Below are 104,316 nucleotides of genomic sequence, written 5' to 3' on the forward strand. Positions count from 1 at the left end.
AAAATAACCTTGATGCATGAAATAAAACCATCCAGCAGTTTAGAGCGTGGTAGAGTGAGTGAGTGAGTGAGTGAGTGAGTGTGCACATGTGCAGTACACTGTGTGCAAAGAAAGACAGACACATAGGGGAGGGCAGCATGTATATTAAGTTTCTCACAGAACACTCTGAGCGGTTTAGCTCCCCAGAAAGCATTTGGAATATTGATGCGATGAAGACACTGGCAACATGAAAATAACTCTTCCCAAGTCAGCATCCTGTGTATCTAATGTGATTAGTCAGTGATTAGGCCAGAATGTGCGAAGATACAGTCTAATGGAGTGTCTGCAAGTACAAATTGAAATTAAATTTATCTGAAAATTTGTTTTGCACGGAAGGAATTCTTGCTGATGTAGTATTTTCAGAAGAAATACTGAAATTACCATTTCAGGCGCCTGGCATTCGAGAAGGACGTGTGGGTATAGCATCCATGCTGCATTAGGAACCTGCCTCTCATTAGTTCTGTTAAGTTTTCCTCACTTTCATATCATATAGTTTCCTGTCATACTCCACAAGGTTGATCTAAACACTGTAAACTGTACTGCAGACATCCTAGGTAAAAGATTTCAGTACTCAGATTTCCTCTTTTTATCGACTGCCTCTCCCCTGGGTTGCATATTCCTCCACTCCTGCAATCCAACTATTCATATTCATGACTGCCACTGCAAACATTTAGACAGATATTTCATCAAGTTTGTAGATGATTCTGGCATTTTGTAGTCTCTTCCAGGAGGAGCTTTGACTGTGTTGTTGGCGACTTTGCGTCACGGTGCAATAAATTTCAGAAGTTTACAGCCTGCTCACAAACCCACTCAACAATCTGATAAGGGAATTGAATCGGAGGGGCAACTATAAATATCTGGGGACTTTTACTGATAGCAAACTTCAGAGACAGTCACAGATATAATTTGTAATTTGCTTTTCATTTTCCCAACAGAAAATGAAATCTTTTAACATCTGCTATCATGACCTTGTTTTACCAGATTTTATTGCCTTAGCTGTGCGTATTGCATTTGTTGAGGGGAGGTTTATGAGAACCCCAGTATGGATACCGCTCTGAGATACACACAAATAACTGAAATCTGTAAGAGTCATGAGCTTCAAATCTTTCTTGACTTACAGAGGAACTGATACTCTCTGGCTGCTGCTTCACATTGAATACATTTCACAGCAAAGGGAACAGAATCTTATTTATTCCTTCTGCAATTAGATGGTATAATTTAAACATGAAATTCAACAGCAGTGTTTCCCTACACTGCAACAACTTGGTAATTTACACTAAAGACTGACCAATTATTGCACTGTCTGCTGAGCAATATGGGTAATTTAAGTTGATTTGTATATTATAGTGCTTTTTTATTAATTATTATTCTTGGCTTTAAGTGTTTTGTTCTATTGTTTCCATTATGTATTTCTTTATTGGGTAGTTTGACTTGTAAATGCTCTAAGCAAATTGTACTGTCTGCACATTTGCTAGAATTAATGAGTTATAATGGTGTTATCTTTAAATCACAAGTATTCTATAATCAACACACTGTCATCAATAAAGAAGAGTCTAACAAATCTACATTTAACAATTTTTTTTAATAGGATTTTCTGCCAGAAATGTCTTCATGATTGATACAAATGTTGTATTCAGAAACAGACTAATCAGTTAGTTATATGAAAGTCTGTAATAATATACAACAGTAGTTTTTTTATCCTACAATTAAAAGCTGTTCCAGGTTTCAGACTTGTGTAAGGATGATTGTTTTAAGGAAAAGTAACTAATAAATGTTGTATTTATTCACAAATATAATGAATTAAAGTGTGTGAGGAGACCGATATTTTTCAATAAAGTTAAAGCAAATCAAAGTGAAAAATAAATACTGCACTCTTACTGGCTATAGTCATGAATCCTGAATTAATGTATGACACCATGACTCCATCTTGTGGACATATGAGGAAATTTCATTCTATTCACCTTGGAAGAATTTTACTTTACTTTGAACAGTTATGCTGAGTTGGATGCATTTGTCCTTTTTTCTTTTCTTTTTTTAAAAAAATCCAGGTGAAGTGATATTTCTTTTCTAGCATAATACATAGTGTAGTACAGCATTAAAAGATTCCATTTATGTCAAGGCACAAGGAATACTGTGAAGCACTTTAATATTATGCTGCCCACTAAAAGATAAACATAAACACTGTATTTGAATTTTTATATTCAACTTGTAATTTACTAAAATTAATTTTGCTGAGAAAAAAAGAACTGCACTAAATATCAAACAGGACAGATATTTCAAATTAGAATGATCTAAAATGTGTGATGAAGAGAGAAATTTTCTAAAGGATGATTTCATTTACACAGCACTACAATTCAGGCAGGAAATTATTCAAACTGACTAAATGCGCATGTGAATTGACGTCTCCATTTTTAATTTGTCAAACCTAAAGTAAATTAAAGCATACATTTGTAGGATGACAGCAAGGTTACACATCAAATGAAACTCCAATATAAAAAATCTGATATATGAGTAAGTCCTTTTTGTGCAATTTGTTCTCCAATAAATATTGAGAGAAGATGAAAAAAGAAAATTGTGTGGATTATTTATGGTCTGACCGAAACTTTTAATGTGGCAGAGAACGATGGGAATAAGAATGAAAAACTGTTACCAAGGCACACAGACTCTTTACCGACAAGACAGATGTTTTCACAACAAACCAAATATTTAATCAAAATAATTTGAATGAGCAGTGGCTGGAATTGATTGGGCAGAAAAAATAATTACAAAAATGACTGTAAGCCGATGAGGGGAAAAACATACAATTGTTCAAAAGGCTCCAATACAAAATCTTAAACCACAGGTATTTTCTAGAACATCTCAAACAGTCAACCTGACACGACTCAGACAGTATGAAGGCAAGTGAGCTGAGGCCACTTGTGGAGACTGAACTGGAGAGAGCCCAGGGGTGCCACTGCTGACTCACCTCAGGTGTCACAGCAATCCTCACAGCTAACAAAATGGTGCAAACTACAGTCATGTCCCAGTGTGCTTTACTCACATGCATTCGGTGCTGGGATTTCATCAGGGGTGCCTGGCCTTCACACAAAATGGCAGCCTGCTTTACTGAAAAAAGGTAAAATTACAAGTCATCATTATTTATAAAACACTTTTGAAAAACGAGCTTTCCAAAGTACAAACATTGATGTTAATACACAACATTTTAATTTGTTTAAGGTAAAGAGTAATTCCAGTTTTAAGGATTAGAACTTCATAAAAATATATAAAATACAACTTTTGCCGATGATAATAAACATTAAGATTGAGATGCTTTTTAATTCAAATATGCAGGAAAAGGTCCTATAGTATCATTAATCAAGGAGATTCACAGAGCCAGGCTCAGGGAGGGCAGCCGCCTGCTTTGACCAGTTGGGGTGAGGGTAAAAAGGCCAGAGGACAGGATAGCAGGGAAAAGTATCACAAACAACCCAGCTGGTTTAACAAAGAAAGACTCAACTAAAGTGCAACACAAAACAAAACAGCAGCAAACACACCTACAAAAGAAGAACAGGTTCAGCTGGGTTCACAGTGCTGCTTACAAAAATAGCATTTTTTTATATCACACCCCACTCAGCACCAACGGTAAGGTGGCTCTTACACAGAGGATCACTTGAAAAGGTGTGAAGGCTCTGCCAACACATCAGATCTAAAGTACAACAAAAGGCAAGCAGTACAAAGGCAGTATAAAAGGCCAACTTGTGTACAAGCGATCACTTTAAATACCTGTAACATCAAACTTCAGTCATAAAGAAGCAATAAACAGCCAGGCCAAAGAAAAAGGGAGAACGATTTAAATAGTTTTAAAGTTTCGTTTAGTCTCACTTAGCCAGACCACTCTGTAGTCCATAATGTTTAGTCTACTTAAAATAATATTAAGAAGTGCTTCGAGTTTTGCTTTTTTCCAGCCAAAAAGCTACTTTCTATCCAACTACTTGTAGTTTTAAAGATTTGTTCCTCAGAAAATACTATTTCTTGTCAAAGTACCTATAGTTTTACAAGTTTTATTCCACCCTAAATGCTGCTTCCCGTTCAAGAACTTATAGTTTTTAAAGGTTCATCACACCCAAAATACTACTTTCTGTCCAAGCACTTTTAGGTTTAAAGGTTTATTCCACCCAAAATAGTATTGTCTGTCCAACGCTTACAGTTTTAAAGGTTTATTATACCCAAAATGCGATTTTCGGTCTATGTGCTTATGTTTTCTAAGGTTTACTCCACCCTAACAGTATTTTCTAACAAATAAGTTACAGGTTTAAAGGTTTATTCCATGCAAAATACTATTTCCTCTCCAAGTGTGTATAGTTTTAAAGTCATTCCACCCAAAATGCTACTTTGTGTGCAAGTGCTTTTAGTTTTAAAGTTTTTTTTCCACTCAAATAGTACTTTCTAACTTATGTGTTATACTTTTAAAGGTTTATTTCACCCAGAATACTACTTTATGTCTAACTATTATTGTTTTAAAGGTTTATGCCGCCAAAATCACATTTCAAGTTATGGTTTTAAAGTGTTATTCTACACCAAAACAGTACTTAGTACATACCCTATCTGGGGCCCACTCTCCATTATTCTAGCAAGAAACTCAGCCTCTTGACAGAATTTACACATTTCCTCATTTTTTTGTCTCTGCAGACTGCAAACAGTAAAACAACCAACAACTACGTATAACTTTGCAAAATAACCAAGGATACTATTACAAATGACTAGAAGGACACCCTGTGGCGGTTTATTAAAATCGCAGCAGCAACAACAACAGGTTTGTTTGTACCACCAATATAACCTCAAAGAAAAAATATCAGGGAGTTTCATAAGATACAACAACACAAACACCAGCGAGTAAGAGACACAGAGGTTGAATGAAACTCAGCTTATGTCCACTGCAGTCATGGTTATTTAGTTGGTTCACAGAACTCCTCATCTTCTCTCTTTACTGCTGCTAGTTAGTTTGCTTTCACAAACACCCCTAGCTAACATGACATGCTAACTGTAGCTGTCACCATTAGCAACTCTGGAAATGTAGTGTTAGCTAACTTCATTTCATTTAGCTGACTTTCTGCCAGTAGACAGCTAAGCTAATTGTACACATTAAAAACCATTTTGCTTACCAGACCAGGGCGCTTATTAGAAAAGGAGAGCCAGACTTTGAAGAATAATGACCGACCGACAGCTAAAGTTAGCGGTTACCTTCTGGTCTCTTTCTGAAGCTAACATATGGGCTTCAAATATCTCTGCGGTACTAAACCCATGTTTGAAAACACAAACTAAAAGGAACCCCAACCTTATGTTTTTTCACATTGCTGGAAAAAAAAGTGTCTCCAAAAGTCTTGTAACTACTAGCGACCAGTTTGGCTCGACAATTGTCGTCGCCCGCTAAAGAGTCGCCATCTTGAACTTTTGACAAACGTAAACACGCAAAGGTGTTGGTGACGTCACACGCTGCACTCTGCCCTCTGAGCACCATGGAGTAGGGCCAGATTTCTGGAGGCTAAAACTGGTGACTGGGCAGAGGGAGGTATTAGTGGTATAGTCTCCTCATTGCTAGAGGAATTTGATGCCACATGGGCTCCCAACTTTCTGAATCCCTCTCCACAACGTGGCTGATTATATATGCTGATTTCACACTCTTCATGCTGTTGGCCTGCTGATTGATACCTTAAGATACTGTCAGCTGCCAAACAAGCTCCCTAAAAAATACTGTCCTTTCCTAAAAAACCTAGATCAGATTCTGCCGTGTTGTTTTCTTTGTTTTCTAGCAGAACAGATGTTGAATGACTCCATGACTCCACTACTGAAAAGAGGGCTGCAGTAGAAGTAAAGAGAGAAGGTATAGAGAAGGTACATGGTGATGAGGGACTGAGTCCAGCACACGTGAACGATACCCAGAGACAATAACAAAAAGGAACCACTTTATAGGGAGCACAGGGGTAATTTAAATGTGCTTTATTACAAATGACCCTACAGATACTTTGTGCGTACACAAGTACTCATTATACAGCATGTAGCTGACTGTGAAAAATGTGATTTATGAGGGAATCAATCAACAGTGTTTCTGTCTGTGTTCTTCCTTCTTAGCTGCCTCCTAAACCCAAACTATTTAAAAACAGAACAGAGACAAAGGAAGAGTCCTTAAAGATGAACTAGAAAATCAGCCACAGCATCAGGATATGAGAAGAAATGATGTAAATTGACTCAGGACCAGCATGACATATCTAAAAGCTCAATTAACACCAAGTAAGTCTATGAAGTAAACTGGACATCCCTCATGTTACTATGAGCATATGCAGTTATACAGCTCAAATGCAATTATCTATCTAAGTAATTATGGTTAATGTGGTGAAATATTTTTTTATAAGCTGAACATAATGTATTTTTTCAACATTTCAGATTTTGTCAAAAAGCCCATGTACACATTTTTAAAATTTGATCTCTAACATTTCCTCATAACAAAAGTAATGAAATCCTTTTAAGAAACTTATGTGACCTTGTGTGAATTTTGTAAGAAACTAGAACTTATGTTGTGGCTGCAGTGAACTGCAGGCCAGTATTTCTAATGTTTACTTTACTAATATTAGGATTTCTAATGCAGACTGCAGGACACATCATACAGCCAATACTGTGTATGGTCATAGTGTTTAGGCAAAAGAAAAAAAGAAAAAAAAATGTAGAGTCAGGGTCAGTTCTCTGTAATATATTGCTAAAATTGTTAGTTTACAATAAAATCAGACTGGTCCCATATCAGTTCATTAACATTTCACTGTTATGGAGGGAAAAAAGACAGAAAATATGTCATGTCATTAATTTTACAAATGTAAATATGGATAGATATGATAAATATACTTTTGGCAGCAGCCTGAGGGAGCCAGAGTCTTGTTGGTATAACTTGTCATTACTAATGTGTGTCTATAGAGGGAGACAAAGATTTTTTTCTTACCTTGAGGATAAATCTTTTCCACAGTCAGAGGAAATAATGAAATAATAATTTATCAAATTGGGTTTGAGTCACAATATGTATGTAGAAGAGGAAGAAATACTAAAGTTATGCTGCTTTAATCTACTATATAAAGATATTTAGAAGGTAAAAAATAATTAAAACTCACTTGAACTGAATGTTTTTTAAATGACCTTGCCTTAGCTGAAAAAATGTTTTTTGATGCAAAATCTCACAGCCTTACTGACCACTGTGGTACAGAAATCCTGCTTGAATAACATGATAAGATTCAGAATCATTTGAGCATGGAAGTAAAACTGTCTTCTGCACTATTGTTTTTGTTGTATTTGCGGGTCATTGCACTGTAAGTTTTCTAATATTTAACATGCATGTTATTGAAATCGAAGTGATCAGTACTGACAATATATACCTTGAAACATAAATTCACTGGACATCATTACAAAGACTTTCAGGTTATCTTCAGTGTCTTGAATTGCTTTTGACTGGAGACACTTTTGACTACCTGCTTATTCAGTGTTTGTTGTAGTGGAAAGCATAATTGTGCAAAAAGCAATAACAATTAAATTGTGTTTTGCAATTATTCTATCACTGATTGAACTATTCACTCTTATCCACAGGTTAGACATATACCCAGCCTGTGGAAAACTATCGTTGCTGATCTCCTTATGAGTCTGAGTGCTTATTGGTGAACTTATGGTTGAGTTTAGTCTCTTACCTACTATCTAGTTCATCAGCTCATCCCCTCCATCCATCCTCCCTCACTGTCCCTATTTACGTGCTCACATGCAATCTTGTTTATTGCTTCTCAGGATCTGCTTTCATGTCACCAGTCTAATCCTCTGGCTCCCCTGCTTAGTGTTAACAGGGGAAGGTGAAGAATGAAAGATCCAGAGCAGCTGAAGGAATGGTACAGTTTGGATGTTTCACATGACAGTGATGGATTAATGTCCCTGTGCTGTAAGCATGTATTTATACCTCATGGCTTATCACTTCAGTATAGCGCAAAGCAGTGCAGCTTTGCAAAAACGGTATGGTTTGTCCTCCCAGATATGCTCAGCTTAAGTATGTTTAGCATGAAAAAGTTGGTTCATTTTACAAGTGAGGATCTCTCCTTAAATACTCGAGGTTCTGTCGGGGCAGTTCGATTAAATTAAATACGTTTTGTGATTTGATGTGATGTTTAATATACTAGGTTTGTTGCCAACACTGAGCAGCATCCCCTAGCCTGAAGAAATCCATGTGCATGTGCTGATTTATATGTATATTTATCTGTATTATATTGTAAAGTTATATACACAGTGCAATAACACTGACTGCAATGACGTTCCCTTATTGGTGTCTAGATCTTGTATCGTTTACTGACTAAAAATATTACAGTACATCTCCTCTCATATCCTTTACTATCAGATTTCTGTTTAAAGTCTTCAACCCCTTTGAAACTCACAATCATATTGATCGTCGGGGGCAAAACTTTCAAATGTATTTTATTCACGTTAAGTCACACAAACTAACATTTTGAAACATTTTTAAAGTGCAGAATATAAATATGACACCAGAAAAAAAAAACATCATACAATGTCTTAAAGATATATATGACACCACTTAACAATATTTAACAGTTTTATGCTTACAAAAAGCATTTAAACAAGTAGCAGCTAAATAAATGTGCATTTTTATATACAAAGATTCTGCACATACAACCTGTGAATCTTATATCATATATAGATTATACCAATGCTTTGCAGACAAATACATGTATTGTAAAGGGAGTTTAAACCGAAATATAAGAAAATGGCAATGTGAAATGCAAATTCTTTACTTTACTCCTCTTTTTCAACTAACAAGCATGATGACTTCTGTCCTACCCAGAAACCTGGCAGCATTCTCCCCTTGAAGGAGCTCTTGATGTGCTGCAGCAGTCGGACCTCCTTCCTGCCTTCGGCCCCCTCACCCGCTTCTTCAACTGCGTAAAAACTGACGACGCCCTCCGGGTGATCCAGGTACACGCCGAGTGTGGTGCACTTGGGAATATCCCAGATTTCTGTGCTAATGCCGTTGAACCACACCTGATAGTGGGATCCACCCCAGCCAAGACCCCAGGACTGTTCATTTTCTCCCAGACCGCAGGGTCCGTCGCTTCCCCTCCTCCCTGCACCTTCATAGGTGACTCCAGCAACCACCCACCCTGAATAGTTCACTTCCCAGTAAGCTCTGAAGCCCAAAATGCCTTCTTTGCAAAGAACCTTAAAGAAACATAGGGCGCAATCAGTTGAGCGTAAAAACAGCATCATTATATGGAGATTTGTGACTAGATCTGAAGCCCTACCTGTGGGATGTGTTCGTATCTCTCTGGTCTGTCCAACACTGGACATGTGATGTTATCAGTCATGCGTGACACCTTGGATCCACTTTCTGTGACCCATAGCATCTTATTGGCTGTCTTGTCATCCAGAGAAAGGTTGATCCAGTCTGCGGTATGAGAGAAGAGAAAAACTACATATTGAAAGAGCTGGGAAAAGTATTTGTCATAATAATACAAGTGAATTTAGATTATTGTTCTTACGTTTTAGAAGATCGGCTCTGCATTTGGGCTCAGGGATGTTTGGCTCATAGTGTGGGATGTTTTCTGAGAGATGAATAAAGTGTCATTATAACAGAGAAAGTGACAGTGATAAAATGATGATAGCAAACAGAAGAGATAAACTTTGTGCTAAGTGTTCAAAAAGAACATGAAAGTGATATATTTTCCATTACTTGCTTTAAAAACTCACCCGTAGGAGAAGCCACTGGTTTGGATCTTTTCCCTGTGAATACAGAGCAAAACCATTTGTTCTGTACTTATCAATTACTTCGGTTCTTAAGCAAAAGTAACTGAAAACCACTTCAAGCTTTTATCTTTATCCAGCATTATCTGTGGAGGACTAAAAGGGAGTTCACTCACCAAGTCTACCGGCTGCTGGCATGATTCTTGTACTGGGAGCACTGGTTGGCATCTTTATCCGTTCCTGTCCTGTTGAGGTTTCCTGAATGTCGGCGTCTGTCAGTGGCGTACTACACCAATGATGCAAACGGTTTCCTTATATACCCTTAGGAAAGGGGGTATTAAAGGTTTTGGGGGGCCCCTAAGGCTCCCTAAGAGAAACTTTGGTCAGGTATGCAGAGATAAAGTGCTCACTAATGGGCATGTTACACAGGCGGCAAAACCAGGACATGCACGTCAGCGCCACCACATGACCCCCTGACCCATATTTATCTGAGCAGATCTGAAGTTGTTTTTGCCATTATCCTGTCGTCTCTTTGCAATCAAACACACATCTTGGAAATCAATGCCACAGGAATCAGGACATCCTGTTCTGAGCAGAGGGACTATATAAGAGCGGATGGAGTTATCTTTTACACATGGTGATGGAGATGAGTCACCAGGTTCAGTGGATTTTATTTGGAATGAAGTTCATCAGTATCATTTGCTTATTAAGAGGAGTAATTCAAAGGAAAGATAAAATCTCTGTAAAGTGGTTTTAACATTTCTGTTAGGTACTTTAATTTTGTAGTAGATTTGGAATTCTTAACATTGTGTTTTTATGCCTATTGATCATACGTTTATTAGAGTTTTTATTTTTCCCATAAATCAAATATAACAAAAAGATAATTCCACCTCATTTCAACTTAATGCAAGATATTCGACCTGTAAAGTCTCTGAAGGGATAAAACTGAAGTCATATGGCAGAGATTGCTTGTCTGTCACCACTGCTTCAAAAGCCTGATGCCTCTGGTTTATTATTGTCCTATGAGAGGAGAAGTGGAGGAGTTCACATGCACATGCAAACCCAGAATCCAAACCACTCTCGCTACTTCATTTTCAAAGATTCCCTCTGGACACTCAGGAACAGTTTTGACACTACAGTGGCTGGTGTGTACCGTTTAGTATGTTGGCTGCGATATGATCAGTGCTTCAGTCAGTCAACTGCTTGGGCATACAGGAACACAAGAAGGACGAGGCAGCCTTCACATGAGATTTGGCAGCGTGCCGGAAACAGTAAACACCTCAGACATGCACCCCGCCGAGGAGAGGTGATCACAAGAAAGGGTTTACGACCAGCGGCATGCTTTTTCTTTCAACCCAGTCCATGTGCATTAAGGCACCTGCGATGGTAAATGGCCGATGTGATAATGCAGGTCAAGATTGTAGTAAAGTCTGGTATGATGAACCGAGGAAACTCCGGACAAATGACTCACAGTCGCAGTATGTCGGTCAAACTGTGCTGTATACATGCATGTATGTGTACATATAGACGTGTATATATGTATATTTCTGACTGTTAAATATGGATGTTTTCTTTTTTTTAGCTGCAAATCAAGGTTATACTTCCTCTTGTCACCAAAGATACAGTATTTCTACAGTTAAGTCATACCAGACAAAATCTAATTTAAACGTAAAAGATTCATTCAGTTGTATCTCTTAAAGCTTGACAACAAGGATAATGTTTTAAAAAGAAAACCGGATTTTAAAAAAATAGGTTAACATAGTACTATACTCAGAAGAAATAGGTGATGTAGAAACTAGAAATGTTGCAACAAGAGCACTAATAGTAATAACAATAATAATAGTAATTTTTATTCTTACAGCACATTGATCTCTAATGTAATTTATGCCATATATGCACTCAACGGCCACTTTTTTCGGTATCACCTACAAAATCTTAAGCAATCTAATACAGTTGCTCAGACATCAATTTTACATTTACAAAGAATGTAAATTTAAAATTTTTGTTGACATCAAAAAGTTAACAATTCAGCTTTAGGGTTTATATGTAGGTCACAGTGGGTGTTAGTGTGTTGGACTACATTACCTGTAAAAGTGTTCCCTCTCATGTATGTTAAAAGGGTGGACAAAATGTCGTTAATTTTATTATCGTTTAATCGTGAACAAAAATGCAAATGTAGAAAGGTCATAACAGAATTTACGTCAGAGCTGGTGTCCTAGACTGCATTAGATGTCACGTGTGTCCCTAAGAAAGTGGCTGGTCAGTTTATTTTTACACTTTCAAGTAAAGTTACATAATAATTCTTCCTCAATTTGCTGTATTTGCACTCTGCTTGACGTCTAACACCAGGAATGGTTTAGTGCAGATTTACATCTTTGCAGCTACATACTCAGAATGTGTGTGTGTGTGTGTGTGTGTGTGTGTGTGTGTGTGTGTGTGTGTGTGTGTGTATGCTGCATAAGCCAAGCATCCCTTCCAACATCAGCGCTGTCACTGTGCAATGTGAAGAGATCAGTGTTAGGGATGCAGAGAAAGCTGGGCGGGGTTTACTTGGTAACGGGGGGTGTCTTACAAACACTGCAGCATCCTTCTGACCTTTTTAAGGTAAAAACATACATACACAGCTCCGATTACAAACCCCCTGCCTCCCCTTCTTTTCTATTGGCAAGTGTTCTCTCACGCTCGCGTCCACGCCACCAGCTGTAACTCCGTCACCTCTGTCCTTCATTAAAGGTATATAAGAGCTGCATTAAGCTGTCACACGGCCCAGCCGACAGAGACTCATCCTGCTCAGAGAGACGAGTGACATCAGGCCTAAACAGACTCACCGCTGCAGCTTAAACAGTTAGTCCAACCTCAAGCCAAGATCAAGATGCCCACCACCACCAGAATCATCTCTGACACCCGGAAGACAGACAAAGGTGAACTTCATTTTCTGCATTTCACACAATCTCATTTTGTTTTTGTACAGTTTTCCCCTGAAAAATGGCATTTTCTCTGCAAATCTGGTGACATCTACAGCTTTTAGAATAATCTAAACCTTTAAATAATATTGCAGCGTGTAAGGATTATGCGTCTTAGACAGCAGCGATGCTTTAAATGTGCTGATTTAATAACCTCCTTGTGTCTACAGCAGTGAGGCTTTTTATTATCCTCTGAGGCAGATTCTGAGTGAATGGGTCACTAGAGTTTATGTCTGTAGAAAATGCAATAATTCACTGAGTGATTTCACACTTTTCATTATGAGGGGCGTATAATGGCTTTATTGCCTGCGTGCAAGGGTCTGCAAGTGTCAACATCATCTGTATTAAAAAAGATTTAACATGCCATACTGTATGTATTTAATATACTGTATGTAGAGTATAATGCTGGTGTGGGAAATGGGTGACATGCAGCAGCGGTTGTAAGCATCAGCCTCTACTGAACACACAGTATTATCACGACAAGGTTGAAGGATGAGCAGAGATAAAGTCATATGAACCTTTTTAAATAGGACTGAAGCAACTTTATTGCACAAAACAAAGACATTTTAGTAATTCTCCTATTACTTCTGCACTGCCTGTAGGCACCAAGGTACTGTTTTCACACCTGAACTTGTTTTTTTGCCACTTATCCAGGCTGTTTTCCTCTGATTAGATCATTGCTTGTCCACTGTCAGATGTACGTCGCTTTGGATAAAAGCGTCTACTAAATGAAATTGTAGAATTGAAAAATATTCTTTTTTACACCTGAATTTGATATTAAAAGCTTGAAAACAAAGGAAATAAGGAATCGATCTCTTACAATCGAAAAATATTTTGCCAAATTCCATCCCAACTTACAGATTGCCACAACGAGGCTAAAGCTGATTTTAAGCTTAAATGTTTAGTACGGTGTCAGGTTGTAATGAGGCCAGACAATGCAGTTATTTTCACCAGCTTGTGCTATATCCAGACAGGTGGCTTAACATTCCCGCATAGTCTCTTTCAGCCTCCAGTCAGCGGAGAGATAAATATCAGCTCATTTAGACGTGACATACATACTGAGTGGCGTAAAAATAACTGTTAAGTTTGAAAAATGTGAATAATGATGACAAGCAGATTTATATGTACCGGCTGAGCGCAGCTTCACCTTGAACTCCCAACACTGATGTCACCACACGAAACCTTTAGTTTTTTCTTAGAGTTTGTGCATTTTGCAACATTTTCAGTTTGCCTGATGGATTTTTAATATGTGGATGAAACAGGAGGTAATGTCGCTTGTTGGTATAAATAAATCACATTACTTGTGTTTGTCAATGCTGACATCTTAATGCTGTGAGGATTAACTGTCTCCTTCTCTTGATCCCCGTCCTTTAAACCGACGACTGCATGCTGACACATGAGAGCAAAGTATTAGTTGCGGAATTGGCATTAGGGCTAAGCCTGTAATGTAAGTGGTATTAATCAGTTATTACTTCAAGGGAAGTTATGAAACCATGCTGATGCCTGTTGCCTAACATAATTAGAAATCTAATTGCTGTAAGGCTTTTAATTATTTTCTGTGTGGATTGCTTTAAGCCTCGCTTTCTAATGATAGACATCTGCTTTATTAGTTTAGGGTTTCCCGAGCTGCATGTGTTGCAAGTCATTTCATTCACATTTACGCTACTTTAGAACAGCTACTTGTGATTTGAAACCACTTTTCAAATGCAGCTTTCTTGGACGACTCTCCTAGAGTTTCCTGGTTGCTCTTAATGAGCCAGCGCTGGGTCTACAACCCCCAGCTTATCTGATTTGTCTGAGCAGATCATTTCGCGCTTCTCATCTGATAATCTGCTATGAGCTCCATGCAGCGCTCTAGTGTGACTGAAGCCAACCCTATAGCATGTGAGGTGTCTTGGTATTTCCAACTGTCCGGCATGAATCAACCACTGGGCCCAGAAAGTATGCGGTTGCTGATGTGATGATCTGACAGAGGCAGATAGTTTTCTAAGTATACACTGTTTTGCAGAGGCTCCCTTCATGAACTGTTGAGACACACCGGACACCCATCAACGCGTAGAGTGTATGTGACAGTCAAGAACGTTGATCTTAATATAGGGGGAATAATAATGATGTTTGTTGCTTTCAGCTAAAAAAATCAAAGGTGGAAACGCACCCACAGGTAAGACAGTGACACTATCCCAGGCTTGATAATAGTATTTTTAAGTTTCTCTTCAAACCTTGTCAATATCTTCTCACATTTTACTGTGCTTTTACTCCTTAGAGAAGATCCCAGTGTACGAGCCAAACATCCCTGAACCCAAATGCAGAGCTGATCTCATCAAACGTAAGAATATGTTTTTTTCTTTTTCATTAATACGCTTCAGTCCAAACAGGATGCTGTGCTAAATAACACCTTATTCATATTCTTTCAGACTGGATTACTTTGTCTTTTGATGACAAGACAGCCAATAAGATGCTATGGATCACAGATGGTGGTGCTAAAGTGGCTCGTATGACTGATGATGTCACTTGTCCTGTCTTGGACAGACCAGAGAGATATGAGTATTCTCCACAGGTACTGCATGGAATGATGCAATTAGATTATTTTGGTCCGAAGCTACGTCATTTAAATATGTATTTCCTCCTTAATTACCATGTTGATGATGTAAAAGGTGGCCTGAACTGATCTGCATGAGACAGTAGGTGGACTCTGATGTGATTGTAAACAGGTTTATGTAGCAGTGGTCCCCTGAATTTATTTAAAACCTGAACTGACTGCTTTGGTATTACTGCCAGGAGAAAGCAAAGCTGCTTCAAATTCTTTTCAGTGGCTGCTACAGTAAATCATAGGTTCTGTTAGATTACCTCTGAATTACGCTGACATTCCCATCCGCGTTCCAAAAGGTTCTCTGCAAAGAAGGCATCCTGGGCTTCCGAGGCTACTGGGAAGTGGAGTTTTCTGGATGGGTCGTGGTCGGAGTCGCCTTGGAGCGAGCTGGCAGGAGGAACAGCCACGGATCCTGTGGCCTGGGAGAGAACGAGGAGTCCTGGGGTCTCGGATGGAGCGGATCCACTTATCATGCCTGGCACAACGGCCGCTCCACTGAGATCATGGAGAATAACAAGTCCTCAATAATAGGTGTTTATCTTGACCAGCCTGCTGGTGTCCTTAATTTCTATTCTGTGGAGGTGAAAGAGGGAGAGGAAGGCACAGCAGGAAAGGAGGTGAAACTTTTGCAGCAGATTAAGAGCTCCTTTAAGGAGAAATTGTTGCCAGGTTTCTGGGTGGGAACACAGTCTCACTGTCTGCTCACCAAGAAGGAGGAATAGATTGTATTAGCATTTTAAAATCATATCTTATAGTCAGTAGCTACCAACATGGCAGCTTTAAACACAAAATGACTGGACACAACAACTCAGTCATTTAACATTTGTCGTCCATACAACTGGAACTTTTACTAACGTAGCGTAGATTTGCACTAAATCCTAAGCATATGGCATTAGAATTTAAACATATATGCACATATAATATATATTTCTTTATATATATTCTTTATATACAGTATAACTGAGGCAGACATACAGTAAATGGTTTTGTACATTTCAATAAAGGGAACAAAGTTCAGTCAGGTAGGGAATCAGTCAGGATTTATCTTCAACTGTCCACTCTTTCCTTAAAACCACTGGACCACTCAAAGTTTATACTGATATATTTCTTTGTATTTTTATTCTTTCATTGTTGTTGTATGTATATGGTGCGCTAGTTTGTTACAAGTGTATGTAGAATATTAAATATGCAGAAATTTAAATAAATAATAAAACACCGAGTAAGACACATTGCCTCCTTGTTTGTATATCTGATTATTAACGTGATGAAGACAACATAAATATGCAAAAAGTAGACTAAAAAGGTATTTGTTTGACTTAAGATGATGCACAAGATCAAATTTATTCCATTAAGATGGCTCTTACTACTACATGCTATCTAATATAAAAGCTGAAGTGTTGGAAAAGACAAAAATATAAAAATGCAAGACACCATAAACCCCACTTTTGCACACATGCTTCTCCTTTGAGTGTGTGGAATTGGAGCCACTTCTTAGCAGATCCACTGTATTTCTGCCTTCTGGCACAATCAACGGTGATTTATAATTAATCGAAAAATTTCAACAGATACTGCGATCAAAGGAATCATTAATTACAACATTCTGTTTTCTTTTTAAACAAAGTTTTTTCACACACGCTCACACACAAGCATGTATAGGACTGAAAAATAGATGGATTGTGGTGGCCTCGGTCATTATCTGTCATGTAGTTAATCTTCTTGTCTAGTTTGTCTGTGTTTATTCACTTCTGCTTCTTCCTGTAGCGCTCATGCTGACAACACTGACAAGGAAAGTTCCTGAATGTTTCTTTCAGTCGTGTCTGGAGCCATCTTCTTACTCTTTTGGTCAGACTCCTAAAGTTTCCATAGGATCAAATATCTGTTAGTGTCGCTCTTATCCATATGTCAGAGTCAAGTGCATGCTCCCTTTTACCTCCCGCTGAGTGCCCGTTCCACTGACCCCAACACCTCTTTCAGACACTCCTATAGCCAGACTCATCACTCCTGAGGGTATAAAAAGTCACGAGGAAGACCAAGGCCTTGCACCTTTGAGTGGAAAAATTTTGAAGCCTCTGGACGTGGATTAGTAGCACACTGCCTCAAGATGCCAAGTGGACCCAATTCTGCATTCATCATCTCAGAGACCAGCAAACCAGGTACTGATTATTTACCAAGTAATGCAAAATTCTAATGTTAAAAATGGCAAATCAATGAATCTGCATTGAAACAAACACATAGCTGTTTTTCATCTGCTTAGACAGTAATGGTCAATAAATGCAGCCTTGACTAGCATTAATTACAAGCCTCAAAGGTGCTTTTTTTAACAAACAAACTTACTACTGCACAATAGATTTGTTACTTTTCCTCCCCATAGAAATACATGCATTATAGTATTTTTAAAAATAGTACCTCGAGTATAAATGACTACCACATCACCTACTGGAGATCGTACGAGTAGGTGTACGATCTTTGCAGAATGTGACCATGACTATGCATGTTTACACAATGTGTTCAATCACATTTCTCATTTTTTTGTCTCTGTAAATTTACTATACTGGAAATATATCACAAGATAACATTTGTAGAGCTTCTTCAGCTAGTCGGCCTTTCAGTGTCATATCATCACCAGACATTATGGCTTTTATATTCATTCATATTTGATCTAAAGTTTTTATGAACAATTCAGTTTCACAATTTTTCTTAAAGCCAAGTTTAATGCTTAGTGTTTTATGTTGAGATTGTTTTAAGATTGTGTCATTTACTGTGAAACAAGAAAGAACCTTTGACTTTTACATTTTTAGGGAAAATAATTAAATCCAACAATAATGAAAAGGCAAAAGCAGGTAATTAACGACACTATGCACATTTTAGCATATCTGTGTCATGTACATATGTTTGCATTTAAGCTTATTTCCTTTCTTTGCAGAAAAAGTTTCTGTTTATTTGCCGAATATCCCTGAGCCAACAAGCAGAGCTGAGCTCATGCAGTGTAAGATCAGACTTTCTCTCTATTGTCATTCAGCAATATTTTCCAGGATATACAGTTAGTTTGTAGTTATAAGAATATAATTTTTGTTTTTCTTCTCCACAGACTGGATGAATTTCACTTTGGATGATAAAACTGCCAATAAGATGTTGTGGATTTCTGACGGTGGGTCTAAAGTGTGTCGTAGAACTGAGGAGGTTTGTCCTGTCCTGGATAGACCAGAGAGATACGAGTACTCTCCACAGGTAAATGAAAGAGTAATGCAAATACAGTTGAAGCCTAAATGGTGGTGAAACTAATTTCTATTTTTTTTCCTCCTTTTTCTTCATCGTCATAAAAGGTGCTGTGCAAAGAGGGCATCTGGAACATGAGGGCTTACTGGGAGGTAGAATACTCTGGCTGGGTGGTAATTGGAGTCACCTATGAAGGAGCAGGAAGAAGAGCTGACACTGGACCGAGCGGTCTCGGAGAAAACGAGGAGTCTTGGGGTCTGTGTTGGTCAGGAATGCGTTACCAGATCTGGTTCAATGGCATTAACAAAGATATAAACGATGTCCCGTTTTGCTCCACAGTTGGAGTTTACATCGACCAGCCTGCAGGGATCATAAGCTTTTATGCAGTAACCGGTGAGGGAGCAGAGAGGGAGGTTAAGCTGCTGCATAAAGTTAAAAGTACCATCGAGAAAAAGATTCTTCCCGGTTTCTGGATGGGAATTCAATCCTCATGCACCTTACTGAAGAGAGCAGAATGAGCTGCTGCTGTAGCTAAAATAAGGCAATATGTGCTGATAATGCAACAGGTTTTGACACTAAAGTACTGCATGTAGATAATGTTTTACTTACATATTCCTTTCATTATTATTACTTCACACCTAAAGTAGGTTTCAGTCACACTAAAACTACATATTATTATTAGGAGAAGTCAGGATTACTTATTATCCATTAGTTTTTAAACATTATTTTTCTATTTTTTTTTTGCATTTTCTTGTCTGATACTTGTATAATGTATGTATGGTTCTATAGCGTCGCATTGAGTATTTATGAACTGATTATGATATTAATCAAGTATTTATTACTATAAGTGGATGCTAATATGGAACTACTGAAAGGAAAAATATGTAACAATTTAAAATGAAATTACCACTTACTGCTTTTATGTCAGCAGTCATTCTCGAAAGCGCTTTGGATAAGATATACAGTGTTAAATACACACAATGTCAGATTTGGCTTGGTAAAGAACAGGGAGCGAGAACATCTTCCCTCTGGGTTAAAGGGGCTCACTTTGATATGTGAGATCTTCCAGCTCGAAGATCAGTTTCCTTCTTCGACAGGTGGGCCTCCAGTCCGACCACTTTCACGCCTAAAGCATGAGCTTTGAGGAGAACTAAAAGTGGGGCACACCGACAGACTCAAAACATTCACACTCCTGCAGCCATCACACTACCTCATTCAGTAAACACCGAGGAGAACCCCAGTAAGCGACTGCACGAGTCCTGCCAGTATTTCACACTCTATAACTGCTGTCATTTCCCCTGCATACTGTACACATCAACCCGTAGATGCGATGACAACCTACACGCCTCCATAAATGGGTCAAAATGAAACAATCTGTGTTAAAATCAACGTTTTTGTAATAAAAATCCACTTTATACGTTTGTTTATATGATTGTCCTGTCATTATTGAATTACAAAGATTGCAAATGGTGCAATAAATCTGATACATCAAGCTTAACGACTGCAGTTAAACACTTAAGTAAGACAAACATATATTTCTGTAACTGCCTGTATGTGTAACCCTTCAAGTATACCTGTGATCAGATACCACCAAGTGTGATTTACGCAGTGGTTCCCGTGATGACTTCAAGTGAGAATTTACAGTCAGTGATCTGTACAGTTAAACCTATATGACAGGTACAAACATCCATCGTGGACCAAAGAAAGCAAAACTGGAGACCACGATCCAAGAATAATCACACTCAGAGCACCATTGCCCTACATATTGTGTGTGTGCATGGTTATGCCAGGCATGTGAGTGAGCGGTAACTCGAAGCTCATGTCATGAGCAAAGCGATATAAGCTATATGGGTGACACATATAGCATGACATATAAGTTGGGGGTGTCCCACATTTCATGATCATGTGTTCATATGTTTTGCTAAACAATATCGACTGAATACGAGTGAGTTAAAACTTCAAATGAAAAGCTATGTTAAAATACACTTAACAATTCTTATCTCCCTCATGAACCAAGAGTGTGGAATAAATAACCTATGAAGGGTATCATTTATTAACGTCATTTTTCTCAGTTCTCCTCAAATAGAATTTATGAGCTTCATGTGAACACTTAACAGTAGCTTGACAAGTTGCAGTCAGTAGCTGGCTCTAAATTACATCCACTCCATGTGCTCCCATTATATTATTCCCATCTGGTCCAACACTGGCCTATCAATGATATGCAGCGCTCATTTATTCTGACTCTATTGGTCCCAGCAGGTTGGCTGTCATGTAGCTACTGGCCCACATTCAAACTGTCAACAGTCTAACTTGGCGTGGTGGGAGCATCAACAGCATGTTGCTCTCTTTCTTTGTCCATATGTTTGTATTATTTTCTGTTTATGTTTAATGTATTATTGGATTAAAACTGGTTCTGTTGAAATTTACACACTATGATATTACTTTTAGGAGCATTTTTCATAGTAGCTAGTGACTCACACTATACAGTGGTTTCTCATAGTTCTGGACAAATTGCTTCATAGGAAACCTTCAAACATGAAACCAAATAAAATGGAAAATTATCGTCCATATGAATTTATGAGCCCAGTTACTGTTTGTGCTTTTCCGATACAGTATGTCCCTTTAAATACAAATTTCAGGTTTAATAACTCATATAAGATGTGCTATTTGTCTGAAGAGAAATGTATTTAAGAGCCTGTTGCAGCAGTGTGTCATGACAGTATTTTAAACAAGGAGTCAACATGTGTTCTTGGAACACAGATTGTACCTTTAACCTATACACACAATGTGTGACATCAGCAATAAAGCGCAGACAATGTTGTATATTTATGTACATGGAGAAACCCAGCAATTCCCTTGAGTAAGTATATTACAGCAGTGGGACGGAAAAACTCTGTTGTAACAGAAAGAAACCTCCAGCAGAACCAGGCTCAGGAAGTGCGAGGATCTGCCTCAACTGGTTGGGGTCAGAGAGAAAAGGTTAAACACTTGTTATGTTTGTGGGGAAAGAAAATAGATACAAAACCTATAACATGCAATAGGGGCATACAACTGCATGGAGAGTCAAAGAGAGTAGAGCAGAGGAGATGTGCTTTGTGAATCATGGGAAACCCTACAGCAGCTCAGGCCTAACAACAGAGATGGTTCAGGGTCACCTGAGCTAACTCTAACTATAAGCTATGTAAAAAAAAAAAGAAGCTTTGAGTCTAATCTTAAAAGTAGGGAGAATGTCTGCGTCCTGAACATAAACTGGGAGCTGATTCCACAGCAGTGGAGCCTGATAACGGAAACACTGCCTCTCATTCTGCTTTATTCCAGCTACAAGTAAGCCTGCAGTCTGAGAGGGCAGTGCTCTGTTGACATAATATGGTACAATAAGTTCTTCAAGATACAGTGGAGTTTGGTTGCTAAGGGCTTGTTACTGCCTGCCAGAGTTCTGGCTGCAACATTTTGGGTTGGTTGGAGGTTTCTTTTTTTTTTTTTCTTTTTTTTTTTTTTAAAAGACTTATTGGTACATCTTGGGGTCTGCACAGTTGCTCGGTGGTTAGCACTTTCACCTTGCAGCTAGAAGATCCCCGGTTCGCGTCCCAGCCTTTGTGGGATCTTTCTGCATTGAGTTTCCATGTTCTCCCTGTGCATTTTCTCCGGGTACTCTGGCTTCCTCCCACAGTCCAAAAATATGCTGAGGTTAATTGATTATTCTAAATTGCCCGTGAATGTGAGTGTGATCGTTTGTCTGTATATGTAGCCTTACGACAGACTAGCAACCTGTTCAGGGTGTTCCCTGCCTTCGCCCTAAGCCATCTGGGATAGACTCCAGCGACCCTAATGACGATTAAGCAGTGTATAATGGATGATGTATGGTACATGATCCAGATGAAGCTACTATCACCATTATGTACAGAGACCTATACAAGAAAACATTCCAGCTTTTCTTCAATGTGTCCATAATATTAATTCATTAAAAATATTTCAGAAATTACTCGCTATAGGAGCTGCACAATGTGCATTTTTACTTTAGATACAGATGATACATTTTTCTGATTCTAAATTCTTAACACTAGTATTTTGAGATTGTGATGTTGTGGCTTTAACTTGAATAAAGGCTCTGAGTTCTTTCTTGATCACTGAAAATGTGTTTTTATAGACAGATTCTGGGTGAATTCTGTTAGTTTATCTGTGACCAGCTGTGCTTCATTGTCAGTGTTCTTCAGTACTTCAGACAACAGCATCACCTTCTGTCAAAATGATGCATTACAAGTCAGATATATTTAGGGTCGGAGCACCGAATGGTGCAAAGACCCTATTGGAATGCGCGGATTCGCCGACCAGCAAGGATGCGAGGACCCGTCCAACGCTGCTTGCAGCTTTAATGGTACTTGTTTCTCTAGTTATATTATACTACAACAAAGTTACATTATAAAGCTATTCTGTGCATTTTTGACATATTATAATACACAACTATCTGATATGAGTCATTTTGGTAAAACTGTCACGAGAAGCTGTACTTAATACTCAAAATTATAAAACAGCTTCACCTGCTGGATTCTTGCTGTCAGTACACCACAAAAGATGTTCTACACAGCATTTAATGCTTTAAAAAAATTTTTTTTTCAACATTATAGATTAATACTGAGGATTAACACTTTTTTGTTTACAACATATTTCCATATGTATTTTTTATAGTTGTCTTCAGTATTAATCTACAGTGTAGAAAATGATTAAATAAAAACCATTGAATGAGGTGTGTTCAAACTTTAGACTGATAGTGTAAATATCTTTCAACCTTTCCCTAGAAACACAACTATTTTTTTAATCTGAATTGTTTGAAGTCTGCTCATTTACTGCATTTTCTCTCCTATCGTTACAAACATAAACAAAGAGATGACAACAATTACGTCAACTGATAATAATGAAGCTCACAAATCTAAAAAGTAAATCACACAGTATGAACAGTGTCTGTTAAAATATCAAGTCATACTACAGTAAATACACAGGCTTTAACAGAATATATATAAATATAACTATATGTACATATATACAGTATATAACTGCTGGAGTACAGAGTCTCTGTGATCACAGACATCTAAATGTGATTAATGCAGACTTGTATAACTGGGTGATGGTGTAATTTATTTTTTACTTCTGGGTGTTTATACATTTCTGCTTAATATGAACAGCCATTTGTCCATGGTCAAAGAGAACTACATTTCCCACAAGCCACTGCTCCTGCTGCCTGTATCGGAGTAGCCCACAGGTTGTTAGTGTGCAACAGGAGTTGATAAGTGGCTGTGCAGCTGTCAGTCACTGTGGCTGATCGTGTAGTGTTTGCTAAAAGGGAGGGGCCATAAATATCTGCAGGCAGACTGATGCAGGACATCCTGGGCATCCGAGGTCACGACTTTCCTGCTCAAAACCAAATGTCCTGGACATGTGAGACGCTAATTATAAGACGGCATGACTATTTGAGTGTTGAGCAACGGCTTGAATATTTTGCTGCAGCATTTCTCACTCAGAACACCACAATATTTCTACATCTAAGGACTGTGCCACCATCCAGGCCATTTAGCTGCCCTCCTGTTAGAGCAATTTTAGACTTGACTTTTCTCCTGCCTTCACTGTTCTTATCATACCACTTAAAATGCCTTGGATATCTTCCTCTTGTTCTGCAATAATGCCAGCTCTCCAGAGGCATATGTAGTGGCCCGCTGCCGAGTATCAGCTCTCACTTTCCCTTTGAGCGCTTTTCTTCCCATCTAGTCTTTTGATATTACTCATAACTTTAAATTTCACCTCACAGCTGCTTTCTTAAAGTCAAATCAGTCGAGCAATCTTTTTTTTTTTCCTGTGTACCGCATGCAAGTTGAGTGAATCGGAAGCAACTCGCTTTCTATATTGAGAATATTTGAAGAACTCCACAAGATGCTGACTCAGTGTGGCACAAAACCAAAATAAGTTCCAACCATCTGGGAAAATGCTTTTGCCTAATTGTGGAAGCCTTTTAAGTCTAGACAGATTAATTATACGACAATAGAGATGTCTGATATTTTAATGCAACATTTGATATCTTGACCATGACTGCGCTTTACAATAAATTGCATGTTTTGCAAGAGGATTTTTTTTATTGTACAGCTTTTAATAAACTACTTAATTTGACCTTTTGACCCTAAGTCCGACCTATTCTTTGCCTCACCAATGATTACTTGCTGGATATGTTCAATTTAAGTCATCTATTACAGCTTTATGTGTTTCCAAGTAAACCTTTAAGCTCAGATGTGTGTCGTACACCTTATGTTCTGAATGGTTGGGCCTTTATCGAGGATGATAATAAAAGAGTAATTTAATAGACTGAAAATTTAAATAATGCAAAGGTGCAAAGTCGAAGAAACGAGAGAACAGCTGCTTTTTTTTTTTCTAAATTCCTGAGTCACAAACCCACACTCAGCAAAACACAGAGAGGCTGTCAAGGGTGAGAGGGTGGGACAGTGAGGAAGAAGAGAAGAAGAAGAAGAGGGGGAAGGAGGAGAGAGACGGGGCTCACAGAGAGTCACTGTCAGAGGACAGAAAAGCAGACTGAGTGTTAACAGTCAGCGTAGGTAGAGCAGAAACACAGCAGCCACAAGTCAGAACGGAGTCAGCAGCAGCAGAGAGGGAGATTCACACGTCCGAGGAGAGAAGCGGAGGACAGCAGAAGAGTGTTCTGGGCAACAGGAGCTGGTGGTAGCCAACAAGAGGACAGCCAAGCCTGAGGAGATGCTGTGAGGAAACGTGCCAAGCGATGGAGCTTAAAGCAGCCAGCAGGCGGGCACAATTAGTCAGGTACAGCAATATGGCATCTTCATTATAATCCGTGTCTCGTGTAATTCCGGGTATTCTGAACAAACTTTCTTTGTAAATCATTTATCTTTATAATAGTTCATTTAAGAAATATTAAGTAAAACTTTTCAATTCAAGACAAGTATTTACTCAGTATTGTGCAGCAGTGTGTCTGATATGATGTATTATCTGAAACATTGCAGGCCCTCTAGGGGACCTATTTTCGCTACGCAAAGCTTAGTTTTATATCTCCAAACTGCAACTTTTACTGCCTTCTACAGCATTAAATGCGCCGCACACATCCCTCCCATGTCCTCATCTTAGACAGTCAAATTAGTAGTTGAGATGATGTCTTACGTCACTGCTTCACTTATCAAGGTCAAACGCATTTTCTTGACATTAAAAAGCACGAGAATGTGGGAGACATGCAAATGTTTTTGTTGACAGTGACAGAGAGGATTATTTTCCACGCCAATGTATTCAACATGCTCTGTGTCCGACTTCACATGATGCTCCAGAGTCCTCGGAGCGCCACAAAGCGCACTCTGTGTCGCACACAGACCCACCGTTTGTCCTCCCCTCCATCCCTCTTTAGCATTTTAAGTCCTCTCCTCTCCCAGCAAAGAGACCCCCACTGGTTAAGAAGGAGATTTTCCAAATATTTCACAACACCCACGTAATCCCCATTGGCTATGAAGTTGTTAGTCTCTGCTCTCATCTCCTACAAAAGAGCTGATTGTTTTGTGGCGTCTACTCCGTGCCTCGGTGGTTGTGGTTGATGCGAACATGGATTACGGATGCCAGAACCATGTCGGACCTCTGGGTCACCCACGAGTGAGCTTGTGGTGGCTCAGTGTGAGAGCATTCTTGTGATATTTTATCTTTGAGTTCATCTGTAAGGCTGTTTCATGAAGGTCAACAAAAAGGCAAAGTTTAGAAAAGCTGTACAATGAAGCACATTAAGCAGGCATAACTTAAAACAGGTAAAATACAAGTTTAAAATAATAAAAAAAAGTGTTTTCAGTAGTAAACTGAGCTTGTAACTAGGGTGATTATGGCATCAATTATACCATATGTACATACGGTATATACAGACATGAATTAAAACTGGAAATATAGTACATGCAGAGTGCATTTAAATGAAGATGTTGAGCATAAAGCAGGAATTTTTGAATTTTTTAGTAATATTACACAAAGAAAGGTAGTATATAAAGAATAAAAGTCATTCTCTACAGGTATGCATTCATAAATACAGTAAGGAAGTAGCTGAACACACATTAGAAATTTATGGAATGGATTTTTTCTCTGATTTTTAAAGAAAATTGTCTATTACATAGAGCTCTAAGATGAATAAGATCTAATTTCTTGTACACATATTCTATTGTTAAAACCTGCAAAGAAACACATTTAGAGATGAAACTGACAAAAAAGATCAACAGTTAAAAAAGAAAAACAAATTATCTGTACATCTAGAAAATATTGACTGAGTCACTAACTATAAGTTATGTTAAAAAACACAAGTCATAATTGTATGAAAAGGTAAAAATTCTCATGTCATCATGCGGTATTAATAGAGTTTGCAGTATAAAACAATGACAGCAGGTGCAGATGTATGAAACATACCATAATATCTGAGGTAAAGGGCTAAATATGCTGATGAATCCTTAAGAGACAATCTGTCCCACACCCTTCTTTACACATTTGTTCTCACACTTTGCCCCTTTACTTTCCCGGCACCACACGCTCTTTTATTTTGGTTTTTCCTGTCCTCGGCAGTCCACGCTGCAGCTCTTGCAGCTTGGGATGCATTTTAAACCTCGTCTCTCATACCAGCCCGTCCCTGCTGCCAGATTGGTTTTCACACAGTCCCGGCCCCTCCCTGCTACCACGGCGACGCAGCTGTCACCTGTCAGTTTCGTGGTGGGGATGCGCAACCGGCCTGTTATGGCTCAGAATAGCATTGTGGGAGAGTTTTGCTGGAAGTGGGAGAGCACAGCACCAAGTCCCCGAGAGAATGAACAGTTGACTAGGAAACTATCTCAACTATACAGGAATGTGGCATTTGTGTGTTCGGAGGTTACAGGGTGCCACTCATGGGAGAGACTGAACTGCTTCTACAGACAGAGACTCTGGCTCACATTGTATTGGTAAGGCCTCATGTCTCCACCAGCTCATTTGAATGTGTAGGCAGGACCACACTATGAGGAGTTGTTGTTCAGTACGGATTGTGATTCACAGTTTTGAGATTTTCATGGTATTCAGGACAATAATTTATACCAACATGTTATTTTATCTGATCTGATTGTGCATTTTTTATACGTTTTTGTTCCCGTGTGATTTTCTTGTTCTCATTTTCAACTGTGATCTGAATGAATTTCTTTCTCTCCCCGCAGAATGGACGACCAGGACAGAGTAAGCCAAGCATCCAGTGTGGCCACAATATCCTATTTTCCTGTCGTTAAGGTTTTTTTTTTTTCAAAGTTTGCATGGCTTTTTGTCCATGAGCACGTGGATGTCTTAATGTGATGCTGCTACTGTATAAATATGTGCATGATATAATTCACTCTTCTAACAGGAAAGTGATGGGAAGGTGCAAACGTTTGGGAAAAGATGTCAGGCCGCTAAGAGAGACCCCAACTGTGCCGTAGTCATCAGAGGATGGCTCAACAAAAAAGTAGATTTGCATTATGAAAAATGCATAGTTGAATCATTGTGTGCAGAAGAGTGTGAGGCTGAGAGAACATTTATTTTCCTTCTGCAGGACAGCTCTGGTTTGAAGCTGTGGAAGAGAAGATGGTTTGTTCTCTCCAACTACTGTCTGTTTTATTACAAAGGTAGGAACCACAGTTGTATCCCAGCACTTTGTCTGGATTTCCCTGTGCTCTAAGTGCATCTTTTCTTTTTGTTTACTCCTCTTCTGTCCTCCATCAGACAGCAGAGAAGAATCTGTGCTGGGCAGCATCCCACTCCCGAGCTACAAAATCCTGTTCTGCACACCGCGAGAATGCAAGAACCGAAAGTTCACCTTCAAGGTATCATCATCTAGTCACGATTATAGGAATATAAACTGATGCCAGATCATGTATTGCATCTAAGATACACGGTTAACATAAATTTGATAAACAAAATAGGTGTTTATCTGGGAATATTTTACACAAACATAATTTGTGAATGATGTCTGTAAATCTAGGTGGTACACCAGGGGATGCGCTCTTATTTCTTCAGTGCTGACACTCAGGAGGATATGTTGGGTTGGGTTCGAGCCCTCAGTCAGTCTGCTGCGATGGAGCCCGACAGCACAATGAGCAGGTACAACTCTGTCCGCTATGTACATGAGGTTATATCAAGCACTTTTCATCATTGCACTCACTGAACGGAGCTTTTTCTCTGTTCCTTTCAGACGTTGCTCAAGTTATCAGGATTTTACAGCGATAGGTGGCAGCACTGAATCAGTGGACTTCCCCAAATCCCCCTCGGATGAAGAGGGTCCCTCCCGAAAACACAGACACGTCAGCAGGACTCTGAGCGAACCGAGTCAGCTCAGTGGAGGAAGGATGGGGAGGTCGCAGTCAGAGCAGAGGGAGAGGCGGGGCGGACGTCACAGGAACACCAGGTTGTCAAATCATCTCTTTGTGTGAGATGGCTTACTTTAAGGCAGAAACAAATATCTGAGAGAGGTCTTGGTTTGACAATATGTTTTTCTTTTTCTGGTGTTTCTGCAGCCCTTCAAACAGATCACCCAGCCCTCCTGATTTAAGCAGAAGAAGAGCCTATGGTCCCAACAGAGAGGAAGATTCTCTTCCTGGTCAAGACACACCACCACAAACAGACATGATGGGGACGGGTTCTTTACCCTCCAGAGGTCAGCTGGGGTCTCGACCTCATACACCAGTAGGAAGGGTTGACATCCGACCTCATGATGACCCACTCATGGGGCCACAGACCCTGTACTACGCACCGGCTTCACCCAAGCTGGAGTTCAACTCCACGCCTACAACTCCAGTCACAGAAAGGTGGCAAAACCTGAGCAAGGTCAGGAAATGTCTTTTTGTGTATCTTGATTACAGCGTATTTTCCAATAGCCTGGATTCCCAATGTAGTACAAAATCTAATGCACAACAGAGATGTTATTGAAGAATAGTATGTTAAATAACATAAACCCCATCCCCTTATCTCATTTCAAATAAATACCATCATGTGTCATTGGTTACTACTGCTGCATTTACTTATCTATGGGAATGTTAGTGTTTTGCCCAAATTTGTTCTACTGTTTAACCACCAAGGAACCAATTTTACGCTAGAAGTTCATTTTTCTCCTGACACAAACCACTTCTTAGCCTATGGAAACATTTTATGATATCTTGCGTGATTCTGGAGAAGCTTTCAAAGTTTCAAAATAACCCCCATAGTCCCTTCTCATGTCTAATGGGGCTTGAGGCCTTTGCCTTTTTAACAAATAGCTTCTGTTATAAACAGAAGTTGTGGTGTCAGAGAAAACGTAGGCGAGGGGAGGTTTAATGAAAGATGTTATTAAGTTGCATGGGAAACTTAAGGTCAAGTGTTTTTTAGCTTAAAGGAGAATTCCATTTTATTTCATCTGTGCATGTTTCCCATTAATGTGGTTATTGTGTCTCTAAATGTCGTGCTAATTTTGTAAAATAAACACAGAAATTAGTCTCCTGTACCTGGAACTGTATTAGCTTTAGAGCTGAGCATTCACTACAGTCACTCTGGTCTTTTCTATTAAAGCTGCAAATTCATTAGTCATAATTCCACAGCTGGGATTTTTGCTATTAATGGACTTTTGGTGGCTTTCCAAGTCTGGTATCAACAGGCCTCACTCTTTGCAGTAACAGTTTTCCTCTTGAGTCAGCAGCAGAGCAGTGAGCACAGGAAAACCACCAATTTCCATTTTGGTTTTGAGGATGCCCTGTTGTATTTCTCCCTCTGTTTCCATCACCATGGTGACAGTCAGCGTCAAACATGTAAACAAACCTGCATAAGCAGATGAATGTCAGTGATTATGTCGCCCGGCAAGTATCCCCACATGGAGATCTCTAATGCAGTTAATAAAAATATTTAGAGTGTCTAATTTCCGCTTAACTTTGGTCAGCCTGAAAACAACTATTTATTATGATTCATATGAAAATCTGTTTTCTTTAGGAAGCTGTGGGGAGGTCATGCTAATTGCCATGCTAAATGCCATTGAGATGCTCATCCATTTCCCAGAATCTCTACAAAAGAGATAAGGAGTGCAAAGTTATCGTAGCCCACAAGGCTTTGATAGCCTCAATAATGGGCAAAACGTCAGGTTTAAACAAACCAGAATTCTCATCTGGACTCATACTGTGCAATAAAAAACATGACATAAAGTCAACATGCATTTTTGTGCTAAGTATTCACCTTGTCTTTTCTGTCTTTACAGCCTGCACCTACATATGGTTCTGTCCATCATATACCAAGTGGGCGAAGACCTTTGGGAAAGGTGACCAGATGAAAATATATTGATATTATATACATTTACAGCAAAACATCCCCACTAGTGTGCAGCACATCACATCTATTAAATAAAGTGTAAACATCTGTATTCAGTGACTACTGGTACTACTGAGTAAAACCAACTTCAATAGATTATTGAAGTGACTAGTGACATTCTGTACAGCAGCACAGTATTCTGTTTAATATCATGTGTTCTTTTTTTCACATACATGCTGTCTTTTCCCTCAGAGCTACTCCACAGGGGCGCACACAGACTTACTGCCCCCTTTACCCCCCTCATCGAGAGCTGCACATGCCACCCACCCCCCACAACACCACCACCACCATCACCACCACCACCGCAGCCATTTATCTGTTTGTGTGCTACCGCAAGCTATGGTACCAGCTGGACTGTTCTTATGGCGTTCTGTGTGGTCCAACTCGGTGTTGTGGTGTTTTTATATGTTTCACGTCCTCAAAAACACACTGTCGGTAACTGTGTCAGCTTGGACTCTAACAGTATTAGCAACAATATTGTTCTGATCCTGTGTACTTCTACGTGTGTGTCAGTGACTTGTTTTATGTCCATGTCAATGTTTTGTATTGTCGCTAATTCTCACAGTGTTCTTTTTTTTTGTTACTAATGAATCATGTTTGTTATTATTTTGTGTCTTATAGAACTATCATATCTGAATTCCACCTATACTGTGTCTATGATGTCTATGATGAGTACTGTCATGATTGTTCTAAATATATTTCATCAAGCATCTGTTTGCTACATTACAAATGCATCACATGTGAGTACAGGTTTTCTCTCAGATTTGTGACCAAACTCACATTACATGGCTGTAATGTGCTGAAGCTTGTGCAGTGCTCTGTTGACAGCGCTCAACAACATTCAAGCACTAACAGCACAGCATTTAAGCATCAACATACACATAATACTCTGTTAACTTTGAGACTAATTCATTCAAAAATAGGACTTCCTGAAATACAAATAATTAGATCTATCATCATACATTAAAGGCTACTGTTGTATTAAAAAGTACTCTTTCAAAAAAGATCTGTTAAGCAAAACATGGATTTTTTATATTTCAGCCTCCGAAACCGGACCCGAGGGAAATGCCACCGATCCGGCCCCTTGAAAGTGACGCAGACGTGAGTATTCATAATTCAGCGACGTGGATCTTAACACCACTGAGAATGAATACATATTTCAAGTTTGAAATTTCGCTCTGCTTCAGGCTGTGTTAACGAGGTTGTGTGGGTGTGACAAGCTGCTGCAGTCTCTGTCTGTAGAATTGGCCCAACTACAAATGGATAAGGTTGGTAATTAACCTACAAATGCATGGCAATTTACACAACACATGATCAGTACATTTCATTTATAATAGATAAGCTGATGGTTTGCACAATATTTTAAATACAGTTCAACAAAGCAATTAATAACTTTTCAGATTTTTGTGTTGTGTCTTTTTGGAAAATGCATATAAAGGTTTCATTGACAAAATTGTGGGAGTTTTTTTTTTGAATAGTAATGAAAAAGAATCATAGACTAAACTTATGTCCCGTTTGCAGGACAGTGTCCAGTGTGCGTTAGAAGTGTCCAGACTACAACTGGAGGAGTGGAAGAGTCAGGGTCCCCGAGCCCACGAAGAAGTTCTGACCCAGAAGGTTTTGCTACAAGAAGAACTGGTCACTATCCGAGCCAGAATGTGTGATGTATCAATGGTGTGTAATAAGTCCACTGGAGAAAAACAGCATCAGTATACAAATACTTTTTGTCATGTATCATTAAATTAGAAATCGACTCTCTTGTTTTTATATTCATTATGGATGTTTTTAGTGTTCAGAAATCCTCTAACCTTTATCTTCAGGAAATGGAGCGAGTATGGTGTCAGTATGAGAGAATGGAGAGTGAACTGTCCGTTATCCGTTCACACCTTCAGCACATCTGTAACTTTGGAATGCCACAGGTATTTGAAAATGACACTATTGCAGTTTTTACTAATATATTAAGTTCTATTCACATACATACTGAACCTATTGCAATGTCATCTTGGGGATGCTGATCCTTAATGGGAGGAAACATTTAGGTTATAAGTTATTCATTGTATGTCTTCGTGTGTGTGTGTTGGTATATATAGTGTTGACCTATAGTGCCCTTCTAACAAACTGCATGTTCGTGCCAGAAGGTATCTCATGTGTCAGTTTCTATCTAATCAGGAGCAGTCTCAGGCTCAGAGGGAGCTGTGGATGATGGAGGACATCCTTGCTGGACTGAAGGTCAACAGGGATCACTTCCGCTTCCTGCTGGGACTACAGAGACACCACAGTAAGCATCATCTGCTCCTTCTGTTCAGAGTCTGACTGTACATTTCTGTGTTCGCTCTGGAGTTTTGACTGAAAAACCCAATGTGTTGTAATAGGATGTGTGGAATCAAATCAGCAACCACAACCCTGCACCACCCAATTTAAATTGATCCTGTTCTTCCTTCGGAGCCACAGCTGCCCCTTGCACATATGGACAGCATGTTAAACAATAACAATAATAATAGCTTTCTTTATATAGCATCCTTCAAAAATCAAGTCACAAAGACTTTGGAGTTGTTAGAGAGGCCCTGTTGGAGCATCTCAAGCAGTGATAAGGCTCATAGAGTCAGTAGATCGCAGATACAGGCAGTAGTCTGACCATTCAAGCAATAAGATCTTAAAATCAATTCTAAAACTCACTGGTAACCAGTGAAGGGCAGCTATGATTGGAGTAATATGGTTGCTTCTCTTGGTGAAGCTTGGCAGCAGCATTTTGAATTAACTGTAGCCTTTGGATGCATGACCATAGTAAAGTCTGGAGGAGATGAAAGCATGCATGACCTTTTCTAAGTCTGCAGAGGAGAGGAATGGCCTGATCTTTTCAGGCTTAGTTGGGCAAAGTACTACGTTGGTCACGTAAACATCAATATGATCACTTCAGATTCATTCAGATGCAGGAAATTCTTAGACATCTAATTTCCCAATTTTATGAATTATCTGAAGAACCTCAAGACATAGAATGTTACTGAGTACAATAGAGTTTAACTGAGTACAAATACTGGATGAATGAATGGCTTCATTTAAGCAACTGTATTCAAGTTGTACCTTGCAGTGTTTTATATAAAAATGTACCAATGTTATCCATCTTAAAAACAATCATGTTTCATTGTATAGAAACCTTTCACTTTAGGCTAAACTGAAAAAATATTTTCTCCACATACATAAATTTTTTATTGATAATTTATGGCTGAAAATCTCTAATCTTTCCAGCTTTTTTCGGGTAACTGTGACTGAAGAGCTCACTAATGCCATATATTACATGCAAACAGTTGCACCTTGCTGCCACTTGGGGACACCAGTGTGTAAAGTTTCCTGGTCCATTTTCATTATGCACATTAAAACCTGACAATAAATGGTCAGTGTCAACACTCTGACCTTTACTGTCTCCCCCTCAGTGTTCCAGTCTGCAGCCCCACATCCTGGATCTCCTGGATCTCCCACAGAGAGGCTGCAGAGTGGACTGCCAATGGTACGACTCCTGTCCATTGTTCTTTTGTCAGTGGCCTTGGACACTTGCTAACTGCTTAAGAACAAACATTGAATTGTTGTAAACTCAAGGCGTCAGTTAAATAAGTGTGTGGGCATCTGCTGGCCTGATCTTTTATCCTGCTGGTGTTTAAAACTGCATTTAGTTTAAAATACATAACATGTAATGTGTTGATAGTCTGTCAGTCTGGCATAGATGTAACAAAATCATCCATTATGCCTTCATAGTTTTAATCACGTCCCCATTGACTATGATCCATGCAGGATATGGAACAAGAGCCGCCAGTCCGCCCACCGTTACCTCAGGAGCTACAGGAAACCCACCAGAGCCACCAGGGCCATGGCTGGACCGAGTCACCATATGAGGTGGGAAATATTGACGTTATCAATGACGAACACAGTCTGGTTTGACAATGGTGTCATGTATTTCTGTGCTGATGTTTCAGGGAATCTACAGCCACACTGTTGATCCTGTGCACAGAAAAGGAAACAGCCAACCTGACCTCCTTAATGTGAAAGCGCACAGAGACGCATCTGGTTGGTATAAATATATTCAATACAAATAGAGTCATATTAATACAGTGTTCTGTATATATGAATATTTTCTGCCACATCTATTATTAATAGCTTTAATGGGGGTTTAATCCAATAATCTAAATCATGTTGTGAGCCCCCCCAGTGGCTTTTTTTTGCCTTCCACCTTCATATTTCCGATTTCTCTTTGTTCCTGTCGCCCATCCTCTCTCTCGCTCTCTCTATCTGCTTTTTTCTCGGTTTTCATTTCATCTTTAGAATCTCAGCCGGGTTCAAAGTGGATCCCACCAGACACAACCAACCAATCAACCAAGGTTTGATTCTTCATAATTTCCTGTATGCTGGTACGCAACCTGATCCAAAACGCTCTAAATTTAGAAGCAGTCAAAGCTGATTTTTCCTCATTGCAATCACAGCCAAATTCCAATTCTTTGATTCTCTCATCTTCCTTGCAATTAGGGCATGTTGCAATGCATGTTGTAGGCGAGAGGGGGAGGCAGAGGCTCACGACTCAATACAGTAGCTCAGCTTTCTCGCTTTCTGCCACCCAACCCCCCTTTCTCACATGCCCATACACACATATACATATATATATATATATATATATATTAATGACATAGCACGCAAGCAGCCATACATATTTGCATGCACACATGCACTTCTCCACAAACAGATGCAAACACAAAGCCATAACAGTCACCTATTTAAAGCCAGTCGTGAATTCTGGCTTCATACATGCATGTTTCTGAGGTGCAGTGCTCATGAATGACTCATATTTCTGTATGTTTTCCAGAAGATGAAAATGAAAATGAGTGAAGAGGAACAGATTGAGAGGATGAAGAGGAATCAGGAGAGGATGAGTAATAGGAAGAAACCTCCCATACCTGCTCCAAACAGCCAGAGTCAAAGTTCAGAAACAAAAGAAGAGGTTGGAAAATAATTATTAACTGACTGAATCAGTGAATTACATATATTGTATACAAATTTACTAATCTGTCTTGGTTTTCCTAAGGCCCCCTTCCCTTTAAGGGTGACACGAGTTGTTACAGCTGTACTGCCGTCCTCGCTCGTGGCCAGACGAGTTTCTGTTGAGGATCCCCCAGCTGAGCTCGACACACCACTGCCAGAGCAGATCCCACCTGAGATGCAGCAAAAACTGGCAGAGCAGAACAAAAAACTGTTAAACAAACCGCCCAGGCGGCTGTTGTTGGACAGCCCTGATCAAACCCGGGCCTCAGTAGAGATGCACCAGGATCAGCTGGTCAAAAAGACCAGCAGAACACAGCATCAGGGAGCATCCAGGATCCCTAAGAGGGAGTCACGTTCAGAAGTGAGCAGAGCTGGGAGTACGGAGACCTCAAGCAATCAAGACCAGGAAGGTTTAGGAAATGGAAGTGAAAGTTCAAGTGTCAGGGTAAGAAAGAATGAAATAACAATAAAAAATCAAAGAATATTCCACAGAGGATACCATACTATAAATGTACTTATGCATATCAGTTTATTTCATCTGAATCTGATTTGTGTTTTGGTGGCATTGCATTTGGTGACAAAATACATCACATATACTTTTTTATTTTCTTTTGAAATTACTGAATCCAATGTGTGAAAAATGTTATTAACCTTGACACAAATTGGGCTTGTGCACTTGCTGAAGGTGAAGAACTGAACTTAATTATAATCATTATTATTACAAAAAATAAAGGTCCTGGAGAGGTTTAGCTCCCTGTTCTTATGAACAGATTGTAACTAAACTTAAATTACTGAAATTTTAATATTTATCTTATTTAATGAAGTACTCCTGTATTCAAAAAAAGTACTGTTGCCTTCAATCACAGATGTGCAAAAAATGTGCCCAAACTCTGAGATCCCAAACCCAGGTAATGCATCATTTTGTGTAGCATAATTCTATACAGAGCATCAGGTAAAATCATGTTTATACGCAAGTCTCATGAATTTAGGAAAAATGATAGAGTATCGAGTCAATAAAACAATGCAAAGGCTGTATTTAAGATGTCAAACAAGGCCTGCAGTTAGGATTAACTCTAACTGCATTAGTAATGTAGATCCCTTCACCATATTAAAAATAATAACGGTATATAGTTACCCTATTAGGTAAGATCCTGATGTGTGTATTTTAATGTAAAACTGTTCAAACAGGCAGAGGAACGCTCTTCTGTCCTTCTGACCCCTGACATGGACCCTGACCCCTGTCTGACCCCTGAGCAGCGAGAGGCCAAGCTCCGGCGAGTGGAACGAATACGAGAGAGAGTCATACGGAGGTGGGTTTTCTTTTTTTGTTTAAACGGTTTGTGTATGTGCTTAATGTTGATGAAATTCTCCACAAATTTGTTGCTGTCCATCTATCAGCGCAGTCAGAGAGAGTTCTACTACACACAACCAACTCCCGATCAGGGGACAGGGGAAGGACGTTCACCAGGAGCCCCCAGACACAGCCAGAAAACAAAGAATGAAAGCAGGTACTTACTATTTTACCAACACAAAATTCAGTTTTTTTTAAACTACTGTGATTGGGATACAGGATTATGTTAGGGTTTAAACAATTTCCTTTCTAATCACATAATGTTTTTATTTTTTGTCTTACTCAGGAAAGCAGCATTTGCTAGACTTTAGCTAATTATGATCTTTTATAGCAAAAGGATGTAGGGATGTCCCAATCCCGATCAAGACCTTTTTTAACTGATCAGTATCAGCATGGACCTAAACCCGATCTTTTATTTACATCTGCTGTCACACCGGTGTCAGAAATAGTTAGGACAATTTGGGACAGGAAGCTAAGAGTTCAAATTTTAAATATACTTCTTCATAAACACGGCATTATCAAGCAACAATTGATCAAATAATACACAAACTGAGCGGTTTGGACAGTTGTCTGTTGCTTTCTTAATCAACAGTTACGTGATATGGGCCTTAAAAACAGCTCTGTTACATATGCCAGTAAAATATAAGAATGCTGTCTATGTCAATCCCAGCTTGTGTCAAACAGCTGAGCTCTGGCCGGAAGTCATTAAGCATTACAGAAGCCTTTGTCATGGTGGCCCTTTATTAGCTAAACACCCACAAAGCTCTCTGCTTGCCAACATGGAATTGCTCATAATCCAAATGATCCCCTCTCCTGGTCACTACAACAATAAACAGTAAAAAGCTCCACCTAGGAGCGCAACCATGTACTACAGCTAATCAACAATACTTAACCCATGTGTTTAAAGGGAAATGGTTTGGATCGTCAGATACTTGATATTAAAAGACTTGGATCAGATTGGAGGAAAAAATAATTAAACATCACATCCTTAAATAGGATTGTCTACTGCCGACACTACTTATGTTCTAACTGACAAATCTGCACTGTTTCCTCATTTTCAGGCCATAATTCTCACAATAGCTCTGGAAGCAGTGAGAATAACTTCAGAAGTTCTGCAGAACTTCAGCTTTCTAGCACAACATCTCAGGATCACGATGAAGAACAACAACATGTTAAAAAATCCAAAACTCAGGGCAAGTTTGGGAACAAAACACAGCACAGTGGGAGAGCAGGGGTTGCCAAAGCCAAAATCAAACGTCCAGATTCACCGTATCACATCTCATCCATGATTGTCTACCAGAAAGATGGAGGAAAAGGGTTTATAGGTTGCAAGGATGACGAGCAGAAGCAGGTTGAAGAACACATTGATGATGATAATGAAAGTGATTTCAAGTCCTCCGATGTGAGAGCCAAGTGGTTCCTCTCCACCAACCAGTGGCAAGGATTCATGCCTCTGCAGATCCCAGGAATAGAAACACTGTGCAATGAGGAGATGACTGACATCGACAACCAACCAGCTTGCTCTGATGACAATAATGATTCCAATGAAATGTCATCAACAGTGAGTGAAAGCTTGGAGAAAATGAAAGAAAACCATTCACTCTTCTATAAGATTGCATGTGACATCAGTATTTCAGACTCTGATATAACAAAGAATGATGGGAACACATGTGCTCCAACATCAACTAAGCCAGATGAAGAGGAAACACTGTTGATCACTGAATCTGTTCCAGCTGAAGAGACTGGTAAAGGTGGAACATCATCTGACAAAGAGAGTAAAGATACGAGCCAACATCTGACATCAGAGGATAATGAAATTAGTCAAACAGCTGATAATAAACACCAGGATTCAACAGTGGAAAACCAGGACAAAGAAGTGAGGATGATTTCAGGGAATCCATTAGAAGAGGGACGTGTTAATGAAAAGACCACTGCGAAAGAAAGTGAGGACAACTCAGGGCAAGAACTCAAGCTGAAAGTTACAGAAACCATCAATGAAGCTCCTGTTCAGTACACTGATTCAGATCAGGCTGTGGATGAATGCACAAAGATGTCAGAAGACAAGAAAGAGGACCAAGAGAGCGCAAAAGTATTGAAGAAATGTAGAAGTTTAAGTGAGAACAACAACCAGATTGTGCAAGAACATGGCGACAAACATGCCGCCTCTCTGTCCAGCTCTTCGTTTGAGGGCGGAAGTGTGATCCGGAGTGCTTCTTTTGGGAAGGCAAGAGTAACTGTATTAAGGACAAGTTTGTAGAAACAAGAACAGTGGAGGCTTAAGGAGCTTAAGTGAAGAACTTGGGAAGGACAAGAACACAGTTAAGTGATGGAACTCTAACGGAAAATAAGAAAGAATGAGGATTTTGGACTTAACTGAGTTGAGTTAGAAATTCTATAATGGGAACATGGGGAATGAGAAATGGACATAATATATGGTAAACTTGAACATTTCCATTATCATTAGTTGGATTTTAATGCAAATGCAGTGAAAAGTCTTAATATATCATCAAAACATAACTATATATGCAATTATACTGTAGTTCTTGCAGGTGATAGTACAAACCAAATATGTCATGTATACTTGCTGTCAAATACGTGTCCAGTATGTGAAGTTAACGCATTCATTCCTCTCAAAATATGCATCTAACACAGCACAGGAATTATAGATGATGTCTGCTTTTGGTCTGGCAACATAACCCTGTTATTGTCACTGTAACAAAATGTGTTTTGTATCACAGATTGTATCCTGATTGAATAAACATGTTGTGTGCTACATCGAGGCGCAGACTCCCGCTTCTAATATGAGCAAGAATCACATTTATGTTACATCCTTTTTTCCTCCCACCCCCCCGACGACGGTCCCCTGGGTGCTCGGTTTGCTGCTCTCTGAGGAGACCTGATGCAGAATTACATGGAGCCACTGAAAATGCCTTTGTCACTTTAAATCCTTGCCGTGTCTCAGCCGATGACATCATTGTCTGAGAACACATTACATCACCCCTTCCCAGGCTCTCTCTCTTAAAGACAGCACCACCTTATGTTTACTGAGCCACACACACACATGCAGACACACACATGCAGAGGGAGAGAGAGGGACCTACTGATCTGTTTACAAATGTGATATCAATACCAACATGCATATTAATAACTGGGACATTTTATGGATGTAGGGGCTGCCAGATTCATGCTGTGTGGATGTTCAGTTAAGGGCAGCAGATATGGCTGTGCAGTTCCATAAATATAATAGGATTATGTGTAATAACATTCACTTTAAACGTGTTCCTGCTTTGATTTAATATTATTGGCCGCTACACTGCAGATGTTCCTGAACAGATTTTATGTGAGAGCTTCTCTCTGCTCTGACATACATGAAATATAGTTAGTTTGGAGTAGAATAGATCAAATGTGATGCTCTGCATGTAATTAACTGTGATTCTTATGGAAGCATCCACATATTCCGCAAGATTATCACATATAATGATATATTTAATAGCTGAAGCTCAGATTAGTGGAATATATGCTCACATGAGTTTCTCTAATGACTTGAAGTTGGGCCTGCAGAGCATCCGCTTTCTTTTGCAACACACTCCAGTTATCATGCAGACAATATAATCTGCAGCCATATTTCCATTAAGGTGGTGATTCTGTGCACTGATTCTAGTTCAAAATAACAGTAATAAAAACAACAGTGAAGAATGCGCAAAGCAAAATGTCTGTCAGTGAGTTTGCTCCTGTCTCAGATATACATACACACTGTATAATTAATCAGGTGTTTGATTGGCCTGCGAGTGTGCGCGTGTGAGCGCGTGGTGCGCGCGTAAATCACAGAGATGCGGAGAATGCTGAGAGAATGTTTCTTTAAGACCCATTACCTTCCAATCCGACAGAGGGGGAGTCTGTGGTAAGGTGGCGTATCGTCTCTCTTCGCGTCCCCCTTCCTCGCCGTTTACATGTGGAGGAAAAAAAAGAGAGCGAGAGAGACAAAAAGACAGAACGCGCACCGCGGTGAGCTTTTTACTTTACGCTTTTTTTTGTTTTTTTGGGGGGGTGGTGGCACGCACGCCGAGGTAAAGGATCCGCGGAGATGATGGACCTAAGGGATATTTAACATCAAACATGGACACTACAGGCTCCCCCCCGATGACTGTGGTAAGGATGCAACTTCACACCGCCCCGTCGCATCCCGATTATTTTTTTTCATTTGGAGGGGAAAATAATATTCATCGAAAAACGCAGCAGAAGGGAAGGAGGGGAACGTGCATGCACCGATACATGCATGTGTGCGTGCAAGCGTGTGATAACAAGTGCCTAACATTGTGTTGTCAAGGATTGAGGGGGGGGTGTATATGTGTGTGTATGTGTGTGTGAAGAGGATGATGATGATGATGATGATGGGGAGGAAGGGGGGGGTCTGTTTGAATAGAAGCAAATATATTAGTCTTGAGCAACGCTTGGTGCCCATGTCAAGCATTGACAGGTGTGTTGGCAGCGCACGGCACGATTTATTTAGGGCGCGCTTGCTCGCTCCCGTTTGCATACAGTTAGGTGAGGTGATCGCTACTTGAGAGAGAGAGAGGAAGAGGGAGAGAGCCCTCATAAGATCAGAAGATGCCACTGTGTATTGGCCTACTATGTGTTGCTTGTAATTAATCATGGCTGCAACTAAGCTCTCTGCCGTTGGGGAGCTTTGTAGTCAAACCACCCAGTTCGTCTCAGTGCTGTCACCGGCCCTATGGGGTTGAATTCTATAATGTCTGGAGCGAGAGAGAGAGAGAAAAGAAGACGGCAGGCCTGAAAATGCGCGATGGACAACATTATTTGGGCCACTTTTCCAACAGAATAGATTCATCTCGCTCCAATTTGGTCATTTTTACGCACCGAGTGTCAATTTTTTTTTTGAGATCCTCCTCCTTTTTTTCTACTATAAGAATGTAGATCTGCGCGTGCGCGTTCGTGCCAACCAGCATCAAATTGGTCTTTCCTTCCATACATACATACATGCATACATCCAGAGAGGAGGATGAGGAGGGAGGGAGTGTACAGGGGGTAGCCACAGATCATCATCTGGAGAGCCTCGTCATTTATGTGGATGCCAAGACACGCGTTAAAAGTCCAGATACGCTTTTTTTCCCTTTTTCTTCCATTCCCTTCTTCTACACCACGGCTGCCGACAATCACTTATCGATTCCAATGATGCGTTTCTTGCCCGGGGTGGAGGGGGGAACCGTTTCGTGGTATTAGGAGGGGATGGATGGATGGATGGAGGGCGGTGGGGTTCATTATTAGTCGCTATATGCTCTGGGATTTTTTTATTATTGAAATGCATCCCGACATGCATGCGTTCTTCCCTCGCTGTGAAGGTGATTTAACATTCAATTGGATGAAAAAAAAAAGCGATCCTCATTCTTCAGTTTCTCATTGTGGGAACCTGCAAACCCTCCCAAATCTCTATCTCTCTCTCCCCGCCCCAGTGTCTGCTGTTGGAGGAGCTCTTTTTGCTGCTCTCTCTTTCTCTTTCTTCCACAAACACACAACAAAATGCCATCACCTTCCTTATTTTCCCCATTTTTCTGAGAATGTTCCAACACACCGCCTGATTAGAGGCCTTGTATAGCAGCCAGATACTGTACAGCCGGTCAGGGTAGGATTCAGTGATGATGATGATGATGATGATGATGATGTGGGCAATCATGATATGAAATCACACACACAGACACCAACACACACACTCCCTTGATCGATTCCAGTGTGGTGACACTGTGACATGAGCTCGCCCATTACACCAGTGAATCTAATGAACGTGCCTGATAATGTAGCTGTACATTATAGGAAAATGTTATCACCAGCTCATTGTTTTCCAAGCTGCCCCCCCCCTTGCTCGCTCTCCTGCCAGCAAAGACCAAGCAACTGTTCAAAGAAAAGGTCTCATAAAACTGTAATGTTATGGCGTGATAACTATTCCACAGTTCTTGTTTTCCTGTTAACTATCTCCCTCTCTTTCCTCCGCACACGCTCATAAACACACACAGGTCCTGAAGCCCAGTGACCTCACAGCTGATGCTTCAGTCAAAACTACAGGCTGCACAGTTATATTTTGTAATGTACTGAATCAGGACTGTAGCAATGATTTTTTTGTAGTTTATTTTTCCAGTGTGGACTCATCATATGACACAGTGGGAATGCAGAGAAGTATGACTGTTAGCTGTGCAGTGACTGGTATTGCTAAAATAATCAGTAATTATGTCACTGTGGCAGCTTCTACAATGGCCTTCTTGCAGGCCATCGTGTACATTAGTTGCGGTATTTTAATGTGTTTCAGAGGGTTGAATAAATTCCAGGAGGATATTTAAGGTAGTCTCGATCACAAAGTAACAGAAGTTACTGCTTGTGCTACATCTGAGCAAGTCAAAAAAAAAAAAAAGAAGTGAACAAACATTGGAGATACTTGGCATAGTTTGACGAGTATTTTTAAAGATGCAAATAATGGATCCACTCAGGGCGGTGGTGCCATCGCTAAATGTGGAAGTAGATTTTAATCAGAATCACAATATTGCCAAGTAGGATTTCACATACAAGGCTTTTGACTGTTTTAGTGTCTAAGAGTAAACGGTCACATGTAGATTTAAAAATGTATTGCTAGTCAGTAGGTAGTAAATGTTACAAGACAAATAAGAACATATAAGAACCAGTGCTACAAGAAAAAAAAGCGTAATTAAGTAACATCAAATGTAATGTGAGCAACTTGACATGAAAGAGTGTAATAATAATCCTATTTTTTATGTAAATAAAGCTTTTTGTATTCTACATCAAACACAACTGACACTAATGTGATTCTGGATGATCTAAATCCCCAAAAGAGAAAATCTTTATGTTATATTTCAAAATAGTTGACACTCACATCACTTGTTAAGCATCTCACAGTAGATTTTTGGTTAAAATCACTTCAGACCCAAAAAAATAATCCCAACATCCTCCATCATCACCATCAGTGGCCTCAGTGCTAAGCAGCTTTTTTTTATTAGTGATCTTATTCACTCAGGCGTCTTCCATGAGAGCATTTCACAGCTGAACTTCCTCTGCCGCCCTGCAGCAGGTTTATCGCTAAGTTTTTCTGCCTGTGGGTTAAAAGTTCACCGCTGACATTTGTCGACGCTGCGGCCTCACCTTTTCAAGTCTTTGCATGGCGCGATAATGATGCAGGTTTACTATCTGTGGCAGAGAAATTCCAAAAGCCATCTAAATTTGAGCTGTATTTTAAGGAAATGCAGTCACTGCCAGGTCAGTGTTGCATCAGTAATTATCCATCAGTGGAGCAGAAGAGGAAGTAAGTTGCTTTTTTTTTTAGTGGGGCGTACAGTGAGCTTGCCAAGTGTTGTAGCCAGCTCACCAGCATGAGGAGCTAATTCAGAGCCTCCAATTACCAGCGAGCAGCCATCCCATTTTTTTGGTCCTGGATGCGCATATGACAATAATAAACGGTGGCACGTAAGCAATTCCCATTTTTAGTCTTTTGATAAACACACTGCCACACCTGTACGAGGAAGAATTAAATAGCCAAGTGTAAATACATGCATCAGCACTGCTTATTAGAGTTATCAGTAGTGAAGTGCTTTAGAAAAGTCTGCACAATCTGAAATCTCAGCATATTTCAGCCCCGTGGTAATTACTCTGTGATGCCTTAACTGTGAGATTTTAAATATTGGTCACAGTTTTTTGGGAGAAGAGAAAGGTGGAGAACCACTTAGGCCCATGTACAAAAAAGGATTATTGTATCACAATAACAAAATCAGATAAAACGCTCACTGGAATCATGTTGTGTTTGCAAAATTAAGGTAAAATAGTTTCCAACAAGTGCCAAATTGGACTGTTTCAAAAATACAAAAAGCATAAGTGCAGTTTAACACACAGAAAGAAGCACAGACACATAATTTATCTGAAGTTTTAAAGCTGAAACCTCAAGATTAAACTGTCACAAACACACAGACTTGTCTTGATACAAGGAGTAGTGTTAAACAATAGTAGGGATAGACCGATTATCGGCCTGGATGAATATTGTGGCCGATATTTGGCATTTGTCCAATTATCAGTATTTCTATCTTTACTGATTATTGATAAGTTAAACGCACTCCTTCAGGCCTCAGGAATGTCTGTTAAGCACAATCCCACAATCCAGGAAATTGGCTACTCTAAAAAGCCGCTAAGGCTTGCTAACAGCTCGCGGCTAAATTAGGAGGCAGCCGCAGACTTACCTTACAACAGAGTCTGTCTAACATTAAGTAATAATGCTTTAAAGTCTGGACCTTAGTAGGCAATAAAAGTGATTGGAAAGTGTAACATAAAGAAAACAGTAGACGGAACTGCAGGAGACAAACTCTCACATAAACAGAGGAGCTATCACATGCGGTTAAAACACTACATCCAGCATATATCGGCCTAAAATATCGGTTATCGGCCCTTCCTGATCGGCAGTAATTGGCATCGGCACTGGCCCTGGAAAACCCATTTCGACTGATCCCTAAACAATAGCTCATACAAACACCTTGTCATGTAACATTATTAGTAAGCTCCATTCGTAAAACCTTTCTTCATGATTTTCATTTTGCTCACATAGTTTTACCATTATTATTGTTTCTTATGAGCTAATTTCTTCAAAGCTCATCTGAAGCCCTTACTGTAAGCACTAAGGATGCATTAAATGCATTTGAAGACTAACTTTTTTCTGTTCACTCATCTGCAGGAGATACAAGAGACGGCCAGTCGAACACTTTTGGCTACTTATACTTCTAGTAATGTAAGCTTTCAAAATTACAGATAAAAATGTTTTTATTCTTTTGTGAAAGTCTCTACTATGTTAATTTAGCTCTTCTATTGCCCTCACTTCAGTGCTGCAGACAATAAGACCACTAGCAGACTTATTTTGACTGGTGCTGAGACCCATGTGCTAAATATGCATGATTCACAAAATGGATGATTTTGGTTGAACAAAGAAATTCTTTATTGCACTGCCCAGTCTCACTGACTTAAAAAAGCCTGCAATGGTTCACTAAATGAGTCCAAACCACTTAAAAGTATAAAGGCCAGTGTGAGCCCCAGAGTGCTCCAGACAAGACAGTGAAGAATACTGGAGGATGGAGAGGCACATGAGGCGATATAATAATGCTGATTGCCTGGATCCATACCATTTTGGCCCACTCTTTGCAGGGCGAGACGGCGGCCTCATTCAGTGAAAAAACAAAGGTAATTTAAGTTGTGCAGACGATTAAAGGAGCATCACCGGAGTGAGATCTCATCTCTGAATCATAATTGCTTGCTTTGTTTTTTAGGGAAAACTCAGAATGTGAGCAAATTAAAGTTGTTATTTTGCTTCATTCACTAAGATTAGCTTTTAAACATTTTAATGAGTGCTGAAGTCACAGTGTTTACATTAAGAACATAAAGTAATGGCCCGACATTTTGGGAAATGCACTTGTTTGCCTTCATGCTGAGAGTCTATTAAATGTAAGGCTACAGCCAGCAGCCAGTCGGCTTAAAGATCACATCTGATGGTGAAGATCAAGCTTTTCAAGGTACTTTCCTTCTCTGTAGTTTATACGAAAATGACTCATTTTATAACCTGGAACAAGTTTAGAGACGCATGTGGATGATATTGTCGAATCTATAAATAAATCTAAACAGTTTCTCGGTTTGCAACTAAGCTGTGCTGCACGTAGATTCCGTAACAGTAGGAATTGAAAACATGAACATGAACTCCAGTGAAAATCGAGTTGTTTTTTACCCTGTGCACACGTCTATATGTTTTTTATATGCTGAAGACACACCATGAGTAAAAAAAAAAGGCAGCCAGTGCCATGGCTAAGCATTTGCACCTGAAAACTGCGGTATATCGAGGAGGTCTCAAAAACACATATTCAGACATTAAGGAACCAATCCTGTCAACGTGCAGGGTGGAACTTAATTAATTCTCCTCAGAATCGGTTTCCGGTTCAGGCATGTAAGACTGAGTTACTCCAGAATCTTAGCTTCCGCTTTTGTGGCACAGAGTAGTTATAGAGTGTTTGAACAGAGTTGTAGGTGAGCTGGTATGCTTGAGCTGTAGTAAGGTGGGGGGAGAAACAGGCAGGAACTTCATACACATATACACATTCTAGGGAAAGTTATGGTGAAATGGTAAATTTGAGCCATTTTAAGGCAGGAAGGGATTATTTTCGTGAGAAAAATGTCATTTTTATACGTTGAAATGAGTTTGTACAGGTGAAATCAATGACCGGAGAGGGACTTTTATTTTGGATAAAAGCTTAAAACTGCTAGCCTGACTCTGTTTGAAGGTACAAAATCCACCAGATCCCTCACAGATATGCTTCATTCTGTTTCAAAACAAGATAAATGAATATGCAAGCCGAGTTTCTAATTGTTTTGTATCTGAAGTCTTGTCGTCAGTTTGAGGTTGACTGATAACCAGCAGCAGAGCTTCAGCAGCATGTGGATTTTGCGCCTTTGGACAAAACCAAGTTAGCTGTTTCCTCCTCTTTATATTCTTTACCCTGAGTTTAGTTTACTGGCTAATAGCTTTATATCACACACACAGATACGACAGTGGTATCACACTTCTCGTCTAACTCTTGGTTTTCCCCAAAATGTTGAACTACTGATCTACTACACAGATCTTCCAACAGGATTCTGGGTCGTTTGGACTGTAACTGAGTTTAACAGTAATAATTTCATTCCGGTCTACTCAAGACATTTCTCATGTTGCGTGACTCAGTGTGTACGCTGCTCAAATACACTTTTCATTTCATTAGCTGTAACTCGAGAATCCAAAGGTTTTGAGAAGGATGTATAAGCAGATATTCCTAATTCTATTTGAGTTGTCATCACACATATTTGCTAATTTGTCTGAAATGCTCATTGCAAATCATCAGCTGGTATTACTGTCACATTTCCATAGTTATCAGACATTAATTGCGTTGTCTCAAACTGTGAGCTCATGCTTGCAGTGTCGTTTCTCATTTGTTACACTCGCATTGGGAATGTTTTGGAGGGGGATCTAATGTAATGCCTGCTCTGTGTTGCAGCTCTGGCCCCTGGTGCTGTGAGGAGCTCTGCCTCGTGGACACAATTTAGGAGCATCGGCCCTCCTTTATCCCTTCCTTCCCCCCTGTATATCCTTCCCTTCCTCACCCTCTGCCAATCCTAGCAACCCACAAAACGGCTTCCCCTCTTCCTCTTGCATAACAGGGGAACACATAAGCATTCTGATCATTTACCATGCAGGTCGGGACTTTGTGAAGGAAGACAAGCGAGCAAAGACGAACAGAAGTGAGCGGAGAGAGGAAAAAAAACGCATAAAGGCAATAAACACAGGAAGATGTAGATGTAGACACGACCAAAGGAATGATATTTTTGGAAAGATGTAAAGATTTATATTTTGTACATCTAACTTTTAGTATGAGCTCATAAAACACCCCACGGCACGACCACAAGACATTTTGCACGTACAATCTCCTTATAATTTTAGTTATTAACTTTACACACGATACGGTCTCATGATGATGTGCGAGGTGATGCCCACCATATCTGAGGATGGGCGAAGCGGGACTGGCGGAGGCCCGTCCTCGCCTGCTGGGGCCGGGGTCGGAGGCCCCGGGGGTGCGATGGGCGGAGGGGGGTTCAGTGGCCGGGAGCCCCGAGGCGGGGGAGACGAAGGAGGCAGCACGGGGAACCTGGAGTCCCTGATGGTCAACATGCTGACGGAGAGGGAGAGGCTGCTGGAGAACCTGAGGGAGACGCAGGAAAGCCTGGGAACCGCTCAGCTCCGCCTCCGCGAGCTCGGCCACGAGAAGGAATCACTCCAGAGGCAGCTGTCCATCGCTCTCCCACAGGTAAAGAAAGCTGTGTGTTTGTATTTGCTACCATATGTATGTGGAGGAACCAGTCGTGTTTGTATGCTTGATGCAAGCATGTTCAAGAAGGCGTCAGAAACAGATTCAGACTTGCAGATTTTCATATGCATCAAAACTAAGGAACCAATTCTGTCAGCTTGCAGGGTGGAGATTTCTGCATCATTATCCCTCCTCAGAATCGGTTTATGGGTCAAGCATGTATAGCTGAATTATTCCAATATTACTTGTGGTAGAGTAGTTTGACAGCGTTTGAACAGGTGAGCTGGTGTGCCGAGCTGCAGTGAGGTGGGAGGAGAAAGAGGCGGAGACTTTATATATATGCACTGAAGGGAAAGCAACGATGTAAAGTTACATCTAAGCCATTTTAAGCCAGCAAGGGACTATTTTCATGAAAAAATATGGAAATGTTATACACAGAAAATGAGCTTTTAGAGTTTTAATCAAGCGTGACTTTAACTTAGCATAAAATCTGCTACCCCAATATTCTCTCCTTGTGAGATAACCTTTGTGCCACCAGAGAATAGTCATGTCTGTGTTTTTCTGACTGTGTCATTGTGGAGTGAGCTCATTAGACAGTAAGTCTTTGCAGTGACAGATCATGGAGAAAGACACAGCTTTTTTTCAGAGTTTTCTTCACAAATGTTGCTTCTACTGCTGCAGTGAGTTTATGCTCTATCATCTTCTGGCTGTCTAGTCTCAGCTGCATTTGCAGTTTTCCCTCCTCATTGTGTAATCAGGTTTTATTATGTTTGTTGACTGTATTGTTAGTGGATGATTAATGACGGTGGAAGATAATATTTGTTAATGACTTCAGCTGAACGCACATGAATACTTAATTTTGTAGGATTTCACTGTGGGTAGAAATTGCTTATTGATAATAACTGGAATCTGGAGATTCTATTTTGTCATACGGTTAGAACATGAACAGCTTTCTTTTTCCAGCAGAACAAATCCTCAGCTCTGACTGTGAATGTTGTGTTTACAGTATTTATAGTTTGCTGTCACACTTTAATGTTTCTCTGCGCTATATGTGAGATCCTTTTATGTTTCCTTCAGCCTCTAATGTGTAAGGTAGATCAGCAAATTAACCAAATGAAATTCAGTCAGACTGCTTTTGTTGTGCTTTGTGATAAATCACCAGCTCTGAATTGACTCATATCATGCAATCATAGAGAAATCTGATAATCTGATACCGCAGTTTGGCATATTCTACGATACTGTTAAAGTCTGTGTAAAGCATTAAAAAGATATGCATTGTGAGTTTGTCTCATCAGAGAAAACTATTGTTAACCCTAAAAAAAAGCAAAACTTATAGTATATAAGTATATGAATTTGGTATCAAAATCATGGAAAAATAAGCAATATTCTCTGATTTGCAACCCTCTTATGTGAAGGCACTGATTGACAGTTTTCACACCAACCCAAAAGAACCAAACCAACCAGGCAACAAACCAGACTTGTTTTTAACCGGACCAAACAGGTTAGACGTGAAATTATGAACAGAAAGTGTAGATATTGAATATTCTCACTTTGCAGTCGTTCACTAAGTTACCTACTGTAATAAACTAAACACACGTGGCTACTTACATCCACTGTTGGGCATGCGCTGTGACCGTTTGCACCAGATATGAATAAAATGGGAAGATGAAGGCCAAGGGGGGATATAGTCGGTTTGTCCCCAATCACCATAGTGGACTATCTATGAATCTCTGTTGTCTGAAACTTTCTAAAAATGCAGAGATCTGTGCTGGTGGTGACTCTCTATCAATGTGGCTCTTCACAAAATCAGTCTCCCTTTTCTTCATTTCATCATTCTTAGGAAATTTAAATAAGGAAACTGAGCTGTTATGTGAACTCTGGCATCCAGGCAGATGCATTTTCTGGACGACAGCAAAGCAAGCTACCAAACTGGAGGTTGTAGTAAATTGCAATCAAGCATAAGAATCACTGATGCAACTGTAATCTAGTTTATATAACTTTATAGTATCAGGAGAAGGCGCCATGCAAATTGTGGCTCTAGTACATCATCAAGCTATGATTTCTGGCCTCCCCAAAAATTCCTGAACACAAAAATGATGAAACTCCACAACTGAGTAGCATATAATGCACAGTCTTTATGTGCAGTGATTTCCTGAGGTGAAAGTGTTTAGAAATAAATCTTCAAATTTCCTTTAGACAGACTTTAAATATTTTTCTCTTCCATTTCCGCCAAAATATGACACATATTACAAGATAATGACAAAACAGCCTCTTAACCACAAGTACTAGCACTGCCACAATATTTATTGATAAACAGTCAATATATCAATCTGCAGTATTTTGGTAATTTCCTGAATATTTACATATTTGTTTGAGCAAAAATGCCGTTCACTCCCTTTTTCTGGCTTCTCACTTATTTGATTTGCTGCATCTTTTATATAGTGATCTCTGTTTCAGTATTATTAATCTGACAAAAACAATGACTTGAAGACGCGTTCTTGGGGTTAGAAAATTACAGTGAGTATCTCTGACTTTACTATGACATTCTACTGACAATTAGACAAACAGTTACTCAAAGAATTATTGACAGATTGGTCAACAATTAAAAATAATCATTAGTAACAGCTGTAACCACCTCTATGATTATGCTGGAGAATTTTGAGCTATGTTACTATATGGTTGTATGAGTAATTATTTGTGTACATAACTTTAAAGATATTACACATGAGGTGTATTTTCTGTTTGCATAAGTCAGTTGACATGTACATTGTGGGGCAGGACTGCAGATTCATCAGAATGAATGCAGATCTTAGACTGTAATGATAGAGTGAGATGAAATAGAAAAGAAACGACAAGGGGACAAGGGGACAAGGGAAGCCAACTGAGAAGCTGACCCCTATCCAAACAAGAAACAATCCCATAAGGCCAAGAGCCAATGAACCCACTGTGTCACCATCTGTAGAGATCTCTCTCTGGCTCTTCCTCGCTTCCCCCTTTTGCCAACGCAGGCCCATTTCATGTGTCTACTTTCGACTGTTTTTGAATCATAAAGCAGGTAATCCTGACCATAAACATCTGCACGTTATTGTCATTCTCATAAACAGCAATTGCCTCTGGGCTGAAGCCTCGGATGTGTTTTATGGAGACATAAAGAAATCATTAACCATGGATTCTACGAGTTTTTGCTCACTGCGTGTTATTTTCTTAAGCAAACCATGTCAGGCACGCTCTCCTGTTTGCAGCGCCGTGCAGGAGCTGCAAAACGTATTCCCAGCGGTGTTGTAAATGACATATCGATGCTGTGTTTTTGGGGTCTCTTGTGCATTCCAGTGCCGAGCCATTGTGTAACAGTGTGATGTAATCTGTCCGTGAATGCGAGTTCACAGAGGAGGATGAGCAAGAGAGAGTGCTGCTGGAAACTGTGTCAGTGATTTACATGATTATTATGTAGGTTTACATCACGTAGGGCCTCCTACATTCCTGGTCTCAGGTGTTTCTCAAAGTGTTTTCTGGATGCCTTTGGTTGGGCTTATTTTTAGCATTGTGTGTATGTGTGTATACATCCAGTGCAGCCAATTGTATTTCATTTCCAGAGTACTTCGATTTTTTTTTTTGTTTGTTTGTTTTTTTTACGCCGAGCCTGAGTTATTATTTGTTCCTTTAAACTCTCATTGCAACCCATCTGGCTGTGCAGAGACCACTTTCTAAAACCATACATTCAGACAGTTTGTTTTCTCGCCCCTGAACGAAGCTTGTGTGTTCCACAGGAGTTTGCTGTGTTGACTAAAGAGCTGAACGTTTGCCGGGAGCAGCTTCTCGAGAGGGAGGAGGAGATTGCTGAGCTCAAGGCGGAGAGAAACAACACACGTGTAAGATGTTTAGCGGCCATTTTGCTTATTAGCACTGTAACAGCCTCTGTGTTATCTTCCTCACCCATTGTGGTTGTGTGGGTGTGACACTGTTTCATTTTGCTTCTGCTCTTTTCTCCTCCTCTTCCTTTTTTCTCATCCACACTCTCCATTCTCTCCTCTTTTTTAATGTCTGTATCTGCCTCCCTTATCTCTCCCACTCACTCTTTGTCCCTTTTTGCTTCTCGGGACACTTCTCAACGCCCAATATCGTCCCCTCGTCACTCTTGAAACCTTTCACTCCTCTGCCTCTTCTCTGAGCCCTCTCTGTTTTCTAACCATTGATTTCTGACTTATTCTGTCCTTCCTCCTCATCTTTTGCATCATCATGCTTCAAGCTGCCTTTCTTCCATCTCTCTGTTCACCCATTGCATTTTTCTGTCACCTCCATATCTTCTTCCCCCTCATCTGATCCTACAGCTGTTGCTGGAACACCTGGAGTGTCTTGTGTCTCGCCATGAGCGTAGTTTGAGGATGACGGTGGTGAAGAGACAAGCCCAGTCCCCAGCAGGGGTCTCCAGTGAGGTGGAAGTCCTCAAGGCTCTCAAATCCCTGTTTGAGCACCACAAGGCCCTGGATGAGAAGGTAGGCCCCCCCCAAAACAGCTAAAAATAGCATTTTTACACTAACAATGGATCACATTACTACTTATGTTAGCTTTATGGTGTCTTTTAGCCAACTTTTAAGGGTTTTTTGACTTCACTTCCCACTTTCATCAGTGTTAATTTGCAGTAGGCAACAAAGAAAACTGAACAAATAGACTGTGTGCTTGCTGACCTAAAATCAAACAGCATACAAAACTATCAGCTAAGTGATCAAGGTTGTAAAGGAATTCAGCAGCCAAAGACAATGATATTTCATTCATTAACTGGTGGAGACCAAAAACTGAGCTAAAATGTATATTGGACTTCTAATCATTAGTCTCCGCAAAGACGCAGAAATCTAGAAAAGGCAGAAAAATATATTAAAATATGCTAGAATTTGACATTTCAGCCCTCCCCCTGCAGCTGCTTGCCTAACGTACATGGAACTTCAATGCGCAAAAAAGTCAAGTTTAAAATCAACATTCAGTTGTCACACAGGATTCAACCAAAGTTCCCTCTTTATCCCATTGCAACACCACATTCTTTCACCACTGTGGACTTTGTCGCTCACTCGCCTGATTTGTCTGGAAAGCCCTGCGATTGGCTAGAGTCTCCCATCATGATCTAGATTTTCTAAATCCTGAAAACAGAGCTAAGACGCGGTGCAGAACTCTAGTTTTGTCTCAGATCACTACTATAATATACTCAAATGGCATTATAGACATAGAGAGAACATACTGCCTACTCATACTTTAATGCTAACATTGCCATGTAATTGTTGGATGTAAAGCCTTTTGTATTTAAAACTGATTTCTTGCTGCGCACAAATACCTAAAAACGTGCAATGTGATGAGGAAAAAAATAACTGCTAAAATTTATTTGGGCTCAAAAAACCTTTAAACCTGGCCTTTTGGCAGATATTTTGAACTGACTATCCAACATACTATATGTAATGAAGTATATATCAGATTGCAATAATTTTAGCTCACAAGCTGCAGTCGTCACTTTCTTATTAGCAAACAAACATACATTTTACTACTTAAAATTGCACATATTTATCATCGTAACCAAGAAAACTACAATGGGGGCAGTTTTTTTGATCTGCTATTTCTACTTAGAGTAAACTGTAAATGTGACTGACCAATTAAAATGTTCCTCTTAGACGTTTGGTTGCTATTTTTCAGTCTTAGCAAAGAACTGTTTTACTCCTAAGTTGGCTCTAGAATATTGTTCAGTATGATCAATACAGGCTCAGGTGAACAAATTCCATCCGCCTCACTGACTTTTTCATGAGGATGATCCATAGACTGTATATATACAGTCTATGGGGTGATGACTCCATTGCAGTTCACAGAAACACTTGATGCACCTTTTTTGGTAAACTTCTATTGCGATGTGAGTGTTTTGGGCTGTTACCGTTTTCTTCCTCTTTCTGAAAAGTTTATCAGGAACGGCAAGAATTAGCATCTCAAATCCTAATCTCAGTTATTGGTTGAATGCTGTATTTCTATTTCTTCACTCTGCAGGTTCGAGAGAGGCTCCGTGTGGCCCTCGAGAGGGTGTCTATGTTAGAGGATCAACTTGCCGCATCTTCTCAAGAGGTAATGTTTGATGTAAAAGAACTCCTATATCTGAACATACTTTACCCAGCTCATGGTGAAGAAATTATTAATTGGGATTGTCTGTTTGCCCGTTTTGTCTCCCTCTTTGCAGGTAATCTCTTTAAGAGACCAAATTAAAAGACGTCAACAAGGGGTGGACGGCGGGAAAGATGTAAGGGAGGGTTTTATGCATGTTGGTTCCAGTTGTTTTTGTGTATGTGTTAGCACCCAGACAGTCAGTAGAAAAGTAGAAACTGGGTCCCATCAGTGTGATTTTAACTCATCTACAGCTCATTCACATTTAGCTGCACTCTTAACTGGTTCTAACTGATTGTTTCTCTTCATCACTCTCATTTTTTGCTATATTGTCATCATTCCAGCGACTACCCAACGGTCCCTCCTCTGGCCTGGAGGATGGGGAGCTTGAAAGACAGAGAGAAGGAGAAATAGAGCGACAGAGAGCTGAACTCTCCCAGCTGAGGGAGAGGTTGGCCCTCATGTGCCGGCAGGTGAGCATTTGGGATCCTTTATCTATCGTGATGAGCAACAATATGAGATGCGGAGCGTCAGTGTTTAAAAAGCGAGAATGGTTTCAAAGCTCCAAAGGAGTGTTATAGAGTCAACATTCGGTTTCAGGGTCTAACCCAGAGCAGTTTATGTTTTTGCACCAGTCACATTTTTACTCACTGTAGCTGCATTGCTTACTGCGATATAAAGTCCTGCAACTCTATAGACACAACACAACTATGGCTAGAAGTAAAGAAAGCTCAAAAATGTTTTTTGTGCAGTACGACAGTTTAAATTAGGGGTGGTGTAAAAATCGATAATCGATTAATCGCGATTATTAAATGGCCGATTATGAATCGATTTTAAATTTTTAAAAAATCGATTATTACATTTTTCAAATTGTAATACAAAGGCGAGTCTTCCTGTTACTGGCTGTCATATATGATATAACCACAAGGTGGAGCGCTATTAACTGTCTGTCATAACAAGACACGTGTAACTGAGCCAGCGAGCAAGTGTGTCGGCGCTAACCGGGTGCTAACTGAAGTGAGCGATGTACGGGTGCGACGCCTGAAAAATGAAAACAGAAAACACAACATCCGACAACCAACTAATCCACCCAGCTCCATCTGGGTTTAAAGCAAGCGTGTGGGTACATTTTGGTTTTCATGGTAAGTCCTCACAAGACATCGACAGAGCCTATGTTGTCTGCAAGCTTTGCCACACTAAGCTAAAGTACTGCGGCAATACTAGCAACATGAGAGCTCACATGCCGCGCTTCCATCCAGGGGAGGCATCCAGGGCTGAGAACGAGCATCCGAAGTCTGTCATCCCACCAAACCAGGTGGCTAAGCTCGCACTCGGCTCGGAGCGAGCTAAGAAAATCACAAAGTGTATATCCTACTTCATCGCGAAGGATATGAGACCATACAGCGTGGTGGAAAACACGGGCTTCCGCTATTTAGTCCACAATCTGGAGCCAAGATATGTTATTCCGTCCCGGAGCTTTTTCACGCATAAATCGATCCCAAATCTTTACAAGGAGACAAAGTTTTCCGTGCAAGAGTCCATCAAGTCTGCTCACAGGGTGGCAATAACTTGTGATGCCTGGACATCCAGAGCTACGATCTCATACGTGACCATCACGGCTCACCATGTCAGCAGTGAATGGAAGCTCATTTCCTACGCGCTTCAGACCACAGCTATGGATGACAGCCACACGGGCGAATATGTGCGAGTTTCTTAGAACAGTAGCAGACGAGTGGGGAATAGAGAAGCACGACCTGGTTCTCGTCACCGACAATTCCGCTAACATGAGCCTGGCTGCTGAGCTTGGCAACTTTGTTCATATCCGGTGTTATGCTCACACCCTCAACCTCGCCTGCCAACCAGCACTGAAAATTACTTTGGATATTACAATTACACTACAATACTGAAGGTGCTGTGAGGTGTTACTCAAAAGAGAAGTCAAATAATTCAGCAACTGACTGACGTTAAATTGAAGATCAATAATCGGCAATAATCAAAAATCGAATCGATAATCGGCAATAATCGAAAATCGGTTGGTAATCGAATCGGGAAATTGGGCCAATTCACCACCCCTAGTTTAAATGCCATAAATCATAATAAAAAAAATGTTGTTTTATTTAGTTGATAAAAATTGAAATAACTGGGAATAAATATGTACAACATTTTTCCAAGTGCCCCAAAATCTTACTAACACTAGAAAATATGGTGACTCTACATTATACAGATATTTAATCACTTGCATTTTTAAGTTATCGCCATACTGTAAACACAGCCTGCAGTTCAACCCAAAACCCCCTGAATTCATGCCATATGACTGTCAGAATTGAGTCACTAATGGCTCCATAAATTCACCAAGGAGATTTATTTGTTCTTTACAGAATCTGTTTAAAGTAACCAGTTTGTTTTTGACACATTTTTTAAAAATGAGACATGTAATAAAGTGATTTTGATGTAAAGTCTTGATTTTAATCTTAGATTTGGTGAAGTTTTTCAATAACAACACAAAAGACTAGTTCAAGGGCCATCGGAAAGTTGACAATCTGATGATTCTTTCTGTCACTACAGGTTCCGATTGATAAATGGTGTCATTTTGGTGATTTAAAACAACAACATGCTTTTCTGTGGGTTTGGGGGTTCAGAAGGTTAAGCTAAATTGCTTAATAGTTAAGATGTCTGTGATTAAGTAACAATTAATGTTTAAAAATCATATAATCATGTGTGATTTTTAAAAAGTCTAACCTCAAAAATGTAGCTCATCTGCTACAACAGGACTGCCTTGGTGCGGTTTGATCAAATTTAAAATCATTAACAAACAGCCTCACAACTGTCATCACATTCTCATTCACACTTGACTCATGGAATTACATTTTTCCAAATGAGCTATTCCCAACTCAAACCAGTGTGAAGAAAACAGGCAAAACTATTTGCAAGCGCATTCCCATTTCTGGTCTGTTTCCTAATTTAGTTTATATAATCAACTCTGCCTATAAAGCAGTGTCAGGCTACTGATACAATGTAGCCCAAGAATGAGGAGAAGAGCATAGAGTTGCTTCTGCTGGTCACCCTCTTCCCTCTTGTGGCTGGTTACACTATTGCAGCTGCTTTACAAAGCCTCTGTATAGTAGGAAGTAAGACGCCATTTAACCATAAGACGCAATAAGTTATGCATCCATGCTGGATGTAGTGTGTGTGACAAATTCTCATTTAATAATGAAGATGATTAAAGAAATGCTTTGCTTTATAATCCTCTGACTATCTGGTGAGATAATAAATAGAATGAAAACAAAATGAGGCACGTTCTGTGTGTTAGATTTGTCAGATTCTTAAATCAGCACGTTGTACCATGTCAGCGTAGTTTTCTAGGAGCCTTACATTGACCAGACGGACATTTGTAGTCACTCACTGCCACGTCTATTTACAATCGACGCTGTGGCACTTAACACTGACTCACGTAGGTTCAATCTGTGTCATCTCTCGTCCCTTTGTGGTGTCACGTCAGGTTGGGGAAATAGAGGAACAGCTTGCGGCCGCCAGGAGGGAGGTGACGAAGTCGGAGGAGGCCAATCAGAAGCTCCAAAGAGAAGTGAAAGAGGTCTGTTGGGCCAATCTGTCTCTTCCTGGCCAAGACCCCGAGCTCTGTCAGCACCCAAGTGTATATTTGAACACAACGCTTATATGCACAAAAATGTGTTATATGGCTGGGTGAAGACAGCGACATTCAGACATATTAAACACTTTTAAGGGGGATTTCTGCTGATTGCTGTGGATGTGAAAATCTAACATGAATGCAGAATAAATTATAAATTAACTGCTACAGCCTTAAAATTGACTTCTTATGCGCACTAAATTATTGTCATCTTCTTAGATTTCTCTTACTCGACCACACAACTGTGTAGTAAGATCTGCTGTATATATTGTGACAGTTTTGGCTGATCTTGTTTAATGATATATCACCGTTTTCTTCAGGCTCTTTGCCAAAGAGAGGACATGGAGGAAAGAATTACAACACTAGAGCGGAGGTAACTTCATGTTTTTTGTATCCTATATATCTATTTGTAGCTTTAGTGAGGACTCTATTTTTTTCTTGAATCATAATTTCATATTTCAACTGAAATGCACATAGCAGAAGGACCATATGTTTCACCTGTTGGCTGCAATATGTTGCAAAGGTGTCCTGACACCTCTTTATGCAGGCTAAGGTAGTTTTACATAATGACATTTGCATTACATTCCTATTAAGAATTCAACTATGTGCAAATAAGGAAAAAGTTAACTCTCTAGTGCCCAGTTTGTTTGAAGGCCTGAATGTAGCTGATTGTGGATGTGTTACTCCAAAGTTTCTAAATATAGACATCCTCTTCTGTTCCTTATGTTCCAGATAACATAAATGAATCACAGATATCCACATATATCATTCCAGCAGTAATCCTACATTAAACGGTCTCTTTGTGCCGCCTGCAGGTACCTCAGTGCCCAGAGGGAGGCGACTTCTCTCCACGATATCAAAGACAAGCTGGAAAATGAGCTGGCAAGCAAGGAGTCCCTGCACAGACAGGTAAAGTTTGCCTCAAACAATCAAGCATCCGGCTATGGTTATTATGAAATCGCTGACTCTCTGCTGTGTTTGATGGAGTTTTCGTGGCATTTACAAATATGAAAATGGATCTGCAGTGTCGGTTTGCAGTTGCAGAGCTTATAAGAATGTGTTTCCTCCTGTGTGTCCAGAGTGAAGAGAAGAACAGACAACTACAGGAGCGTCTGGATGAGGCCAAGCAGAAGCTCCAACAGACTCTGCAGAGGGCCGAGACGCTGCCTGAGATCGAGGCCCAGCTCGCCCAAAGAGTGGCTGCTCTCAACAAGGTACTTTAAGTCTAGGCAAACACATAGTGGATCTGTTTGGCCAGATAGCTAGCAACTTAGATCCAGTGCTACAACTAATATCAGACGTGCAGATTAGGTTTATTTTACTGAGTTTAACAATGTAGATAAGCTTAAAACATTTCTAATTATCAGGGTTTGTCTGTTCGACCAGCTATGGTTTGCTTGAAAGTTTGTTCATCGTAAAATGTGGATATTTAAAATGGTATCAGTGAAATTTTTGCATGATATACTCACTTGATTTATATATTCTCTATTTTCTTCGATATACTTTGAGAACCACTTTGAAACTCTCGAAGTCTGTTCTATTTGGATCAGGCTACCTACCAATACTTCATTGGTACAACTTGTCATACCTGCTCAATCGATTATGAAAGTTCAGCAAGAAATAACTTTTTTTCATTTTTGCGACCAAGTATTTTCTAATTAACGTATTTTATATGTTGAATTTTGCATTATTGTGATATGCAACTACATATTGTTCAGAAAACATCACTAGTTGACTTCTGCAATATATTTTGCTGGTAATTTGTGATCAAAGATGACACTTTACACTTTTCAGCGTCAATTTTTTATTTATTTTACATATTTCAACTCATCCATAATCTAAGATTATTTGGTTGACTTGTCCAATATTACAGGTTCTGAATCATGTTGAGAAGTAATATTATAACAATAATTCCAGGCCTTTATCTCTAATTCTGAGATATTGTCATTTAAACGCTGTCCCATATTTCAATGTGTACAAAACAACTGCAGAAAATGGGTTGGCGAACAGTTTATTTAAAAAAAAAAAAAAATTGATTGGAAAAGTGTAAAGTATATGATATATCAATCTAAAATTTCACAAATGTCCTTCAAACATTCATATTTTATGCTATAAATATTTCAAGCAAATCAGAGCAGAAATTGTTCTAAAAATTTGATGATTGGAGATGAAATGACCCAATACTGTATGCTGTCAAAGCTGCTATCATTTGATCAAATAATTTGATCATTTGCATCTTTTAAACAAAAAATTGTCAATTTATGCCTCAGAAACTGGCTTTTAACAGCATCTACATTCTCTGTTATTAGGCAGAGGAGCGTCACGGAAACTTTGAGGAGCGACTTCGGCAAATGGAAGCCCAACTTGAGGAGAAGAACCAAGAGCTGCAGAGAGTAAATTTCATTACTCGGCTACATCCTCATTTTTAAGCAAAGTTTAAATTTTTGTCTACTTTTACTCTAGTCCAGTGTTTCTCAAAGTGTGGAGCACGCCCCCCTGGGTAGGCACAGACGCAAAATAGGTATAGTGTGAGAGACTGGGAGAAAAAGGTCTGTCTACACAGAACTGTTGTCTTAACGTTGGCTTGTTTTTCGCGACACACAACAATGCTCAAACTGCGCTGGCCATTTCTCAATACCAAGTACGCAAGTCCATACTTGCGTACTTGGCAAGTACAGACTTGGAATTACGGACTCCCGAGAATGCAAGAACGCATCGTTTGTGCAACTGGAATACCAGCATACTACCAATGATGTCACCACTTCGGCTCATCTACTCCAATTATTTTTACCAGGGGTGTCACACATGTGGCCCGCGGGCCAAAATCGGTCCGCCAGATGCTCCATTTCGGTCCGCCGGACGACTTTACAAAGCGTAAAAATTACAGAGAAGACATTAACTGTAAATTGTAAATTTGTAAAACTGTAAATTTTAAATAATTCCTAGACATTGACAAGTTGTTTTGATCATACAGTAAAATACTACATTGTTCAGTTCCGGATAGCTGTGACTAAATGGTTTGTGCCTTTGTAGATAAACTGATCTGTCAGTTGCAACACACGTGTAAATGATCAATAGAACTTATTTTTCTTAAGAAATTTCAGGATGATCATGATGTTTTGTAACAAGATAGTTCATTGTTCAACCACTGCTCCAGTCTGAGCTCCTCTCTTGTGGCTTCATTTTAGGCAAGGCAGAGGGAGAAGATGAATGACGAACACAACAAACGTCTCTCAGACACAGTGGACAAGCTTCTGTCTGAGTCCAATGAGAGGCTTCAGCTGCACCTCAAAGAGAGGATGGCAGCACTAGAGGAGAAGGTAAGGAGAGAACTAACCAGTGGGGAAGTTTCATATGAGCTGAGAAGCAAGGATGCATAAATAGATATACCTATCCCTCTGCTCTACTAGAACGCTCTTTCTGAGGAACTCTCCAATATGAAGAAAATCCAGGACGATCTTCTGGCTAACAAGGTATTCATCTGTTAAGTTATGTTATATCTATGTTCCATGTGTAAAGAGTTGCAGATGTGATTTTAACAATCTCTTTTTTTTTTTGGAAAAAAAGAGCAGATTATAGTCTTCTTCCTGTGCATTGTAGGAGCAGCTTCTTGCTGAGCTGGAGCGAATCCAACTAGAGCTGGATCAGCTGAGAGGCAGACCAGGCTCTACATATTCCAGGTTCGCCACAATCAACCCTTATGGGAGTGTACTTATACCCTATATTTTATAAATGCCTGAATAAAAACAAAACTCTCCCAAGGGATATGAGATGTACACTTTCCACTTCTGGGCCCAAAGTTTTGTTTACTCCCCTTCAATCATCATATGCTTCCACTAAAATCTACTTTCTAAAGTAAATATTTCAAGTGTACCTGGAGGTCATTTGTCTGGCTAACAAATATGTAAATACTACACGCATGCTTTATTCATATGGATACAACTTCTTTAGTACATTGTCTGTGTGATCATGCCGTGACTTTACACTCTTACCCAGGAAACATAAACGTTGTCATTTTCAAGTACTGTGATGTAACAAATGAATTCTGGATCTCACCATAGGGCGGGCAGCGTGAGCTCACTTCCCTCCACCCTTTTTCGAAGATCTCTTCCAGGGAGCGCCTCGGAGCTGCGGTACCCTCAGGGCAGCGGCTCACTCCCGGCCGGCTACGGCAGCTCCTCTAGCGGGGTGGTGGTCAGGCGGGCGCACCGCGGCCGGTGGGGGCCTCCTAGAGACGATAGTAACAAGGTGTTGATCTCAGGCTGAGCTGGTGATACTGATGATGTGCATATAGTTTGTTATAGGGATCATTTCATGCATCTTTCCACCATTCTTTCTTTCCTTTCCAGTATGGGGAGTGGGACAGCAGCACTATGCTGGGCCCTGGGTATGAAGGCGGTGTGGAGGGAGGCTGCTCTGATGACGAGGAGGACAGAGAGACTCTGTTTGGATCAGAACTGCTGTCTCCCAGTGGACAGACAGATGTACAGACTTTGGCGATCATGCTACAGGAGCAACTGGAGGCCATTAACAAGGAGATTAAGTATGTTTTATGTACTTTAGAGTTTAGATGTGAGATCCTAAGACTGTTTGGGCAGCCAATATGTAACTAAAAATTGAGATAAGATAAAACTTTTTTAATCCCAAAGGAAATTCTTGTGCCAGATATTGCTCAGAAAAAACAAATGACATAGCATAAGAAATGCAGTGCCCAAAAAGTAAAATCAACAAAATATAAGTATGATACATTACTGAAAAAAGTGAGCTAGAGTACAGCCAGAATAGAACAGTAAAAATGCCGGAATAATAAACATGTGCACAAACAACAATTTTCCTGACATAAGTGTTCAAACAACAAATAAACATTTTCTTTCTAGTAACTAGGTAGTTATATCAAAATAGTTATATATCATAGCTAGATATATCAAAATATGTTCTATTGGTTATTAGCAACAATTAAACAAAGGACTTGAAAATAATAACACTTAATATAACATAGCCCTGTTTCTGAAATATACACAATAGCACATCGATTTCCAAAACACATAAAAACACAACCTCAAACTGAGCATGTTTGTCCTATTTATCAATACTAGCTACACACCGCTACTGTCCACGCGGAGCACACATGCTAGCCGCGGCTAGGACGCACTGTTGGCTAGCTCATTAGCATTTAAACTTTTAACTCTTTAAAAAGCAGAATAACGCTCCAAAAACACCCTAAACTCACTCGGCATATTAACAAAATACATAAAAACATCTTGAAAACTACGTTTCATACAATTCATACCTGAAGAAGGGGACATGATACTTCCTCTGACAGCTTCAGTCTGAATGGAGCACTGCGGTCGAGAGCTCCCCCTTCCGGCTTCTGCAGGCAGGAGCAATCAATCGTGATCGTTAATCCTCAAGTCTGAAAAAGTGGATCAAAGATCCTGATGACGTTTCAGCTTACTGATACAGTTTTTAAAATCTTTTCAGCCCTTTTCGATCAAGTATTTTAACCTCATTTACAAGATCAGATTTTTATACTGCTTTTAATAATCAAGAGTATTTTTAACTCTGTGTTTCTTCAATGACATTCAATTTATAGATGAATTTCCTGTTTCTATTTATTTCTGAAACCATTAGCTTCTTAGTCAAAATTCATCTATCACACTGGCAACAATATGGGGGTAATAAGTAATATGACACATGATGATGAAAAAAATTAAATTAAGTATTATGTCACACTGGAAAAATGAAAATAAAATAAATATTGCATATATTGACTTTGTTCTCCATGAAAGTGAAACATTGCACATGTAATCAAAAAGTTGTAAATGAAACTGAAATGTTACACCCGAGAAATGAAAATATGAAATATTGCACATTACATATTGAACATGAAATGAAATGCTACACGTGATGCATAAACTAATATTGCACAAACTATTTAGAAGTAATATTGCAAACATTACTGATTATTGTTTAGATTATGGGTCTTAGATTTCTAGCAGAAATCTTGCAGAAACACCATCTTTTTTTGCTGCCAGACCTTCAGCAGGCTGAAGATATATTTACACCTTTTATTTTGATGTATTGTTGCAAAAACGTACTTGGCCTGATGAGGGTCTAGCACCAAAATGTAATCAAAAACTGTTTTTGCAAATTCAACAATGTGCCGGAACCTTTCTGAAACTTTTGGAAATGCTCGTCCCCCGTCCTGCTCCCCTTGTCACATGAAATAGAAGAGTTGCTTTGTCTTAAAGTTTCAGATTTATTTTATTCCCTCTCTGCTGTCCTTTCAGGCTGATTCAGGAAGAAAAAGAGAGCACAGAGCTGAGGGCAGAGGAGATTGAGAGTCGAGTCAGCAGCGTGGCCCTCGATGCCTCCCCTCTTCCTCCCTCCTCGCTGGGAGGACGGGACAGCGTCGGCAGGGGCTACATGACCCCCTCCATCACCTCCTCCACGTTAGCGTCTCCTTCGCCGCCCAGTTCTGGACATTCCACCCCCCGTCTGCCGCATTCACCTGCCAGGGAGACTGACAGACAGGTGCTGTGTTGAAAAGCGATTAACCTACAAATTAAAAATCAAACTAAGCCGCACTGTGTGAATCTGTCGCATCGTTTCCACCCTGCAGAATAGCAAAGACGGTGAAGAATGCCGAGCACTCGCCCTGATCGACTCCACCCCTCCACCTGTTCCGCGAGCTCTGCGATTGGACCGGATGACCCACACTCACCCGGGGGCGGGCCTCGAAGACCATCGTGAATTTCGCAGGTAACTCTTCACAAACGGTTCATTTGGCCCTGAAATGCGCCTGCCGTCTGTGTCGATTTTGCCATTGACGCTGTTTTTCCTCTCTCTGTTTATTTAGTCTCTCTGCTGATGGTGTCACCACAGCTAGCCAGGATTCCCTCCACAAAGCCAGCAAAAAGAAAAGCATTAAGTCATCCATTGGTCGTCTCTTTGGCAAAAAGGAAAAGGGAAGGATCGGTGCACCTGGACGCGAATCTGCCTCGCTGGGTATGTGGACAGATTGGCAACTACTCATTTAAAATGCCATTTGTGTTGTCCAGGTGACAGATTTGTCTGTTGACAGCAGGAGAATCAGTCACAGTGAGGCAGAAAAAAGACTAATCGTTATTTTTAACATATCTTTTCAGCCTCCACACCCTCTGATGACCTGGGATCAGCTGACCCATTAGGTTTGGCTAAACTTGGGACTGGAACAGTGGAAAAAGACCGGCGCAGCAAAAAGAAGTGAGATCAGTCAAATTTCCACACACTTGTCATGTTATACAAAGATCCTGGAACCCTCCTGTAGACTACATTAAATTACACTCAGCTGCCATTGGTAGAGCATGATGCCATCCTGGTCAAGGCTGGGTCTTTTTGGTAACTTGGTGCCATGAATTCAAAAACTCCATGCACTTGTGGTCCTGCAAGACACAAATGCTGTTGATTTGATATTAATAAAAGGAGACAGAAGTGAGGAGAGATATGAACAAACTAATCTCTGTCAAATTGCTGTTTTCCACTCTCCCTGCCAGGCATGACTTATTAGAGGAAGCTTGTCGTCAGGGTCTGCCTTTCGCCTCATGGGACGGACCGACTGTTGTTACATGGCTTGAGGTATGTAAGTCTATTGTTGTACACACTGATTCCAGGTTCTTTCCATTTTTGCAAGTAAATAAATTCAAGTTAAAGTTATTTTTTGTATTATTTATGTCATTATAACTTTGTTATATTGTACAAAAGGCATATTTGGGTTTCCATGGACGTGCTGGACCTTTATATTGCAGTTTAAAATGAGCCCACAGTGGGTAAAAATGTGACAGGAGCAAAAAACATTCAGAAACTGCTTGAGAAGGTTAATGAGTGCGTAGTCTCAGGCACGCACAATGCAGTGAAAAGTAACCTGTTGCTTACCAGCGCCAGGATAAGGCTAAATGTGAGGGGTTCAGGTTAATTTTAGTAATAGGTCAAGCTGGGGTCTGGACTGCAAAGTCTGTACTCGATCATCTGTGAAGTATAATTATTACCAGTGTTAGATGTGCAGCATGTCTTCTTTCTGTTTACCCAGCTGTGGGTCGGGATGCCAGCCTGGTATGTGGCAGCGTGCCGTGCCAACGTGAAGAGCGGCGCCATCATGGCCAACCTGTCGGACACGGAGATCCAGAGGGAGATCGGCATCAGCAACCCTCTGCACCGGCTCAAACTACGCCTGGCCATCCAGGAAATGGTCTCCCTCACTAGTCCGTCTGCACCTGCCAGCACTCGATCTGTAAGGCTCAGTAAAAAGCATTGTCAGTGTACATATACTCATGTCAGAAACAGACACTGATTTTTGTTTGCTGTCATTACAGTCGACCAGTAACATTTGGATGACACATGCTGAGATGGAGTCTCTCACTGCTGCCACCAAACCAGTAAGACTGAGTGTTCATTTACATCTTAAATCTAAAAATAATTCATTATTTTATGTTTAAACTTATTTCATGTGCATAAAATCTCAGACAGTTTTGATACAAACCGTGTTGCACTATGAAAATAAGCAAATCCTTCACGTTGATAAGCTCTTTTCTTTTTCTTTGTCTCTGATTAGGCATGTTTGGCTACACCTTTCCCTTGCTATTCCCTAAAAATCTGTTTCGATGTAGTGATTTTCCAACTAATTCTCACTCACTAACAAAGCTTTTCCTCCTTCTGCCTTCCCTCTCCTCCTCTTCATTCTGTCTCGACGCCGATTCACCATAACACAAACACACTCTCCCCGGTGAACTTTCCCTCTCTGTGCAACTCTCTGTCCCTTTTCTCTTTAAATCTCTTCTCTGCCTGAAACCACAAGGAGCAGAAGGAGTTCAGCTGGGATCAGGTGAGTTTGTGGGAACACACAGGTGATGGCATGATTTCATATTGATTTGATTGAGACTAGACAATCTGTGCACTTATAAATGTGGTCTGCCACCTATTGTGGTTATCTGTCTGGTGGAGCATGTTTTCTGTCAGTTGGTGATAAATCTGTGGTAAATCTGACCTGTGCAGGCGACTTTATTGAAAACCAGAAGCGTTATGAGAGAAACAACTGAGTGAAAATCACATTTAAATCAGCACTGATTACGCCTTTTCAAAAAGTCTGGATATTAAATAGAAAATAAACTTTGAAATCTTTTAAATTTATAACAGTTTCTAACAAAGCGAGCTTAATAAACTAAAGTTAATGGCTTTATTAATGCAACTAAATCCAGATTCATAAGTTGTAGGGAGTCCAGTGTGATACTATTTGGTGAACGTCAATAAATCAATGTTAATAAGCTGCTAATAAATATATGTCCCTGCTCTAGATGTAGTGCAGTTTAGTGCAGGATGTAATAATAAAAATGGCAGCAAAAAACACAAAATAATGGCTGAGAAGGATTTTTTATCTTTTCTTAAGTTGTCCCTATTAATAGCTTATGACAAATCCATAAATAATTTACTAAAGAAATGATTAGTTTTACCTTCTAAAGCTTTTCTTTACAAGCTATTCTAAAGATAAATTCCAGTCGAACATACAAAGATCATGGACATTCATAAATATAAACCTCCAGTGGCGGTTGTTTTTGCCATTTTATCCAGTGCTTCCTGTTACCAGTGTTGCATCATTTTCAGCAGAGGGATGTTTTGTATGAACACTGGTCAGCCAGTAGTGTATTTATACTGCTGCAGTGTATATAGAGCATCCAGGAAGGAGAAACAGCTGGAGGAAACACCTGTAGGCAGAGGGCAGACTCCGTGTTTTTCTCACACTTACAGGTTGCACTGTGTGTTTTTTAGACTTTTTGAGGACCTTATCTTTCTTGTTCCGACAGAACTTTAGACATTTTATGTGTCACATTGTAGGGCAACATATTAGAAAGAAAGACATTTGGAAAAAAAGGTTTACATAATGAATTAAGGAGGGATATAATAACTTTAGTCCAGATATTTTACTATTGTTGCTCTATAACCTTCTGAAATTCAAGCATTGATTTTATAGGGGTAGATTTTATTTCTTCTTTTTAAATGGTTGTTAACAACCTCCTAATAAAGAAAATAATGAGTTTTTCTTTCTTTTTTCCTTTTTGGAGGAGCAGTGGGTGTTAGCGATTTACAAATATCACCACTTTAAGTGTAACAAAGTCTATAGATTATAAGGCATTGATGGTACAATAATATCATGAAACAGTTTAATACATTAAAATAGGAAACAATTGAGTTTGAATAGCTGAAACTATAGTTCCAATTCATTATTTGGATGGGGTGGACAAGATATTAGCAACACATTTAAATGCAACATAGTCCAGTACACCATCACCCACTGTGACATCAATAATAAGCATAATTTTTTGACATCGCCAAAAACTGAAATGAAAAATGTAGAACGTTAATAGTAGCAGAATTTATGGCAGAGCTCTTGTGTTGAGTTGCATTAGATCTCACAGGCTTTCATAATAAACTGGTTAGTGAGTGTAGAAGGAGTTCATGTTAACCCCATGAACTGTGTTTTACACTAATATTTGCCGTAGGAGGCACAATTGATGACTTTACTCATGACTCAGTGATGAGGCCTTTTATATCAATAAGTGACGCCCACTGAAACCCAGTTTTGTATGTTTGCACCTCTGAAAAAGTTTCCCGCCAAATCATGCATAATATACTTTTAATATTCTTCTATTCAATAAATTATAGAATGCAGGTCAAATACTTACTTACCAAATAAGAGTGCAGGGGATTCAGTAGCAGAAAGCCATGTTGTTGTTGTTGTATGTCTGACAGTATTTTCCCACCCAAAATACTGCGATGACACAGTTCAGGGTTGGGTTTGTCTACATTCAGTCAATATTAGGTGCTACTAGACAGTTTCAAATTGGTGTTGCAGTTTTAAAAGAGAGGAAGGTTGACGAGTGTGTTATTCTTCTTGAAAATTCAGCTCGTAGTCCTCCTATATATGCTACTTATTAAAATATCTTATACTTACTATGGACTTTGTGTGTGTCCTTTAATGTTATTCATGTCTCGCAACCCGTCTGCTATCCAGATCTTGGCCTACGGAGACATGAACCATGAGTGGGTGGGAAACGAGTGGCTGCCCAGCCTCGGTCTGCCTCAGTATCGCTCCTACTTCATGGAGTCACTGGTGGATGCTCGTATGCTCGACCACCTCACCAAGAAAGAACTGAGGGGCCAGCTGAAGATGGTGGACAGTTTCCACAGGTCAGGAAGAAACATTAATACAAGATTTTTGACATTTATGCACGTTACCAGATCACTTAGATTCCTTCTTACCTCATCATATTTGCGTGTTTCTGTCTTCATTATTTACAGAGTGAGTCTTCACTATGGCATCATGTGCTTGAAGCGCTTGAACTACGACAGGAAGGAGCTGGAGAGGAGGAGGGATGAGAGTCAACATCAGAATCAAGGTGAAGCCTGTGGACTAAATCTTCTCTTCAGACATCCAGTAATTTCTTTGCACTTCTGGACATGTATTGCTCTAATTTTCTTCCTCCGTGTCTACAGATGTGATGGTTTGGTCCAATGAGCGAGTCATGTGCTGGGTTCAGTCTATTGGGCTGAAGGAGTTTGCTGACAACCTATTAGAAAGTGGGGTCCATGGGGCCCTCCTTGCACTAGACGACACCTTTGACTACACTGACTTGGCCCTCCTTCTTCAGATACCAAACCAGAACACACAGGTAACTCACAGTACATAAGGCATGCTGCTTGTAACACTGAAATTACAATTACAGCATCTCTGTCGTCAGAAATTCACGTTTGCATAATGTCAAGATAATCCGAATCTCCAACTCTTAAATTGTCTCAAAACTCTGTTTCGTCTGTCTCTTGCAGGCGAGGCAGCTCCTCGAGAAGGAGTACAATGCTCTCATCTCCATGGGAACAGAGAGGAGGCCAGATGAGGTACGACAAAGCAGACCGTCAGTAGAAAATCAATCCACATAATCTTTCCTGCCAGGAGATGGGAATGTGTGTTGATTGTAAGAGTATTTTACTTGACAATAGCGCCTTTGTTCCAGACTTTTCAGATTTTGCCCTTTGTTAAAAGAACGTGTCATGACAGACTAATTTCCTCTCAGTGATAAAATAGACTGGAACGTCTCTCTTCCATATAAAGCGAGCCTTGATGGCATCAGTGCTCGTCCTACTGCTGGCAAATTGTTGGCGTGCCACAGTGGTTCAGCTGTGTTTACATGGGTGCTAATTGCTTAGTTACAGCATGTGCGACTAAAAACACACAACAAATCCTGCTTTGTCAAATACCACTATTGTTAAAACCCACTAATGTGCGATGAATAAGGCCCTGAAACAGATCGCCTCTCCTGCTGTTATTTTTAATCACTGGCATTATTTCGTTGCCTCCACAGGACGGCACGAAAACATTCACACGGTCACCATCATGGAGGAAGATGTTCAGAGAGAAGGACCTCCGTGGCGTGACCTCGGACTCCTCAGAAACATTACCTGCCAACTTCCGTGCCTCCGCCATCTCGACCCCCTCCGTCACCCTGAGGAAGGTCCAGAGTGAAGGTGAGGAGTCGCAGCAAAACTGCTGCCGAATGAGCAGCAACACTGACACCATCAGGAATCACACAGGGCTCTTCTCCTGTTTTAACATTCGTGAGAAGAAAAAGAAAAAAAACAATGCGTGTTACGAAATGTTAAGCTACTCATACTAACAAAGTCAAACATTAGTGACACAGCAGAAGCAGCTACTGCATGTAGATATGTGTTTGTTTAGCCTGATGTTATTCATTTATTTGCACTCCAGTGAAGAGCCAGCAAGAGAATAACAACAGAATAAGTGACCAAGATCATGGGAATTTGTGGATTTAGCAACATTTGATTGGTTTTAAAGATACAAAAATCCTCCGATGAGGTCAGAAGTGTTGAAAAACTGTTATGTACATTTAAAAGCTTAAAAAGTGTAAATGTTGAGCCAAAGTGCAGTCCAGTAAAATTTAAGATCGGTGTTGCAAATTTACCTAACAAGTTTAAAATATCATAGTTGAGATCCTACAGTGTAAATTACTATGTAAATTTGCCTGAGAAATTTAAATATTGTGGTTAAAGCCCTTCATAATTATAAAAAATACTCATTTACTCTGCACGACCCTGCAATATTATACTGTATATGATACAAATAAACCTGACTAACTTTAATGTTCAGGTTAAAAATCCACAATACTATATACTCCTACAAATTAACTGACTAATTTAAAAGCTAAAGTGATGAAAAATTATATACGGAGAACCCCACAAAGCCAAAGATTCCCTGTAAACAGACATATTTTTGACAGTGGAGGAAGAAGACTCACAAAAAATGAAGCAAATAATAGGGAAGCTAACGCTGCCAATTATGTAATCATGCAGTATTTTACACCAGACAGTCGGTGTTGGTGTCCAGCATCAGAATCTGTCACTTATTGTCAGCCGTACGACGTTTTATTCTGCTCCAAACTTTCCTTTTGGTTTCACTTAATTCCTACTGTCCAGCTTTTCGATTAAAAATGCGTTATAGTGATGGATTACTGATCACAGTTTGTGGTTAAAACTGAAAATATCTTGTTGCCAAATATGAATATTACGAAGGTTGAAATAGGAGGAGTGTTCCTGTAAGAGTTTATGCGTTTCATTCGTGCTCTCCTTTGATTTTGTTGACATCTTGAGAAGTGGATGGTCTCTGTTGCACATGAGAAAATACAGGAAATTCTTTGAACTCTCCATTACACAGCTTTGTTTAATGTCAGGTTTTATTTCGTTCTGAGTCATATGATGAAATTCACGTGAAACTTTTGTTCAGTGCTTTCAGTAACACGCTCTCACATTAGAGACGATGTCAACAGGTCAGCCAGAAAAAAGAAGCCAGGGAAGTTACAAATAGAAGTCATTAACATACTTACCAAGAAGCGGAAAACATGACTTTAAAAAAAAGAGTTGAGCATTTTGGTTAATAATTCATTCGTACGGAGTTGTAGATAAGAAAATTACCAACTGTCAGTGGTGGAAGATGTTTTCAGATTCTTTACTTATATCATCAACTAATTTTACTATCATAAGTACTCATTGTGTCAGTGTTTTACTAATATATGTGATGGTTTTGGATGAGTTTTAATGCTCCATTTGTGTCGGTGTTTCCTTTTACTGCTGCAGACATTTAAGGTTGAGTTCATTTTAGCTGCTTTACGTACTGTTTGGTAATTTAATCTACAGAAATGCAAAATTTGTTTGTAGTATTTCTGTAGTGTTGTGCAAGTCCTGCCCCTCTATAGAAACTAGAGAGGGGAGAGAACTAAAAAAAAAAAAAAAGGTTTTTGTGCAGTAAGACAAAGATGTGATACCATAAATCTATTTCATGATAAATTAATTATTTTATATGGCAAAACTTGACCTGGAATCAACGTGTTGAACATTTTTTTAAAGTGCAGACAGATGTTACCAATAGTGGAAAAAATGGTGACTCTACATACCAAAGATATTTTACTGCTCAGATTTATGTTTGTTTACATACTTCTCTGCTCTGTGTAATCACAGCCTGTAGTTCAGTGGAAGTTCCCAGAATTTGTGTCACCTAACTAATGGTACCAGATAAATCACTAATAGTTTCTTGTTGCACTGAGGAGTTATATTTAGACTTTTTAGAGAACCTGATGAACAGTTTATTTTTAGAAGATTTGTAAATAAAGCACGTAGGATAAAGCGATTTTGATCACATATCATGATTTTAAGCTAAGACTTGGTTAAGTTTTCTGATGGAATCACACATGATTAGTTCAAGGACCATTGGAAAGTTGAAAATCTGATAATTCTGACAAGTTCTTACAGAATTTTAGAAAACTAGTCGAGAGGAACCAGTATATTTTGATCAAATTTTTAAATTAGACAGATAGAATAAAATCTTTATGCTAAGTGGGGCTATCTAGCTGCTGGTAGTCACTTTATATTTTTTATATATGTAATGAAGTTCAAAGGTGTAAGCAGAGATTTTATTTACCCAAGAAAAAAGGCAGCTTTTATTTAGCAAAGAAATATTTAAAATATGTCAAACTAGAGAAGCATTAGCATCAAAATAAACTAAAAGTACCTCAAGTACAGTACTCTTTATGCAGAATGGCCCCTTTTATATCATATAAATTATATTATTGTACTAAAATTATCGATTCACGAAAGTGTTCATCACTTTAATGTTGCAGCTGGAGATAGTTATATACTGCTGGTTGACTAAATCAATGATAACAGCATAATTTATCGATTTATATGTGATATTTCATAGTAATTCTGTAATCTGCAAAAAAAAATACCTAGTCACTAATGTTTTAAAATAAATGTAGTAGAATATAAAGTGCAATATTTTCCAGAAAAAACAAAGCAGAAAGTAGGAAAAGAAGATTGTACTCAAGGAAATGTACTTAGTTACATTTCAGCGATGCTTTAATTTATACAGCCACAGTTAGAGTGTCATGGCTTATGAGGGTCAAAATATATTCAATGGAAGCTCTGTTATTGTTTTTTACTTTTGTCCTTTTTACTTGTCTGGTATTTCTACATTAATATTTACTAATTACCTTATTCTCTCTGTCAGTAAACTCTGGTCCAAGAGGAGAGTCGGGGTCCGTGAGAACATATTCCTGCTAAAAGATAAGCACACCAGGTGAGTACAACGCTGTATGTGTTCGCTAAACATATGAACACCAAATCAACCATCTCACCTCAGCAGGGGCTGTTACAGTTCTTTAAGGTGTGTTTTCTTTCGTTTTTTCATAGAAGCCCACCTCCATCCCAACCCAAGGAAAAAAAAAGAACAGAACACCACATTTTTGAAGAAAAAAAAAACCGAGGAACAAAAAACAAACATGGACACTAGAAGATGACCAACAACGTTCGAGCCGCGTGTCTCGAATAATCAAAGACACTGAGTGAATGATTTGTGAAAAGATGATAAAATAATGAGTGAATGTCTGTTTACCCATCAGTTTCTCTCTTTCTCCCTTTCTCTCCCTTTCTCTCTCTCTCTCTCTCATCTTGATCCATAGTTGTGGCATGACGCTGTTTGATTCTGTAGAAAGTGGCCTGTAGAAAGTGACCATTGCCTATCGTGAATTCATCTTCTGTTTTGAGTGTAAGATGGCAATATTGACACAATGAATTTATAGTTTTTAAAACTGGAAAAAAAAATGCATTCCTTTTCGGATCAAGAGAATGACGACATCTTTTCAGCTGATCTGACTATGATTTAGACTGATAATAGAACATACTCTGCCTATAGGAACATCACACTACAGTACAGTCTGGGAAGAGGGAGGCTCTTATAGGTGGTTATACACTGAGGGGGGAGTCAAATGTATGTTCTTAAGCCATAACAGACATGAGATGCACAAATGTGAATAGGACAGACAATGAGACAATTAGCAAAGTGCTTTATGACAAAATCCTATTCAAACTGAGGGGAAAAAACAGTTTAGTTAGAGAGCATTTGTGTTAATATGCATGCCAAAATCAACCATTTTAGAGTGAACGTCATGATATCAATCATCTAATGATGTGAAAGCGTGGGTCAGGACTTTGTAAAATGTGTGTATTTTATTTTTATCATTTTTTATGATAACTGCTATTGTATGTACGTATGTATGTATGTACAGTATGTATGTGTGTGTATTAAACTGTATGTTCATTTCATACTTAGTTTTAAGACTGACTGTAATTTCATTTTAGGTTGAACAAAGGAAAATATGTTTTAAATTATGGACATTTAAGATATGCTACTTGTATGTGTACATTTTGAAAAACAAAATTGTGTTATGATTTCAAATTCATATTATTGGAGAGTAGTGATGATAATTGAATATAATATGATAACAATAATGATAATGATTGTAAAAGCTGTAATTAAAAAAACATACCTGTAACGTGCTACTGACAGAGTTATTTCACGCCTCACACTGACAGAAGATCACAGGTAAGACGTGAAACTTAGTCGTCTTTTGGAGTGCGTGTTACTAAAATGCAGATGCTCAGTTTATCCTTTAAATGCAGCCTTGCAGTAGCTTTAATGCACTACAGTCAGAGATGAAACTTAAGGCATGTTAAGCATGAATTAGGGATGGGATGTAGAAAGGTCCTATATTCTTGTTTTTACTTTTAGTTTGGTTCCATGATAGAGTGTGTGTCCACTTTAGGGTGTCCCTGTTGGTAGTTGCAGCTCTTCATAATGACTATATTACATTAAATACACAAACTCAGTCTTCTAATTAACATCCACTCCATGATTTTGCTCAGCCAAGTTTGAATTGAACACCACCGAGCTGAAGATGAGCCAAAGCAGGAAGAGGAAACCCCAGTGCTTTTTGGCCATGGCAAAGGTTATAAATAGTAGGTATTTGTATTCCAAACAGGTGATGGAAGGTGTTTTTTTCTGTTTAAACTTATCATAGAAATCAATAATGTATGGAATAATGCTATATTTATGAAGTGAATGAAAGAGGTTCAGCAGTCCTTCAGCTCAACGCGAACAGACTTTAAGTTCATGATGTTTTTCTCGCCCACGTACAGTTTTCTTGGCACAGCAGTGGCACTTCCTACCACTTCTCAGGTGCTGCTGGAGGTTGAAGGAGTAAACAGGAAAACATAGCATAAACATGGAGAAATATTTTTTCGTGTTTACAACTGCTGTTGTGTTTACAGTATACAAGAGAAGTGGAAAAACACCCCTGTGCAATATCACTTCAATGTCAAATTGTTCAAAACTGCATCACCTTACAGTGAATGTCTTACTACTAAGTTGAGCAGTGGGGTATTTGTTTTTATGTAAAATGAAAAACTAACAGTAGACATTTACTTCATTAACAATGCAGGCCCCATCGTAGAGACCCAATGCAACAAAAGTCAGCACTCTTGTTACTGCTGAGATTCATATCTTTTTTTATTTTTAATGCTCCACATGTCCACTTTTACTTTTGACGACAAACTCAATCCTGAATATGGCTGAGACCAAATTTCTAAATAAGGTCCTACCATTCTTCAGAGACTATTTTTTTCCAGCAGCTCTTTACTGAGGCGGTGGCTGCACTGTTCCCTCTAAGCTGCGCACTGCTGACACGGTCTCCGCGCACACAAAATCTGCGCTGCGCACACACAAAAAAAAATCCAACCTAAATTGAAAATAAAATAAACACGTAACAATTCATTCTGTGCTATTTTTCAGTGTGAGTCAGTGAGTGACCGGTGACTGGCTGCTGCAGCCAATGATGCGATTCACATACGTATTTACCAAAGACTGTATATTATAGTATTGACGCAGCTAATCAACGTCAGACGTCCTTACGTGCAGCCACCGTTGTTGTCATAGATATGAATGAGTAGATAGGACACGCCCCTTTGAGCTGCGTGCTACAGCGAGGCTAAGCTAGTGGGGGCAAAGTTTCAGTGCATTCCGTTGATGTAGACGGCGTGAAAACGTAAAGAACAAGTATGCCGGCTCACTGTGCTGCATACAGTTACACACTACGTCGTACGATTGAGACAAGGAAACTTGGAATGACTTTTCATAGGTAAGAATAGTTTTTGGCTCTTTTTTCATTATGAAATCTTGTTGAGAGCTTCCAGTCTATGAGAGCTAACTAGTTAGCCACTAGCAAAACGCTAAGGCGAGCTAGCAGCTTGACAAGCAAATACCAGACGATTAATAGTAGCTGTAGTATAGTTGTACAAGCAATAGTAGTATAAAATAGCTGTTAGAGTCATAGAAGTAGTATCAGCATTTGTAATAATATTACAATTTGTAGTAGCAGTGCCAGTATCAGCAGCAGTAGTGTACTAAGTGTACTACTAGCAATGTGACTACTGCTAGTAGTAGTCACATTGCTATTACTACCACCAATACTACCAATAGTAGTTATAAAGCCTAACTCATGTATATCCAGATTACCATCTATGTTCTTCCTCCAAACCCATTTTATGATTGGGATTACAGGCAATTCTTTAGCACTGCTCTCAAATAATTGAAATGTTACTAAACAAAGTTATACTTATCAAATTAAATAGCTCTGGTCTCCAGTATATTGGCGAATTTGGTTCTTTGTACTTAATTTATTAGCATGATTTCTTTTTTAATATGTTGTGTACAGACTTACTTCTCTGTCTACTTTTCTTACTCCATGTAGGTTTCCCAGAGACTATGGGTTGAGGAGGAATTGGAAGTCTGTCGGCTTAGACCTGGTGTCATTCCATCATTGTTAAACTTCCCGGCTCATCTTGGAAGAGTACGTGCCAGAAAGACCACAACCAAGCAGCCTTGAGATCTTAGGCAGCGTCTCCCTGAGGTGGGTGTCGACAGTGTTCACAGTCAGGTCTGTGGTAATCCCATCAAAAAACAAAAACAGAAAAAAAATCTAGATTATAAATCAACATGTAACCAAAGCACTCTGTGTATAACGCCATAGTATAGGATGTAGTTCAGAAAATGTCAAAGTATAGTATACTTTACTCAAGAATAACATAGTATGGCCTGTAGTTCATAGTACAGCATGTTGGCAAGAAAAACCCATAGATTATTATGTGGTTCAAAAGCGCAAAATGATAGGATGTTGCCTAAAATTGTCATGTATGATGTTCAATTCAATTCAATTCAATTCAATTCAATTCAATTCAATTCAATTCAATTTTATTTATATAGCACCAATTACAGTCAAATTGTCTCGAGACGCTTTACAGAATCCATATGCCTGACCCCCAGAGCAAGCCAAAAGGCGACAGTGGCAAGGAAAACACCCTTTTAACAGGGAAAAAAACCTCGAGCAGAACCCGGCTCTAATGTGGGGGGACCCATCTGCCTGCTGGCCGGGCGGGTTGAGAGGAACAGAAGAGGTAGAGAGGTAGAGATAGAGGGATAGAGATAGAGGGGAAGAGGTAAAGGGAGAGAGGTAGAGGGTTACAGTTGGTGGGAGAACAATCACACATCTGAAGCATCCAGCTCTGGGACCAGGGACACTCGGAGAAAGGACACAGGGAGAAACAGAGTTAGTGTAATGCAATAATGGTATATATATTAAATACATAGGTAGATAGAGAAGGGCTCAGTGCATCCAGAGAGGTTCCCCAGCAGCCTAGGCCTATAGCAGCATAACTAGGGGCAAACTAAAGGGAAGTAAAGAGGGGAAGTCAGTTGCGCAAATGAAAACACCAGCTCACCCCGTCAGGGTCCCCCAGTCAGCCCTAACTATAAGCTTTGTCAAAAAGGAAGGTTTTAAGCCTGGTCTTAAAAATAGAGAGGGTGTCCGCCTCCTGAACCCAAACTGGGAGCTGGTTCCACAGGAGAGGCGCCTGATAACTGAAGGCTCTGCCTCCCATTCTACTTTTAGAGATCCTAGGAACAACAAGTAAGCCTGCAGTCTGAGAGAGAAGAGTTCTGCTAGGATAATATGGTACTATCAGGTCTTTAAGATATGATGGAGATTGGTTGTTAAGCACTTTATATGTCAGAAGAAGGATTTTGAATTCTGTTCTAGATTTAACAAGAAGTCTGAGGAACTCCATGATTAACCCTAGTATGCTCAGAAGAGTCATTGTTGACATGCACAAACTGGAACCTGTCTGATAAGTAGGATTTAAACCAGTCCAGTGCTGTCCCTTTAATGCCAATAGAATGTTCTAGTCGCTGTAATAAAAGTTTGTGGTCGATTGTATCGAATGCTGCACTAAGGTCCAATAAAATAAGTATAGAGACCAGTCCATTATCTGACGCTATGAGAAGGTCATTAGTAACTTTCACCAGAGCTGTTTCTGTGCTATGATGCACTCTGAAGCCTGACTGAAACTCTTCAAACAGGCTATTCCTTTGCAAATGTTCAAATAATTGATTTGCAACTGTTCTTTCCAGAATTTTAGAGAGAAATGGGAGGTTGGAAATTGGTCTATAGTGGGCTAAAACATCTGGATCTAGAGTGGGCTTTTTAAGTAAAGGTTTGATTACAGCAACCTTAAAAGCCTGTGGTACATAGCCTGTTACTAGAGAGAGATTGATCAGATCTAACATTGAGGAATTAATTAAAAGTAAAGCCTCCTTGAACAGTCTAGCTGGGACAGGATCTAAAAGACATGTCGATGGTTTGGATATAGAAACTATTGAAATTAGTTCAGAGAGATGTATAGGAGTGAAAAATTCTAAATATCCATCTGGTCTTACAGCCAATTCTAAAGCATCTGTACTCGATGATACATCTGTGACATTTGCAGGAAGGGCCAGATTAATTTTTTCTCTAATCGTAATAATTTTATTTGTAAAGAAGCTCATGAAGTCGTTACTGCTCAAAGCTAAAGGAATACAAGGTTGAACAGAGCTCTGACTCTTTGTCAGCCTGGCTACAGTGCTGAAGAGAAACCTGGGGTTGTTCTTGTTTTCCTCTATTAAAGATGAATAATACGTTGTCCTGGCATTACGAAGAGCTTTTTTATAAATTACTAGACTTTTTTTCCAAGCTACATAAACTTCCTCTAAATTAGTGGAGTACCACTTCCTTTCCAGCTTTCGGGACGCCTGCTTTAAAGTCCACAGCTGGGAATTATACCAAGGAGCAGGTCCTCTCTGAGATAGAACTTTCTTTTTTACAGGTGCAACACTATCAAGTGTTGTACGCAGTGAGGCTGCAGCATTATTAACAATATAATCCACTTTTGTGGGGGTAAATTTATAATATTTCCCTTCCATTTTATCAGTAAGTGGTGCTGAAGTAAATAGAGAGGGTATTATTTCCTTAAATTTAGTCACCGAATTGTGAGACAGACATCTACTGTAATGATATTTATTCTTAACTCCTATACATTCTATTGTTGTAAATTGAAATGTTATCATAAAATGGTCAGAAAGAAGAGGGTTCCGGGGAAATACTGTTAACTGTTCGATTTCTATGCCATAAGTCAGAACGAGGTCAAGGGTGTGATTAAAACTATGAGTTGGTTGATTTACATGTTGAGAAAACCCGATTGAGTCTAATATTGAATTAAAAGCAGTCGTAAGGCTGTCACTGTCCACGTCAACATGAATGTTGAAGTCACCCACAATAATCACTTTATCTGAGCTGAACACTAAATCAGATAAAAAGTCTGAGAATTGAGATAAAAACTCAGAGTAAGGAGCAGGAGGACGATATACAACAACAAATAAAACTGGTTTCTGAGCTTTTAAATCTGGATGAGAGAGACTGAGTAAGATTTTCAAATGAACTGTAACTAGGTTTAGGTCTCTGGTTCATTTTTAAGCTAGAGAGGTAAATTGCTGCCACTCCTCCTCCTCGGCCTGTGAGTCGAGGAACATGACAGTTAGTATGACTAGTAGGAGTTGATTCATTTAGACTAACATATTCTTCCTGCTGCAACCAGGTTTCAGTCAAACAGAACAAATCAATCTGGTTATCAGTTATCAAATCATTTACTAACAGAGATTTAGACGAGAGAGATCTAATATTTAATAGACCACATTTAATTGTCCTGTTTCTTCGCTCAGTTGAAATAGTGGTATTAATTTTTATTAGATTTTTATGGTTACTATGTCTTTTGTTTATTTTTGAATTGTTTAATTTATTGAATTTTGGTTGCTAGGGGACGGCTAGCAGAAGCTACACTAGCAGAAGCTACACTAGCAGCTATATTATTGCGGTCCGCACCGGCTAAGGGGACCTGGCTAACAGCTAGCGGGGTGTTTTCCATGGTGCGGAGCCGCGCTTCCAATTCAGAGAGCCTCGCCTCCAAAGCTACAAAGAGACTGCATTTATTACAGGTATCGTTATCACTAAAGGAGGCAGAGGAGTGACTAAACGTGACACACTGAGCAGGAAAGAGAAGGAGAGGAAGAGGGAGAAGCCATGCTAAGTGCTAGGCTAGCGGACAGAGATAACAGATTAACTTAGAATTAAGTACTGAGAAGGTGCTTGAAGAAAACGAGTGTATGTTACGATTCAAATATTACCGCTACACACAGATTTAATGAATATCAAATTAGATGGAGTGGATAAGCTACAACAGTCACAGAACACAACACAGCGCTATAACAGGAAGTGACGAAATGCGCTCACCGTAACGTCAGACGTCGGAGCCTAAAGCAGAAGAGCACAGCAGGTTCTGCTCCTCTCACCTAAGACCATTACACTGGTTCAAAAAATGTCATAGTGCAATATAATGTCAAAATAGTATGTTCTTCAAGAAAACATCAGAGTATAATATGTTGTCTAAAAAATGCCACAGAATATTTCATTGCACAAGTAAAAGTATAGTAAGTTTTAAAACTGCTCAAATTCTTATAATATGTTGCTAAAAAACAAAAAAAAATAATTAAAAAAAAGTCAGTAATATGTCAATTGAAAAAGCCTATAGTATAGTGTGTCGCCCAACAAACATCATAGTATAGCATGTCGCTCTAAAAACGTCAGAGTATAGCCTTTAGTCCACAGCTGTCAGTAGGTGAGGTGCAACACAAAAACAGTCCAAACGCTGGTTTCCAGAGGGTTAGATGAGAATTTATTTGAAAGAGGAAGTTTACAACAACACAACATGTGAGGGGGTTAAAAACAAATGGGTGTTAGTAAAATAAAAATAAATAAACAACTAAAAGTGAACTTCATGTTGACATTGATGGGCATTCCAACCAGGAACAAAGTAAAAGATAATCAATACCTCTTAAAACCCAAAAACACACCGCAGTAGCACCCTAAACTAAAACTACCAATGGGTTCCCTGTTTTCCTTTCTGAATAATTCAACAGTCCCTCTCTATCTCCCTATACATCCACCAACCACTGGAACACATCTCCAAAGTTCTGCCGGGCCAGCTCAGCTTCCCCTCAGAAGAAGTGCCGCCACCTGCCAGATGAAGGAGCCTTTTGAGAGGCAGCTGGCATCGTGATTGGACTGTACTTTGGTCTGTTCCAATCCAGCTTCAGCTCCAGAGACGGCAGGCGGGACGAGTCAACGGAGGCCGGGTGGACGAAGGCATGCAGCTGAGTACAATCCAGAAAACAACAGAGGAGGAGTGAAGCGGCCCAGAGCCAGAACAAACAGAGTATGTCTCTTAGAAAACATCATAGTATAGCCTTTGGGATTAAAAAATGGCATAATATACATCGTATATTGTACAAATAACAAGTCAAAGGAAAGAGACATCAACTGTAGACTTGTCGTAATTGTGGGCTGACTAATTTACTGATTATCAATATTTTATTTTTTACTGATTTACGGTAATAAATACATTTAAAAATGGCGCTACTTTGGCTCTGAACCTTTATCTACCTGTGGTCGCTCTGTCTTCTGGAGTGATTTGATTGGTTATACGTCACGACTAAAACTCCTTTAACATCTGTAAACAAAACAAAAACGTATCAACAAAGTTTTCTGTTAGAGTTTGTGTTCTTCTAAGTTTAACTCCAAGATTTTAAATACTTTCATTTACTGCAAATGAATATCTACTCCAAATGTCTCACTAATAATCATTATCAGCCTTAAAAGCCCACAAAACACCCCTCAGTACTCGACCACACTTAGTACAGTCTGGTTCCCCCTTCTATAAATCTGCTTGGAATCTTCCACTTCCTGTTTGTCAAAGTGGCCTTCTACCTGGACAGGTTTTGTTGGAGCTCATGCAACAAACATTTTGGGTAACTGCACTTTAATATGGATGGATGACACTGAATTAGACGCTGTTTTAATGAGACTGAGTTAAGATGTGTAGCTCTGTCGTTAAATAGGAAATTATTTCTCAGAATTCACAGAGAAAAGTCTGAAATGTTTGCTAGGTTAGCGTCCCACATGTTCTTTGGCTCAGCTAAAGCTAACTCTCTCCAACTTCTGGATCTCTTGAGTTGCTTGTTGTTAAAATATCTTGCTATAGGTGCTGAAGCTCAGAAAGTCTGAGATGTTTGTTCAAAATAAGCTCTTTCTCAAGTCTTATCTGAACTGTCCTCTTTTGTTATAACTTCCCCTAAACTTAGGAGTTAATGACAGAGCAGCACATCCAGACTCGGTCTCATTTATGTAGAGATTAAACTTCAGTATCATTCATTGATGTTAAAGTGCAGTTTTTCAAATGTTTGTTGCGCATGCTCCCAACCAGTCCTGGTGGAAGACGATGTGAAGAGAAAGCTCCAGAGGATGAATATCACATATTTACGTTGGAAATAAATGTTCTTTAATTAGACATTGTCATGCAAAAGTTGGATTTCCCTTTAATGATGTTCAAATCTTTGTTGAGTGTTTTGTTGATGTTGGTTTCTAAATGTTTTTTGACACTCGGCCCCAAAGATTAAAACCTTTTACGGCTCACAAGCTGCAACAATTCACACATTATCAACTATCTTTCTGACTAAACTCAGATAAAAAGTGAAAAACTGTCTGATTCCTACATCATGAATGTAAATCTTTTTGGTTTTTATGACAGTAAACTGAATATATTTGGGCTTGACATTTTATAAACCAAAACAAATAATGAATTACTGGAGAAAACGACAGATTAATGGACAAAGAAAATGTGTTTTCTAACATATATGGCTGAATTACTCCAACATTACAAGATACATACAATTTTAATTCAATTTTATTTATATAACGCCAATTACAGGTCAAATTGTCTCAAGACTTTATTTTTATATTTTTTTGTCATATTTAAAATATGACAAAGTAAGAAATTTAAACCTCTTGACTAATCCAATTTATTATTTAGTTTTTAAGAGACTAATTGACAAAACTTTCTCCACTAAAACTAATAAACATGAAGTCAAATAGAAGGAACAGTTTTAAATACTGCAGTCCCACGACGACAAGAATAAAGTTTGTCAACAAAAACAAAATCTGCTCGTGGATTCCATTAAAACCCTAATAAATGATAAAAAAGTGTGATACTAAAGGTTTGTGGTGCTAAAAATATCAAAGTAAAGATATCGAGTTGAACATCTGGATGGAGGTTGATAAAAGTTGACCTCCCTTCATTTCTCTGGAGCGACTCCATGAATTTTATGGATGGTGGTTAAAGACCTGCTCTTCTAGTCGTCTTCCTTCTAGTCGCTGTAAAAAGTCAGTCCATCCTGGCCGACTTCAACACCTCTTCATGACAAGTTGTTCTGCCTCCGACTTGGTGGAAACTCCAGAAACTCGGGAAAACCCGTGGAGACTCGAAGAACTCGTGGAGACTCGAAAAACTCGTCGGGCGGGGGAAGGTGTGGTGGGCCGTGGGGGGAGTCAGGGCGGAGAGTAGGGGGGGGGGGGGGGGGCGGCCCCCCCGCCTACCCCCCCCACCCACCTCCCCGCCTACTCTCCGCCCTGACTCCACCCAGACTCCGCCTTGGCTCCACCCACGTGGTCACACAGACACTACGATGCCAAAGGGAGGACGAATTTATTTCTTTTTATCTGATCTGTAGCTCAGTGAGTTAAGGATTTGCCTATGGAGCTGCAGGTCGCTGGTTCAAGACCAGACACTTCTTAAATTTTCTCAATATCCTGACAAAGACAAAGAAAGAAAACTGCCACTGGTGGGTCTTGAACCTGCGACCCTCCGCTCTGTAGTCTCTCCTCTTATCCCCCTGAGCTACTCGCTCAGATACAAATTCTTCTTTTTTTTGCGCATTTATCATCTATTTTTTGTCGTTTTCGAGTTTTTTTTTTTAACTCGAGTCTCGCTCGACCGTTTTTCTCAGGAGGTTGGGCTTCAGCCTTTGTGCTGGTGGGTTGAACCTTCAGTTCCAAGACTTTCCAAAGCCTCCACACCTCCCGAGTCCTCAGGACCTGAGCTTTCACACAGTCTGAGGGCTGAAATTTTCTAAGTCCCACAGTAGTTCTCTGTTAGTTTGAACCTTCAGACAGTCCAAGGACTGATATCTTCTAAGTTCCTGAGTAGTTCTCTGTTAGTTTGAACCTTTCGACAGTCTGAGGACTGAAATCTTAGAAGTTCTTGAGTAGTTCTCTGTTAGTTTGAACCTTTAGACAGTCTGAGGACTGAAATCTTAAAGGTTTCTCAGTACTTCTCTGTTAGTTTGAACCTTTAGACAGTCTGAGGACTGAAATCTTAAAGGTTTCTCAGTACTTCTCTGTTAGTTTGAACCTTTCGACAGTCTGAGGACTGAAGTTTTAAAACTTTCTCAATACTTCTCTGTTAGTTTGAACTTTCTGGTTAACAGAAGCCTTAAAACTTATGACCATGAGTGTTGATTTCACATTCAGACCATCCATCTGAGTTCTTCTCAGACCTTCACCTGTGGGTTTTTTAGAAATCCCGAACAAACTTTGATTCTCTTTACTGAACAGTAAAGTTTGTGGAGATCAGAAGGTAACATTTCATACTTACATGTTTTGTATCGTGTTTAATTATCTAATTCAATATTTTGTCAGTTTAATATTTAATTGTATTTAATGTTTCATTTTATTAAACTGACAAAATATTGAATTAGATAATTAAACACGATACAAAACATGTAAGTATGAAATTAAACCAAATTTTTAAAATAACATTATTAAAAATTACAGAGAAAATATTTTAGATAAACATTTAAAAAATACTTTTTAAACAAGAATAATATTAAACATTTAAAAAATACTTTTTCAACAAGAATAATATTAAACATTTAAAAAATACTTTTTCAACAAGAATAATATTAAACATTTAAAAAAAAATACAAAACATTAAATTAGATTATTAAACCTTTAAAAAGTTTAATATCATTTAATTGTATTTAATGTTTCATTTTATTAAACTGACAAGATATTGAATTAGATAAGTAAACACGATACAAAACATGTAAGTATGAAATTAAACAAATTTTTTAAAATAACATTATTAAAAATTACAGAGAAAATATTTTAGATAATTAAACATTTAAAAAATACTTTTTAAACAAGAATAATATGAAACATTTAAAAAATACTTTTTAAACAAGAATAATATTAAACATTTAAAAAAAATACAAAACATTAAATTAGATTATTAAACCTTTAAAAAGTTTAATATCATTTAATTGTATTTAATGTTTCATTTTATTAAACTGACAAGATATTGAATTAGATAAGTAAACACGATACAAAACATGTAAGTATGAAATTAAACAAATTTTTTAAAATAACATTATTAAAAATTACAGAGAAAATATTTTAGATAATTAAACATTTAAAAAATACTTTTTAAACAAGAATAATATTAAACATTTAAAAAATACTTTTTCAACAAGAATAATATTAAACATTTAAAAAAAAATACAAAACATTAAATTAGATTATTAAACCTTTAAAAAGTTTAATATCATTTAATTGTATTTAATGTTTCATTTTATTAAACTGACAAGATATTGAATTAGATAATTAAACACGATACAAAACATGTAAGTATGAAATTAAACTAATTTTTTAAAATAACATTATTAAAAATTACAGAGAAAATATTTTAGATAATTAAACATTTAAGAAATACTTAATTTTTTTTTTTTTTTACATTTTACTGTATTAATCCCCCTCCCCTTTGATTTAATTGCTTTTTGTTATGTAGTTTATTTCTTTAATCTTCTTTTTCTGTCAAGATTTGAACCCCAACCTTAAAAATGAAATAAACCATTAAATCACAATGAAAATACTTCTGTTGTCACAGTCATGAGTTAGTCAATTATTCAGTTTATCAATTCAACTTTATTTGTTTAGCACCTTTTACACAGATGACAAAATTAAACAAGCAAAGAGAAAAAACTATGCTAAAACTATGATTAAAACTCAAAAACATTTATTTAAAAAAAAAAAAAAAAAAAGACTTAACATGGCAATAAAATATGTTGTGTCCAGGGGATGGAGGGAGTTTATTGAAGTCTTCTTGGGCTCACATGGGAAATCATTTAAAATATAAACTTGATATTCAGTCTAAGGAAACTGCAGAGCGACAGAAGAACCAACAATATCTCCTGTTTTCTCCTTTAATGAGTCGACTCTTCTTGTGCTTTCAGACCAAAGAACTACAGACTCTTCACAACCTGCTCAAACTCTTGGTACAGGACCTCACCACACGAGTCAAGAAGGTTTCTGTCTCATTTCTACTCTGAAGCTCACCTTCTCCTGCTCAAACTGCTGACAAATGTTTCTGCTGCTCTAAAGTCTGCTCTCCAGAACTTCCTAAAAACTCTCAAAGTCTCTTCTGCTGCAGGTTGCTTTGTAGAACTGTTCCAGAAAACCTCACTAAACCACATGGAGGGGCCTCAAGATAGTCGTCCAAATGAAACCATACAAAAACCAAACTAGCACAACCCAAACGCTAAAGTCTCCTGCAGCCTACCAGAGAACCTCTGAGAACAGAGAATCAGGACAGGAACTCTTACCTTCTGGACAACCAACGCTGGTTCTCAAACAAGAATACAGAATGTGTCTGACCAAAAACCTCTAAAGACTCACTACAGCCAAGATAAAGACACAACTCAGCTGTACCAAATCCACTAATCACTGCACACATTAGCACCATGTGCTAACTGTGGGTAAAGAACCACATTTACCAAGACAACTATCCAATACAAAGCCCTAAAACACACCAAGAAACACATTAAAGTCTATTTTACTGCTGGAAGCTGCAAGCCAACGCCTAAAGAACAGACTAAAGCAATGGAGCCAAACCCGGTTGTGTGGTGGAGAGAAGCAGAGGAAATGTTTGTCTGCAGCTAAATAAAGCAGGAAGACACTGAGCTGCTCAGGTGTTCCTGATAACACCAAGCAGCCACCTGGACAGCCAATCGGAACACAGCTTACTGGAAGTCCAGAGGGCTGGGTTAGTCAAGTAAATTTAAAGTTGAAGCAGAAAGTTAACAAAGAAAGTTGAAAACCACCTTCTGATACCAGAAATCTCTGAGTTTTCTCACAAAGAACACCTGAACATGTCAAACTGGTTCCATAGTAGAACCATCATTGTAAAAACGTTATAGTATGGTGTGTTGCTCAAAAAACATTCTGACCCGGCTGTCGGGACAAACATGTAAGAACCATGAGAACAGAGAGAACCCAACCAGTAGGTCACAGTTTATCATCCCCCAGTCATCTCCTGAAGTCCATATGGTGAGAGACATCAGTATCTGGTTGTTCATTTACCAGAGGATGCTTATAATCATGCTGATGTGGTCTGTACTCTACAGTATTTTAGTGACTCAATAAATGCCTAAGTTGTTTTCTTAAAATGATTTTTAGTTTTTAATAAACATTTATTAGCCTCTATGTAATCAATAAATGGCCTTTGTCTATCTTAAGAAAAACTCACTCAGAACTCTGATATGTTAACAGTACTAAATAAATCAATAAATACATGCATACACACATAAGTTAATACATTAACTGTGTTAAGATAAGATTTAGATTTTTTTTTTTAAAAAGTTGTTTATGTTTTTGCAGAATCCAGTATTGCTCACTGGTTGGTCATTACATTTTATTAGTTTGATTTCACTGTTTAAAATGATGCCACCTCTTTTCAGACAGAACCTGTGATAATAAATCAATACAAAATTTTTAGTTCCGTGTTAATAAAGCACTTAAAGCTTTAAGTATGGCTAAATGCTTTTTTCAAAATTAAATATATCACTCCTTAGGTGGTAGTGGCCCCAAGTTCAGTAAAGTTGGAAAGATATTCACAGATTCAGACTTCCAGCATCAATAACTCATTAGATATAGGTTGTCAAAACATAAACGGTGCCTCTTTCCCATTGTTGCGAGGCAGACAATGTGCTACAAGCCCAGTTTTATCAAAAGTAGCTGTCTTTCAAGCTACTGGAATAACATTGGTGTCTATGGAGTGAACAGGGTCCGTCTGCAATTTGCAAAACCGCTGCAACAGTAAAGAGAGACAAATATTCAATAACTTCACTCTTCTACATTGTAGTGTCACTAAAATCACTGCAGCCTTCAACTGGCTCCTGTTGACAAAGTGTTTTAACAGAAATGTAAATGCTGTAATTTAATTCTTTTAATGAACCATGTAACTTGAATGGATGTGATGCTGGTGTGACCACAGTGCACACGTCTGATGTTGCTCACAGTGGTCCAAGGGACGCTCAGGGAGTTTGTGTGTTTGCTCACACTCAGGAAAAATTAGAGGGAACATTGGTTGGGTGGCTCATAGTTTTCATTTTTTTTTCTCCTTTAGAAACTTCTGTGTGTGCTTTGGATCACTGTTATGCTGGAATATTCCTCTTCTGCAGACTGGTACCTTCTGCACTCATTCAGCCTCATATCATGACGCTCTGTTCTTCACTGGCAGGACAATGCATTCATTGTGGTTGTCCACACGTTCACGTCAAACATGCTAGACATCTGAGCTCAACAAATTTATCTTGGTCTCATCTGACCAAATAATATGCTCTCAATATTAATCAGGCTTCTTCTTACATCCCTTAGCAAAGTTGACTTTTGCAAATTTGTATTGCAGCAAGCAAAGGTGTTTTTGTTGAACATCTTTAGTTATACAATGTCCATCACACTGTCTGAGCTGTCAGGAAGTCTGACTTCAAAAGAGAACCTCTGCACCAAGTCTGAAGTATGAACTGTCTGAACTGTGTTTTAGTTGATCGCCAATTGTCCTGTATTCTTTTCAATATTTCTGAAGTCTCACAATCACATTTTTCAGTTCCTCTGGCAATTAATTTCAGTCTGGAGCCATGATGCGGACATGCATATATACACAATCTAAAGGTCTCAAACCGAGGAAGCTCTGGGTAGATTTTATAACAATGTTCATGCAATTAGGCTAACTGGAAGTCACAGAAGTAGTCAGTTTAGTTTCAGTGATCACAGGTTCTGTCTTACTGCATTGGGTTCCTACTTTGTGGCCTGTATTTTCAATATGTCCTCTCTAAACCATTTGTTTTTGATTGTGTGCAGGAAGAAATACTCTTGTCAACTTAGAAATAATGCAGTTATTGAGAGGTGATTCCATTTGAATCATTTGATATTTAGGTGATAGTGCACAGTGGCGTACTCACCTCTGTTGTATACTGTTTATTTGTGCTTTTTATGTCAATATCAATAAATGGGTCATAAAATATGAATATTTTAATGTTAGAGTGTCACAAATAGAGAGTTGAATAGATAAAAGCTTGCTGAAGGTATTTCTGTATTTATTTATTTTTTTTAACATTTTAAAATCTTCCAGAATAAGCAATGAGTTATCCCTTTGGCCTTAAGAACAGCAGACTTCCGTAGCCTAATGACGTTTGATGCTGTATAACACAGCTCTCACACCCTATTAAGACTGACAGGTGAACAAGTGAGTAAGAGAACAGTATGAACTGAATCCGTCATCACAATACAATGTGACGAGAAAGCTTCTCAGTGACCTACCGCCTTTCTTAACTGGGGAGTTTACAATCTGACATGCAGGCTTCTCCCTGGTGACTGCACAGCTGCAGTCCTGTAAACACTTGCGCTGCCTATAAATCGGTTTCACCCACTCTTTTCCCTCATTCTCTCTCTGAAACACACACATATCAAAATAAGATAAACACCCCAAAACCCAAAACAGTCTACGTCACTTCCCCTCTTGTCTGCTTGCTGTAATGTATTTGGCAGATGACGCATGTGTTTGTGTTACATCTTCTTGCAGTTGTGAAATGTGTGTATTTTAGAAGTGGAAGCCTGAATGGGAACACGTGGAGGGTTTCGGTAAATGGCTTTGTCCAGACATGACAAAGCTTAATTACTGATACTTTTTACTGTTTTTGTCAAATCATCCTGAGGCGTTTTATTGTACTGAGACATGTTAGAAAGTAGTGACATGTAATAAAAGTATTTTCAATTATGTACACTTAAGCAATAAATGCATTTTCATATATTGTACATACATTAGAACACTGTATACACACTATCGTTCAGATATATATCAATAAAATACAATGCTTACAGGGGTAAATAATACAATTTGGGGTAATGTAAAATTAATATATATGTGGCTTTTTGTAACTTTCCAGTTGGTTCTGAGGAATTCTAACCCACCTGACTCCGTGGGAGTCTAAAAACACAACTTAACGAGCAACTCTTACTGTAAACGGCAGCGAGAAGCCCATACATAGTGTGAGAATGCAGGTTCTTCTTCTCAGCATTCAATCACAGTTTTGTACAAATGTCTGACTCATACTTACTCTCACGAAGTGGGACCTCCTTCTCGTAACTCCTTTATAAGAGCACAAAATCTGCTCCTGTTCAGAAGTTGCCTGTACAGAGTCACATATTTTTTCTATTTATTATTTAATAAGCTATTTATTTGTATTTATTTCTTATTTATCTCCTTTCAAGGCTACCTTGAACTTTTTCTTCCAAATGTTTTTGATTCCAAACCATCCTTTTTCTTACCTATCTTCTTTATTCTTAATTTTTTATCTTCATTTCTCTTTATCATTCTACCTCCCTGACTCCAACCCACTTTTATCCTTTAATAATCAAGTCAGAGAAGTGCATCTCTACACAGGTATTTATGACGCTTTTTATTTCTGTAAATTAGCTCAATGCAAATATCTGAATAGTGATGAGAAGTTGCTCTTCAACGCCTTAATTGCTTTCATTACGCTGATTTCTCTCTTCCATTGCAGAAAACCATAGACGTGGGATGTATCTGCAGATGACCGCAGATGGGAGAGTGACAGGGAGTGATGCTCAGACTCCTTACAGTGAGTATTAACTGCATAAATCTGTTACAGACAGCAGATATAGGCTTGACTTCACATATTTTCACAAACTACACTGGATAATGTGGGCCCCAGAAGACTGACACCTGCAGCAGGCTTGCAGAGAAGAAACATCATGTCCTGTTTATGTGATTTCAGGTGTCCTGCAGCTGAAATCTGTTAAACCAGGACATGTAGTCATCAAGGGACTATCATCATCCCTGTTCCTCTGTGTGGACAGCGGAGGCCATCTGAGAGGGCAGGTAAGCTTTAAGAGAGCTTCAACATCCCTTCTACTGCTATTAATCTTCAGTCTGAGTCGTCCTCTGATGATTATTAACTGTTGTCACTTTCAGAGTCAGTACTCAGAGTCTGACTGCGCCTTCAAAGAGCTGCTGCTGGCCGATGGATACACCCGTTTCCTGTCCTCACACTATGGATTTCCGGTGTCGCTGGCATCAAAACATTCCCCAGATCGACTCTCAGTCCCTTTCACTCGATTCCTACCAATCAGGAACACTTTGACGGAGGAGAGTGTGTCTGAGCAACCGACAAACACTGAGAGAACTTTCAACATGGACTCTGGTGACCTTCTTGGAATGGGTCTAAATTCGTTGGTCAGTCCTCAGTTTTCAGTGAACAAGTAAGAACTGGACTGCACTGTTATTGTAGCTTTAAAATTCATTAGAGACCATGGATCTGACTTTGCTATGAGATGAGTAGTTTGATCTTTTTGGTTTATCATGTTTCTGTGAAGGCAGTATTGATCTAAGTTATTTATTTATGTATTTATTGTGTATTTCTAATGGTTATTTAAAGATATTTTTGACCACAGTTTCGAGATTTTATGGTTTTTAGTTTAAAAGTATGTTTGTGTCTAAGGAACTGGCTCATACTGCAACTGATTTTGATACATGAGGCTTTTGGAGGTTCTCTAAGCTCAAGAGAAAGTCCAATAAATCTTACATTGTACAATTCAAGTGTATTTATGAAGCTGGATAGAATTTTTTAATAAAAAAATAACATGATATAACCTTTGCTTGTCTAAATGGATCGTGCAATGATAAATTAATGTAATTCAGTTATTAGACAAAGCAGGAAGGATGCATTTGCCAAACAAGAAGAACATATTCTAGCTAGTGATCATCCGTCTTCTGATCAAAAGTGAGGAAACAGGCCAAGAGCACTCTCTAGTGGACAAATACATAATGACATGAAGTATTTCAAGTTCCCTGCACCACTTTGTGGGTTTTAGTAAATGAGTCTACGTGTCAGATAAAATGTATGTATGTGTTATTAACCGGCAGTATTTTACTACGATGTAGAGTCTCAGGGCAGCTGTCAGTTATTTAACTAATTCAGAGTAACTGCAGATACGTGCAGTTACATAATACATACATACATAAATAACAATTTTTGGGCTGTATAACTTCAATTGTCTTGACAATATGCTCTTTAAACACAAGCTGACTTGATTTCAAAACTGTTACTCTGGTCAAGACTGCCACATATTTCATAAACTCTATTTGAAATGAAGGCCTCTGGACTCATTTCTTTTCTTCCATGACTGTAGATGAAGAGAGCTGCAGATTTTTCATTTATAAATATGGTTCTTATATGAAGGTTTTCAATATAGAATCAAAAGTGCATCTACTGCAGCTATAATACAACAAAGTGCAGACTGTTTTAACAATGTGTTTGCTGCTGTGAGGTTCAGTTCCTCCTTAAAAACACTGTCTGGTGAAAATCAAGATTTTTTATCTTGTTTACATGTCCATAATTTGTTTATATATGCAAGAAGACATATCATGGAATAAGCAGTCAATGCCATGGCCAAGCGTTTCTACCTTGAAGCTGCAGGGATTTGAAAAAAGTTATCAGGATAGTACATAATGTGGGACATAATAAGGACATTAACCTTTGCCTTGAAATTTACCGATTTAGTTAAGTTTAGAACTGTACAAATAATGTCCAAAGCAAGCAACATCTTCCTCCCTAATAACATACAACAATTGCTCAGAAGTAAAATTGCACATTATGAATTAAGAAGAAATTTTCAATTAAAAAGCCATTTGCTGGTATCACTATGAAGAGTGGATGTTTATCAGTATGTGGGGAAAATTAATGGAATAGTCTAGATGACACAACAAGTAATGTGGAAAGCTAAATATGTTCTGGAATTTCTAAAGATGAATAAAATTAGATTTTATGTAATCAGGAAACAATAAGATATGTGACGTACAGATATGTGAGTGTAACTTCATCCTATTCATTTTCAGACACTATTTTAGGTTTTGGATTTGCTTTAGTTGTTTTGTTTGTTGTATTGTATATTTATTTTCTCTTTTGCCTTTATAACATTGTGGCATGTCTGAAATAAATGAAATGAAATGATGACAGTCTCAAAAACAAGGCTTGATATTACTGGGGAGTCATGTGGCAAATCTAAAGCATCAGTCTGTCAACTTTCAGGGTGGGACTTTCTGCATCATTACTTCAGAATCAGTTTTTAGTTCAAGCATGTATAGCATGTACAGACTTACTGTAATATACACAAATGTCGCATACTGCAGACTCCATTACAGTGGCTGGGCAGAGTTGAAGGTTACATCTAAATCATTTTAAGGCAGGAAGGGATTATTTTTCATGGAGAAAAAGCACTAAATATGTAACTTTGATACATAGAGATGAGATTTTATTTTAAAAACTTGGTCTGTGTGCACATAAGAAGAAAAATAATTAGCTTTTGTCATTGTTAATTTTTTTCTGGATTGTGATTTTTTTGTACGAACCTTAGCAAGATCAGATTTGCAAAAACAAATTCGAAGAATAATCATTTTACATTTACATTTAGGAAACCAAGCACTTTTCTTGTATTGTTGTGAAGTTAAAAATCACACATTTTGTGTTTGTTTTTTGACTCTTGTTTCCTGCTTTGCTCACATAAAAATTATATTTTCCTGTATTTGCCCTTTAAGTGACTATTAAACTGACATCAATAACACAGACTAGAACAAATTACTGAAGCAGTTTACGCTAGCAACGCCTGTACACATACCTTCCATGGGTCATCACTGTGATCTCGTGGAAAGTCTTATGTGTTCCAGTGAAAATGAGAACAATGCTATTGGAAGCTACGGCCTATAACGGCTTAGTAGCTGTTGAATATGTGGATCACTGCCACACATAAGTGAAACACAAGCTCATTCTGGCACAATGCTGCTTAGGGACGCAGTAGCCTAAGCAATGACGGATTAGGTGTAATTGTATTTCTCTAATTTGATATATTTCGTATCCTAAAATAACACAGCTAGCAGCCAAGTATTATTTTCACCAGTGGCACCACAATAAGTTAAAATCTTTTCTCTAATGACCCAACACCACAGGCAACCACAGATAACACTGCTCTTTTTAAGAAAATTAATAAAATAGAATCTTTATTAAAAACACTGAGTGCATAATTAAGCAGATAAATATAGAACTTTTACAATAGCAATCAAGGCATTCCTCTTCAGCACAAATACTGCAGGTAACGGTTTGTCTACAAGAGACGCTGCAGGCTTGGAGATGACCTGATAACGGTCAGGTCAGTCGCTTCAGGTAACATAAGCCCAAACTACACAAATGTGAACTGTGTACATTGCTTGCAGAAGAATGCTGAGAATGTGGAGCTGGTTTACGTGAGATCTCGGCCTATCTGTAGCGACGGCTCTACTGGTGATTGAGTTCTGATGGGACGTGACCCAATAATCTATCCGCTTCCACTTCAAACATCAAGGCACAGAGTAACATTACTAAGACATCATAGTTTCAAGGCGCAGACATTCAGAAAGTCATTTTCATCTCAAACACTAGCTGACAGCGTTAATAAATAATACCTCATATTATATTTATATCTTGACCCTGAGAATGTAAAACTTTTCCTTTGTTACAACTGTATCATACAAAAACTTGCTTTTCGGTGCCATTTGGCTAACTGGTGATGCAATAAATAACTGTGAATGAGCAAGGAAATGCAGTATAAGGTTGTTAGGAGGTATATTGGTGTTAAATTCATTATGTTACATAATTTGCCAGTTGCTGGTTTGCTAGTTTCTTCCTTCAGGACATATAGACACATGTTATAGTGTATCGTTCTGCTTTTTTCAATCTTTTCCTACTATGTCTTCGTCAAAGGGTGCAAAACACACTCACTCTCTCTAAACCTGAGTAACCAGTGGTTCCCTCAGATAAAAGTTTCCTCCTCTGAACTCAGTGCTTTGTCCTGCGCACAGTCCGCCGAGCAAGGTCCCATTCAGAGGGTTGCAGATGCTCTCAATGGCATAATAATCTCCCTCTGGATCTTTATCTCCTTCCTCTGCTTCCTCCCCTTCAGGCTCCTCGTCCTCCCACAGAGTGCTCATGACGTGAGTGTACTCATGTCGATCCTCACATTCGTTCTCTCGATGATAGAAGTAGCTGAAGTTGGACACTATGACGGGCACAGGCAGGGAGATGGTAAGAACGCCAGCGATGGCGCACATGGATCCCACCAGCTTTCCCCACACTGTGGCTGGGTACATGTCACCATAGCCCACTGTGGTCATCGTGACAACTGCCCACCAGAAGCCATGAGGTATGCTGACAAAGTCCGTTCTGTTGTGGTCAGCCTCAGCGAAGTAGACGGCACTAGAGAAGAGGATGACGCCTATAAACAGGAAGAAGATGAGCAGGCCCAGCTCACGCATGCTGGCCCTGAGTGTCTGACCGAGGATCTGGAGGCCTTTGGAGTGACGAGACAGCTTGAAGATCCTGAAGACCCTCACCAGCCTGATGACTCTGATGATGGCCAAGGAAGTGGCAGGGGAGGCATCGTTGTCCTTGGCCAGTTCTGTTCCCAAAGTGACGAAATAAGGCAGGATGGCACTGAAATCGATGATGTTCATGACATCCTTGAAGAAGTGCATCTTGCTGGGGGAGCAAGCAAAGCGCATGAGGAGCTCAAAGGAGAACCAGCATATACACATGGTCTCCACCATGAAGAAGGGGTCCTGGAAAACACTGGGTGGAGGAGGCATGTTCTCGGTTCCATTCTTCGACTGCGAGTTGACTCCCTGAAGACAAGACAGGAAAAATACAAAACATATACTTGCAAAGTGTAGCAGCAGTATCACCATGAGTATAATCAAAATACAAATTAAAACAGCTAGAGTGGCTCTGTCCAGTGGAATAAAACCCACTTACAAGCACCTCCAAAGTTTACAGATTACCAGATTAAATCTTGATTGTTTAATCTGTAAGTGTGACAATGTGACAGACAAACACTGAGGTCTTAAAATCACATAATAATGAAATAATGTGGCAGATCATCCATAGAACAGACAAATTATTTGACTGTATCTGGATTTAAAACAAAACAATATATAACTTGCCAATTAGGGAACTTTTTAAGTATTGGGAAATTTTGTTACCTTCATAAACAGTTAGGCTACTTGTTTCTCCATTTTCAGTCTATATGCTAAGCTAAGTTAACTGGCTTCACATAATTTATGATACAGGCATGAGGGAGGGTATCTATTTTCTCAACTAATTCACAGCAAGAAAGTGGATCAACATACCTTCCAAAATATCAAACTACTCCTTTAAATGCAAGGCTATTAGCGTATACTTTTAAAGCATGCTACTGAGATACTGTTTCCATGGTATCCTCATATCAGCTTCAGCATTTCATCCACCATCTCATTGGTTCTCACTTTTGGCAACATCATAAAAGTGTTCGACATCTGCGGCCTTACATTTAGCTGTACTAATCTCTTTCTGGGTCCACCTGTCGTTCTATCCTCCGTGTCAGTTAGCCTCATATTCAAGCGCTGCATGGCTGCTATTTAAAACAGCTTGCACTTAACATCCAGTTAAACGCATGAAAACGGATGGGACGGATATAAAAGGATCAGTTTAGTATGCTGTAATGTTGTGTGTAATATATAAGGTTTCAGGGTAGTTTAAATAAACCCAGGGCATTGCTTATGACTTTCAGTAGCAGGTCAGTGACAGTGTTTATTACTAAAGGTGGACATCTATGTGTTGATCCACTCCAAGGGCTCTCCTAAGACTAAATATAGCCCCGTGAGATCTCCGAAGAGAAACATGAGTGTCTCGGTGCACTGCTCCTCATCCATCTCCACCTTCGTCGCTATTCCCATCTCCCTGGCCGCGGATACTGTGTAACATTGCCAGTGCAGTTCAGTGCGTGCACCGCTGACTTGGACAGGAGTAAGTTACAGTAGTTTCCTGGCAGCTCCCTTGTGCAACGGCAGCCTGGCCCAGCGCAGCAGTCCTGGAGGAATGTGTTAACATGACCCAGTGTATGCTACTCATCCTGTGAGACCTTTTAGTCTCCGGTTCTAAGCCACAGGAAGGCCTTGGCTCACCTTTGCCTATGTGTACGGTCACTTGTGACCTTTAATTAACACACCTAACTGGCTCCTCACTCTGTCTTCACTTTCTATCATTTGTATTCCAGGCCCCACCCGTTGGTCCCTGTACCCTTTAACGCTTCCTGAATCCAAGTGTATCAAATTTAACAGCCGACTAAAATAATCACAGCATAAGCTTCCTGTGGTCTCTCTCTCTCACTCTCTGGTCTGCTTCCAGACATATTGGCCAATAGTTCCTGGTGTCAGTATTTTTCCTCCAACACATTGGAGTAGTGTCCAAGAGTGTGTTTACCTAAACACCTGCTTCCCATGATATCTTGTTTCCTTTGGCCCAAACAGCAACACTTAGTGCATTCAAGACCCTACACTCATGTGGTTTGTTAGGTCCTTAAAGCAGTTTTATAGCAGTTTCTGTTTTGACAAGTGACATTGAACTAATTGCTGTGAACATATCATGAGGTGGTAGAGTTATCCCAAGAACTGAAATTAAAACCAACTGGACTTTTTTGGTTTTTGATCACGTGTCACTTCCTTTTCAGTTCTGGAGAGCTGAAGTCTGGAGAACTAAAACAGCCTTTTGGAAGAGAGGAGAAGTATCTTCAAGAACCAAAGAGAGAAGGGAGTTGCTTTTTGAAGCTTTTGGGATTATCACTACATGGAAGACTAAGAATCTAGACAGACACGTGGTAGGGTTATTTTTTAAGGGACTTTTTAAAGTGACTAACAACATTCTGATTTCTCATTTCCATCACAGCATCTTTGACCTACCCAACCAACACTCAACCTAAGCTGCAGTTTTGATTGTACCAGCTCTCCACTGCCCTAAATGTCCAGGATACTTAACATAATTCGTTCCCATAAAACCGGAAGACTTAACTTTCAGGATACCCTAAAAACTCCTCAACCCTCCACCTCTATATGATTCCTAAGCACACACTGTAAAACATAACATTTCCAACCTCTTTGTCATTCCTGAGGTCCGGCAGCGTCTCCAGACAGAAGATGAGGATGGACACGACGATTACCATCACGCTGATGATGGCAATGATTCGAGCCCCCGATGAGGACTCAGGGTGCTCGAACAGCATCCACAGTTTCCTTTGGATTTCGTTGACTGGCAGAGGCCTCTCTTCCTCCTTTGGGAAGCCTTCGTCCTCCTTGAAGCGGTTTATGATGTCCTCCCCGAGCTCGTAGAACATCAGCTCGTCCATGAAGATGTCCAAGGGTATGTTTGCAGGCCTCCGAAGCCTGCCGCCCGACTGGTAAAAATACAGAATGGCGTCGAAGCAGGCCCGATTGCGGTCCAGAAACAGCTCGTTTCGAAGCGGGTCAAAGTATCGTGACCTCCGCCTGGGGTCGCCCAGCATGGAGTTGGGGAATTGGGCTAAAGTGCGGAGCTGAGTTTCATATCGCATCCCTGAGACATTAATGGCCAGTCTTTCACTCAGAGCCCATCCACTCCTCCACAGAGACCCCGAACGCCGTCTGTCTTTCCTCTTTTCCTTTTCATTGCCTTTGATCTCCTTCTCTCCTTTCTCCTCGCTGTTGAGCTGGTTCTTCAGATGTTTACCATTCTCTCCGTCGCTCTCTTTCCCTCTGCCTTCGTTTTCCTCCCTGCTTTCCATCCCTGCTTGTATCCCCAGCCAGGGAACTCTGCAAACCGCTCTCCTGAGAATTTGTGGAGCACCTGGACTTAAAAGCAAACCCTGTCTGAAACCAGAGTGATAGTTCCATCAGTGGATTTGGTTTTCAGCTGATCAGTATTACAGATGGTGTTAGATGTAAAAAGCTGAGGAGAAGTCTGGTTAGCAAACATTTTCCTGACAGATTTTGTTACATTCAAATGCACACATTCACCCACAAAGCTTATAAAATATCTTTTACTTAATGTTTTTATTAAGTCTGAAAGATGAACTGAGGGTAAAAACAACAAGCAATGTTAGTACCCAGTTAGTGAGGTGAAAGAATTTACTCACTAAGTGTAAAACAGCTGCTGACAGAGACTAACGGCAGGATGAAAAATCACATTGTTCGTCTCCTGCGGCTCATCAGGTTGTCTGTCTTTCCCTCTGTCATCATGTCTGTCTGTCATGTACACAAAGCCCCTGTTTGGTCTGTCTACCTTCAGTCACAGATGTCCACCGCTTCCAGCTTAACTCTCTGACCAGGTTGTACACAAACTCGGCTTCCAGTTGTTTGCTCGGGGAACATCCACGGTCCTGCCCTGTCCCTCGCTGCCTCACGTTGACTGTCTTGAAATTTTTTGGGAATGCTGTCCTGTTGAAATTTGATCTCTGGTAGACCCCTCCAACCCCTCCCTGTCCTTTCCCTCCATTTTAGCTATGGGGCAAGGCAACCTTCAACCTCACTATCGAATGTCACCTCTGCCTGGTGCAGTGGGTGCGACCCTCTAACAGCACGGTGCTGTGACTGGCACTGTGGTTTATTAGCTCAGAATTACTGAATCTGAATGTGTCATCATTCATTTAAAAGCCAAAGTCAGAGGTAATGCATGCCTGACAGATTGTCATTTCGTCCCTTGAGAAGCAGCAACTATTTCATGTTTGATTGCAGCACATAATGTTTAAATTTTCTAAATATTAAGTATAATAATTGGCTAAAACTGACTAACACTATTAAGGAGGGTTCAAACTGGCATGATTTGGAGTATGGTATATTAATTAGTAATATGCTGTAAAAGCTCATTTTCTTACATTTTTAGATTTCCCAAATTATATTTTCTAAACGATTACAAATTCATGATAGCATGACTTTGCAATAAGACAGGAGAGTGATTGTACACACGAAAATATAGTAATGTTCAAGATTGTTTATCTACAATGTGTTTATGTATGAAAGTAGATTTTTTTTTGCATCATCCAAATTTCAAACTTTAAACCTCATAAACAGAAAATATGTAAAATGTGCATTTGAATGCTGTTGTTTTGCAATTTACTCTTCCATTGAAGCCACATACATATAGCTTTTGAACTAATTTAAAGAGATTTAAGGCCTGAGTGTTTTAAAGTTTTCTTTCACTGGCACAAATTTTAAAAAAAACAAACAAAAAAAAACCACCCTGAAAATACATTTTCAACCATCCCTTTCAGAAATTATGTCAGTTAATTAGATCTTGTAATTCTGGAAGATTTCATTAAATATACTAGTAGCATTTTCAGTAAACTAACACACAGCACTAATCCGACCATTAAGAGCAGCCAGTATTAATAATACTAAATTCTCATGTGCTTTTCCTGATATTATGCATCAAAATTTCTACTATGACAAAGGTCTTTTGGGTAAACTTGCTCACTTTTACGAGTTATAGAGCAGCACATTTAGGTATTTTTTACCCAGTTTTATTGGGTTTTTACACATTGTCCCCTGATTTCAAGGATGATGGTGCTTTGAGTTGCTTTCCTTTCTCTGCCTCCCCTTTACCATCATGTCCACCCCCAATCTGTTGCCATGCGCCACACTACAGGCTTATTCAGGATAAAGAGCCACCACCTAAGTGACCTAAAGTCCTGATGCAGAAGGCCACTGAACAATCCTGCAGGCCAAGAGTGTGTTGACTTGTATATGAAGAAGATATACACTTAAAATGAGTAATATTAAAAAAAATCCCTCATTTTGTTAAGATTTAAATTGTCACATTTGATAATACTATTGTCTTCTGCAATGGACGCTGTGATATAAAAGGGGGAAAAAGGAACAGTAGGAGGTTGTATCATTCTGCATAGCACTCCACTGTAATAATAATAACTCCTGCAAAGCAGACTTTACTGTGTGTTACCAGCAGAGGGAGGTGATGTTTTGGTGCAAAGGAGGAAAAAATTGAAAGAGGCCTCTGCCGACATTTCCTCAATGCTGCCTTCAGTCACAGAAAAAAACACACAGCTCTCTGGGCTGATACATTACACTACAATTTGGTCTCATCAGTCTGTTTACTAAGACTCTGATGAGCTTTTGTGCATATAAAGCAATAATAATATCATGTGGAAAAAAAATAATTCAACAATATATGAATATCAATCATTAAATGAATGCATTAAGGAATTCTGCTATTTTTTGTTTGTTATGGTTGAAAAAATATGGAAATCAGCCATCAAATGATGCTTGATTGAAGTTTAGTGATACTCTGAGTTTTGCGCATCATGATTTTGGATGAAGGAATAATTTGAGAGAAGCTTCTGGTTCTGTGAAGCAGCTTTAAACTCTTCAGCTTCCATGCAGCTATGCAGAGCAATCATTACATCTTGTGACTCCCATGAGATGGAGCACCACACCACTGCAATTTCTCCAACACAGTTTGAAACAGACAGCGGGTAACCGTAAGTAGGAAATAGATGACTTGTCAGACCACATTGCTGTTTCTTAGCATGAGGTCCCAACACAGGCTCCTGTGCCTTCACTATGGATATAAACATCCTCCTAACAGCGGTGCCAAGATTATATGGGAATTTTGTTCCACTTTTGCTGTTAGGAAGTTCAAGTGGCTCACTCAAATTAATGTTTATTTACATTTTACTTTTTTTTTTGTTTTTCCTTGACCTTTTCTATTGCATTTAATTGTAATGTGTCACACTGTAAAAAAATAAAAAAAACTGAAGTAATAGCTATATTCCAGCAACAAGGCACAAAAATACTGTATTAATATTTATAAAACTATCTTTAAAATGCATTTTCTAGCTCCAAAGTTAGATGAAATTGTGTATTTTTTCAGTGCTTAATGATGGATATTTACATGTATAAAAACTAGCAATCCCCTATGATATATATATATAATAGACATAAACTGTATTTTGACAGGTTGCCAGTCTTTTTGGATATTACTATACACTAATGAACACTTTTGTTGAGCATTTTTGTTTTAAAAATTCTGTAATTATTCAACATATCTCCCATTTAGCAAACAAATCAGTGTAAAATTACAAAATCAAAACTTCTTTTTCTGTTAATTTTCACTAATTGTGTTAGATTTAAGGAATATATTTGCAGCATTAATTTTAATTCATTTTCATCTATTAATAAAAAAGTGTGGAAAATATAATAGAATTTTTATGGTTATTCAAAATTACATATTTTTTAAAGATTATTTTACATTAAGTTTGTAAATTCAGTCTATTTTTGTGAATTTATTCATATGTTTTGTGTATTTTAAAAATAAGAGTGAGAAATTGTAAAACAAACCAGAAAATTATGTTTTTTGTTTTAAAAAAAGACCTTTTAAGCTAACAATGCTTAGATGAGAATTTACCCATGTAATCAAAAAAAAAAAGTTTCTCCTTTGATTTTTG

At 39.1% G+C, this 104,316-nt stretch overlaps 7 protein-coding genes and 1 long non-coding RNA gene across 22 annotated transcripts; 6 read left to right on the forward strand and 2 right to left on the reverse strand.

Annotated features, from left to right (window-relative positions):
* Positions 1–8,492: 8,492 nt before the first annotated feature.
* LOC111584605 (stonustoxin subunit beta-like) lies at positions 8,493–10,181 on the reverse strand. Its single transcript, XM_023293773.3, has 5 exons — positions 9,966–10,181; positions 9,796–9,828; positions 9,588–9,650; positions 9,351–9,493; positions 8,493–9,267 (listed from the first exon to the last, which is right to left on the reverse strand). The coding sequence occupies exons 1-5, from the start codon at positions 10,015–10,017 to the stop codon at positions 8,845–8,847; spliced, it is 714 nt and encodes a 237-aa protein (XP_023149541.3). The 5' UTR covers positions 10,018–10,181; the 3' UTR covers positions 8,493–8,844.
* A 2,363-nt stretch (positions 10,182–12,544) lies between these two features.
* On the forward strand, positions 12,545–16,569 carry LOC111584606 (stonustoxin subunit beta-like). The gene is made up of 5 exons (XM_035940787.2): positions 12,545–12,710; positions 14,881–14,913; positions 15,016–15,078; positions 15,167–15,309; positions 15,639–16,569. The coding sequence occupies exons 1-5, from the start codon at positions 12,662–12,664 to the stop codon at positions 16,062–16,064; spliced, it is 714 nt and encodes a 237-aa protein (XP_035796680.2). The 5' UTR covers positions 12,545–12,661; the 3' UTR covers positions 16,065–16,569.
* Positions 16,570–17,309: 740 nt separating this feature from the next.
* LOC111584607 (stonustoxin subunit beta-like) lies at positions 17,310–19,985 on the forward strand. Of its 2 annotated transcripts, XM_035940789.2 has the most exons (6): positions 17,310–17,495; positions 18,141–18,182; positions 18,266–18,328; positions 18,431–18,570; positions 18,666–18,813; positions 18,898–19,985. In XM_035940789.2, exons 1-6 carry the CDS (start codon positions 17,444–17,446, stop codon positions 19,074–19,076), a joined length of 624 nt encoding a protein of 207 aa, XP_035796682.2. In that variant the 5' UTR covers positions 17,310–17,443; the 3' UTR covers positions 19,077–19,985. The 2 variants fall into 2 exon arrangements, with proteins under 2 accessions (XP_035796682.2, XP_035796681.2); XM_035940788.2 differs by having other exon boundaries at positions 17,333–17,495; positions 18,666–19,985.
* A 5,141-nt stretch (positions 19,986–25,126) lies between these two features.
* si:ch211-234p6.5 (pleckstrin homology domain-containing family A member 4) lies at positions 25,127–40,064 on the forward strand. Of its 6 annotated transcripts, none has more exons than XM_035940792.2 (24): positions 25,127–25,377; positions 27,768–27,837; positions 27,950–28,048; positions 28,136–28,208; positions 28,306–28,406; positions 28,565–28,683; positions 28,775–28,987; positions 29,097–29,406; positions 30,800–30,859; positions 31,102–31,251; positions 31,951–32,010; positions 32,097–32,177; positions 32,431–32,583; positions 32,730–32,828; positions 33,079–33,187; positions 34,341–34,414; positions 34,696–34,797; positions 34,878–34,968; positions 35,224–35,279; positions 35,759–35,893; positions 35,978–36,379; positions 37,123–37,244; positions 37,333–37,442; positions 38,347–40,064. In XM_035940792.2, exons 1-24 carry the CDS (start codon positions 25,337–25,339, stop codon positions 39,540–39,542), a joined length of 4,026 nt encoding a protein of 1,341 aa, XP_035796685.2. In that variant the 5' UTR covers positions 25,127–25,336; the 3' UTR covers positions 39,543–40,064. The 6 variants fall into 6 exon arrangements, with proteins under 6 accessions (XP_035796685.2, XP_035796687.2, XP_035796689.2 ...); XM_035940794.2 differs by having other exon boundaries at positions 27,768–27,786; XM_035940796.2 differs by having other exon boundaries at positions 37,338–37,442; positions 38,347–38,487.
* A 1,091-nt stretch (positions 40,065–41,155) lies between these two features.
* LOC111584611 (liprin-alpha-3-like) lies at positions 41,156–75,871 on the forward strand. 6 transcript variants are annotated; one of them, XM_035940784.2, is made up of 33 exons: positions 41,157–41,434; positions 46,023–46,076; positions 48,358–49,164; positions 52,932–53,033; positions 53,493–53,657; positions 55,183–55,257; positions 55,370–55,429; positions 55,638–55,766; positions 58,793–58,885; positions 59,260–59,312; positions 59,755–59,848; positions 60,019–60,153; positions 61,249–61,332; positions 62,128–62,259; positions 62,350–62,412; positions 62,540–62,619; positions 63,001–63,187; positions 63,289–63,482; positions 65,230–65,473; positions 65,562–65,701; positions 65,799–65,947; positions 66,088–66,184; positions 66,475–66,556; positions 67,008–67,208; positions 67,291–67,353; positions 67,773–67,799; positions 69,984–70,159; positions 70,271–70,368; positions 70,466–70,641; positions 70,796–70,864; positions 71,329–71,491; positions 74,544–74,612; positions 74,726–75,871. In XM_035940784.2, the coding sequence occupies exons 3-32, from the start codon at positions 48,829–48,831 to the stop codon at positions 74,594–74,596; spliced, it is 3,720 nt and encodes a 1,239-aa protein (XP_035796677.1). In that variant the 5' UTR covers positions 41,157–41,434; positions 46,023–46,076; positions 48,358–48,828; the 3' UTR covers positions 74,597–74,612; positions 74,726–75,871. The 6 variants fall into 6 exon arrangements, with proteins under 6 accessions (XP_023149550.1, XP_035796677.1, XP_023149546.1 ...); XM_023293778.3 differs by lacking the exon at positions 46,023–46,076; XM_055004764.1 differs by lacking the exon at positions 46,023–46,076 and having other exon boundaries at positions 63,043–63,187.
* Positions 75,872–77,358: 1,487 nt separating this feature from the next.
* Positions 77,359–92,029, forward strand: LOC129347389 (uncharacterized). 2 transcript variants are annotated; one of them, XR_008599471.1, is made up of 4 exons: positions 77,359–77,508; positions 78,121–78,279; positions 82,765–83,008; positions 87,918–92,029. It is a non-coding gene; the product is annotated as an uncharacterized LOC129347389 (long non-coding RNA). The 2 variants fall into 2 exon arrangements; XR_008599470.1 differs by having other exon boundaries at positions 78,121–83,008.
* A 130-nt stretch (positions 92,030–92,159) lies between these two features.
* fgf21 (fibroblast growth factor 21) lies at positions 92,160–94,779 on the forward strand. The gene is made up of 4 exons (XM_023293776.3): positions 92,160–92,404; positions 92,526–92,603; positions 92,760–92,863; positions 92,957–94,779. The coding sequence occupies exons 1-4, from the start codon at positions 92,257–92,259 to the stop codon at positions 93,245–93,247; spliced, it is 621 nt and encodes a 206-aa protein (XP_023149544.1). The 5' UTR covers positions 92,160–92,256; the 3' UTR covers positions 93,248–94,779.
* A 1,229-nt stretch (positions 94,780–96,008) lies between these two features.
* On the reverse strand, positions 96,009–101,293 carry LOC111584623 (potassium voltage-gated channel subfamily A member 7). Of its 3 annotated transcripts, none has more exons than XM_055004539.1 (3): positions 100,993–101,293; positions 99,976–100,722; positions 96,009–97,693 (listed from the first exon to the last, which is right to left on the reverse strand). In XM_055004539.1, the coding sequence occupies exons 2-3, from the start codon at positions 100,639–100,641 to the stop codon at positions 96,800–96,802; spliced, it is 1,560 nt and encodes a 519-aa protein (XP_054860514.1). In that variant the 5' UTR covers positions 100,642–100,722; positions 100,993–101,293; the 3' UTR covers positions 96,009–96,799. The 3 variants fall into 3 exon arrangements, with proteins under 3 accessions (XP_054860514.1, XP_023149571.2, XP_035796654.2); XM_023293803.3 differs by having other exon boundaries at positions 99,976–100,726; positions 100,993–101,290; XM_035940761.2 differs by having other exon boundaries at positions 99,976–100,726; positions 101,139–101,287.
* Positions 101,294–104,316: the final 3,023 nt, after the last annotated feature.

Source organism: Amphiprion ocellaris, chromosome 18, assembly GCF_022539595.1.
Source record: "Amphiprion ocellaris isolate individual 3 ecotype Okinawa chromosome 18, ASM2253959v1, whole genome shotgun sequence".
In the NCBI taxonomy this organism is placed as follows: domain Eukaryota; kingdom Metazoa; phylum Chordata; class Actinopteri; family Pomacentridae; genus Amphiprion; species Amphiprion ocellaris.

What these genes read in the sequence shown, in the direction of transcription:
- si:ch211-234p6.5 (XM_035940792.2), top strand. Translation starts at nt 25,337, where the DNA reads ATGGAGCTTAAAGCAGCCAGCAGGCGGGCACAATTAGTCAG. An exon ending in ACCGAAAGTTCACCTTCAAG is followed by an intron (nt 28,407 to 28,564) that starts GTATCATCATCT and finishes CTGTAAATCTAG; the next exon opens with GTGGTACACCAGGGGATGCG. An exon ending in CCCGACAGCACAATGAGCAG is followed by an intron (nt 28,684 to 28,774) that starts GTACAACTCTGT and finishes TGTTCCTTTCAG; the next exon opens with ACGTTGCTCAAGTTATCAGG.
- LOC111584611 (XM_035940784.2), top strand. Translation starts at nt 48,829, where the DNA reads ATGATGATGTGCGAGGTGATGCCCACCATATCTGAGGATGGGCGAAGC. An exon ending in GCCATTAACAAGGAGATTAA is followed by an intron (nt 63,483 to 65,229) that starts GTATGTTTTATG and finishes CTGTCCTTTCAG; the next exon opens with GCTGATTCAGGAAGAAAAAG. An exon ending in CCAGGGAGACTGACAGACAG is followed by an intron (nt 65,474 to 65,561) that starts GTGCTGTGTTGA and finishes TCCACCCTGCAG; the next exon opens with AATAGCAAAGACGGTGAAGA.
- LOC111584605 (XM_023293773.3), bottom strand. Translation starts at nt 10,017, where the DNA reads ATGCCAACCAGTGCTCCCAGTACAAGAATCATGCCAGCAGCCGGTAGA. An exon ending in GCCAGCAGCCGGTAGACTTG is followed by an intron (nt 9,829 to 9,965) that starts GTGAGTGAACTC and finishes CTGTATTCACAG; the next exon opens with GGAAAAGATCCAAACCAGTG. An exon ending in ACCAGTGGCTTCTCCTACGG is followed by an intron (nt 9,651 to 9,795) that starts GTGAGTTTTTAA and finishes TTCATCTCTCAG; the next exon opens with AAAACATCCCACACTATGAG.
- LOC111584606 (XM_035940787.2), top strand. Translation starts at nt 12,662, where the DNA reads ATGCCCACCACCACCAGAATCATCTCTGACACCCGGAAGACAGACAAA. An exon ending in CACCCGGAAGACAGACAAAG is followed by an intron (nt 12,711 to 14,880) that starts GTGAACTTCATT and finishes TGTTGCTTTCAG; the next exon opens with CTAAAAAAATCAAAGGTGGA. An exon ending in AGGTGGAAACGCACCCACAG is followed by an intron (nt 14,914 to 15,015) that starts GTAAGACAGTGA and finishes TTTACTCCTTAG; the next exon opens with AGAAGATCCCAGTGTACGAG.
- fgf21 (XM_023293776.3), top strand. Translation starts at nt 92,257, where the DNA reads ATGTTTTTGATTCCAAACCATCCTTTTTCTTACCTATCTTCTTTATTC. An exon ending in AGAAGTGCATCTCTACACAG is followed by an intron (nt 92,405 to 92,525) that starts GTATTTATGACG and finishes CTTCCATTGCAG; the next exon opens with AAAACCATAGACGTGGGATG. An exon ending in GAGGCCATCTGAGAGGGCAG is followed by an intron (nt 92,864 to 92,956) that starts GTAAGCTTTAAG and finishes TGTCACTTTCAG; the next exon opens with AGTCAGTACTCAGAGTCTGA.
- LOC111584607 (XM_035940788.2), top strand. Translation starts at nt 17,444, where the DNA reads ATGCCAAGTGGACCCAATTCTGCATTCATCATCTCAGAGACCAGCAAA. An exon ending in CTCAGAGACCAGCAAACCAG is followed by an intron (nt 17,496 to 18,140) that starts GTACTGATTATT and finishes TTACATTTTTAG; the next exon opens with GGAAAATAATTAAATCCAAC. An exon ending in GATACGAGTACTCTCCACAG is followed by an intron (nt 18,571 to 18,665) that starts GTAAATGAAAGA and finishes TCGTCATAAAAG; the next exon opens with GTGCTGTGCAAAGAGGGCAT.
- LOC111584623 (XM_055004539.1), bottom strand. Translation starts at nt 100,641, where the DNA reads ATGGAAAGCAGGGAGGAAAACGAAGGCAGAGGGAAAGAGAGCGACGGA. An exon ending in ACCTCAGGAATGACAAAGAG is followed by an intron (nt 97,694 to 99,975) that starts GTTGGAAATGTT and finishes TCTTGTCTTCAG; the next exon opens with GGAGTCAACTCGCAGTCGAA.